Consider the following 144,179-nt stretch of genomic DNA (forward strand, 5'->3'; position numbering starts at 1 on the left):
CTGCCCGTTCCTCGGCAAATGCAAATGCAGCTACTGTTGTTACTCTGGCTGCACTGTTTGACGTGACTGTAAATTACCCGTAGTTGGCTAGCTAGCAAGCAAGATAAGGATAACAACGTTGCCAGCCTTTATGCCAATGTAACATTTAGAATGAACTACTGGGTCCATCCATAGATACAGAACAAAAAGACTGAATGACTGTGTCCTGTATCTAGCAACAAACTGATAGAACGAACGGCCAACAGGCTTGGGTAGCAACCCTAGATTTGTGTCGGGACTTCGTCTCGGGCCTAACACCCGTGCCAATGTATTCTTCAAACACAGGCTTCTCGGGCATTTTCACTTAATTGTGTTGACAGCTGGGCTGAACGAATGCCTGGTTTTCAACTCACAGTCGTTGATATCGTTTCCACGGTAACATGCCTTTACATGACGTGACAAAACTTTGAGTTGCAAGCTACTTTGGTAGCAAGGTGTTTTAGAACTAGTGTCTCATGAAACACATTCCAGACACTGATACATCTTGCTAAATTGGCATAACTGTGATTTGACAGAGAAATATCAGCTAGCTAGATAGTTACATCTGGCTAGCCTATCAAATCAAATCCAATCAAATTGTATTTGTCACATGCGCCCGAATACAATCTTACCGTGAATTGCTTACTTACAAGCCCTTAACTCTATTTCTTGAACTGCATTGTTGGTTAAGACAATTGTAAAAAAGAAAAATCTAATATAAGTAACAAAATAAAATAACAATATAATTCTGTTGTTTTTCTTTTAAAAAAGTGTCTGACTTTGAGAACAAAACAGGAAAGAATTTAAACCTGTGAATATTGGGCTCAGTTTACAGACAAATGTATCTGTTTCAATAGTAGGCCTAATATTAGCCTACTTGCACAGTACATCTTGGGTTGGCCTGAATGTGAAAGACCAATATAGGATTGATATAACTTTTCACACAAGGGCGCCTTTCCTTTACCGGGTGGCCTATTTGGAAACGTTTTGGCAAAATTAGTGTGTACCAACTTCGCTAAGCTATGCCGACGACGCTTAGCTGTATGTCTCCACAAACACTGACACTGCCAATGCTACTGCACTCCTGGTCAGCTGCCTGCAGGTCATCAAAGTGTGGATGCAGTTGAGTTTCCTGCAGTTAAACAGCAAAGACAGAGGTCGTCCTGATTGTCAGTCGCACCATCACAACTAAATCAACAGCTACAGCCTCAATATGGGTGGTGTCAAGGTCCTCCCCTGAGGTTCGCAAGCAGGGTGTGATAGCTCTCGTTTGTGGCCCACGTCAAGAGTGTGACCAATGTCACATTTTTCCATCTACGGAACATTCCCAGGTTACGGCCTATGCCATCACAACTGCAGCTGAGCGACTCAATCACGCCTTTATTTCATTCCGTCTGGACTATTGTAACACCCTTCATGGTGGCGCATCTGCCAAGTGGCTAAACAGGCTACAATATGTCCAGAACTCTGTTGCATGTGACCTCAAGCACACGTCCACCACGAGCACATCACTCCAGTGCTGTTCAACCTCTGCTGGCTCCCCATATGCTCACTCATCAACTACAAAAGTCTGGTTCACACCTACCAAGCTATCCACAACTCTGGACCCAAGTACCTGTCTGACCTCCTTCTACCCTCCTGCCCAGCACGGCACCCTTCGCCCCTCTAGGTCTGTCTCCCTACAGCAGCCCCGCAGCAGGCTAAAAACTATGGGTGACCGAGCTTTCAGTTGCACGTCTCCGCGGCTGTCGAACGCACTTCCAGATACTATTAGGGCTGCAGAGTCTATGTTCTCCTTTAAGGCATACCTCAACACCGTGCTGTTCAGAAAAGCTTTCAATGACCTCTGCTAATTCTGTTCTCTAGTCCACCGAATCTGACGATGCCTGTATATAACTTTGTTTGTTGTCTGTGTTCTTGATTGTTTTAATTATTATTCATTATTATTATTATTCAAAAAATATATATAATTTGAGTGCCTTGGGTGTGATGAAAGTGCTTTTAAAATTAATGGAATTATTATTGCCAACTGTTGTGATTAGCCATAAAGATTATTGAAGATGATCCTGCAGCCTCGGATCAAGGTCATTCCACAAGGGTGAATGGGCTTCAGTGGGCCTTGGGGGCCTATTGACCTACTCATAAATACTACTGTACCCTGACATCATGACAAGGAGAGAAAAGACATTACAAGGAGAGACATTACACAACAACACCAAGTAAGCAGAGATGGGTTAGGGCTTATATTCGTATTGCATTTAGACCAAAGACCCAAATCCAGGAAATGTACAGAAATCTATCTCCAAGTGAATGTTTATTTGGCATCATGCAACCAGTGTAATAAAAAATAGTGTAATTGCAAAAATCACATTGTTTTTTGTGAGAGCACCTTTGTTGAAGCATAACTAAGACACATTATCAAACATACTTGATGAAATGGCAAAAGACCTGAAAAACATATACATTTTCAATTTAAACTAACCAAACACAAAGTATGCTATATACACAATACAGTTTCATAACACTCGGGGCTTGGTCCTGAATACCAAGGGCTGAGGGGTTTGCGGGTCCAAGAAGGCCTTTTCTAAAAGAATTTCCTGCAATTCAATGTCATTTTACATGACTAGAAACAATCATCTTTTTTATACCACACAAATGACAAGCCACTCTGACATTGACATACTGAGATCAGTAAAACAAATGGCCCGTGTCTTCAACGCAACCAATATCATACACCAATGAAAATCCTTTTAGATGAAAACACTTTGTTTAGAATATCTATGTCACGCCCTGACCTTAGAGATCCTTTCATTTCTCTATTTGGTTAGGTCAGGGTGTGATTAGGTTGGGCATTCTAGTTTTTCGTTTCTATGTTGGCCAGGTACAGTTCCCAATCAGAGGCAGCTGTCTATCGTTGTCTCTGATTGGGGATCATATTTGATCATATTTGATTGGGGATCATATCTAACCTCCAAACGAGCTTCAATGCCATACAACTCTCTTTCCGTGGCCTCCAACTGTTCTTAAACGCTAGTAAAACCAAATGCATGCTTTTCAACCGATCGCTGCCTGCACCCGCATGCCCGACTAGCATCACCACCCTGGATGGTTCCGACCTAGAATATGTGGACATCTATAAGTACCTAGGTGTCTGGCTAGACTGTAAACTCTCCTTCCAGACTCATATCAAACATCTCCAATCTAAAATCAAATCTAGAGTTGGCTTTCTATTCCGCAACAAAGCCTCCTTCACTCACGCCGCCAAACTTACCCTAGTAAAACTGGCTATCCTACCGATCCTCTACTTCGGCGATGTCATCTACAAAATAGCTTCCAATACTCTACTCAGCAAACTGGATGCAGTTTATCACAGTGCTATCCGTTTTGTTACTGAAGCACCTTATACCACCCACCACTGCGACCTGTATGCTCTAGTCGGCTGGCCCTCGCTACATATTCGTCGCCAGACCCACTGGATACAGTTCATCTACAAGTACATGCTAGGTAAAGCACCGCCTTATCTCAGTTCACTGGTCACGATTGCAACACCCACCCATAGCACGGGCTCCAGCAGGTGTATCTCACTGATCATCCCTAAAGCCAACACCTCATTTGGCCGCCTTTCCTTCCAGTTCTCTGCTGCCTGTGACTGGAACGAATTGCAAAAATCGCTGAAGTTGGAGACTTTTATCTCCCTCACCAACTTAAAACATCTGCTATCTGAACAGCTAACCGATCGCTGCAGCTGTACATAGTCCATGGGTAAATAGCCCACCCAATTTACCTACCTCATCCCCATACTGTTTTTATTTATTTACTTTTCTGCTCTTTTGCACACCAGTATCTCTACCTGCACATGACCATCTGATCATTTATCACTCCAGTGTTAATCTGCAAAATTGTAATTATTTGCCTACCTCCTCATGCCTTTTGCATACAATGTATATAGACTATTTTTTTTCTTTTTTTTCTACTGTGTTATTGACTTGTTTATTGTTTACTCCATGTGTAACCTGTGTTGTTGTCTGTTCACACTGCTATGCTTTATCTTGGCCAGGTCGCAGTTGTAAATTAGAACTGGTTCTCAACTAGCCTACCTGGTTAAATAAAGGTGAAATAAAAAATAAATATTTAGGCAGCCTTTTCCCACCTGTTGTTTGTGGGATCTTGATTTTGTATCGTTGCTTTTTAGCCCTACAAAGCTGTACGTTTCGTTTGTTACTCTTTCTTGTTTTGTGCCGGTTATCATAAATAAAAATGATTAACCTACCCCACGCTGCATCTTGGTCCGACCATCCTTCCAACAACGATCGTTACAATCTACTTCAGTGCAATTGCTGAACTTATTTAGATATCCTAAACAAAGTGTTTTGTTAACTTTCAAGCGTAACAGTTCCGTGTACAATAAACCATCCTTTATATTTAGGTAGAGTACAAGGAGGAGCAGAGTACCGTAGCTCAGCACAACCTCGAGTGTACAATTGCTTTTCTACAAGAGGTTACCAATGAAATAAAATACGTTATTTCGATGTATTCATAGGCTACTCATTTCGTCCCTCTATGAAAATATAGGCCTAGTCCAGACATCTATAGTTGCAAAACAATTGTGGGAATTCACAGGGAAGGTAAATGGGATTGAAGGGGCACCGACAGCAGTTCAAGGTCTGGTCCCTGATAAGTAAACAGACACCACCACCGTGATGTTTCCAACTAGTAGCAGTGTCTGATCATAGTGAAACCAGCTGGCTCCACTTCGCCGTTATTCACCCGATCATACAGCCAGCTCTTAGTGATTACCAGGATGTAGGTGTCCCGGTAGTCATGCAGGTAGCGCAGGTTAGCCGTCAGCTCGTCCACTTTCCCCTTCAAGGATTGGGCATTGATTGGCAGAGTAGTCGGCAAGGGAAGTTTATTCCTCATTGCTTTCAATCACCACTGCATCCCACCGCATTTCCCTTGTGTGCATTGTCAAAGCTGAGTCTATATGTGCTTGCAAATATACTTAACATTTCCACAACTGAATTGCTATGATTAAACACTGACGATCGAGTGCAGTTGATAAAACATCACATGAAAACAATAAAAAGACGCCAAACCCCAACACAAGCTGCGGGTTAGTTACCACTTTATTACTATACCAAATAAGCAATGCTATTATTATTAGAATATGTAATATGCATAAATATTCAAGGACTTTTTTGTTGCAGTGTACAAACTTAACATGAACAGGAATTACATTTACTCTAACCGGTGGTCCGAAAGAACTACCTGAAAGCCACACTTCAAATAAGCCACGGCTTCAATGTTCTGATGGGCTACCACCTCTACAGTACGTTATTAAAAAGGGGAAAAATGGAACCCCTCCACCACAAAAAGGTTCCGGTTTGAAAAGGTACACGGGGGTTCCTTAAGGAACCTTTTTGAACTGGAAAGGTTCCAACAGTGTGGAAATGTGTATAGCGTCAAAATATGGCTAAAAGTAGAATTTTGATATCAATGATGCTCTGTCTATTAATTTGAGAGTGGTTACATTTATCCAGGCCCATCCCTCAGCTTTTTGCCAAAACAGAACTGGGGTGACTGCTTTGTTATGGTTTCAATTAAGGATTCTAGCTTTAACGACATACTGTAACTATGTCAGTCTGAATTACATATTTTATGTCAGTCTGAATGACAGTGTTATGAAGGCAAGTATATTTCCTGTGTCATTAACCACACCAACCAAGCTACTGTCTGAATACCCCCGTATGGAGGTCATGAGTAGTCTCTCTGGTCAGCCATGTATGTTGGACTTGGTACCAGACATGGGTTAAAATAGTATTAGACAGTTTCAAAACACTCAATTGAGCTTGGTAAAATCCAACTAATGGAATAGTCCCAAAAGTGCAATCCCTGCCACCTGGCAGTCCAGGCAGGCTCTACCACTGTCAGTTAAAGTATTTTCAAACAAAACCAATGCCATTTGAACCAAAGTTTGTTGGACACCTTGTGGTGACCTGTGGTGGTAGTGTATTACCCTGCATACAGCCTCAGTCAGTGTAAAATGAACTGTTACTTTGATGGGACTTTAACAATGATGGGATAATAATCATATTGCAACGTCTTTATAATGGGGTGTTCTTTCAGACATACTCTAACCACACAGTTCCTTAGAAACATGGCTGATGGCTGAGGACAAGGTGATCACGCACAAAAACGATTAAAACCGTTCCACATCCGTACCCTTCAAGACCCGGAGTGAGGGTAGCACTTTATTTTACAGTACAGAAAAGAACAAGGTATTGTTATGGTGATTTCACATTAATAACATATGCATGGCTGTCACGCCCTGACCATAGAGAGCCCTTGTTTCTCTATGGTGTAGTAGGTCAGGGCGTGACTAGGGGCTATTCTAGTTTAATATTTCTATGTTGTGTTATAGTTACTTTTTTCTATGTTGGTGTCTTGTATGATTTCCAGTTAGAGGCAGCTGGTAATCGTTGTCTCTAATTGGGGATCATATTTAAGTAGCTATTTTTCCCACCTGTGTTTGTGGGATATTGTTTTGTGTTTGTGCATGTGCACCACGTAGTCACATTTCGTTGTTCGTTTATTGATTAAAAAAATATAATCCCCCCATTAAAACAAGCACTACTAAGCACCATTCAATACCAGGTAGTTACAAAGTGTGGTGAATTCTTGAAGAATATACCATTCTTGAATTCTTGAAGCAAATAAACCTCTATTAAATAATAGTGGAAACAGTACCATAAAATAAAGTGCTACTGACCACTGATCTACACTGCCTGTCAGTCAATCTCCTTAGCCCCTTCTCCCGATGGTAATTTACCCAACTCTTGTTCCGGCCCCTGGCAATGTTCAATAGGGTTTCCTGCAGACGCGGCAGCGACTGATGACATTCTCTAGAAGACGTCCCTTCACAGTCTGGGGCACAGGCTTACTGCAGGGGAGGAGATCAAAGAAGAGGAGTTTAGTGTGGTGTATAGGTAAGGCCAGACAGAATCTGTAGAAGCAGAATTACCTAAACTACCCTAAAAGTATTAGAATGATACTAAACACTGTCACAAAACATAAATAACTAGTTGATAAAAAGACAATGCTGTACAGGCATTGAAAAGAAAACATCCCTGTATGTGGCCATAAATATTGATAATTCAAATCAAGCTTTATTTATACAGCAACACAATCTGCTTCCTGCTTCACAGGAAAACAATGAAAATAAAAACAGAAATATTTACTACACAACAAACATAAGAGGATAAAAAACAAAAGAATAACAATAAAAACTGAACGACTAAAAAGCACTCTACTGAAAAGCATAGCTAAAAAATAATTGGTGGCTAAACGCTAATCACCGTTCGCGGTGAATAAAGTAACGCTCGCTACATCTCCTATGCATTTTTTTTTACTACACCGCTGATCGTATTGTATAGACACTGAATCGATCTCTGAGGTGATGATTCTAACCTGAACATGCGATTCGGGTCGATCGAGGCCAGCCAGTAGCTGTAGGAATCTGGGAAGTAGTTGCAGGTTCCCCGGCCATGGCACTCGATGAAGGGGACCTGGCGGAAGTGTTCCAGGCACGAGCCTGGGGACACTAGCGGCTGCCCCGACCCCTCAGCACCCGCACCCGTTTGCTGGGAGGAAGAGAGATGAGGAGCAATGGGGTATGGAAAGGAGGAGAGGAGTATAGAAAACAAGCAGAGATGAGGAGAAAGGGACAGAGGAAAGAGATGACACGGTGAAGGGCAGGATGGGGCAGAAGAAGTGAGGAGGAGAGAAGTATAGAGAAGGTAGAGTGAGCTACATTGAGTTTTGAATTGTCACAATGGAGTGCGCAACATTATGCTCCTACAATGATGTTTAATTTGCAGCATTATCATTCGTATCATTATCATTCAACCACAAATCCAGATGTGCAAAGCTGATACCCAAATCAACTCAAAGCTGTAATCGCCTTCAAAGGTGCTTCTACAAAGTATTGACTCAGGGGTGTGAATATTTCTGCGAATGTATATTGATGTATTTCATTTTCAATAAATGTGCAAACATTTCTAAAAAATATGATTTCCCTTTATCATTATGGGTGAGTGTTATGGGTGAGTGTGTAGATGGGTGAGAGAAAAATAATGATTGAATCTGTTTTGAATTCAGGCTGTAGCACAACAAAAATGTTGAACACGTCAAGTGGTGTGGAGACTTTCTGAAGGCACTGCAGGTACAGATATTAAACAGTATATCGATATAATATACGGAGCAGGTCGTTACCATGACAAAGGAGTATCCAGGCCAGAGGGATTCCCAGTCACGAGGACAGTCTGGGGTCTGGGTGGTCTGGCTGTGGATGGCGATGGCATTGGAGCTGCCCTCACACACTGAACACCTAAATCACACACCACCAACAAGTGTAGCGTAGTGTCACTTCTGTGCAACACGTTAAAATGTGTTCCAAAATAAAGAGTACAAACTGTAGAGACCCTGTATTTTATTAGCCTGCAAGTATGTATGTGTGTGTGTGTGTGTGTGTAAGCGGGCATGTGTGACTGCGCACGTGTGACTGCTTGCGTGCGTGCATGTGTGTGTGTGTCTATCCCTCCTCCCAGGGCTGTGTACCTGCTGATGTAGCTCCCTATCTCATCTCCTCTGATTAGGTCCATGCTGCGCGGCATGGGCTTCTCCGTCGACAGCCAATAGGAGTAGTCGTTGCGGGCGGCGTAGCGACAGGTGTTGTCCGTGTCACAGAACAAGAAGGGCATGGTGGAGAAACGTGGTAGGCAGCTGCCCATGGAGCCTGGAGGGGGGCAGTGATGAGGTCATCAAAGAGAGACAATGTCAAATTAACAGGAAAAGTAAGAGTGCCGAGATAACAATTTTAGAAACTAATTTGCTCAATCCCAAATCGAACTGTACCCTCTAGATCTGAGATGATTGGATGCGTTAAGTATGAACCAATATGGTATTAACCCCACACTGCCTTTTAATATGCTTTGTAAGAATTTCACCATATTGCTAACTTACATCTATTCATGGGTTGCATGTTTCATCACAATATTGTTTTGAACTTTCACTTTGGACTGATGCCCGACTGAGCATTCTACTGAATGCATCGTCTATGAGTGCTAATGAAGATCTCATCAAAATCTTTGCTTGGAAATACAATGACATTCAAAAGGAGGCAAAAAAAATTAGTAGGAAAACCTTTTGTCATCCCTAGCAACGCTAGCTTTTTTTTTTACAAACTTTGCTAGCTAATGACAACATTGTCATCCGTCTAAATTAAATTTAATAACATGATAATGCTGCTTCCTACTAAATATTTGACTACTTTAGCAATGCCATTGTATTTACAGGCACTTTAGTGTAATTTAGACACTCCGCCCAGAATGACTGGGCTTATCATGACTTTAGAGCACCACTGTCGTGCCGCTGGTAGAGGCCAGCTTGAGAACTTTCAGACCAATGGCATGAGTGACGAGTGACGGAGGTGCAACCTATGAATACAACCGCTCTGCGTTTGGTGAGTTTTTTGTTGTTGTGTTGAGCAGTGTGTGTGTGTGTGTGTGTGTGTGTGTGTGTGTGTGTGTGTGTGTGTGTGTGTGTGTGTGTGTGTGTGTGTGTGTGTGTGTGTGTGTGTGTGTGTGTGTGTGTGTGTGTGTGTGTGTGTGTGTGTGTGTGTGCCTCATTAGTATTAATGTCTGTCTCCATGCTGTTTACCTAGGTCTTGTCCGTGGGCTCTCTCATTGCCATTGATGAAGAGCAGAGAGTATCCAGAGTAGATGAGGGTGGTACCTCTGGGGCAGTCAGGCACTCTGATCGTCTGGCTGTGTCGAGCAAGCAGGAAACTGTCAGCCAGGCCTGCCGTGCTGGAGCCCCACGGGCCACGAGAACCCTTCTGTCCTGGAGACCCCTGGTAGCCCACCGGCCCTGCCAGAGCAAAAACACTTAGATAAATACATGTTTTCCAACTGTTCGCCTCATGTTCAACAGGATCACTGCCACACACATTTATATAAATACCTGTCCGTCCCGGTGATCCCTTGTCCCCCTTGCGTCCAGGGAACCCAGGCAGGCCTGGAGGGCTGTGTCCATGCTGACCCTTCGGGCCCGTGGGGCCTGGCAGTGAGAGGGAAAACTTGACTTTGGCAAGCAACTTAGTTAGCCAAAGCTAAAGTAGGAGCTATTGTGCTAATGTTAGCATGCCGGTCACCACAGGCTAAGACATGGCATAGGTTGAATTCACTCCTTCCCCATAGACTATTTCATTAGTAAGAAAGAATATGGCATTTGGTTGAAGTGAACCACGGTTGGGCTGACCATGTGGCTTGTAGTTGCAGATGATAAAGGGATAGTGAACCTGAAAATCCTGGCCGTCCTGGCAGCCCACTTGGACCTGGAAGTCCTTGTTTCCCGGGGTGACCAAGTGGGCCTGGATCCCCTTGATAGAATCTCACTTGTCCAGACACGTCAAGCCCTGGACGACCTGTAAATGTGCATGAAAAAAAAACAACCTTCGATTTGTTTTGACTAACCACTTGAGAATAAATTCTGCTCAAGATTCCGCTTAGAGTTAGGATGCATTGACGAATTGAATATTGACCCAATGGTTTTCAGTGTTAAATGTACAGATTTCAGTGTTAAATCTTGAGCTGTTAGTGTTTAATGTTGAGTGTTAAATATTGACCTGGTGGTCCTGGCCGGCCTTTGGCCCCGTTTGGTCCTTTCGTGCCGGGGTTATAACCATTATCACCAGTCTCACCTAAAACAACACAGTTCATCAAGATACACTGAATCCACAACTGCACCACACACACAGTTGGGTAAGGTTACTTTCGAAATGTAATACTTTACAGTTACAAGCACATGTCCAAAACTGTAATCAGTAACTTAACATTTGGATTACCCAAACACAGTAACTTAATCAAATTCTTTTTTGGATTACTTTCCCCTTAAGAGGAATTAGAAGAAGGCCAAAATGATCCATCAAACACATTTGGTGTCATCATAGTGGTATCAGACTTGTGGTCAAAATATCTCAATTGAAACAAACCAAACACATTTCCTACACACACATAACACACTATCTAGCATGTCATAACTAAAAAACCTAGGGATGACATTTTGATGGCTACAACACATGTCACATTAACAGGAGGCACAGGAGTTTTTCCAGAGCATGTGACCTTACTAGGGAAAACTCTTTGCCCTAGAACTAGAACCCAGAGTTCTTCATGGTCAGGATAAACTCCTGGCCACACCCAATTCTATGGTGTAATGACAGATTTGTTTTTTTTGTAAATAAAAATTACAATGGAGAGGATTGTTGTCGATGTAATAAGATTACCGGGGAATCCTGGGGGTCCAGGGTGACCTGGGTCACCTATTGGTCCTGGAGGTCCAGGGATGGCTCTTGGTCCCTAGGGCGTAGAAAGCAATTCAAGCAATAATTCAATGCTTCAAATTATACATATAATTACTTATAACACCTATATTTTCCAGCGTTCAAGGGATATCCCAAAACGTAAACAACATTTAGTTGGTCTTGTACTCTTCAATGGAGTGACTCACCCATGGCCCTGGAAGCCCTGGGTCCCCTCTGGGCCCGTCGAAGCCTCGGCCCCCTGGAGAGCCCGTGTCTCCTCTGTCCCCTTTATATCCATAACCTCCAGACCCTGGCTGTCCCCGTGGACCCCGTCGCCCTGCAGACAGAAAGACCCTAAATGTGTCAGAATTTCAGTCAGAGGCATGTTTTGGTAGAGCAGCATTCAGGGCCGGTGGGAATAAGGGAGAGGTTGAGTTAGAGTTTGACTTACCAAGCCATAACTATTTTGTTTTGGTTAGTCAGGAGGAATAAGAGTTTGAAGAGGTTGAATGAGTGAGTTAAAACTAACCAATGGTGTTAGTGAATCAGGGACAGTTGTTCATAATGAGTTTGAACCTAGTAATTGACTAAGAAGCACTTCATTCTCTGTACTGGCCTACAGAGTCAAGGATAGAGATGGAATTTGATTCAAGGGTAGAGTTTGTGTCAGCACAACTGACACAGTTTCAATTAGATTCAGGTATAGAGCTAATCGGTGACAGAGTTGGTGTTCAAAGCCACAAAGAACAGTGCGTCCTCACCAGGGCTTCCAGGTCTGCCATGAGGACCAGTGTCTCCTTTCATCCCTTTGAGACAAACGGCTCGGTGCCCTGGCTCACCACGAGGACCTTGGGGTCCTTCAATGCCTTGGTCTCCAGTAAACCCTGGGGGCCCCAAAACAGTGGGCCCAGGAAAACCCACATCTCCCTTTGGACCTATAGGGAAACAAAAAACAAACCATTTTAGCCAATTGCATCAATTTTAGCCATGAACGGAGCCGATAATAACTTAAATCAAGTTTATTACAGAACCAATTCTAATTAATAACACCAATAACAAATCCAATGTTGAGCCAGTGGTACATGTCTGAAGGTATAGGAATGATGTCATCAGTCTGAGACTCACCTGGCTGTCCATTCTCTCCACGTAGGCCAGGAGTCGACCCCACAATCACTAGAGAGAGCACAGAAGATATATTATATCCACAAAATGTCAAATTATTACATGTGCATGGGGCAAGAAGTGTAGATATAAACACAACGCAAGTAGAAGTCAAGGAGTCTGTCTTACATGTCTCTCCCTTCTGACCAGCAGGTCCAGGAATGCCATCGCGACCCTGGTTACCTTTAGGACCACAGAGACCAGGAGGGCCAGGTAACCCTGGTTGTCCTATGAAAGAGGATATGGTCAGACACCTCAAAAACATATACACACAAGTCATAGAGACATAAAAACATACACATACTGTATTTTCATTGATATACAGTATTTCCTGAATAAACCTCAGTGATGTTCTGACCTGGAGCTCCATATGACGGAGTGGGTCCTGGGGGGCCTGGAGGGCCATCGATACCTGGTGGCCCTGCAGGACCTAGGGGTCCTGGATCACAGAAAGAAAGATGGAAAGAAAGAAAACAATATCCTCATAATCATCTATCATAAATATCATTACTAGTATTTCAGTGGTAGTAACCATGATGTCCATGATGTCCTGGGTCTCCTTTAGCTCCAGTGGGCCCTTGGGAGCCTGGACGACCTGCGAAACCAGGAGAGCCTCTCTCTCCCTTGGAACCATGGCTGTTACACAAGCCTGGCTCGCCCTAAAGAGAAGGCGGAGGGAAGGGAGAGAGAAAGAGAAAGAGAAAAAGAGACAGAGAGAGAAGGATGTTATTAGAGCCAGGTAACAGTCACCTTGGTGTTTAAATGGTATCTGTAGTTTTACAGTGTTGTGTTGCACAGTGGCAGTGATTTAAATAGCTGGTAATAGACTGTGGTTCTGTTTGTTGAACACACCTTTTGTCCAGGTGGTCCTATGCTGCCTGGTTGAGCATAACTGGGCTCTCCTTTAGTTCCTTTAGGCCCGTATGGACCGGGTCTACCGTCTTGTCCCAGGCCTCCATGGTAACCCAGAACTCCCTTTATTCCATGGGGACCTAAGAGATTACATCAACACAACTCAATAAGAACAGTAAGAACATAATCAATTGGCTTTTAATTCATTTGAACCATTTTCAGTATGATATCATAAGCTGGTATGCGATGCAGTATGCCAAGCATACAAGAATACTTTTTGTTGTGATTGTGTGTGTGAGGGAGTGTTTGTGTGCGTGCACATCTGTGAGTGTGTGTGTCACTGTGTGCCTGTGTGTTAGTTACCCGGTAAACCCATGCTCCCAATATCTCCCCTGGGTCCAGATTGGCCTGGTCCTCCTACTGAATATAGGTCATCGGCTCCACGATCACCTGGGGGACCTAACATGCACACGTCATTAGTGTCCTTGTTATAAATTTTAAAATGTAACTCTAGAAATCTGACATACTCTTGCTATAAAGAATACTAAAACAGTTACTGCTATTACTACTCCTGCTGAAGTCACTACCAATTGAATGACTACTGCAGTCATTACCACTTCCACTTCCACATGTTGTTTAACCCCACTGACATTTAATTCACAAGTAAAAAAATATTCCAAGACAAGCAAGCACACACATTTTATTTAGAGAATGTCCTTTTCTATTTTTTTGGGGGGGAGAGAAAGGTAAATAACGAGTTAAGTGCACATTGCACAGTCATCCTTCTATTTGTTTTGCATGTCCATGATTCTTAGGATGAGCTGCATTTGGTTACAATGACGACACAGGTGTGTGGTGTCCCTGGGTTTGTTCAGCCCATCCTCCACCTCCACAGGGTTGGAAAGCTGCGCTGTATCAGTGGTTCCTAATAGCCCATGTGTGGTAGGGCTTCTGCAGGGCATTGAGGAATGCTTTGCTAGAAAGCATAAAAAGTGCACCATCTGCATAATCGCCTTATTATGAATTTGCTATCATCATTATGTTTTACCACTGGTATCGGCAGTGTGATTTATTTGTCTTAAGTCATTCTTAAGATTATTAAGCTAATTTTAAATTATTATAAAAATAAATAAAAAATGTAACCCTGAAATGTATCCGGTTAAACTCGGTTCATGTACTTTAGGGTTCCGGTGTGTTCATTAGCATTAGTTCAGCTATTATAGTATAGCTGAACTCTGTGTGAACTCTTTTGTTGATGGTTCTGTCTTCTGAAAATCAGGTTCCGGACAATTACCACTCCCACTTTATCCTTGATCGATAGTGACTACCTTGATTGATAGCGTGCCGCTTCTTGTGCTGAGTCTACATACAGGAGGTTGAGTGTGTGTCTGTAAACGCTGAACTTTGCTTTACCTCTGGGCACCGCTGTACTATTGATTATGTTATAAATATTTTTAATTTTGTGCTTTTTTTATTACATTGTGTGAACAGCGTGTGCAATGTCAATCTTGCCCACCTGCCATCTTGTTTGCCAAAGAGGATCACAATGGAAGTAAGCCTTCAGACTTTTTTTAGCTAACATTGTGCTAACATTGTGTTAGCTAATCCAAGTTTATCATTTTAAAAGGCTAATTGGTCATTAGAAAAACCTTTGCAATTATGTTAGCACAGCTGAAAACTGTTGTCTGATTAAAGAAGCAATACAACTGGCCTTCTTTAGACTAGTTGAGTATCTGGAGCATCAGCATTTGTGGGTTCGATTACAGGCTCAAAATGTCTAGAAATAAATCACTTCTGAAACTCGTCAGTCTATTCTTGTTCTGAGAAATGAAGACTATTCCATGTGAGAAATTGCTAAGAAACTGAAGATCTCGTACAATACAGTGTACTACTCTCTTCAAAGAACAGCACAAACGGGCTCTAAACAGAATAAAAAGACTTCTTCCTCAACTGGCAGCTTCATTAAATAGCACCTGTAAAACACCAGTCTCAATGTCAACAGTGAAAAGGCAACTCTGGGATGCTGGCCTTCTAGGCAGAGTTGCAAAGAAAACCCAATTCTCAGAATGAAAAGAAAATATAAAGAAGGGCAAAATAACACAGACACTGAACAGAGGAACTCTGCCTAGAAGGCCAGCATCCCGGAGTTGCCTCTTCACCGTTGACATTGAGACTGATGTTTTGCAGGTACTATTTAATGAAGCTGCCAGTTGAGGACTTGCGAGGCGTCTGTTTCTCAAACTAGACACACTAATGTACTTATATTATTGCACAGATGTGCACCGGGGCCTCCCTCTCCTCTTTCTATTCTGGTTAGGGCCAGTTTGTGCTGTTCTGTGAAGGGAGTAGTACACAGTGTTGCACGAGATCCTCAGTTTCTTGGCAATTTCTCGCATGGAATAGCCTTCATTTCACAGAACAAGAATAGACTAACAAGTTTTTTAAATTTTACCTTTATTTAACTAGGCAAATCTGTTGAGAACAAATTCTTATTTTCAATGACGGCCTAGGAACAGTGGGTTAACTGCCTTGTTCAGGGGCAGAACGACAGATTATTACCTTGTCAGCTCGGGGATTCGATCTTGCAACCTTTCTGTTACTAGTCCAACGCTCTCACCACTAGGCTACCTGCCAAAAACTTTGAGAAGGAAGTTTTTTGTTTCTGGCCATTTGGAGCCTGTAATCGAACCCACAAATGCTGATGCTCCAGATACTCAACTAGTCTAAAGTAGGCCAGTTGTATTGCTTCTTTAAATCAGCACAACAGTTTTCAGCTGTGATAACATGATTGCAAATGGGTTTTCTAATGATCAATTATTCTTTTAAAATTATAAACTTGGATTAGCTAACACAACGTGCCATTGGAACACAGGAGTGATGGTTGCTGATAATGGGTCTCTGTACGCCTATGTAGATATTCCATATTAACAATGTCTACACTGTATTTCTGATCAATTTGATGTTATTTAATGGACAAAAAATATTGTTTTTCTTTCAAAAACAAGGACATTTCTAAGTGACCCCAAACTTTTGAATGGTAGTGTATATATAGGTATGGTTTTTAGGCAAAATAACCAAACCAAAACAGCCACAAAGCAGGAAATGTCCTTTTCGCACGTGCGCGCACACACACACACACACACACACACACACACACACACACACACACACACACACACACACACACACACACACACACACACACACACACACACACACACACACACACACACACACACACACACACACACACACACACCTATAGGCCCATGTTTTCCTGGGTCACCATCCCTCCCATCAATGCCTTTTGGTCCAGGATATCCAGGGTCTCCTCTTGCACCAGGAAAACCAAGCAGACCTATTGTACAACAGATAATCCACATTAAATGACCATATTACTCACAATATTTGATTACATTGTTTGGTCCGTGATTCAAATGGAACCTGTCATAGTATTTTTTTGCACAGTGTCCTTGTGTATTTGCACTCTGACAACTGGAAACATCTGCCCACTGTACCGGTGAGCTGAATATACCTCATAGTAGTAGTAGTAGTAGCTTTTTACACAAACTGCGTAAATACTGAATTGTGGGTTTGATTGAATTCATCGCATAGTCTCTATGGTGCTCACCAAGCTTTCCAGGGTCCCCTGGGAGCCCATATAAGTCTGTGATAGGTGCTGGTCCAGAAGGACCTGTGGTTCCTTTGTCCCCCACAGGGCCTGGTACACCTCTATGGCCTTTATCCCCATCACGGCCATCCGACCCTGCCCAAAAACACACAGCATAATAATCCTTATTTATACTGTATATCAGTATCGTCATCATCACCATCATCATCATTGTGTTTTACAGTATATATGGTACTTGTGAGTGTGTGTGTCTGTGTGAGCGCATGCCCATGTGTGTAAGGCTTGTTTGTACATATGTGTCACCTCTGGGGCCGGGTTGTCCTCCAGATCCAGGGAATCCATCAGGGCCCGATCCAGATCTTCCATCCAGTCCAGGATCACCTCGAGGACCTGTAGTAGGTAACATACACTGCATCAGCTACTTTAGTAGTAAAAAAATCAATTACCTAGGTCCCTGTGAGGCATTAGACTAACTGAATGTAATGACACTGGAACACTCAATGTCTTTGCAGATGACATTTAATCAAAACATTTGTGTGACTGGTAACAGAATTCTATGCGTTTGACACTAGATAATACTTCACAGGAGGGCTGTTTGATTATTAAAAAAAAAATGCTTTTTGGGGATTGATATTTATGCCTCTAACTTTGTCCCTCATCATTATTCACAATTAATTAATGATTATCCTTAATCATGGTGGCAACCATATTAATGTAGCAGCACTCAGAAACATACTCTATTCTTATTTACAATAAAAGTGATATACAATAAATGATTTACCATTCATTTCTATTCGCCAACACAACATAATCTGAAACAACCAAAACAAACTACAAATGAATCCAACAAGAGTCACAAGCTTGATGTCATCATTGCGTGCTAGGAATACCGGACCAAATACTAAACTTTTGACTGCTCTAATACACTATAAGTGAATTTCACACCTGCAAATAGGGGTACTAGATACATAAAATGCTTTCATTTCTAAAAGGTAAAACAGATATATATGAAAATACCCTTAAATGAAAAGGTGACATTCTGTACTGTCGCCTCGTACACAGAGCAAAAATCTAAATGCAATACTGTTGGTCCCATGTTTCATGAGCCGAAATAAAAGATCCCAGAAATGTTCCATATGCACAAAAATATTATTTCTCCAATTTTGTTTACATCCCTGTTAGTAGCCACTTCTCCTTTGCCAAGATAATCCACCTGAAAGGTGTGGATTTTTTCTAAATTGAACCTTTAACTAGGCAAGAACAAATACTTATTTACAATGACGGCCAACACCAGCCAACCCAGACGACGCTGGGCCAATTGTGCGCCGCCCTATGGGACTCCCAATCACGGCCGGATGTGATACAGCCTGAATTCAAACCAGGGTGTCTGTAGTTACACCTCTAGCACTGAGATGCAGTGCCTTAGACCACTAAACCACTCAGGAGCCCTTGTGCTGGGGACAGTAAAGGGCCACTCTAAAACTAGCAGTTTTGCCACACAACACAATGCCACAGATGTCTCAAGTTTTGAGGGAGCACGCAATTGGCATGCTGACTGCAGGAATGTCCGCCAGAGCTGTTACCAGAAAATGCCATGTTCATTTCACTGCCATAAACCGCTTCCAGTGTAGTTTTAAAGAATTTGGCCGTACGTCAAACCGGCCTCACATCCGCAGAACACGTGTAACCACGCTAGCTCAGGACCACCTCAGGACTTTCAGTGGGCAAATGCTCACCTTCGACGGCCGCTGGCACACTGGAGAAGTGTGCTCTTCACGGATGAATCCCGGTTTCAACTGTACCGGCCAGATGGCAGACAGCGTGTATGGCATCGTGTGGGCGAGCGGTTGGCTAATGCCAACCTTGTGAACAGATTGCCCCATGGTGGTGGGGTTATGCATGGGCAGGCATAAGCTACGGACAATGAACACAATTGCATTTTATTGATGTCAATTAGAATGCACAGAGATAACGTGATGAGACCCTGAGGCCCATTGTCGTGCCGTTCATCTGCCGCCATCACCTCGTGTTTCAGTATGATAATGCACAGCCCCATTTCGCGAGGATCTGTACACATTTCTTGGAAGCTGAACATTTCCCAGTTCTTCCCTGGCCTGCAGCCTCAACAGACATGTCACCCATTGATCATGTTTAGGATGCTGTACGACAGCGTGTTCCAGTTCCCACCAACATCCAGCAATTTTACACAGCCATTGAAGAGGATTGGGACAACATTCCACAGGCCACAAATAAGCAGCCTGATAAACCCGATGCAAAGGAGATATGCCGAGTTGTGTGAGGCAAATGGTGATCACACCAGATACTGACTGGTTTTCTGATCGACGCCCCTACCTTTGTGAGCCAACAGATGCATATCTGTCCCAGTCATGTGAAATCCATAGACCAGGGCCTAAGGAATTTATTTCAATTGACTGATTTCCATATATGAACTGTAAGTCAGTAAAAATCTTTGAAATTATTGCATGTTGCGTTTATATTTTTGTTCAGTTTATAAAACATTTAATTCAAAAGTTGGTAAACCAGTTTTTACATTTTCAAAGCAGCATTACTTTCCCATTACTTTCTCAAATTGCAGTGTATGATATACCATTTTGAAGCTCCAACTGTACTTTTATAAAATGTAAAGAACAGTTTTTGTCAAAAAATTACAACAAGCCTAGGATCCTGTAACCAGACACATTTGTCCCCTAGGTGCATTTCCTATTAGGCCTATGGGGATGCATCAGACACATACAACAAACAGGGACAGACAATACATAGACAAGAACATTCTTTCATTTGAGACCACTGTAACTCTGCTCATCCATATAATAAGACAGTATAATATAAACGCTCATACATGCTTATAACACATCTTAGCACATTATATCTGTTAGCTTTGAAGTGTTATCAATGTGTTGAATGTGTCCGTTCTGTTAATGTACCTGGTGTGCCTGTTAACCCATCTCTCCCTCTGCCTCCCTTCTGTCCATCTAGTCCCTGCACTCCGGGTCCGGAGACCCCAGGGGGCCCAGGGTCACCAGCCGGGCCTGAACGTCCAAAACCTGGAGCGCCAGTGGCCCCAAGCGCACCCGTCTGTCCATTTAAACCTGGGTGAGGGGAGGGACAGTGGTCGATTAGTGGATGAGAGCCAAACAATGTAATTTGACAACGTATTTATTGTGACGTGGAATCTACATGGAATAGACAGTGGATTTTAAAAAGTAATCAACATAAACTGCTGTTTTGAGGGTGAAATTTCAACCACAGGATTGTCATTATGCTAACCAAATTTAAGCATAGAAAAACCATGAATAAAAAATGTTGAATTTGTACTTTTAAAACAATGTCAGATCTTCAACGTTATATCCACTATCAAAAAAACAAACAAAAAACTATAGTCTGTGGACCCTTTGGTCTCATATCCAGGTTTTTAATCCAGTCTAGCCCTGCTAAATGATGATATTTGTCAATGACTATTACCAACGTTCTATTGTGAGAATGATTGTTGCGAGATCGCTACTTAAAAACTAAACAGATTTACTGTTGCTATTGAAGTCATTGGTCCTTCTGTAGCTCAGTTGGTAGAGCATGGCGCTTGTAACGCCAGGGTAGTGGGTTCGATCCCCGGGACCACCCATACGTAGAATGTATGCACACATGACTGTAAGTCGCTTTGGATAAAAGCGTCTGCTAAATGGAATATATTATTATTATTATTATTATTATATTATTATTATTATATTATTCCAAAGGGTAGCTTTAACAGAGCAAATTAAATGTAACCATACTTGATCACCCTTTTCATCAATGATGCTATTTAGCTATATAGCATTTGATGCTATATAGCATTTGCAGTCACCAACAGCTATTGTTTCAATTCAACTACAAATAGACAATACAATAGGACCTAGGATATCAAGCTCTGGTTGATTTTAAATGTAGTGATGTTGAATTTGTCACGCCCTGATCTGTTTCACCCGTCTCGTTATTGTCTCCACCCCCTCCTGGTGTCGGTTGTTTTCCCCAGTGTATTCATCCCTGTGTTTCCTGTCTTTCTGTGCCAGTTCATCTGGCCTGTTTTCAAGTCTACCAGCGTTTTTCCCTTGCTCCTGCTTTCTATTTCTCTTTGCTAGTCCTCCTGGTTTTGACCCTTGCATGTTTTCTGGTCTCTGTGCCCACCTGCCTGACCACTCTGCCTGCCCCCGACCCTGAACCTGACCGCCGACCTGTACCTCTGCCTTCCTCTGGATTACCGACCTCTGCCTGCCTTGACCTGTCTTCTGCTTGTCCCTATTGTAACATTAAATATTGTTACTTCGACAGTCTGCATCTGGGTCTTACTTTGATTCCTGATAGAATTACGTTTGGTTGTAAATACAACCAGATATCAACATTTGAAGGAGATGTTTCTTCTGCTTGGATAGTTTCATCTGTGCCACTGATTTAGTCTGGCTTTAATTCCATTTTGTCTACAATGAATAAATGATGTTGGATACATGTCTCCCTCTCAACCAAAAATCTAAGTTAAAGTATAGGACTAAATACAATGAACCTTTTTAAAGTGCATTTAAAATTTGATTTGATCCTATTTTTTTAACAGAGTTTTGGTTGAGATGGAAACCTGTATCCAACATATCAATTATTAATTTGTAGAGACACTGGAATTAATTAGTCAGTGGCACAGGTGGAACTATCCAAGCAGTAGATAAATCTCCGTTAAATAATTATATTTCGTTGCGTTTGTCAACCAAACACAATTCAATATTACTTTTATAGTATAGTGACCAGCCTAAAGTTAAGGCTATCTTACAAACACACTAATGTAACATTAAACCTTAAAATGTGACCATGGATGTGTTACTCATTCAGCAGCCTTGCTATTTAGTGTTCACTAGCTATACATTTCTTCTGATGTAATCATATAAAGCGTGAATGTTCAAAATAGCATGCATAGGTCATCGCAGGTCTGTGGAGATCGTTTTGGAAATTCAACACCATGTCGTGGAAATTACCACCAGGGACACTCAAAGTCAATCTTAAATGAATCATCCTTTATTATCAGTGCGCTGGAGAGGTTCCAACCAACTCAATGCACCATAGTACACGTCAATCAGGAGCTCTGCTGGGGCAGTCCCAGCAGTTCTCTTATATACAGCTATACACAGACAAGTTATATTTACATGATTTAGCATAATTAATTCATCATTACTATTTTGTTTCATAACATGTGACAGACCAATACCTCCCGAGTCTTCTTCTCTCTAAGCTGAGACCTTGACACTGAGATATTTTTTGTTCTTAAAACAAAGGTCTGGGCGTACTGCCAGCTACTGATAGTGAGGATTTGTACAGTCAGTCACTTGCATGATCACAAAAAAACGGTTCATAGAAAAGCACATGCATAGGACACAGAAATGAGTTATTAGAAAAGCACAGACATAAAAAATTCCAGCACAAGATCTTCACACTTGCTGTAATAATCTGATCACTTCCACCATGTACTTTTAATGTAATCTCAACTGTAATCGAAGTCATTTGGTTCTACTATTAGATTAAGCACAGCGACAACACAATCTGTGATATAAATAATGAAAGTATCTGACAATGTATTCCCATTTGAACTTTGCTGGGCTTTTAAAATGGTTGAAATCGCAGTGATAGACATTTGGGTAACAATTTTACCAAAAATCTGACATTGTTTCCCCATTGGGAATTTGGTGGTGCTTTTAGATGTTTGAAAGCATAGTGATAACACAGTGGAAATTCAACTATCTTGTGGCTGTCTTTTTGAATGGGTGAATATAGATTGTAATCTGATTGATCAATGTCTCAACCAAATATTACCCAATTATCCATGTTGAAATCACATGGTGCATGTGAAAGAGAAGGAAGAGAGAAGACAACCTTGAAGAAGCCACATAAGAAAAATCAAGAATCAAAGAAACTGAGTGAAATGCCTTGAAGAAAGATGTACTTTCTGACATGGTGTGAGGACATTAGCAGGCTCCATGGGCTCACCTGGAGGTCCGGGTCTGCCTGCTGGTCCTGGCGGACCAGGTGGTCCGGTTGTGGCTCCTGTACAGTCAGTATGTGCGTAACCAGGTGGTCCTTGGGAACCTACCCCACCTTTACTTCCTACAAACAGACAAGGCCATAACTGCTTTGGGAGTATATGCACCAGTATGTAAATGCATCTGTGTGTATGCTGTTGAGTGTGGATGAATTCGTTCAGAGAGCTTAAGTGAAGTGTGTGATAGAAATGGGGTTAGCAAAATGTGGGTGTGTCCCACGTCTGTATCTGTGTGTGTGTGTCCCATGACAATCCCGTGTCTGAGTCTTGTCTGCCCTGTCCTATCTCTGTGTCCATCTGTGTGTACAGTAAGTACCTTTGGGGCCTGGCGACCCATTGAGGCCTATTGGTCCTGGATTCCCTGGTCGTCCCAGTAGCCCTGGGTCTCCTGGAGGTCCCCGGGCCCCAACACCACCTTGGAGACCGTGAGGGCCGACTGGAGCTGGGGCCCCAAACCCAACATCACCCTGAAAGTAGATGCATAATGGTTAGCGGGATGGATGGAACAACTGAGGGAATTTTGAAGGCTAGATGGTTGAAAGGATGGGATGGTGGGTGGATGGATGGATGGGAAATGACAGACATAGATTGACAGACAAACATGGCAGGTTTGGTGTTCAGTACTGACCTTTGACCCTGGAACTCCAGGGATTCCCAGTGTGCCGGGTCGTCCAGGGTTGCCGCTTCCAGAGGTACCTGGGGGTCCCGGGTGCCCTTTGTCACCTAGGAGACAGACAGCAACACAAGTCCTACTAACAAATGCACACACACATACATCCACAAGTAACTGGATGTAACATTTTGGAAAAATGAAGATGAAAATGACAGATGTAGGCATGACTCACCTTTCGTGCCAGTGGGTCCTCGTCCTCCCAGGGTGGAGAATCCACCACTGTCTCCTTTCTCCCCCTGGTAACCATGTAGTCCATGTAAACCAACACTACCACGAGGACCTGTGTGGACAAACTCAACTCAATGATTATTTCCTATCATGTTTTGACCATAACGGTCTTTGTCAGGTGCTAATGGCAGTAAAGCTACTAAAAGCAAAACTTCAATTTGGGTCGGAGTGGCTCCACACAACATGGAATTTGGTGACATTTCAGTTCTAGCCTGGAACCAAAGCTGATTTGCTCCGTTTAACTGTTGTAACAAAGCATATCGGTTTGGAAATGCCACCAAGCTCAGCGTAGTATAGACCTCCAGCCACCCCTCTCATGCTGTGGTTAGGGCCCCATTTTGGTTGCTCACCTGGGGGGCCCTGTAACCCAGGCAGACCCATCTGTCCTGGTGGGCCTGGGACTCCCTGGTAAGCCACTCTTTTGCTGGGCTCACCTTTCCGACCTGGTGAGGATAGAGGGGGGGGGGGGGATTGGGTCAGACCATCAGCATAAATAGGGGCAATTATCAGGAAGACAGTCATCATAGACACATACACAATTAAAGAGTATAATGTATGCAAAGGAGGCTCAAATATGGTACAAGTGTATGTGTGAGCCATGGACTGTATATGAATGGTCAAAACCATAGATCACGTGACACCATTCATTCCTATACAAAGACTCAATAGCGCATTTGAAGCCAAGTAAGTCGATTTTAGTGACTAAGATGGCGTCTCATGGGGGAGATTTTCAAGACATAACATGCGTTTGAGCTACTCCAGGAAGCGACGTTGCAGGCTAGCACTATGTTGCCCCCTCATTGAATATCTCAAGTTGGTCGACCTAGGTACTGCAAGCTGCTGCTATTAGCCACTAAATTATCCTGCAATAATTTTTTTTAAGGACATACAGTTGAAATTAGAAGTTTACATACATCTTAGCCAAATATATTTAAACTCAGTTTTTCCACAATTTCTGACATTTAATCTTTGTAAAAGTCTTAGGCCTGTTAGGATCTCCACTTTATTTTTATGAATGTGAAATGTCAGAATAATAGTAGAGAGAATTATTTATTTCAGCTTGTATTTCTTTCATCACATTCCCAGTAAATCAGACATTTACATACACTCAATTAGTATATGGTAGCATTGCCTTTAAATTATTCATTTCGGGTAGACTTCCACAAGCTTCCCACAATAAATTGAGTGAATTTTGGCCCATTCCTACTGACAGATCTGGTGTAACTGAGTCAGGTTTGTAGGCCTCCTAGCTCGCACATGCTTTTTCAGTTCTTCCCACAGATTTTCTATGGGATTGAGGTCAGGGCTTTGTGATGGCCACTCCAATACCTTGACTTTGTTGTCCTTAACTTCTTTGAGACTGGGGGCAGTATTGGGTAGCTTGGATAAAAAGGTGCCCAGAGTAAACTGCCTGCTACTCAGCCATAAAAGCTAGAATATGCATATAATTAGTACATTTGGATAGAAAACACTCTGAAGTCTCTAAAACTGTTTGAATGATGTCTGTGAGTACAACATAACTCCTTTGACAGGCAAAAACCTGAGATAAAAATCCAACCAGGAAGTGGGAAATCTGAGGTTTGTAGTTTTTCAAGTCATTGCCTATCGAATATACAGTGTCTATGGCGTCATATTGCACTTCCTATGGCTTCCACTAGATGTCAAAAGTCATTAGAACCTTGTTTGAGGCTTCTACTGTGAAGGAGGGGGGAATGGGAGCTGAATGAGTCAGAGGTCTGGCAGAGTGCCATGAGCTGACCACGCGCGTTCACCTGAGAGTTAGCTTGCGTTCCATTGCAGTTCTACAGACAAAGGAATTCTCCGGTTGGAACATTATTGAATATTTATAATAAAAACATCCTTAAGATTGATTCTATACTTCGTTTGACATGTTTCTACGAACTGTAATATAACTTTTAGTCTGAACTTTCGCTTGGATTTGCCTGCGGGTCGTGAGTTTGGATTGTGTACTAAACGCGCAAACAAAAAGGAGATATTTTGACATAAATGATGGACTTTATCGAACAAATCAAACATTTATCGTGGAACTGGGATTCCTGTGAGTGCATTCTGATGAAGATCATCAAAGGTAATTGAATATTTATAATGCTATTTCTGACTTCTGTTGACTGCACAACATGGCGGATTTCTGTTTGGCTGTTTTGTTGTCTGAGCACTGTACTCAGATTATTTCATGGTGTGCTTTTTCGGTAAAGCTTTTTTGAAATCTGACACAGCAGTTGCATTAAGGAGAAGTTTATCTAAAGTTCCATGTATAACAATTGTATTTACATCAGCAATTAGATTGAGTATTTCTGTAAATTGATGTGGCTCTCAAAATCACCAGATGTTTTGGAAATACAGAACATAAGATGCCGATATAAACTCAGATTTTTGGATATAAATATGAACTTTATCGAACAAAACATACATGTATTGTTTAACATGAAGTCCTATGAGTGTCACCTGATGAAGACCATCAAATCATTCGCCGTAAAGCCTTTTTGAAATCAGACACTGTGGCTGGATTAACGAGAAGTTTATCTTTAAAATAGTGTAAAATAGTTGTATGCTTGAGGAATTTTAATTATGAGATTTCTGTTGTTTTGAATTTGGTGCCCTTCACTTTCACTTGCTGTTGTTGAGGTGGGACGCTACCACGTCCCGAATATCTCAGAGGTTAAGACATTTTGCCACGACTTTGAAAGTATGCTTGGGGTCATTGTCCATTTGGAAGACCCATTTGCGACCAACCTTTATTAAAGCTTTAACTTCCTGACTGATGTCTTGAGATGTTGCTTCAATATATATACATAATTTTCCCGCCTCATGATGCCATCTATTTAGTGTTCACCAGTCCCGCCTCATGATGCCATCTATTTAGTGTTCACCAGTCCTCCTGCAGCAAAGCACCCCCACAACATGATGCTGCCACCCCGTGCTTCAAGGTTGGGATGGTGTTTTTCGGCTTGCAAGGCTCCCTCTTTTTCCTCCAAACATAACGCTTGTCATGATGGCCAAACAGTTCTATTTTTTTTTCATCAGACTAGAGGACATTTCTCCAAAAGTATGATCTTTGTCCCCATGTGCAGTTGCAAATCGTAATTTGGATTCTTTTATGGCGGGTTTGGAGCAGTGGCTTCTTCCTTGCTGAGCGGCCTTTCAGGTTATGTCGATATAGGACTTGTTTTACTGTGGATATAGACACTTTTGTACCGGTTTCCTCCAGCATCTTCACAAGGTCCTTTGCTATTGATTTGGGATTGATTTGCACTATTTGCCCCAAAGTATGTTCATCTTTAGAAGACAGAACGCGTCGCTTTCCTGAGCGGTATGACGGCTGCGTGGTCCCATGGTGTTTATACTTGCGTACTATTGTTTGTTATTGATGAACGTGGTACCAACAGGCGTTTGGAAATTGCTCCCAAGGATGAACCAGACTTGTGGTCTTGGCTGATTTCTTTTGATTTTCCCATGATGAGTTTGAAGCTAGGCCTTGAAATACATCCACAGGTAAACCTCCAATTGACTCAAATGATGTCAATTAGAAGCTTCTAAAGCCTTGATAGAATTTTCTGGAATTTTCCAATCTGTTTAAAGGCAGTTAACTTAGTGTATGTAAATTTCTGACCAACTGGAATAGTGATACAGTGAATTATAAGTTTAATAATCTGTCTGTAAACAATTATTGGAAAAATTACCTGTGGCATGCACAAAGTAGATGTCCTAACTGACTTGCCAAAACTATAGTTTGTTCATTAACAAGAAATTTGTGGAGTGGTTGAAAAACGAGTTTTAATGACTCCACCCTAAGTGTATGTAAACTTCTGACTGTTCTGGTGTAATATAAGTAATTATTGTTTCCATGATTGTCTTCACATTTGTTGTTTATTTACACAAATATTGCCCAAGAAGATTGCAATTTTCACATTGACTATAGGGGAGGATTCTGCTTTCGAAAAAACAACAGCTTGTCTGCCGGGGTACTTCATGGCTTCAATGAGAGGTGGTGTGTGCATGCAAGTATGTGTTTTGCTTTACCTGGGTAGCCAGCTATGCCAGGTAGACCTGGTACCCCACTATTGCCTTTGGATCCTGGGTGGCCAAGAGGTCCTATGCCTACTGGACCTGGCAACCCATCTGGTCCTTGGTTTCCCTGTGGTCCGGGAGGGCCTGGGACACCAACATCTCCCTTCAGACCCGGTGGCCCATAGTACTGGCAGAGGGGACAGACTATAACCTCAGTCCATCATCAAACATCAGTTCTTCACAAAACATTAGTTGGCATAACATTACTGCTTCACAGTAACAAATGTTGAACATTCATAAAGTGTCATTTCCATGTAAAAGGACCCATTAGCACCAAAATGTAAAGTTAATTGGAAAATGTCAAATTGGGCTTCAAATGAAAGCTAAAGACTATATTTTGGGGACATTAAGGCATAGATACATTTTTCAACCATTTTCCCATGAAAAACAATTGGGCATTAGCAAAGGCTTTGATTTCAAGTCAAACAGATGGAAAAGGGTGGCAGTTTCATAGTAACGGTGTCACTGGCCTGAATCTATTCTCTTTATAAAGCATATATAATTACACACACACTTATATAATAATCTAGGCACCGAAGAGCCCAGATCTTAATCCCATTGAGCACGTCTGGGACCTGTTGGATAGGAGGGTGAGGACTAGGGCCATTCCCCCCCAGAAATGTCCGGGAACTTGCAGGTGACTTGGTGGAAGGGTGTGGTAACATCTCACAGCAAATCTGATGCAGTCCACACTGTTACTTTTGACCCCCCTTCGTTCAGGGACACATTATTCAATTCATGTTAGCCTCATGTCTGTGGAATTTGTTCAGCTTATGTCTCAGTTGTTGAATCTTGCTAGGTTCATAAAAATATTCACACATGTTAAGTTTGCTGAAAATGAACACAGTTGATAGTGAGAGGATGCTGAGTTTATATACAGTTATACAGTTATTATATTATATTATTATATACAGTTATACAGTTATTATATTATATTATTACAGTGCCTTGCGAAAGTATTCAGCCCCCTTGAACTTTGCGACCTTTTGCCACATTTCAGGCTTCAAACATAAAGATATAAAACTGTATTTTTTTGTAAAGAATCAACAACAAGTGGGACACAATCATGAAGTGGAACAACATTTATTGGATATTTCATACTTTTTAACAAATCAAAAACTTAAAAATTGGCAGTGCAAAATTATTCAGCCCCTTTAAGTTAATACTTTGTAGCACCACCTTTTGCTGTGATTACAGCTGTAAGTCGCATGGGGTATGTCTCTATCAGTTTTGCACATCGAGAGACTGAATTTTTTTCCCATTCCTCCTTGCAAAACAGCTCGAGCTCAGTGAGGTTGGATGGAGAGCATTTGTGAACAGCAGTTTTCTGTTCTTTCCACAGATTCTCGATTGGATTCAGGTCTGGACTTTGACTTGGCCATTCTAACACCTGGATATGTTTATTTTTGATCCATTCCATTGTAGATTTTGCTTTATGTTTTGGATCATTGTCTTGTTGGAAGACAAATCTCCGTCCCAGTCTCAGGTCTTTTGCAGACTCCATCAGGTTTTCTTCCAGAATGGTCCTGTATTTGGCTCCATCCATCTCCCCATCAATTTTAACCATCTTCCCTGTCCCTGCTGAAGAACAGCAGGCCCAAACCATGATGCTGCCACCACCATGTTTGACAGTGGGGATGGTGTGTTCAGGGTGATGAGCTGTGTTGCTTTTACGCCAAACATAACGTTTTGCATTGTTGCCAAAAAGTTCCATTTTAGTTTCATCTGACCAGAGCACCTTCTTTCACATGTTTGGTGTGTCTCCCAGGTGGCTTGTGGCAAACTTTAAACAACACTTTTTTTATTTATGGATATCTTTAAGAAATGGCTTTCTTCTTGCCACTCTTCCGTAAAGGCCAGATTTGTGCAATATACCACTGATTGTTGTCCTATGGACAGAGTCTCCCACCTCAGCTGTAGATCTCTGCAGTACATACAGAGTGATCATGGGCCTCTTGGCTGCATCTCTGATCAGTCTTCTCCTTGTATGAGCTGAAAGTTTAGAGGGACGGCCAGGTCTTGGTAGATTTACAGTGGTCTGATACTCCTTCCATTTCAACATTATCGCTTGCACAGTGCTCCTTGGGATGTTTAAGCTTGGGAGATCTTTTTGTATCCAAATCCGGCTTTAAACTTCGAATACTTTCGCAAGGAAAGGAACTGTAAGAACCAGGATTGTCGGTGAGGTTAAACTCTCTGCAACACACTTAAGAGTGTGCGGTCGACCAGCTTCATCGTTACAATAATGAATCAATATTAAATAAAGATGATTGTTTGAAGAAATGAGAAAGTCTCTCTCACTTGATTAGAATATTCCACGACAGGAGAAGTCTTCAACTTCAAAACTTTTCTCCATAGCAGAGCTAGCTTCGCTTTCCTCTCCTTTAGCCTTTTTTCCCACATGAAACCACACCCCCAAACCACACTCCCAAGATAATTTACGTTTGGCTTCAGTCATGTCCGCTAGCATTTCTTAATGAGCATGCTAAACATCAAGACCAAATCAGTAAGCTCAGCCCCCCTTTAAAGGGACAGTACACTCAAATTACAAATTTACTTAAGTTTAAAGAACCTAAAAATGCTTTCAAATCATTTGCATTTCAGAAAAAAAAGTAGCTATTGAAAATCCTCACCGGATCACCCTTGGGGCCTCGTTGGCCCTTGCGTCCAGGTAAGCCATTGTTCCCGTGATTTCCATCCTTCCCCGATCTGCCAGCTAGACCTGGGGATCCTTTCTCTCCCTTTATCCCGCGGTGGTTGTGGGAACCTGGATTTCCCTTCATCCCCGGGGGCCCTGGAACACCTGAGGGGCCGTGGGGACCCTGTAAGACAGACAGGAGTTGTCATGGTTACGGTAACCCAGAAGCCTTCAATAAATTATTGCAGCAATACCATAGAGACAGTATCCTAGCAACACCATGGATACTGTATACCAGCAGCACCATGGATACAGTACCCAAGCAACACCAATGATATGGTATCCTACCAACAACATGGATACAAGGTCTGAACCAGTGGTTTTCAACCGGTGTGCTGTGTGCTGTGGCACACTGGTGTGCCTTGAGGAGCTCAGGTGTGCTGCAAAACATTTCCTAATCTTGATCATTTTTTTTAACACAGAAAAGGGACCTGTGGAATGGACATGACATTTTGAATTGGGAGCACCAGTGCCGCTCAGACAATAAATTGAATGGCACATGGTTACACCTGTATCGTTGTTTCAAGTCCAATACGCTCAGGCTGTTACATTTGTATCATTTGAGGTGCGCGCATCACGAGAAAAGTCATTTGTATAATTTTTTGCTTGTGAGAATCATTACCACAGGCAAGTCTAATTAGGCTTAGTTGTACCACAGACAGATTTGCTATAGAAAAAAACTGAGTATTTGGCTTTGAGCCCATGGTTGCACCTTTACAACGCATAAGACCACTGGTCTCTAGCTCAAAACCTTTCAAAACTAAAGACCTATTTTACTGGAGCTTCTTTCTTTCTGGCGAGAATTGCGGGATGCTCTTATAAGGGGTACACAAAAAATGAATAATCTTAAGTAAGGAACTATGCAAACTATATTTCAAAGAAACCATATTTCATCTATTAAAAATGTTTGTCACAGAAAATAGATGATTTGCAGTACAGATCCGATGAGATGGCGGGCAATACATACATTTATGGGGAAGTGTAACAGTTCAAAAAAGTTTGGGAACCACAAAGGAAGAGGTGTCACTATGGAAATAATATAACTGCAAAAACCCCAGGCAGTGTCACAGTGACATTGCAAGGTAAAATATAATAGCATTCAGTATCTGTATAGTGGAGTAATTATGTAGGTAGTCTTACCGGTTGACCAGGTGGTCCTGATGGGCCTTTGAATCCTGGCTCTCCTTTGGGCCCTGGTCCTGCATTAAAGCCTGTGAGACGAGGGTGTATTCAAATGGACTCTGATTGTTACAGGTAGACATATAATGAAGAGCTGACACTATCCCCTGTTCTATGTGACAGACAATCAGTTTTGTTCTACACAATAAAAATGTTTTGTGTATGTATTTTACCCCCTTTTTCTCCTCAATTTCAATCTTGTCTCATCGCTGCAACTCCCCAACGGGCTCGGAGGGGGCATGGGTTGAGTCATGCATCCTGCGAAACATGACCCGCCAAACCGCGCTTCTTTACACCCGCCTGCTTAACCAGGAAGCCAACCGCACCAATGTGTTGGAGGAAAGACGTTCGACTGACGCCCGAGGTCAGCCTGCATGCGCCCGGCCTGCCACAAGGGGTCACTAGAGCGCGATGAGCCAAGTAAAGTACCCCCGGTTAAACCCTCCCCCAACTCAGACGACGCTGGGCCAATTGTGCGCCGCCCTATGGGACTCCCGATCACAGCCGGTTGTGGTACAGCCCGTGATCCAAGCCGGATATGTAGTGTCGCCTCTAGCACTGCGATGCAGTGCCTTAGACCGCTGCGCCACTCGGGACGCCCTTACACAATACATTTCTATGTGAACAATTTTTTTTATGCTGCAGGTGTTGTTACCTGGGAATCCAGGCTGACCGGAAGGTCCTGGGGGTCCCGGCTCTCCAGACCCTTTTCCTGTACACAACCTACAGACCTCTCCTTTCTGACCTGTAGTGGAGAAAGAGTGACACAATGACACAAAGTGACACAAACACTTGATACCAAGTGACACACCACAATGCCAATGTCGGTGGAATTCCACCAATGAGACAGAAGGGTTTGTGGACAGCCCCATCAACAAGCAGTGATGACCCAGAATGTCCATCCAATCAGAAACCATGAAGAATCAGAGGGAGCTCACCTTTTAAACCATATTGGCCACTGTACCCTTGTTCGCCTGTCAAGCCCTTGGCTCCCTTTTCCCCTGGAGGTCCTATAAAGCCCTTAAGATTTCCTACAACAAGAAAAAAACAAGTACCTTATTTTTAATCAACTTTTTTTTTTAATTAGAAAGTTCTCAATAACTGACTGTGGGAGTAATTTATGGATTTGTTTCATTTCTCATGTGAAAAGTAAATGTGAGCTCGTGAGATCAGGTTGATTTAACAAGGCTAGAATATCAGAGCTGTGAACATTACATTATTTCTGGAGAGTAAGTCTACCTGAGTCTCCAGATGGTCCTGGGGGTCCAGGGTCTCCACTTTCCCCAGTTGTTCCTGGAAAGCCCTCTCTGCCTGGCTCGCCGGCGATGATGGGTCCTTGGTCTCCTTTATCTCCTTTCGGTCCACTGCGGCCCTTCGCTCCGCGATTGTAGGGATCATCTCCATAGTTAGGAGCTGTGAATGAGAAGATAGAGCCCGTGTACACACTTGATTGTGATGATGGAGAATGAGTGAGGGAGTGAATGAATGAGTGAGGATCAGCACTTACCAGGAGATCCAGGAGGCCCCTGGAAACCGGTGCTACCTGGAAAACAGGTTGATATGTTTAGCTATACAGACACACTTATTGGTCAAGTTAGTGAATGAGGCGGGATTATACAGTGCTACTCAACGTCCGATTGGATAGAAGGGTGAATATCAATGAGGTTGTGTATGCTAGATATGCGTAGAGTACCTGGGGGACCAGTAACTCCAGTGGGACCTGGAGGGCCAGCCAACCCTTGTTGTCCTTTGGCACCCCCGGAGCCAAACACGGCCTCGCCAATCATGGTCACCTAAGGGGAGGCCAGAGAGACCAGGGCATGTGTTCATAAAGCGTCTCAGAGTAGGAGTTCATGTAATCTTAGTCATTCTAATCCTATCACTATGATCTAAAACGCTAAACTGATCCTAGATCAGCACTCTCTGAGATACTTCTCTACCTATATTGATACTGACATTATCAGGCAAAATCTCAGGCACATTGACTCACCTCCCCGGGATCACCATCTTGACCCTGACCACCTTTCTGTCCCTGTAGACACGTAAAAAAATGAATCTATCATTGCCAGACACGCACGCACACGTACAATGCAGTCGGAAAGTATTCAGACCACTTCCCTTTTTCCACATTTTGTTACGTTACAGCCTTATTCTGATTAAATAAATATTTTCCTCATCAATCTAAATGCAATACCCCACAATGATGAAGCGAAAACAGTTTTTTTTAGAAATGTAGGCACATTTAAAAAACAGAATTACCTTATTTACATAAGTATTGAGACCATTTGCTATGTGACTCGAAATTGAGCTCAGGTGCATCCTGTTTCCATTGATCATCCTTGAGATGTTTTCACAACTTGATTTGATTCCACCTGTGGTAAATTCAATTGATTGGACATGATTTGGAAAGGCACACAGCTGTTTATATAAGGTCCGTGTCACACCCTGACCATAGTTTGCTTTGTATGTTTCTATGTTTTTTTTGGTCAGGGTGTGATCTGAGTGGGCATTCTATGTTGTGTGTCTAGTTTGTCTGTTTTGTGTTTGGCCTGATATGGTTCTCAATAAGAGGCGGGTGTTAGTCATTGTCTCTGATTGGGAACCATATTTAGGTAGCCTGTTTGGTGTTGGGTTTTGTGGGTGATTGTCTCCTGCGTTAGTGTTTGTACCACACGGGACTGGTTTCGGTTTTCACATTTATTGTTTTGTAGTTTGTTCATGTATAGTTTTTCTTATTAAAAAAACCATGAACTTCAACCACGCTGCGTATTGGTCCGCCTCTCCTTCGACAGAAGAACCCCGTTACAGTCCGACAATTGACAGTGCATGTCAGATAAAAAACCAAGGCATTCGGTTTAAGGAATTGTCTGTAGAGCGCAGAGACAGGATTGTGTCGAGGCACAGATCTGGGGAAGGGTACAAAACATTTCTAAAGCATTGAAGGTCCCCAAGAACATAGTGGTCTCCATCATTCTTCAATGGAAGAAGTTTTGAACCACCAATACTCTTCCTAGAGCTGGCCGCCCGGCCAAACTGAGCAATCGGGGGAGAAGGGCCTTGGTCAGGGATGTGATCAGGAACGCGGTGGTCACTCTGACAGAGCTCCAGTGTTCCTCTGTGGAGATGGGAGAATCTTCCAGAAGGACGACCATCTCTGCAGCACTCCACCAAACGGGCCTTTATGGTAGAGTGGCAAGACGGTAAAAGGCACATGACAGCCCGCTTGGAGTTTTCCAAAAGGCACCTAAAGGACACTGACCATGGGAAACAAGATTCTCTGGTCTGATGAAACCAAGATTGAACTCTTTGGCCTGAATGCCAAGCGTCTGGAGGAAACCTGGCACCATCCCTATGGTGAAGCATGGTGGTGGCAGCATCATGCTGTGGGGATGCTTTTCAGCAGCAGGGACTGGGAGACTAGCCAGAATCGAGGGAAAGATAAATGGAGCAAAGTACAGAGAGATCCTTGATGAAAACTTGCTTCAGAGACTCAGGACCTCAGACTGGGGCAAAGATTCACCTTCCAACAGGACAACGATAGATTAATGAGGGGATTTTAAAGAAATATCTACTTTAGAATAGGGCTGTAAAGTAACAAAATGTGGAATACTTTTTGAATGCACTGTACACACACACACACACACACACACACACACACACACACACACACACACACACACACACACACACACACACACACACACACACACACACACACACACACACACACACACACACACACACACAAACACACACACACATTAAACATGAAAATAATTGCGGTAATGACTGACCCATGGTCCAGGGATTCCATCAGGACCTGCTGAACCGTGATTCCCATTTCTCCCCTGAAGGGCAAGACTGTATAATTATTCTAACCTTACAAATAGCACTGTTGTGAGATGTGGAAAGCCATAGTCAATCAATCAACAGTATAGTCATTACTAAAAATATGAATCTTTAACCATCTGTAGATACTACGTGATTAGAAAGGTTCCGAATTTATTTAACACAGTTGAAAAATAAATGGCACATGGAAATCATAAGAGGGAGGCTTATGGAGATAGGTGGGATGGGCTGAGAGGTGAAATGAAAAGCTCATTATCTATAATATATTTATAAATAAATAAATGTATACCGGATATGTTTAAATACCATCTATCCAGATGTAATGTATGTCAAATAACTGATGGGTTCAATGCAGAAGACACATTTTGTTTGAATGCATTCAGTTGTGCAACTGACCAGGTATCCCCCTTAAGTCTTTACTTTTCCTTTTTACTGTGTAAAAAAAGTGCCATGTATGTAAAATGTGTGTAGAATGTACATGTAACAGCAAAACGTGTAAGTTATCTCTGTCCTCTGAAGAGGATGGGCCAATAAATAAAACAAATCATACATGAAAACAATGAAATAGTGTATAATCAACATAGTTATATGTACAGTCACACAACACACACACACACACACACACACACACACACACACACACACACACACACACACACACACACACACACACACACACACACACACACACACACACACACACACACACACACACACACACACACACACACACACACACACACACACACACACACTATGTTTTATTATCCTTGTAGGGACTTAAAATTGATTTCCATTCAAAATCCTAACCTAAACCTTAACCCCTAACGCTAAAGCTTATCTCCTAATTCTAATCCTAACTCTAAACCCAACCCCTAAACTTAAAATAGCCTTTGTCCTCATGGGGACCTGGGAAATGTCGCCACAAGATAAGTATTCCCTGTTTTACGTGTGGGGACGTCCGGTATCCACGAGGACATTACTACAACCCCTGGGTTTCCTTGTCAGTTGATGAGACAGCTACCTTATATCCAGCGGGTCCTCGATCCCCATCCTTCCCTGGCCTTCCCTAAAAGGGAATTCATGACAGTCAGTCCTCCAAAAGGAGAAGGCACATCTCTCAGTCCTCTTATCACTTAGTACTGTTTCACAGCTAATCATCGAAAACCAACACCACATTATTACATTGCATCACATGTTCATTCTATCACACTGCTCAGAGGCATGAAATCCTCCCACCACTCTCATCATCATAACCACATCAGTCATAACATCTTGTATCACGTGTCATTCCTTAAGTCAGTCACCTATACAGTGTAATGGCATAATGCTCATATTACATTTATACCCTATGTGGAGTCAGTGTTATACCTCAGTACCAACGTCCCCTTGGTCCCCTTTTGCTCCTTTAAAATGGATGTGGCCAGCATAACCCTGAGGGCAGACAGAGAGGTTGGTTGAACAAACAAACAGACAAGTCAAGACAGGACAGTTCATCTAATTGACTGTTAAACTTCTGAATCTAAAGCTAGGATTCCAGGAGACACTACATGATAGCACCGCTATGACATGAACATGATGGCGTTGTAACATGTCCATTTACGACCGCTCATGTCAGATGACCATTGTCACGACAGAGGTAGCGGTTTGCATTACAACTCTAGTGACATAGCACCCATGGACAGAAACTTCCCTATGTCAGGGGAGTCATATGGTAGACTAAAATGTCGTAGAGAAACGACACTGTCACACACACACACACACACACACACACACACACACACACACACACACACACACACACACACACACACACACACACACACACACACACACACACACACACACACACACACACACACACACACACACACACACACACACACACACACACACGACCCTGTCAAATAAAATGTAACTGGATGATTCTGCCCAGAAAACATACTATGGATGATTAAAAGCTAGATAGATATGCATGAGGAGTGAGAAACAAGGAGATGACTTACAAGTGAACCCTTACAGCCCTTCTCACCCAGTTCACCCATCTCTCCCTGCAGAGAGAAAAGACGAGGGTCAGCTGACCTCCATCACACCAATCAGTGAGGTTTTCTGATTTGTCATACAGATTTCTTAAAGGGTAGATATTACTCCACACACATCACAGTATTTATTGATTAATCACAGTAATGATCATCTTAATCACTAAAAAGATTATTATCAGGTCACAATTGCGGGCACTAAAAGGTCATGTTGTGGTATTGGCAATCTCTCGTGGACAGACTACGTAAACATAAATGGTACTGTAGATCTGTCCGGTGGTTGGACAAATCACGATTTTGCAGGAGTTAGCATCTTTTGAAATTCTGAAGGGGAGGGGACATAGATTTGCCCGTAACTTGCAAAGAGAGAGGGTGGAGCGCTTCGTTCCAGCTCTGATCCTCGTTTTTATCTCTTCTCTTAACACGTATGGACCCAGAATTTAATGGAGCATCTGACCAATTTACGCAACACTTTAGATCTGGGTTAACCGAAATTACAGTAAAACATCAGCTGTGCTCTATTGAACTTGCCTGTTGCAATGAAACCAATAGAAAATACTTTTAAAAACACCCACTTCGCACTCCAGGCAGGCTAAAGCAAATGATCAAAGTAGTTTAAAGATTTCAAATAGTGTTTGAACCCAGGTCTGACATGGCTTGACTATACCTTCATATCGAAGGGAGCGTGGGCGTATAGCTTGATCCCTTTCGGTCCGGGGACTCCAGGGGGCCCTTGGAGTCCCTAGAAGAGAAATGGAACCAGTCACACATATATCCTGTACATTGAATGGAATTCATATTTCATCCACCTGTATGTGTAAAGTACATCACACTGCTTGCTTAGCAAGTACCACCTCCTTCCGATTCGGCCCATACCTGGCGCCTCACAAACACACGTGACCGTGCTCCCTAAAGCATCTTAGCTGATCGCGCCACCTCAAAAGCTAGCTAGTGAGGCGAAGCAAGCTTGACACTTAAGGCTGAGGGGTAGTTTCACACATCCCCATGTGCTACATATACATGCAAATTATGATGTTAGGATGTTAGGATGAGCTAGTCATTGAGAGGAACCTGGTCCAAGAGGACAGCAGGGTTAGTATAACAGATACCTGTAATCACAAGCATTAACACACATTTACATTATGGTATACATGTAACACAAACAAGGAAACACAGAGTTCTCGCCTTCATATTTCAAGTGCAGCTCCGCAGACTGGCCACACGGTGGCAGTGCAAAGAAGGCCATGTCTTAATAACTACAAAACACAGCCTACTCTAAAAGGCATTCAATGCCACCATTTATAAAGTACTGACGTAATTGGATTCTGTATAGGTACACATTATATATATGGTTATGAGTTTTAGCATAAGAGAAACAAAGGTGAGATATAATCAAGAATTAAACGTATGCATGATTTCAAGTATTCCATTTGAGAGATTCAGAGATCTGAGGACTAGGAGATTTAGGCGAGTTATACATGAACAAAGCAAAAATAATGAGTTACAATGTCTTTACCTTTAGACCACGAGGGCCAGGGATACTAGAGCTGCGTCCCTCTTGACCCTACAGAAAAGGTCAACAGTTACAGCACAACTGAGCCACCTTCCATTGACCTCAAATATTCCAATGTCCTACTCTCTTTTTCACACACACACACACACACACACACACACACACACACACACACACACACACACACACACACACACACACACACACACACACACACACACACACACACACACACACACACACACACACACACACACACACACACACACACACACCTGTTACCTTTAATCCTGGTGCTCCATGTAGGCCTATCAATCCCTTGATAGAGAGAGTAACAATAATGCACAATAAGACATAATTATACACAGTATGTTACAACCCTTACATAAGTATTATCTATTGCGCCTCAATATTATACAGACCAATGGCATATCTGTGAAAAACCTAATAAAGAAGTATTTTGCTACATTTACATAGCATAGCCAAGCTCAGTCCAGGCAAAATAATTAACTTACCTCAACCCCACGAAGTCCAGCTTCCCCTGGTGGTCCCGTCGGTCCTGGTGACCCAGAGACACCCTGTAAGACACCACAGAGAGTTGGGTTCATGTCTATCTCTGATAAACAGAAGAGAGACCTGCCCAGTCCCAAATGCCACAAGCCCATAACCCATATGCACTAGTGGATGACAGAGGATTTGATTAGTGTAAGCATGGCAAACATAGCCTATCAGTAGGCAAGGGGATCCATATTGCTAATTGAAAGGACGACACACTGCTTGCTTGGCGAATACCACTTCTCACTTGATCCGGCTCAAGCGCATAATTAGGGGTCCATTTCGGACGAAGGAAAAGGATGAATAGATACTGAAGAAGAAGAAGACATATAGAGGATATAGAGAGGAGATGGAGGGTGAAAGAGAAGTAGGGTACGGAACTGGAGTTTGAGGAGGGACAGAGAGAAGGGAGAACAACGAGAGTGATGTTACATTATGGGATGCTGCTGGTTACCTGGTCACCGTCTCTTCCTCTAGGTCCAGGTGGCCCACTTCCAATTGTTTGAGGTTCACCCTGCACATGCGCACACACACACACAACATTTTGAATTCTGCTGATTATTAGAAGGATGGTGATGATGAAGGTATGAGCAGGAGGAGGAGGAAGAGGGATTACCTTTGGTCCAGGTGCTCCAGGTGAACCCTGTCAAATAAAAGACAACTGTCAACATTACGGTAAAAGCATATTTTGACAGACAGTAGTGAAACACACAAGATGTGCATGTATCCATCTTACTCTTAATCCATCACTGCTGTGGAGACCAGGTGGACCAGTTGAACCCCTCTTCCCCTGCAAAGACATTGTTGGCACCCGTTAGAAGGACTGTCAGCCTGACGACTCACACAAGTTGTTTGTGGTGACGAGGGGCAGGAGACGCATTGTTCAAAACAAAGTTATCAGCGATTGGATGGTATCTAACCAATTACAGTATCAAAGCTAATGACACATTGTCAAACCGCAGCCGTTTGACTGCATCAGGGAGCCTGGGTAGCCATGCAAAATGACTGTGGCACTGCATCCAAAATGGCACACTATTCCCTATTTATTGGAAACCCAAGGCTCTGGTTAAACTTAGTGAATAGGGTGCCGTTTGAAACACATTTTGGATGTCTCATTATAGGTCATGATTGTGCTACTATATGATGATAAACAGTAGTGATACACACTACTAATACTGCTGTCTACAGTAGTTAAAGTGTGTGACTATAATTGTGAATCTGTCCACATCTGCATTGAAAGAGAGCATTCATATCTAGCTTGGTGTGCTACCTTTTGTCAGAGAGGTTCACATAGAGAGAATATGGCGACAATAGCCACTGTTACTGCACCTCTGTTCCATTGCATCCAGAGGCACCTGGTTGGCCCATTGGTCCTTGAAGGCCTGGGATGCCCTAGAGTAACAATTTGGCAAATATTACACTGGATGAAGACACACACACACACACACACACACACACACACACACACACACACACACACACACACACACACACACACACACACACACACACACACACACACACACACACACACACACACACACACACACACACACACACACTTACCGGTAGACCTGGTGTCCCAGAAAATCCTTCTTTACCCTCAGGTCCCTGAAGAAATAGAAACGATTGTAGTCTTAGGAACTGCAGGATTATATAAAATATATAGCATCAAAAAAAATTCTGACATTTATTGTGGAAAGTTACCCGATTGCCATATTGTCCTGGAGGTCCATGAGGGCCCACGTCCCCCTGGGAAAGACAATCAAGACATGATTCAGGTATGCTTCTTTTCGCAGGTATGAAAACGTACAACCTTAGGTTCTCAAGGCTAGTACACTGCTAACTGTACCAAAACCTTGGACAATGCAGTCATGTGTTAACTTAAGAGTTTAAATGGCTAACTGTGCTAATCTGAGATCAGGTTCCCTCTGTCCATATATTAGTTTATAAAAGGCCAAACTAATCCTAGATCAGCACTCATTTTAGACGCTTTATGAATACGGGCCATGTATAATATTTCCATTTAATGGCAATTTTTATGTGGAGCATACTATAGTGCAGGTAAGGAAAGTACCTTTGGTCCCAATGATCCAGGGTGACCCTCTGAGCCCGGATAGCCAACCGACCCAGGTAGACCAGTCTCTCCTGAGTAACCCTTTTCTCCCTGTGTGTGTGTGTGTGTGTGTGTGTGTGTGTGTGTGTGTGTGTGTGTGTGTGTGTGTGTGTGTGTGTGTGTGTGTGTGTGTGTGTGTGTGTGTGTGTGTGTGTGTGTGTGTGTGTGTGTGTGTGTGTGTGTGTGTGTGTGTGTGTGAAAGAGAGCGAGAGAGATGGAGAGAAAAACAGAAACAGAGAATATTGAATAGTGTGATGAGAACAAAAAGATTGCAACAGTTACTCCCAAGAGTGCTTGCCTTGGCTGGGGGTCTGCTTACCTTATTGCCTTTGACTCCTTCACAGTGACACCTCGACTTCCCAGTACACGCACACTAGAACAAAAACAGCACACACTCATTATAGCTGGCTTTTTAATTTGTTGCCCAGCACAGAGACACTGTACTCAATTTATTGTATATGTAATACGTTTCTGTAACCTACAATGTCAAGTTAAGATTCGGTTGGTATGTTTTTTTCTCAAGTTTTGATGTAAAATAGCCTAGGGGCCTTGCAGAGGTCATAGAGGCTGGAAATCAGCAGAAATGAAGTAGGTCGAAGTGCTCAATGTGTATATTTACAGTTCTTGGGGATCCAACGGTGAGACATAATATAACTACAAATATCAAATAAGTGTAGTACACTAGCAATACACTGGCAACCGCTAAAAGAAAAGCTTCTGATTCAGGAATTGTCCATATATACTAAACAAAAATATATAAGCAACATGTAAAGCGTCAGGTCCCATGTTTCATGAGCTGAAATAAAAGATCCCAGAAATGTTTCACATGCACAAAAAGCTTATTTCTCTCAAATTGTGCACAAATTTGTTTACATCCCTGTTAGTTCGCATGTTTTCCTATACCAAGATAATCCATCAAACTGACAGGTGTTTGCTGATTAAACAGCATGATCATTACACATGTGCACCTTTGCTTGGGGACAGTAAAAGCTCTAAAACGTGCAGTTTTGTCACACAACACAATGCCACAGATTTCTCAAGTTTTGAGGGAGTGTGCAATAGGCAATTGACTACAGGAATGTCCACCGAGTGGTTGCCAGAGAACTGAATGTTAATTTCACTACCATAAGCCGCCTTTTAGAGAATTTGGCACTACGTCCAACCGGCCTCCCAATCGCAGACCACGTGTAACCACGCCAGCCCAGGACCTCCACGTCCGGCTTCTTCACCTTCTGAGACCAGCCACCCGGACAGCTGATGAAACTGTGGGTTTGTACAACCGAATAACTTCTGCACAAACTGTCAGAAACCATCTCAGGGAAGCTCATTTGCAAGCTCGTCGTCCTCACCAGGGTCTTGACCTGACTGCAGTTTGGCGTCGTAACCGACTTCAGTGAGTAAATGCTCACCTTCGATGGCCAATTGCATGCTGGAGAAGTGTGCTCTTCACGGATGAGTCCCGGTTTCAACTGTACCGGTTAGTATGACGTCGTGTGGGTGAGCGAATTGCTGATGTTAACGTTGTCAACAGAGTGCCCTATGGTGGTGGTGGAGTTATGTATGGGCAGGCAATAAGCTACGGACAACGAACACAATAGCATTTTAATCGATGGCAATTTGAATGTATAGAGATACCACCGCAATCATCTTATGTTTCAGCATGATAATGCATGGCCCCATATGGCAAGGATTTGTGCACAATTCCTGGAAGCTGAAAATGTCCCAGTTCTTCCATGGCCTGAATACTCACCAGACATGTCACCCATTGAGCATGTTTGGGATGCTCTGGATCGATGTTTACGACAGGGTTTCCAGTTCCCACCAATATACAGAATCTTCACACAGCCATTGAAAAGGAGTGGGACAACATTCCACAGGCCACGATACTGACTGGTTTTCTGAATCACGCCACTACTTTTGTTTTAAGGTATCTGTGACCAACAGATGCATTTCGGTATTCTTAGTCATGTCAAATCCATAGATTAGGGCCTAATTCATTTGTTTAAATTGACTGATTTCCTTATATGAACTGTAACTCAGTAAAATCTTAGAAATTGATGCATGTTGCGTTCATATTTTTGTTCACTGTGCATTTCTACATTGGTAGCCTACATTAATCTAAAGCAGACCTAATCACAATATTTATTCACAGTTCTTAAATTGAACACTTTACAAAATGTTCTTCCAACTCATAGAAGCTTACTGACACCCAATCGTGGCACACGCCTGCCACGTATTTCTATTCGCGCTGAGGCAACAGAACAGAGAAACCAGACGCATGAACACATGGAGTGCTCATTTAAAATAGCAGAAAACTTTTACTCATCAATGTAGTTGTTTGTTAGCTCTTCAAATTATCTCTGTGAATGAAAACAGTCAATTAATGTGATAATATGTATTCTCAGTGAATTTGGTGATGTTTCCATCCCATCTTACATCCTGATATTATCAGGTTCTTACTTGCTATTAAGTTGTAGTTATTTTTAAGTGAGAGTCCAGCCCAACTTGTGGACTGAGAGTTTTTTTTAAAAGTGGACTGAGAGTCCAGCCCAACTTGAGTCAATTTACAGTGGCGTCCATAATTCAAACCTTCAGAAATGAGAACAGGTATGCAACTATCTAATGACTATTTTAGCATTACAGTAATGTACCGTAAAATATGTATGACTGCATAGTATTGCATAAACATTTGTAACTCTAAACCATCCATTTACTGCACTGCATTGAATGAATGAGGTTGGTTATCATGCTGTACTACCTTTTTTGTACATTGTTTACAGTTCCTATGCCAAACACATACTGTGTTTGTATTCTGTACAGAGTGGAAAGGCAAAGACATCATGGAGGACAAGGAGGCTTGTTTACAGATGTACAAGAGACTGCAATTATAAATATGGTTTTGGCCAACAATGCAATTAGGATTCGAGAGATAAGAGAGCATATCTTAAATAATGACACCATATTTAACAACATCAATGCTGTAAGCCTGTCGACCATAGAACGCATCCTCCAACAGCACCGAGTGACGATGAAACAACTTTACAAGGTGCCATTTGAGAGAAACTCTGACAGAGTCAAGAATATGCGACATGACTTTGTAGAGGTATGTATGCAACACTACTTCTAGTACTTTAGACATACCATATTTACTCATCTGTATATCCTTTTGTCAGTTACAGAGAGTATTGGAGCCGGATGCCCATGAAATTCGCCATTAATTTATTTATGTGGATGAGGTTGGCTTCAACCTCACCAAAACCAGGCGCCGCGGAAGAAATGTAATAGGACAGAGGGCAATTACCAATGTCCCTGGACAGCGTGGGGTTAATATAACTATGTGTGCTGCCATCACTCAAAACGGGGTCCTCCATCACAATGCCACACTGGGCCCGTACAACACCGGCCATATGCTCACTTTTCTGGATGCAATTTACACAATGCTTGTCCCTGATCCAGATCAGGAGCCTGCTAGATTTGTGGTTTTATGGGACAATGTTAGTTTTCACCAGGCTGTTCTGGTCCAAAACTGGTTTGCCACCCATCCACAATTTGTAGTTTTGTACCTTCCCCCATATTCACCTTTTCTAAATCCCATAGAGGAATTCTTCTCAGCCTGGAGCTGGAAAGTGTATGATCGCCAACCCTTTGCCCGCATGCCGCTTCTCCAGGCAATGGAGGACGCATGTGGGGACATAAAGGGTTAGCTCTGTCAAAGGTTGGATACGCCATGCTAGGAGATACCTCCCTCGACGTTTGGCAAGAGAAAACGTATCTTGTGATGTGGACGAAGTATTGTGGCCAGGCCCAGGCTGGATGAAGCGTAGCTTAGCACTGGTGACTGTACCATTTCCTTTACTGCCCCCCCCCCCCGGGACCCCCCACACACACAATTGTGTTCTTTACTGTGTTCTAAAGAATATACTTTTGGTTTACATATGTTTATGGTTTTGTTGTATGCTACTGTATACAACAGTAATGTTTGGCCTAATAAATATTTTCTGTTTCTACCTTGCATTGGTGCTTACAGTGTATTTGTTACCCCTCTCAGCAGATTACTATCACTGTAGAACATAGTATTGAAATGTAGTTATAAGCCTGCGAAAGAGCTTTAGATTTAGAATAGTGTTTACATGGTATATCCAAAAATTTACTTTATGAAAGCAGTGTTTGCCATTTGATGCAAATGCTTCATTCTGACATGTGTTTATGGCATTTTGAATGCAGTGTTACATTTTGAAGGAGATGTGAGGCATTTTGCAGTTTGTGTGTGCAGTTTTGGGAATTCTGTGTAGAGTTTTGAAAAAAGGAGACAGTTTTAAAAACGTGTGTAAGCAGTTGAAAAAACTGTAAACCAATGTAATCATTTCACAGAACTTATTTTGGATCAATGGTTGCGTGGTGGAAGAGGTCTACAAACAAAATGAATGTACAATGAAAGGTTTTGAATGTAAGACCGGCTGCGTTACCAGCTTGGAGTTTTATATTAAAAGTTTTGAAAATTCACGACATACACTTGTGAAAAAAGTACCAAAGTGAGAAAAATAAATCAATAAAGTTACAATTTACCAATTTAGGTGTAGTCAATTAGCTTATTTCTCAGATCACATTATATTTAAACAAAATAATGTTGATGGAATGCTAATCTTATCCATTTCTAACATAAATCATTTCAGAACCATATGAGATGGAGGGTCTCAAAATCCCCTTGTTTGTATTATTTTTTAGGTGGAATGGCCCAGCTGCTAAACAGCAACAATTGTGCTTAATTTGTGAGGCCATGGTTGTGTGTAACCAAACCACAACACTAAAACAAATCCTCTTGTTTTTACTGTAAAAAAGGAACAGTATGTTACCATTCCATATTTTAAGTTATCCAATACTGTTGCTACTGAAATTGATTTACAGTGTCAATAATTATACTGTACACATTTTACAGCAACATACAGTGCCAATGCAAAAGTATTCATCCCCCTTGGCATTTTTCCTATTTTGTTGTATTACAACCTGTAATTTCAATGTATTTTGATTTTGATTTCATGTAATGGACATACACAAAATAGTCCAAATTGGTGATGTGAAATACACAAAATAACTTTAAAAATAAATAAAATACAAATAAAAAAACAAAAGTGGTACGCACATATGTATTCACCCCCTTTGCTATGAAGCCCCTAAATAAGATCTGGTGCAACCAATTACCTACAGAAGTCACATAATTAGTTAAATAAAGTCCACCTGTGTGGAATCTGAAATTTCAGTACCACCACCAAGCAAGTGGCACCAACAAGCAAGTGGCACCATGAAGACCAAGGAGCTCTACAAACAGTTCAGGGACAAAGTTGTGAAGAAATACAGATCAGGGTTGGGTTATAAAATAAGATCAGAAACTTTGAACATCCCAAGGAGCGCCATTAAATCCATTATTAGAAAATGGAAAGAATATGGTACCACAACAAACCTGCCAAGAGAGGGCCGCCCACCAAAACTCACAGACCAGACAAGGAGGGAATTAATCAGAAAGGCAACAAAGAGACCAAAGATAACCCTGAAGGAGCTGCAAAGCTCCACAGCGGAAAATGGAGTATCTGTTCATAGGACCACTTTAAGCCGTACACTCCCAGAGCTGGGCTTTATGGAAGAGTGTCCAGAAAAAGCCATTGCTCAAAGAAAAAAATGATCCAAAAGACGTGGTACTCTGGTAAGATGACTAAAATTGAGCATTTGGGCCATCAAGGAAAATGCTGTGTCTTGCTCATAACATGCCCACAATGTTTTTCATTGGCAGGGACTGGGAAACGGGTCAGTATTGAGGGGGGGGGGGGTTGAATAGTTTTGCACGCTCAAGTTCTGTTTTTTTAGTAATTTGTTTCTCAATAAAAATAATGTGCATCTTCAAAGTGGTAGGCATGTTGTGTAAATCAAATGATACAACCCCCCAGAAAATATATTTTAATTCCAGGTTGTAAGGCAACAAAATAGGAAATGTCAAAGGGGTGAATACTTTCTCAAGCCACTGTACTCTTACTGTAAAGCTTTATTTGCATATTTCCCAGAGTGCCTTTCCGTTCGAATGAATAGTAGTACCACCCATGACTGTATTTGTTAGTGAAAGAAAGATGTTGAATTCATCCATGTTCTGTCCAGTAGCCTTCAACAAGTGAGATCCTAAGCAAATATGTTATCATAAAATGTTTAATTTATAACACAATATGTATTCAAAAGGCCTTATTTTGAGGGCCTAGTTTTACTCTTACACAGTGGCCTAAAAATCATTATTTAAAGGCCACATCTGGCCTGCAAGTAGGATTGCAAAATTATGGTAACTTTCTCAAAAATCCTGGAGGAACCTTCCAACTGGAATTTCTGGAAAACATGGGGATTTTGGGAAAGGTACCACAATTTTGCAACCCTACCTGTAAGTCACATTATGCTGGCTTGCAAAGTGATGTGTAATTCCTATTGGAAACCAGTCAGAGTTGGAATGTATTCACCTGTAACGTGCAGTCAGAATGACTGCCAGGGTCAGGCACTTTGTGAGGTGACTCCCTAAGCCATTTAAACTGGAACAACAATTTCAGTGTCGGGTGAAATAAAAAGCATAATCTAACTGATTGGATTAGTTTAGAAACATGTTATTTATCTTTGTGTAGCATAATATTAATCAATCAATCATTTTGAATATTTACAAATACAATAAGTTAACTGCTACTGTGTTTTACATAGCTTTTAATGTCTAAAATACATCTAATATTTCCCGACTGTTCAAATTTTTTTTCGCACAATGCAATGTCATTTATGGTAATCAACTGTATTAGGTTTACACAGTATGTGACTTGATTATACAGTAATTTTGCGAGACAATTACAGGATTATTATATATTTTTTTGCAGTGTGGTAGTGACACAGCATTGTGCATCAACTAAGCTTATACTTGCTGTCCTCACTCATTTCCTCTCCTATTTTCCTGTCCTGAGTTTCCCTGATCCCTTCAAATTGACAACCCAAGTGTCCCTATACTCAGACCAAACACACACGCACACATACCATCCTCCATCGCCAAAATGCACTCGTCGACCTCCTCAAACTTGTCCTAATGCACTTGTGGCACCACAAACAAACACATTGGGACTCGCACACGTCTGTTTACTGACCCATCCACATGATTGATGCTGTTTGCAAATCAATGCAAACACTGAACCGCCGGTGTATCAACCCCCCCCCCCCAAGTAGGCCAGATTAAGACAAGTACAGTGTGTTCATCTTTAATAGCTTTATAGAGTAGCTTGCATGTTTGTGAGACAGACTTACTTCACATGAAAGGACATTTACTGAGTAAAGCAAAGTCAATTACATCAGACATCCAGTCCAAACATTGCCAGCCTCTATACTGTAAATGTTTTTCTAGAGCTATGGTAAAATGTATATTTCAAATCTATCACTAAATCATTAGACTTTGTTGGAAGGCGTTGTACTATCCACAAATAAAAATGACAGCAATTGATTGACAAACACCTGAATACTTTCCTGCCAGTTCTGGACACCATTTATCAGATTTCAGCAGCCACTACTCTTAAGCTTGTGGATATGGAACACCATTTGTTTGTCAAATAACCCTATTTGACGGATCAAATAAGCTTTTCATTTGCCACGTCAAATAACACAATTCCATTACAGAATGTTGAGTGTGCTGAGTTTGCACTCGCCAAGCGCCACCATTACGATCACTGTCAACGCTGCATAGCACTGCGATGGTAATAAGACATTATTTGTTCGAGCAAATGGGAAAACGTCTATGTGAGCACTTGAAATTAGATCTGGATCAAGCGAGCAGGATCAAACATGTTTGCAAATATATTTGATACAGATGTTATCAGCAACTTCTGGGGGTAACTAGCTAGCTTTAGATTGGTACAGTGGCTTGCAAAAGTATTCACCCCCCTTGACATTTTTCCTATTTTATTTCCTTACAACCTGTAATGAAAATAGATTTTTGGGGGGGAGTTTGTATCATTTGATTTACACAACATGCCTACCACTCTGAAGATGAAATAAGATGAAAACCAGGTGTGTATGGAACAAGACAAAACAAATGGACATATGAGAAATGGAGCGGTGATGGCTAGAAAGCCGGTGACGTCGATCGCCGCCCGAACAAGGAGAGGAGCCAACTTCGGCGGAAGTCGTGACACATTGGTCTGGTAGACAAACGTTCAGTGTGTACAGAATAGAAATAAAAGTTATGGTGCTGTAGTCAGCCCATGGTTCAGCTGTTGAAACTGTCTTGTGGCTTGGCGGTAAAGGCTGGCTTTGAGACAGGTGGTCCGAGACTTAAATTCCAATAACCCATTAGCCCTCCCCCTAAAGTTTACCAAACTTTTGTGATGTTTTTTTTCTCTTTGTTTTGGTGTTCGACAGGTATTTTTGTAGGTGTTTGAGTACACAAAACATTTTCTTGAGGCAAGTCGAAGTTTGGTAGCCGAAGTCTAAGCACCTTTGTCTGTGATTGGTCAACATTAGGGATTTTTCAATGAAGGGTGTGTTGTCATTCAAAGACAGACTAGTTTTCATGCACATTTTTTCACTTGAGAAATAGTGTACCAAACATCATAGTTAGATGTACAATTGAGCGACTAAGACCTCCTTGGCAAAAACGTAAAAATGAATGACCAGATTTCATGAATTATCTTAGATTGATTCTGACTATTTTGAGGAAGTGTTACTGTATGTTGTTGCGTACGGCATCTCAATACGGACCAATAGCTTTTTTCATGTTTTTCAAGTAAAGTTATTTTAATGGAGTATGTGGGCACAGACGCTCACGTCACCTAGCCGAGTTCTGCTGGGAGGAAACCAAACATATGTATACGGACGCCTTTGGCCCTCTCCCTCTGTTTTTGACAATGGTTGTTAGTACACACCGGTAGAGTATCCTTCGCCCCTGCCTGTCAACCACTGTTTTCCCGCAGTTCTGTTAACAACGGCAAGGGGAGATGTTCAGGAGGCACTGTGTGCTAGCTTAGCAAGCTAGTCCTTCTCATATGGTAATTACAGTGCCTTGCGAAAGTATTCGGCCCCCTTGAACTTTGCGACCTTTTGCCACATTTCAGGCTTCAAACATAAAGATATAAAACTGTATTTTGTTTGTGAAGAATCAACAACAAGTGGGACACAATCATGAAGTGGAACAACATTTATTGGATATTTCAAACTTTTTTAACAAATCAAAAACGGAAAAATTGGGCGTGCAAAATTATTCAGCCCCTTTACTTTCAGTGCAGCACACTCTCTTCAGAAGTTCAGTGAGGATCTCTGAATGATCCAATGTTGACCTAAATGACTAATGATGATAAATACAATCCACCTGTGCGTAATCAAGTCTCCTGCACTGTGATAGTCTCAGAGGTCCGTTAAAAGCGCAGAGAGCATCATAAAGAACAAGGAACACACCAGGCAGGTCCGAGATACTGTTGTGAAGAAGTTTAAAGCCAGATTTGGATATAAAAGATTTCCCAAGCTTTAAACATCCCAAGGAGCACTGTGCAAGCGATAATATTGAAATGGAAGGAGTATCAGACCACTGCAAATCTACCAAGACCTGGACATCCCTCTAAACTTTCAGCTCATACAAGGAGAAGACTGATCAGAGATGCAGCCAAGAGGCCCATGATCACTCTGGATGAACTGCAGAGATCTACAGCTGAGGTGGGAGACTCTGTCCATAGGACAACAATCAGTCGTATATTGCACAAATCTGGCCTTTATAGAAGAGTGGCAAGAAGAAAGCCATTTCTTAAAGATATCCATAAAAAGTGTCGTTTAACGTTTGCCACAAGCCACCTGGGAGACACACCAAACATGTGGAAGAAGGTGCTCTGGTCAGATGAAACCAAAATTGAACTTTTTGGCAACAATGCAAAACGTTATGTTTGGCGTAAAAGCAACACAGCTCATCACCCTGAACACACCATCCCCACTGTCAAACATGGTGGTGGCAGCATCATGGTTTGGGCCTGATTTTCTTCAGCAGGGACTGGGAAGATGGTTAAAATTGATGCGAAGATGGATGGAGCCAAATACAGGACCATTCTGGAAGAAAACCTGATGGAGTCTGCAAAAGACCTGAGACTGGGACGGAGATTTGTCTTCCAACAAGACAATGATCCAAAACATAAAGCAACATCTACAATGGAATGGTTAAAAAATAAACATATCCAGGTGTTAGAATGGCCAAGTCAAAGTCCAGACCTGAATCCAATCGAGAATCTGTGGAAAGAACAGAAAACTGCTGTTCACAAATGCTCTCCATCCAACCTCACTGAGCTCGAGCTGTTTTGCAAGGAGGAATGTGATAAAATTTCAGTCTCTCGATGTGCAAAACTGATAGAGACATACCCCAAGCGACTTACAGCTGTAATAGCAGCAAAAGGTGTCGCTACAGAGTATTAACTTAAGGGGGCTGAATAATTTTGACATTTATTGCTGGAAAGGAACCATTTGTATCGCCTCGAAAATATAGTATATTAAATTAATGGCAAAAATGTAGGCTATTTTTGGGCATAATCAATATACTGTACGTGACCGACCGACTTGATCTTATGTAGCAAAATTTGAAATGGTATTTTTTACATTGGATAAAAGTAGAGACTCAGAGCTAGAAAATGATCATACACTACAGTTAAGGAACAATGGGAAAGTAATTCTGCTTTGAAAATTGATAACCTTGTAACCAAATTTTTGGGAAAATGGCCCTTCTTTGTCTACACCCATTCAGCATTGTTCACACCCTCTTAAGCTTTAGACCACACCCATCTCTGAGGATTCACGTGAGACTATGTACTAAACAACCAAAGATTTCAAGACTAAAGGCTGGTTTATAATACAGGTGTGTTTGTAATTTAATCTGGAGTGCTAGAGTGTGCGATGGGCGTTCATACACTGAGATTTAGAGCGATTTCGTCTCAGAGCGTTCAGACCGCACACTGAACGCTCTGGCCGAGGAGTACGGTTGATCCGAGCGTTCTGCCTAACAGCAGTCAAGCACCCAAGCTAACTGGCTAACGATGGCTAGCTTACTAGCTACTTCCAGACACAAATGAGAGAACTGCTCACTCTGACCATTTTAGCCGCCCTAGCAGAGCTGGTTAGGCTGTTTTCTGTTATTTAGAGCGTTGGTGACTAACTGTGCTGCTGGCAAACAATTTAATTACACTTCTGCCAACGTTTACTGACACCGGCCATATTCAACAGGTGTTCAGCAGTCGTAAATTCGGCAGTTATTCTGCGTGAATTTACCAGCTACGTCTATCGACAGTTGTCGCAGTGACAAGCATTTTATTGAAATAGTTACTTGCATAGTGGAGTCTTTTATTTTGACATGTAGCTAGCTAGCTAAACAATGAACCACAATCCCAAATCATAATGTTACTAACCAAGCAGATTCAATGTCAGCTAGCTAACATTAGGTTATAACTAGCAATGCAAATGCAAATGTATCAATGCAAATGATACAAATAATATTTCAAACAGCCATCCAGCTAACAATACACTGATTTTTTGACTAAATTAAAAACGTGTAATATCTGAAAATGTAGCTAGCTAGACTCTTATACATGGATGGATGCTTCTTCCTCTGTCACAGATGCCATGGTTGACCTTAGTTTGAAGATATATAAAACACCTGTCTCCGGATTACAACAGCCTTCCGTTTGTCCTTTTTTTGACTCAGTCTGCATATTTGCAATCAAACACCAGAATATTCTCCATCTCCTTAGCTATCATACTCTAATTTCACCGATTTCAAAACTTGATCCTCCAGAGAGTGTAGAGCAACACTTATGCAGTTCTACTATGTGACATCTTTCAAAAAAAGCAGCATTACCTACACATACTGACCATCTCATGTTACAGACAGAAGCGTACTACATGGCAGATCAATCTGAACTCATCTCTCAGCATGTCCAGACCACTCATTATCTCAGCCAATCATGGCTAGCGGGTAGGTTGCTGACGTTTTCTGTAGCTAAACCAACTGGGCTCGTAATTTTAAAAATGTATTCGTATTTACAGATTGCATACAAGTTTGTTATTAAGGCACATGAAAGTTCACATGTTCCAGAAGGCATTTCTGCCAAAAAAAATGTGTGGTTGTATTTTAAAATGGGCAAATAAGTCTAATCAAATTAAAATCACAACAAATGTATGGTATTTATAGAAACAACAAAAAAGCTTGCAGCCTCTGGCTGCCTGTGGTTAGCTGGAAGGTGGCAGGCTGAATTTGAGATGAGATAAATTCCTTGCTATTGTCTTTCAAATTAACTCATGGCTAGATGGCTTGCTTAGGGTTTATCGCAGTCCTCTGAGTGGAGGCTAAATTCCAGAGATCCAAAAGCGGACTGCCAAGGGCTTATAGCGGTCCTATTTGTGGGGGCTACAAATAGCCCTTACACAGCCTGGAGGTGTGTTTTGGGTCATGGTCCTGTTGAAAACCAAATGATAGTCCCACTAAGCGCAAACCAGGTGGGATGGTGTATTGCTGCAGAATGCTGTGGTAGCCATGCTGGTTAAGTGTGCATTGAATTGTAAATAAATCATTGACAGTGTCACCAGCAAAGCACCCCCACACCACCTCCTCCATGCTTTACGGTGGGAACCACACATGCGGGGATCATCCGTTCGCCAAGATACTAAGACGTTTGAACAAGTTGTTGTTCGAACAACTGAATTGTTCTTTTGTATAATTAGTCCTAATTTGTTATGCAGCTTGTCAGACCTGTAATGGTTGCTGGCTTTTTGCAGCCATTCAATAACTGATTCCATCCATTGATATGATTATTCATTGGCAGTCCTTCGATCACCTAAAGCAGGGCTGCTTTTGAATGCCAGAGCATGTAAATGTAAGTTTGGAGCCAGGAGCAAGCAGAGCATAATTCAAGCATATTTAACAAATGACCTCAGCCTTCTCTCCCACTCCAATTTTGTTCTGGTACTGTTCAGCCACAAGCTCTGGGCATGCTCTGCCTAGCATTTTTCATTCATTTCATTCATCACTTAGCCTACCCCACCACTTAGCCTACCTTAGCCTACCCCACCCACAGTAGCCTATATCTAGTTTATATTCTACTTTCTAACATTAGTATAGTAGTTTCTATTTTGATGGACTTAAAATGTAAACATTTGATTTGGAATACAATTACCATAATATAAATACATTTAATTAAGCTAAAATATAAACATTTCCTAATGTTAGAAAGTAGAATATAAACTTGATATAGGCTACTGTGAGTGGGGTAGGCTAAATTATTATAACCAAATAGGCCTAATTAAAATAATAGTGGTAAAGGAACCATGTGGCTAAGCAGTACCAGAGCGAAAAGACAATGCAGACACCATTTTTGTTTATCTGCTCAACTACGCTCTACTCCTCGCTCTACTCCACACTCGCCCACTAACATGCTCAAAAGCAGCCCTGCTTTAAGCTATCAAAGAACTGTCAATGAATAACCATGTCAATACATGGAATCAGTGAATGAATGGCTGCAGCAAGCCAGCACTACAGGTCTGACAAGCTCCATAACAAATTAGGCCTAATAAGACAAAATAACATTTAAGTTGTTCAAACAAGATAACTGGTTCAAACAACTAAGTATCTGTCACGCCCTGATCTGTTTCACCTGTCCTTTGATTGTCTCCACCCCCTCCAGGCGTCGCTTACTTTCCCCAGTGTATTTATCTCTGTGTTTCCTGTCTCTCTGTGCCAGTTAGTCTTGTATGTTTCCAATTCAGCCAGCGGTTTTCCCGTTCTCCTGCTTTTTGCTTTCTCCTTTTTCTAGTCCTCCCGGTTTTGACCATTTCCTGTGTCTGGACTTTGTACCCGCCTGCCTGACCATTCTGCCTGCCTTGACCACGAGCCTGTTGGCCACTCTGTACCTTGTGGACTCTGATCTGGTTTTGACCTTTTTGCCCGTCTACGACCATTCTCTTGCCTATCCCTTTGGATTAATAAACATTGAAAGACTCCAACCATCTGACTCTTGTGTCTGCATTTGGGTCTCGCCTCTTGTGCATATATTGTATCTTGCTTGAACAACTTAGAAAAAAGCTGTTCAAACTAGATAATTGCAAGAGTGTATGTCTTTGGCTTCAGGGCTTCCATATAATATAATAATAATAATAATAATATATGCCATTTAGCAGACGCTTTTATCCAAAGCGACTTACAGTCATGTGTGCATACATTCTACGTATGGGTGGTCCCGGGGATCGAACCCACTACCCTGGCGTTACAAGCGCCATGCTCTACCAACTGAGGTACAGAAGGACCCATATCTGCTGAGTATTAAAAAAAACACTTATAGATACCCCAAAATAGTTTGAATAGTCTTGTCATTCACACGGTACTGATTTAAAAATCAAGTGCATTTGATCTAAATATGGGTATACGAGGATATCTAGTGGTCACTGGGTTTTTCATCCTCAGTCACAAGCAATCATTAATGTGTATCCCCTTCAAAAGATTTGTTGGGTTTTCCTATGCAAAAAAAATAACTAGAGATTGTATGCACGCCCAATTTTTCTGTTTTTGATTTGTTAAAAAAGTTTGAAATATCCAATAAATGTCGTTCCACTTCATGATTGTGTCCCACTTGTTGTTGATTCTTCACAAAAAAATACAGTTTTATATCTTTATGTTTGAAGCCTGAAATGTGGCAAAAGGTCGCAAAGTTCAAGGGGGCCGAATACTTTCGCAAGGCACTGCATTTCTGCACAATGGCACTTATTAAAGCCTTGAATGTCAGAGACCTCACTGTCACTACTGGTCATCTAGGTAGCCGTTAGCCAGCAGGGTTGCATCTGTTTCGCTTAGACTAGAGCTTGCTAGGCTGGCTAGCTAACGCAAGCTGATTAGCATGTAGCAACCTATGCTGACTAGCGTCACTAGCATGCTAATGTTGGCTAACTAACGTTGATACACCATAGTCATGGGTCCGCAAAATCAAGAAATTGGTATTGAATTAATTACAAATCATGTTTTGACATTGTAGTGGCTATTGATATGTTGGTTGTTTGCTTACCAGGGATGTCGTTAGACCTAGCCCCCCTAAAATATTCATTAGCCCCCCTGGATAAATCCATATATCAGTCAATATATTTTCTCTGTGATTTTTTTTCTTCCGGCAACCGTTCCATCGCATTTTAAACTTCTTACCAGGTGGGCACTAGGACCTGGGGGAGGCTGCTGCACGCACTAGTGACTTAGGCCTACTTGTAGCTAACCTTTTGGTTAACGGTAGTTACTTCTGTGGCTTGAGACTGCTAGCTAACAGTAAACGGTCAGGAAAAGGCTCTGACAGGACGGATTCATGCAGATAGCCTACGATGTGAATTTGTTGTAAGTTAGAACAGAGAGAGAGAGTGTAGTCTTTGGTCATAATCAAAGCTTTGTTAAGCAATACATTTTATATGAGACTGCCTGTAGGCTACAGTGTAACAGACGTTGCGAGCTAGCAAACGGTAACAGTGTCTTTTAAATTCGGTAACATAAGTTATGTGGCGATGATATCTAATTAACGTTGTATTTAATGTAGTTTTGCCATCTGTGCCGGGTTATAAATGAGACAGATGACGTAACATCATGCACATATATTTTCATACTCAATTGCTTTAATTCAGTAGGTCTTTGTTCAATCCAAGATGGCGTAGCAGTCGGACGTCTTGTCGTGTCATGTCCCTTGTAGTGTCGTGTCCCTTGTATATATCGTTTTTCTATCTTATATCTATTTTTCTTCGCATATCTTTTAAAACATTTTGCTAAACCTCAACTTCTAAATACTCTCCTGCAACCCGCCTCACCCAAAGTAGCTATTTTTTTCTAAAGTATTTATATCTACTTTGGATCCGGAACTCCTCAACTGAAGCGAGCCAGCTAGATACCAACTATCAGTCAGCAAACCATTGCTAGCGGTCTTCAGCTAACCAGTCATCAGCTAACCTTTAGCTCGGAAAGCTCTCGCCAGTTCGAACAACGCGACTCTAACCAGAGCATAACGGACCTATTATTTTAATCCCCGGATTCCCACCGGATTCCCAACGCAAACGGAACATTTTCAGCTGGATTCTTCACAACTAGCTATCGAGCTAACCGCAACCCCGGATGATTACTCCTGGCTAGCGTTTCCACCCACTTAGCTTGAAGCTAGCCCGGCCAGAGCTCCTGTGCTACCACCGAAGCATACTCCTGGGCTACAATATCCGGACCCACGACCGGTCTATCGATGTCACCGCATGAAGAGGAATAAACAGACTCGCCCCATCGCGACGTCCCCCAAAGGCTAACTTTCTAGCCCTTGCAATCTCCTTGATTGCTAATTCGGCCTGCTAACTGCTAGCTTGTTTAGCCCTGGTCCGCTAACTGCTACCTTTTCGATTTTTAATTTGTTTATACCTTCCGGTAACCTGCCTCACCCAATGTGATACGGAATTGCTATTATTTTTAATTTTTAGAACACACTCAAGAACCTCCAGAAGCTAACCAGCTAACTAGCTACAAGCTATTTAGTCATTGTAAGCCACTGCTAGCGGCTTTTACCTTTTGCACAGCCAGACAGTTCTTTTTAACTTGGATAACACTCGCCAGTCCAGCTTCCCTGCCCCATCCACCGCTGCCCCCCTGGACACTGATCACTTGGCTACATAGCTGATGCATGCTGGACTGTCCATTTAATCACGGTACTCCATTCTGCTTGTTTACGTGTTATCTGTCGGCCCCAGCCGCACTCAGGCTCTGTGTGTAGTTAATCCGACCCTCCCTGCCTAGTCAACGCCATTTACCTGCTGTTGTTGTGCTAGCTGATTAGCGGTTGTTGTCTCACCTACTGTTTTAGCTACTGTTTTAGCTAGCTCTCCCAATTCAACACCTGTGATTACTGTATGCCTCGCTGTATGTCTCTCTCAAATGTCAATATGCCTTGTATACTGTTGTTCAGGTTAGTTATCATTGTTTTAGTTTACAATGGAGCCCCTAGTTCCACTCGTCATACCCCTGATACCTCCTTTGTCACACCTCCCACACATGCGGTGACCTCACCCATTACAACCAGCATGTCCAGAGATACAACCTCTCTCATCATCACCCAGTGCCTGGGCTTACCTCCGCTGTACCCGCACCCCATCATACCCCTGTCTGCACATTATGCCCTGAATATATTCTACCATGCCCAGAAATCTGCTCCTTTTATTCTCTGTCCCCAACGCTCTAGGCGACCAGTTTTGATAGCCTTTAGCCGCACCCTCATACTACTCCTCCTCTGTTCCGCGGGTGATGTGGAGGTAAACCCAGGCCCTGCATGTCCCCAGGCACCCTCATTTGTTGACTTCTGTGATCGAAAAAGCCTTGGTTTCATGCATGTCAACATCAGAAGCCTCCTCCCTAAGTTTGTTTTACTCACTGCTTTAGCACACTCTGCTAACCCTGATGTCATTGCCGTGTCTGAATCCTGGCTCAGGAAGTCCACCAAAAATTCTGAGATATCCATACCCAACTATAACATCTTCCGTCAAGATAGAACTGCCAAAGGGGGAGGAGTTGCAGTCTACTGCAGAGATAGCCTGCAAAGTAATGTCATACTTTCCAGGTCCATACCCAAACAGTTCGAACTACTAATTTTGAAAATTACTCTCTCCAGAAATAAGTCTCTCACTGTTGCCGCCTGCTACCGACCCCCCTCAGCACCCAGCTGTGCCCTGGACGTGCTTCTACACCTGCATTGCTTGCTGTTTGGGGTTTTAGGCTGGGTTTCTGTACAGCACTTTAGGATATCAGCTGATGTACGAAGGGATATATAAATAAATTTGATTTGATTTGGACACCATTTCTGAATTAATCGCCCCCCATCTAGCTTCAGAGTTTGTTCTGTTAGGTGACCTAAACTGGGATATGCTTAACACCCCGGCAGTCCTACAATCTAAGCTAGATGCCCTCAATCTCACACAAATCATCAAGGAACCCACCAGGTACAGCCCTAAATCTGTAAACAAGGGCGCCTTCCGCCTGGCTACTCCAACCTCAGCCAACAGCTCCGCCCCCCCCGCAGCTACTCGCCCAAGCCTCTCCGGGTTCTCCTTTACCCAAACCAGATAGCAGATGTTCTGAAAGTGCTGCAAAACCTGGACCCGTACAAATCAGCTGGGCTTGACAATCTGGACCCTCTATTTCTGAAACTATCTGCCGCCATTTTCGCAACCCCTATTACCAGCCTGTTCAACCTCTCTTTCATATCGTCTGAGATCCCCAAGGATTGGAAAGCTGCCGCAGTCATCCCCCTCTTCAAAGGGGGAGACACCCTGGACCCAAACTGTTACAGACCTATATCCATCCTGCCCTGCCTATCTAAGGTCTTCAAAAGCCAAGTCAACAAACAGGTCACTGACCATCTCGAATCCCACCGTACCTTCTTCGCTGTGCAATCTGGTTTCCGAGCCGGTCATGGGTGCACCTCAGCCACGCTCAAGGTACTAAACGATATCATAACCGCCATCGATAAAAGACAGTACTGTGCAGCCGTCTTCATCGACCTTGCCAAGGCTTTCGACTCGGTCAATCACCATATTCTTATCGGCAGACTCAGTAGCATCCGTTTTTCGGATGACTGCCTTGCCTGGTTCACCAATTACTTTGCAGACAGAGTTCAGTGTGACAAATTGGAGGGCATGCTGTCCGGTCCTCTGGCAGTCTCTATGGGGGTGCCACAGGGTTAAATTCTCGGGCCGACTCTTTTTTCTGTATGTATCAATGATGTTGCTCTTGCTGCGGGCGATTCCCTGATCCACCTCTACGCAGACGACACCATTCTATATACTTCCGGCCCGTCCTTGGACACTGTGCTATCTAACCTACAAACGAGCTTCAATGCCATACAACACTCCTTCCGTGGCCTCCAACTGCTCTTAAACGCTAGTAAAACCAAATGCATGCTTTTCAACCGTTCGCTGCCTGCACCCGCACGCCTGACCAGCATCACCACCCTGGATGGTTCCAACCTTGAATATGTGGACATCTATAAGTACCTAGGTGTCTGGCTAGACTGTAAACTCTCTTTCCAGACTCATATCAAATATCTCCAATCGAAAATCAAATCAAGAGTCGGCTTTCTATTCCGCAACAAAGCCTCCTTCACTCACGCCGCCAAACTTACCCTAGTAAAACTGACTATCCTACCGATCCTCGACTTCGACGATGTCATCTACAAAATTGCTTCCAACACTCTACTCAGCAAACTGGATGCAGTTTATCACAGTGCCATCCGTTTTGTCACTAAAGCACCTTATACTACCCACCACTGCGACCTGTATGCTCTAGTCGGCTGGCCCTCGCTACATATTCGTCGCCAGACCCACTGGCTCCAGGTCATCTACAAGTCCATGCTAGGTAAAGCTCCGCCTTATCTCAGTTTACTGGTCACGATGGCAACACCCATCCGTAGCAAGCTCTCCAGCAGGTGTATCTCACTGATCATCCCTAAAGCCAACACCTCATTTGGCCGCCTTTCGTTCCAGTTCTCTGCTGCCTGTGACTGGAACGAATTGCAAAAATCGCTTAAGTTGGAGACTTTTATCTCCCTCACCAACTTCAAACATCTGCTATCTGAGCAGTTAACCGATCGCTGCAGCTGTACATAGTCTATCGGTAAATAGCCCACCCATTTTTACCTACCTCATCCCTATACTGTTTTTATTTATTTACTTTTCTGCTATTTTGCACACCAATATCTCTACCTGTACATGACCATCTGATCATTTATCACTCCAGTGTTAATCTGCAAAATTGTAATTATTCGCCTACCTCATGCCTTTTGCACACAATGTATATAGACTTTTTTTCTTGTTTCTTTTTTCCTACTGTGTTATTGACTTGTTAATTGTTTACTCCATGTGTAACTCTGTGTTGTCTGTTCACACTGCTATGCTTTATCTTGGCCAGGTCGCAGTTGCAAATGAGAACTTGTTCTCAACTAGCCTACCTGGTTAAATAAAGGTGAAATAAATAAAAAAAATAAAAAATTGCAAAACAATTATCAGTCAGTCATGTGTAGAAAAGGTGACAGTGTTGAACACAATGTCATTGTCTTATCCTCAATTTCTCAACTGTAGGCTAGCTAACGACTAAATTTAGATGGGCATATGGAAATTATTCAAGAGAGGCAGCGCAAGCAGCTCTGCCAAAGGCCAATTCGTTGAGAAATTAAGATTTTACCAGTTCAAAGAAACAAATTCAAACCTAAACTGATTAATCACCTATTAAGCCTTGAGTTATTGTAAATATGAGTTTAATAACAATTCATGTCAAAACACAGCAGACAAGAATGAGGGAAAGAAGCTGGAGGCTGACAGGGCTGTAGGAGCATGTCTGACAAAGGTTAGTGATTAAAAAAAGTGAGTAGATGTTTAAAATTTCAAACTTTCAGTTAAATGTGTACAGCATACGTCTTACTTTTGTTAGGCATAAATAAATGATGTTCATGATATCTTAAAGGGTCATGCAGAAAGAGAGGCTTCTGTGCAAGGCAGAGATCAATATGCGAGCTGTGAGAGAGAGCAAAGATGCCCAGAGAAAGAGGGACTAGAAACAGATCCAGAGAGAGTGGGACAGAGAACAGATCCAGAGAGAGAAGGACAACAAACAGATTCAGAGAAAGAAAGTAATCAAGCCGCTGCAGCAACTCTTTCCAGAAAGGAGAGCAGTTTAGATGACAAAGACACTGGGCCCAGACAAGTGAAGCTGAAAAGTTTACCAAAACCTTCGTATGGGTCACAGAAAAGGGCATTTTAACATGGCTGGTTTGAGAAATACAATTGGGTAGAGTACTCTGTCCACAAAAACACAGCTTTTTGCTTTCCATGTAGAATTTTTGGCAAAAACATTACATTTGATTATTTTGTCAGTAGTGGCTGCAAAAATGTGAAAAAAAGCTTTGTTTATCTTCAGTAAACATGAGATGGCACAAACACACAGAGACAGTGTTGTGGCATGGCAAAGCTACCAGACAACTAGCAATCATGGGAACAGTGCTCAGATTGTAACATCTGCCCATGCTAGTGATATTGCAGAGAGAAGGGAGTATGAGGAGAATTGTTGGGTCACCTCAGTGTTAGGAAGACAGGGACTCTCTTTCCGTGCCAATGATCAATATAGTGAAAGCACAAATAAAGGGAACTTTTTTGAATGTATGGAGCTTTTGAAGTTTGACCCTTTTTTGCAAAGGTACAGTACTCCATCAAATACGACGGATCTCTCTCCAGAATGTCAGAATGACATGATCGAATGCTGTGCTCAAGAGATTACGGACACAATAGTCTCTGAGATGTCAAAGCCTGGAATGTATGCCATTATGGAGCATGAGGCGAGGGATGGGTAGTCTGAACAGTTGGCTCTGCGTGTTAGGTATGTGACAGAGGGGACAGTTAAGGAGCGTTTACTAGCACTAACAGAAATCAAGTCATTGGATGCCCAATCAATAGCAAATGAGTTGCAACAGCAGCTCCAAATGAGGAGTAGCAGGCCTAAAGTGTGTTGCACAGACCAATGATGGTGCAGCTGTCATCGGTGGGTCCAAAGGAGGTGTGCAAGCACATTTTAGAGTGCTGCATCCGGGGACAATTTATGTACATTGCTATGCTCATGAGCTTAATTTGGTGTTGTGTCAAACTTGCAGGGCTAGTCTGGAGGCTGCTGAGTTTTTCAGTTTCTTGGAGAACGTCTATTTATTTTTCACTACATCCCTAGTTAACCACTACAAGTTCAAAAAACATCAGTCTAAACTTGGAATAGCATCATCTGAACTTGTACAGCTCTCAAACACTCGCTGGGCATGCCAGCTGCGGTCCATAAATGCAGTCATGGACACTTTAACAGCTATTTTTGATTGTCTATCTGCCATTGGATCCCCAGTGGCTGTTGGTCTGAGAACAAAGCTTCATCAGTTCTCCACCGTGTATTTGCTACTGATGTAGCAGTCCCTTCTTTCTATAACTGAGGGACTACACAAGTTCCTCCAGAAAGAGACTACAGACCTGGTAGAAGATTGTTTCAGCAAACAATGTCACGGATCCGTCCAGAACTTTCATTACGCACACCTGTCCCCTATTTCCACTGATTAGTACTTGTATAAGTGTGCCCTTTGGTTTCCATTGGGCTTTCCGTTATTGTTCCCATGTCCTTTGGTGCATGTGAGTACCTGTGCTGTGTGTTTTGGCTTTCGTGCCATTGTGGATTGCGCAGTTGATTACGGGTCTCATCCTGTGTGCGTGTGGTATTTGACGTACTCCTTGCTTTTTTGTTTGGGTTTCAACCCTTTGTTTTATGTACGTGTTTGTTTGGTCTTCGTCCCCGTGCTTTTACATGGCATACTGTAATTTGGGTCAATAAAAACCCCTGCTGCGCATTCCTGCGCCTGTCTCCCGATCCCTTTATACCAACGTGAAAAACAAGCTGTATGTGACACACTGATAAGCTAACGCACAGATGCATTTGCCACAAAACTTTATGACGGAACCAAAGTACTCTGTGAAATTCACAATATTCCAGAGGCAGATGCAGCAAGAAAGCGCAAACATAGGAAAACGGGAGATATTGTGGTGGAGACCTCCTTGGGTTTAGGCACAGAATTGTCATGTTCTCAAACAATGAAAATAGAGTTGTTGCTCCCCTGCTTGGACGGGATGGTTTGTGAGGTTTACCAGCGATCCTCGACTGTAGATGCAGGTCTGCTCAAAGGCATACAGGCATGCAGCCCAAACTCCAAAAACTGCCTAGATGCATCATGCCAAGAACATCATGCCAAGGACTGAGTTTGCCAAGCACCACGGTATTGATGTTAAAACAGAAGAGATATTGGTGGCCAGAAACGTTCTTGCCCGGAGAGGCTGGATGTCCTCCCAAAGATATGCTTGCTGTGCATAACCTCCTGGATGATATGTTTCCTTTCCTTCTGAACAGCACAGCGCCGGCTGCATTCCTGGTTGCGTAAGACAATGGGTCAGAGAAGGCTTGAAAGTCTTGCAGCCATGTCCATTGAGTGTGAAGTGCTTGGGCCATTAAGCCATAGTGTCATTGACTGCTTTGCCAACTTGAAAAATAGGAGGTACACTTTAATGCATCCACCCCAAAAATAAGCTTCAAAAGAGAGAAGCAGGAGCAGTTCTGTGATATAGGTTGTAATATTTGTTTGGGATCTTACTTGATCAGATTTTATTTTTCAGTTGTTTTAGTAAGATGGCGAGAAGAAGGCAGAGGTTTTAAGTGCCCCCAGCAGATTGTGTATTTGGTGTTAAATGTTAAATGTGCTACCAGAGGAAAAATAACTCTGGACCACCTATTCTCCACACACAGAGATGCATACAAAGCTCTCCCTCGCCCTCCATTTGGCAAATCTGACCATAATGCTATCCTCCTGATTCCTACTTACAAGCAAAAATTAAAGAGGGAAGCACCAGTGACTAGATCAATAAAAAGTGGTCGGAGGAAGCAGATGCTAAGCTACAGGACTGTTTTGCTTGCACAGACTGGAATATGTTCCGGGATTCCTCCAATGGCATTGAGGAGTACACATCTGTCATTGGCTCCATCAATAAGTGCATTGATGACGTTGTCACCACAGTGACCGTACGTACATACCCCTACCAGAAGCCATGGATTACTGGCAGCATCCACACTGAGCTAAATGCTAGAGCTGCTGCTTTCACGGAGCGGGACTCTAAAACGGAAGCTTATAAGAAATCACGCTATGCCCTCCGAAGAACCATAAAACAGGAAAAACATCAATACAGGACAAATATTGAGTCGTACTACACCAACTCTGACGCTCTGCGGATATAGCAGGGTTTGCAAACCATTACAGACTACAAAGGGAAGCAAAGCCGAGAGCTGCCCAGTGACACAAGCCTACCAGATGAGCTAAACTACTTTGATGCTCACTTTGAGGCAAATAACACTGAAACATGCATGAGAGCACCAGCTGTTCCGGGAAGACTGTGATTACGCTCTCCGCAGCCGATTGGAGTAAGCCCTTTAAACAGGTCAACATTCACAAGGCCGCAGGGCCAGATGGATTACCACGGCGTGTACCGGGACATGTACTGAAATACCAACATGTTTTAAGCAGACCACCATAGTCCCTGTGCCAAGAACACTAAGGTAACCTGCCTAAATGACTACCGACGCTCAGCACTCAAGTCTGTAGCCATGAAGTGCTTTGAACGGCTGGTCATGGCTCACATCAACATCATCATCCCAGAAACCCTAGACCCACTCCAATTTGCATACCGTCACAACAGATCCACAGATTATACAACCTCTGTTGCACTCCACACTGCCCTTTCCCACCTGGACAAAAGGAACACCTATGTGAGAATGCTTTTCATTGACCACATTGACCTCAGCATTCAACACCATAGTGCCCTCAAAGCTCATCAATAAGCTAAAGACCCTGGGACTAAACACCTCCCTTTGCAACTGGATCCTGGACTTCCTGACAGGCCACCCCCACATGGTAAGGGTAGGTAACAACACATCCGCCTCGCTGATCCTCAACACAGGGGCCCCTCAGGGCTAAGTCCCCTCCTGTACTCCCTGTTCACTCATGACTGCACGGCCAGGTACAACTCCAACACCATCATTAAATTTGCCGATGACACAACAGTGGTAGGCCTGATCACCGACAACGACGAGACAGCCTGTATGGAAGAGGCCAGAGACCATGGCCATGTGGTGCCAGGACAACAACCTCTCTCTCTAACCGTGATCAAGACAAAGGACATGATTGTGGACTACAGGAAAAAGAGGACCGATCACGCCCCATTCTCGTCGACGGGGCTGCAGTGGAGCAGGTTGAGAGCTTAAAGTTCCTTGGTGTCCACAACACCAACAAACTAACATTGTCCAAGCACACCAAGACAGTCATGAAGAGGGCACGACAAAATCTATTCACCCTCAGGAGATTGAAAAGATTTGGCATGGGTCCTCAGACCCTCAAAAGATTCTACAGTGATGCAACCAGAGCATCCTGACTGGTTGCATCACTGCCTGGTATGACAACTGCTCGGCCTTTGACCCCAAGGCACTACAGAGGGTAGTGCAAATGGCCCTGTACATCATTGGCGCCAAGCTTCCTGCCAACCAGGACCTCTACCAGGCAGTGTCGGAGGATGGCCCTAAAAATTGTCAAAGACTCCAGTCACCCTAGTCATAGACTGTTCTCTCTGCTACCTCACGGCAAGCGGTACCGGAGTGCCAAGTCTAGGTCCAAGAGGCTTCTAAACTGCTTCAACCCCCAAGCCATAAGACTCCTGAACATCTAGTCAAATGGCTACCCAGACTATTTGCAGTGTCCCACACCGCCTCTTTATGCCACTGCTACTCTCGGTTGTCATCTACGCATAGTCACTTTAATAACTCTACCTACATGTACATACTACCTTAACTAACCAGTGCCCTCGCACATTGACTCTGTATCGGTACCCACCTGTGTATAGTCTTGCTATTGTTATTTTACTGCTGCTCTTTAATTACTTGTTACTTTTTTCACTTATTCTTATCCATATTTTTTGGAATCTGCATTGTTGGTTAGGGGCTCGTAAGTAAGCATTTCACTTATTGTATTCGGCGCATGTGACTAATAACATTTTATTCGATTTTTATTTCTTTATTTAGCTCATTAGTTGAATTTAGTTTTTCCCCATTGTGGATGATACTGGTTCTAATGTTCCATTGTCTGAATTGTTGGGTAAATTTTGAGCAACAGTTAACAAAAGGGTGAAACCTAATCTCTCTCTCTAAAAATACATGATGAATATACGTTTTGGGACCCTCTGCACACATAGATAACTGACACCCACGAAGCATCTTTACCCATCACTCCACAAAAGCCGCAGTCCTTGCAAAGCAAGGGGAACAACTACTTCAGGTGGCGCGCATTACTGTATTTCCAAATTCATGTGAGATACAAGCGATTAACCAACAATGCAGTTTTATGAAAAATAAGTGTTAAGTAAAAAAATAGTGCAGTAAAAAATAAACAATTATTAAAGAGCAGGAGTAAAATAACAGTAGAGAGGCTATATACAGGGGGTACCGGTACAGAGTCAATGTGTGGGGGCACTGGCCGATTTTTTTCTTGAGCAGAGGGTCAGGGAGCCAGAACATAATTGCAAATAGTCTAAATTTGTATACTACAAATTGACAGCAAGAAGCCCAAGCATATAATATTTGACTAAAACAATCACTTCAAAATGTTGCTGACATGTGTATATAATCACATATGTACATTATGAGTGGGAATACTTTGGAACATATTTCAAATTAAAAATCACTTGGAGCTGATTTGCTGATGTTTTTAGTCTTATGTCCAACCAATATTTGGGTGGACCAAATAAAATCACCTGCTTTCTTTTTCAATAATATTCAGTGAAAAAGCATGTCATGAACATGGTATGATGCTTACATCCTTCGCCTCAATTCCCAGCAACATCATCCCCAGGAACACGAAACAAAGCAATGCTGTCCTCATCTTCCCGTTGCCCTCGGATTTACCAACTCCGCACGCTCCTCTACCTCGTGCCACACACAATAAGCCAGGGCCGACACCCACGGTATGTGGGCAGCAAGCAACGGGTACGTCGGTGCCGCTGGTCACCTGCGGTGTCAGATGATCTATTGTCCTCTGCAAAGGCGTCAAACGACCCTCGAACTCACCCTCACCGTGATTCGACGCCTATAGCGTCTCAAACGTGCGACAAAAGTTTGAAAAGGTTCATCAACTATGTCGAAGCTTCGCGGTAGTTAGTTATGTGAGTCTGCAGTCGGATTTAGAATTTGTGGAAGAGCCCAGGTTGTGAAGAGGGGCGCGCCTATCCTAGATGGTATCGTGTTACCCAAGCCTCTCCCCAGGACCCCGCAGAAGTTACACATTTTAGTTTTAACCCTCAACTGGCACATCTGATTAAATTAGTCAAAGGCTTGATGAATAGTTTATTAATTGTATCAGGTGTGCCAGTTTGAGGATAGGGTTGGGAAAACATGATATGAACCATATTTTTGCGCTTGCTTCGGCAGCAGGTGTTGTCATTAATTAATTAATTTTATTTGACCTATATTTAACAAGTCAGTTAAGTTAAATCTTCAGCAGTTGTAGGAAAGATTCATAATTTTAACACTAGTAGCCCTAAACCTAAATTCAATGCTATCGAGAAACCGGGCCCAGAACTGTAAGATGAGCTATTATTTTTTTGCCACGCGCGCAGCCCAAATTGCGGGTCTCACAACTAAGCTTACACGCTTGTGATTTGAAACAATCCACAGCGTTAAAAAAAAACTCAATGATTTTCTTTCTTTCTTTATAGACAGGACTAATTAGACCTATATAGTTTGGCAAATGTATTTCAATTCAGTACATCACTGCTGCATTGTCCTACGATGACCACATAGTAGCCTGTAGCCTACAATGTCATTTTGGAGGCAGAATGCAGACAGCATCATATCACTAGAACCAACTAACTGAAGCAGAATATTTAAAAACAATTATAAAAAGGCTTATATGTTTACGTTGTCAAATGTCAAACTTCTCAAAATTTCACTTTCTGGCAATAGGCATAGCTGATTATTGAGATGCAGCTGTCCGTGAAAAGCAACGCATCTAAAATATATGTGACGATAATTTGAAATGTTGAGAGAAGAGGGGGAGGGGTGTGTGGTGACGATATTGGTGTGTTTCCCGCCAAATCTTGCACATTAATTGCTTGAAATTGTTTGCCCTTTGATTGTTTGTATCAATTCCCTATTCATATGTAACCAGTAGTACATTTACCGTTAATCCTTGTCATTTGTTTGCGTTAATGCATGGATTCATTAGGCCAATAGTCATTCATTAACGTTCCCATTCTCGACGTGGAAACGTTGTTTGCAGAGTTCACAATCTGCTATACTTGTGAGAAACAAGTTATGCTTGATTTCGTACCGTTATTTACAAGTTGTCAATTTCTTCATTGTGTTTTATTTAGAGCGCTCCATGTGAGCAATGCGCATGTGGCTGGTTTCTCTGTCTTAATGTTGATTTGATTTGATTTGCGCTTGCGCGCCTGAGCACTCATATAAGTACTTGGCCTGCTGCCTTCAAATCTAGGAAAGTGCCCATTAGAGGATGTCTGATTGTCTTAATTATCTCACCACCAAATAACCTGTATTTATCCGGATATTTTGTGAATTTATTTGTACTCATTTTTGACTTAGTTGACTTAGTAGACCTACTGCTACATTGGCCTAGGCTATATCTTAGTTCCATGCGCTCATTTCTTTAGCCTCCAATGGATCACGGTCCAATCAGTGTGCATATAGCAAAACCTGGTGCTCTCGCATAAGTGGCATTTTAACTTTGAGATTTTTTATCATTTGTATTAACCACGTGACAATTATTTTGAGACGGTATTATTGAAATGCGCATATGAAAATCATAACTGGCACACAGATCGGTAGAAACGTTAGGATAAATTGTAAGCTTCCTCAAACCTTAAACTCACAAATTGAAACTAGCGCCACCTAGGAATAGGCCGATGTGAACAGAGCGCACTTTTCTTTGTAGGTCTACTGCATAATTACAACGTGTGTGAGAGCGAGCGATAACGAGAAGGGTGTTGTAACTTAGATGGTTCCTATGCGATCCATCGCGGAGAAAAGCGCTCACCTCTATCCAGCACGAGCGGGCGGTAGCACCACTTGTTGTGGCGCGCCCAGCGCTGTGTTGGGTGTGTTGTTATGTGTCAATAACATTTAGACTACGTTACCCAGCAGGATATGCGGGATGGTTGAAGAATGCCTTGCATGGCAAAACATGGAGTTTTCTTGCTGAAGTATCTGTTCATTAAAAGTAGTTAAACCCACGCCCCAGTTTGTCATTATATAAGGAAAAAAACATAACAGTGGGCTGGCTAATACACCTAAGTGTTCGACAAGGGCAGGACAGGCCTGCGAGCCAAGGGCGAGAGAATGCCATGTTCCTTATTTGATATTGTTCCCATTCCCCTTTCTCCAGGTTTAGAATTGTAAATAAAACAAAAGAGTGTAAAATGATTGCGAGAGACGCTCCAGAGCACTTGATATCAGGGGGAATATTTTTATTGACTTTTCTAAATGCAAGTTTTTTTAGTAGTTTGATTGTAGAAACACGTTTTTTTTATGGAACAAATACATTTGGAGACGGATTTCATCACATCCCACAAGGGGAGAGAGAGAGACGTGACTTAACTCAAACTACTTAACTCAGAGTGTGTGTCCAACTCCAAACACCCCACAACTGATAGATAGGAGCATATCATGACCACACCAGTTATAAAACAAGGCTGAGAGCTCTCCATGCAAAATGAGGCCCATATACATTTCTCTCTCCCCTACCAATCCCATTTTCATATCAATAATGCAACATAAAAATAGTTGAGAAGTTTTCTTTTTATAGTCCAACAGCACAAATTCTTTCAGTTTTACCATCACCACCAGGGGGTGCTGCAGCACCCCCAGCACCTGTACTTCCCGCATCATATAGTCGGGCAGTCGCGGATGGGTTATTACTATCAGCATTTGTGAGCGGATGCTGGTGAACAAACAGCTGATCCATGCACCACTACAATGCAGATTTGCATCATAGATCAAGGGACCAGGGTTCCGACAGGCGGTACATTAGTTTAATTGATGCCGAGCCCAGAAAAAGTCCTAAAGAGACACTTATCAACTTTGTGCCAAATATATCCATTTTAATTTGACATAAATTGTCTTTCAAAGTAAAAAAAAAAACACATCTTTTTTTTTTTTTTTTTCTCCATCACTCGACCGAAATTATTAACATTTTAAATTCATGTTGTTACATGGACAAGTGTGTCACATGCTCACACAGAAGGAAAAACTATGGAAATCGCTCACACTCTCGTCTGGGATCTGCTCGTTCTTATTATAGCACAGTGATCTCATCTCACCCAGTGAGTGTAATTTGTGTTCATGGCCAAATGATCACAACTGTTTGTGGCTAGACAAACTAGCTAGTTGAGTGGCTTGATAATGGTAGCTAGCGTTACCCTAGCGGCTGGGCACACAAGTCAACAAAATACTCTAGCTAGCATTTGAAGCTAGCTAGCTAATGTAATGTTACTGTACCAGTAGGTTTGCTACTTGCTATCTAGCTAATGTTAGTAAGGGGAAAAGATCTGTGTCTGTGGAAAAGATAGTTAACTTATCCTATTGACTAGCTAGCTAACACTACTGTACTGTTACTGTACCAGTGGGCTTGCTACTTGCTATTGTGTGTCACTGTGAAAAAGATGGCTAGCTAATCATATATACACAGCCTATTTACTTGGCTACTAGCTGATGTGTTTGTTTGATAGCAACTTGAATTGAGTGTTTGTGTGTGTGCTCTGTGTAGGGACCGCGGTGGTGTAGCACTGTAGTGTGTTTGAAGACTTTCTGTGTCTGAGGGGAGTGGAGAGCTGAGAGAGTTCAAGGTGACTGTGGAGATTAGAGGGCCAGTCGCAGGGAGCATACTGCTGCAATCACACAGCCTTGGACCTATCACAACACTCCATGTGGTACAGGGAGCCATCACTGGTCACACAGAGGGGATGAGATAGGGGAAGGGAGGCGAGAGGCGCAGGTGGAGGAGGACGTTTGAGATGGGGGAGAGTCTGACAGTTGGATGTTCTAAGTCTGTGTACTGTTTCAGTTTTCAAACAGCCTACCTGTCTATGAATCTGGAGGTGTTTGGGATGGAGAGGACAGTGGACTCAGTGGAGGACATCCCAGCCACCTGGCAGTTTTGTCACTGCTATTTCCTACCGACGGGTAACAGGACAACACTTTTAATTATACAATTCACTCGATTCATTGATTATATTTACAAACAGGTCACCACTGCTCCAGCCATCTCCTTCTCCCTTTGTGATGTCATATCCCTTTCCTGTTTAGGCACCTGGCCAGCTGAGTGCAGGTGGGCTCTCCTTCAACATAAGGCTCTTGATGTTCTCACCCCAAATACACACAGGTGCACACATACACAGGTAAACACACTATTAGGAGTGTTCACCTATTTCCATGTTTAGAATTATGTGTGTCAGAGGTGAGGGATTATAAACAAGTATTTGAGTTGAGGCATCTGGTGTTGAAGGAGGACATGCAGATGCACTCCAATTTCCTGGACAGAAAGTTGACATTGTTTTTCCCTACACCCTTTCCTTTAACCCCTACTCTCACCCTGGCCTAGCCCCTAACTTTCAAACCCCTAACCCCCAAGATTCTGACCTGACCCCCAAGATTCTGACCTGACGTGTGTGTTACAGGAGGAGTTGAATGCAGAGCACCCGGATCTCTGCACCATGATGGCTGACATCTTGCAGTTCCTGTTACTACGAAAACCGTGCGATGTCATTATGTACGCCCACGGACAGTGGTGTAAAATACTTAAGTAAAAATCCTTGAAAGTACTACTTAAGTAGTTTTGGGGGGTATCTGTACTTTACTTTATTATTTATAATTTTTGACAACTTTTACTTCACTACTTTCCTAAAGAAAATAATGTACTTTTTACTTAGGAGGCATAATCTCAGGCTTTGAAATGACAGAGGAGCATGCTTCAGTGCAGTCAATGAAGAGCACAACCACAGGGAAATATTTATTGGAGGAGGTTAACAGTGTGGCAATGCTGGGACTGTGTTCTGAAAAGTTATCCAGTTTGACCACTGATGGGTGCCCAAACATGAAATAAAAACACGTTGGCTTTTTGAGAAGGATACAAGCTCAAGTAGCTGGGCTCAACCCAGATCAAAACAATATTTTTCTGCATGGCATTATTCATCAGGAGATGCTCTGTAAATGTGTTCTGAAAATGAACCATGTTGTGGATACAGTCACTAAAGTGGTAAACTTCATAAGAGCAAAATCTTTAAACCACAGGCTATTTGTCTCACTTTTGGAAGAGAGAGTCAGTCGGGTCATGCAGATCTCCCCTACCACACAAACGTAAGATGGATGAGTTTAGGGAAGGTGCTTCAAAGGGTGTGGGACCTGAAGTCAGATATTGATGAGTTATTGCAAATGAAAGGAAAACATGTGGTTTCCCTCAAATGCAAGATAAGGAATGGTTGGCGGATTTTTCCTTCACCGTGGACATCATGGCCTTACTGAATGAACTGAATTCCAAACTACATGGGAAGGGCCTGTTTGCACAACAAATGTACAGCCTTGTCAAAGCCTTCAAGGGAAAATTACTCCTCCTGAACCACCAAGTAGAAGCCAACAATCTCACCCAACTTCCGACACTACTAGTCTGTTCCCTTTTAGATGATCAGAGGGAGAAGTATAAATCGCTTCTGCATGCTTTGAATGGTGAGTTTTCTCATCGTTTTGAGGATTTCAAAGTGTTGGGAAATGATATGCTGTTGCTTTCTTCTCATTTCACCTTCAATGTGGATAACGCTCCCACTAACCTGCAACTTGAGCTTATCGATCTTCAGTCTGATGGATGCAGTGATTCAGTCTGATGCAGTGATTGGAGAACTATTCAAAACGATGTCACTGACGAGGTTCTTATGCATCTCTCAATAAACAAAACTTTCCAAAGATTAGGAGTCATGCTCAGAAGATGTTTGTACTGTTTGGGTCAACCTATGTGTGTGAACAGACATTTTCAGTGATGAAATATAACAAGTCAAGGCACAGATCATCTCTTACTGACTCTCACCTCTCAGCAATCCTTCGCATAGCGACGTCAGAAACTATACCCGACTTCACTGCTCTAGTCAATGCCCATCAGAGGCTTCACTCCTCATGCTGATTGAGTAGTTTAAATGTAATTTCTCTCTCTCTCTCTCTCTCTCTCTCTCTCTCTCTCTCTCTCTCTCTCTCTCTCTCTCTCTCTCTCTCTCTCTCTCTCTCTCTCTCTCTCTCTCTCTCTCTCTCTCTCTCTCTCGTGTTTTTGTGCATACTCGTTAACAAGAATTCTGTCCGGGGTGCTGAATGCACAGTGTACTTTTTCCCCCGTGTAGTTCATTGCATGTTTAATAATGAGAATACATACCAAAAGGAGAACATGGATGTGGTTTATTTCTATGCACGTTAAAATAAAAAGTTACAATTAGTAGCATATTTGGACGTGATTTACAGTAAATGTATCTGTTAACACAGTCATACACATGATGTATAATCCTGTAATATGATTCTGGCCCGTGATGGCAAAAAATATATTCTAATGTGGCCCTCCATAGAAAATAATTGCCCAGGTCTGTTCTAGTAGCTTCCACACAGGTGCTTTAATGAGGACAATACTCTTCTGGTTAGCAGTTGACGCTAGTATGTAAAGTGTACCTCGATCTAGAGTATGGATCAAATATGATTGCGTTTATGGATGTTTTTTATTTTGTGAAACTGTTTATACAATGTCTACTGTTTTTGTTTGCATGAGCTGTATTGAAACAAAGTCCAATCAACTCTGTTGTAATAGCAATCGCAAGAGTTACACTAATGTCAGTTGGTGTGAATGAAAGAAAATGTATTCTTTAATGTATTGTATGTTTCCCATGGTTAATACTGTATCTGTTAATTTTATTTTATTTTATTTCACCTTTATTTAACCAGGTAGGCAAGTTGAGAACAAGTTCTCATTTACAATTGCGACTTGGCCAAGATAAAGCAAAGCAATTTGACACACAACAACACAGAGTTACACATGGAGTAAAACAAACATACAGTCAACAATACAGCAGAAAAATACATATATATACAACGTGAGGAAATGAGGTGAGATAAGGGAGGTGAAGGCAAAAAAAAGGCCATGGTGGCGAAGTAAATACAATATTGCAAGTAAAACACTGGAATGGTAGATTTGCAGTGGAAGAATGTGCAAAGTAGAGATAGAAATAATGGGGTGCAAAGGGGCAAAATAAATAAATACAGTAGAGGAAGAGGTAGTTGTTTGGGCTAAATTATAGATGTGCTACAGGTGCAGTAATCTGTGAGCTGCTCTAACAGCTAGTGCTTAAAGCTAGTGAGGGAGATAAGTGTTACCAGTTTCAGAGGTTTTTATAGTTCGTTCCAGTCATTGATAGCAGAGAACTGGAAGGAGAGGCGGCCAAAGGAGGAATTGGCTTTGGGGGTGACCAGAGAGATATACCTGCTGGCGCGCATCACTATCTTCTAGTGAAAATTCACAGAACTGCTACTTTGCATTGGCTCCGACGCGATCAATCCATACATTGTAAGAATAAAGTTATAAATGATATTATGCTCATGCTCGTCTGACTTAACAAGTAATGCTATTGTTTGTATAACCATTTTGAGTGCAAATTAAAAGCAACATTTCATCTGTATACGTGTATATACTGATGCACTGGCACTTTTTAAAGCACTTAAGAGGCAGGGTCAACTCAGTGGGGACAGGTCAGGATGGTGAGCACAAACAAGGGGAGAAATAGGGACTCTAATCAGGGGAAAAGATAGGGAACAGGTGTGGGAAGACTAAATGATTGATTAGGGGAATAGGAACAGCTGGGAGCAGGAACGGAACGATAGAGAGAAGAGAGAGAGGAAGGGAGAGAGAAAAAGGGGAACGAACCTAAAAAGACCAGCAGGGGGAAAACGAACAGAAGGAAAAGCAAAATGACAAGACAATATAAGACAAAACATGACAGTACCCCCCCACTCACCGAGCGCCTCCTGGCGCACTCGAGGAGGAATCCTGGCGGCAACGGAGGAAATCATCAATAAGTGAACGGTCCAGCACGTCCCGAGACGGAACCCAACTCCTCTCCTCAGGACCGTAACCCTCCCAATCCACTAAGTATTGGTGACCCCGTCCCGAGAACGCATGTCCATGATCCTACGTACCTTGTAAATAGGTGCGCTCTCGACAAGTGACCAAGAACCCCATGGTCACTCTGAAGTCCAAGATTGAACTTGACGGGAGGGGGGAGGGAAGACGAACGGGGGTGCGAAGAAAGGGCTTGACACAGGAGACATGGAAGACAGGATGGACGCGACGAAGATGTCGCGGAAGAAGCAAAATGACAAGACAATCGCACAGCGACAGGATTGACGACCTGGGAGACACGGAACGGACCAATGAACGCATGCGGAGTCAACTTACGAGAAGCTGTCGTAAGAGGAAGGTTGCGAGTGGAAAGCCACACTCTCTGGCCGCAACAATACCTTGGACTCTTAATCCTACGTTTATTGGCGGCTCTCACAGTCTGTGCCCTGTAACGGCAAAGTGCAGACCTCACCCTCCTCCAGGTGCGCTCACAACGTTGGACAAACGCTTGAGCGGAGGGAACGCTGGACTCGGCAAGCTGGGATGAGAACAGAGGAGGCTGGTAACCCAGACTACTCTGAAACGGAGATAACCCGGTAGCAGACGAAGGAAGCGAGTTGTGAGCGTATTCTGCCCAGGGGAGCTGTTCTGCCCAAGACGCAGGGTTTCTGAAAGAAAGGCTGCGTAGTATGCGACCAATCGTCTGATTGGCCCTCTCTGCTTGACCGTTAGACTGGGGATGAAACCCGGAAGAGAGACTGACGGACGCACCAATCAAACGACAGAACTCCCTCCAAAACTGTGACGTGAATTGCGGGCCTCTGTCTGAAACGGCGTCTAATGGGAGGCCATGAATTCTGAACACATTCTCGATGATGATTTGTGCCGTCTCCTTAGCGGAAGGAAGTTTAGCGAGGGGAATGAAATGTGCCGCCTTAGAGAACCTATCGACAACCGTAAGAATCACAGTCTTCCCCGCAGACAAAGGCAGACCGGTAATGAAGTCTAGGGCGATGTGAGACCATGGTCGAGAAGGAATGGGGAGCGGTCTGAGACGACCGGCAGGAGGAGAGTTACCTGACTTAGTCTGCGCGCAGTCCGAACAAGCAGCCACGAAACGGCGCGTGTCACGCTCCTGAGTCGGCCACCAAAAGCGCTGGCGAATAGACGCAAGAGTGCCTCGAACACCGGGATGACCAGCTAACTTGGCAGAGTGAGCCCACTGAAGAACAGCCAGACGAGTGGAAACAGGAACGAAAAGAAGGTTACTAGGACAAGCGCGCGGCGACGCAGTGTGCGTGAGTGCTTGCTTAACCTGTCTTTCAATTCCCCAGACTGTCAACCCGACAACACGCCCATAAGGAAGAATCCCCTCGGGATCAGTAGAAGCCACAGAAGAACTAAAAAGACGGGATAAGGCATCAGGCTTGGTGTTCTTGCTACCCGGACGGTAAGAAATCACAAACTCGAAACGAGCGAAAAACAACGCCCAACGAGCTTGACGAGCATTAAGTCGTTTGGCAGAACGGATGTACTCAAGGTTCTTATGGTCTGTCCAAACAACAAAAGGAACGGTCGCCCCCTCCAACCACTGTCGCCATTCGCCTAGGGCTAAGCGGATGGCGAGCAGTTCATGGTTACCCACATCATAGTTGCGTTCAGATGGCGACAGGCGATGAGAAAAATAAGCGCAAGGATGAACCTTATCGTCAGACTGGAAGCGCTGGGATAGAATGGCTCCCACGCCTACCTCTGAAGCGTCAACCTCGACAATGAATTGTCTAGTGACGTCAGGAGTAACGAGGATAGGAGCGGACGTAAAACGTTCTTTTAGAAGATCAAAAGCTCCCTGGGCGGAACCGGACCACTTAAAACACGTCTTGACAGAAGTAAGAGCTGTGAGAGGGGCAGCAACTTGACCGAAATTACGAATGAAACGCCGATAGAAATTAGCGAAACCTAGAAAGCGCTGCAACTCGACACGTGACCTTGGAACGGGCCAATCACTGACAGCTTGGACCTTAGCGGAATCCATCTGAATGCCTTCAGCGGAAATAACGGAACCGAGAAAAGTAACGGAGGAGACATGAAAAGAGCACTTCTCAGCCTTCACGTAGAGACAATTCTCTAAAAGGCGCTGTAGAACACGTCGAACGTGCTGAACATGAATCTCGAGTGACGGTGAAAAAATCAGGATATCGTCAAGATCGACAAAAACAAAGATGTTCAGCATGTCTCTCAGAACATCATTAACTAATGCCTGAAAAACAGCTGGCGCATTGGCGAGACCAAACGGCAGGACCCGGTACTCAAAATGCCCTAACGGAGTGTTAAACGCCGTTTTCCACTCGTCCCCCTCTCTGATGCGCACGAGATGGTAAGCGTTACGAAGGTCCAACTTAGTAAAGCACCTGGCTCCCTGCAGAATCTCGAAGGCTGATGACATAAGGGGAAGCGGATAACGATTCTTAACCGTTATGTCATTCAGCCCTCGATAATCCACGCAGGGGCGCAGAGTACCGTCCTTTTTCTTAACAAAAAAACCCCCCGCCCCGGCCGGAGAGGAAGAAGGCACTATGGTACCGGCGTCAAGAGACACAGACAAATAATCCTCGAGAGCCTTACGTTCGGGAGCCGACAGAGAGTATAGTCTACCCCGAGGAGGAGTGGTCCCCGGAAGGAGATCAATACTACAATCATACGACCGGTGAGGAGGAAGGGAGTTGGCTCAGGACCGACTGAAGACCGTGCGCAGATCATGATATTCCTCCGGCACTCCTGTCAAATCGCCAGGTTCCTCCTGAGAAGTGGGGACAGAAGAAACGGGAGGGATGGCAGACATTAAACACTTCACATGACAAGAAACGTTCCAGGATAGGATAGAATTACTAGACCAATTAATAGAAGGATTATGACATACTAGCCAGGGATGACCCAAAACAACAGGTGTAAAAGGTGAACGAAAAATCAAAAAAGAAATAGTCTCACTGTGGTTACCAGATACTGTGAGGGTTAAAGGTAGTGTCTCAAATCTGATACTGGGAAGATGACTACCATCTAAGGCGAACATGGGCGTAGGCTTGTCTAACTCTCTGAAAGGAATGTCATGTTTCCGAGCCCATGCTTCGTCCATGAAACAACCCTCAGCCCCAGAGTCTATCAAGGCACTGCATGTAGCACCCGAACCGGTCCAGCGTAGATGGACCGACAAAGTAGTACAGGATCTAGATGGAGAGACCTGAGTAGTAGCGCTCACCAGTAGCCCTCCGCTTACTGATGAGCTCTGGCTTTTACTGGACATGAATTAACAAAATGTCCAGCAAGTCCGCAATAGAAGCACAGGCGGTTGGTGATCCTCTGTTCCCTCTCCTTAGTCGAGATGCGAATACCTCCCAGCTGCATGGGCTCAGTCTCTGAGCCAGAGGAGGGAGATGGTTGCGATGCGGAGCAGGGAAACACCGTTGACGCGAGCTCTCTTCCACGAGCCTGGTGACGAAGATCTACCCGTCGTTCTATGCGGATGGCGAGAGCAATCAAAGAGTCCACACTTGAAGGAACCTCCCGGGAGAGAATCTCATCTTTAACCACTGCGTGGAGTCCCTCCAGAAAACGAGCGAGCAGCGCCGGCTCGTTCCACTCACTAGAGGCAGCAAGAGTGCGAAACTCAATAGAGTAATCCGTTATGGATCGATCACCTTGGCATAGGGAAGCCAGGGCCCTAGAAGCCTCCCTACCAAAAACTGAACGGTCAAAAACCCGAATCATCTCCTCTTTAAAGTTCTGGTAATTGTTAGAGCAATCAGCCCTTGCCTCCCAGATAGCTGTGCCCCACTCTCGAGCCCGGCCAGTAAGGAGTGAAATGACGTAAGCAACCCGAGCTCTCTCTAGAGTATGTGTTGGGTTGGAGAGAGAACACAATATCACACTGTGTGAGAAAGGAGCGGCACTCCGTGGGCTGCCCGGAGTAGCAAGGTGGGTTATTAACCCTAGGTTCCGGAGGCTCGGCAGGCCAGGAAGTAACAGGTGGCACGAGACGAAGACTCTGGAACTGTCCAGAGAGGTCGGAAACCTGAGCGGCCAGGTTCTCCACGGCATGGCGAGCAGCAGACAATTCCTGCTCGTGTCTGCCGAGCATGGCTCCTTGGATCTCGACGGCAGTGTTACGAGCGTCTGTAGTCGCTGGGTCCATTCTTTGGTCGGATCCTTCTGTTATGCAGGTGAATGAGGACCCAAAAGCGACTTGGCGAAAACAGAGTCTTTAATCCAGTAAAGTAAATATTCAATCATAAAGCACAATTCCACTCGTAATGACGAGAACAGACTGGAGACTCGATCATGAACTGCAGGTTGCCTCGGGAAGGCACTTGACCGTAGCAGACTCAGACACCTGCTCACCACGCAGCATCTGAGGGAAACACGACACGACAGGGCGATACAAAGACACAGCACGGTGAACAATATACAAGGATCCGACAGGGCAGAAACGGAAAACAAGGGGAGAAATAGGGACTCTAATCAGGGGAAAAGATAGGGAACAGGTGTGGGAAGACTAAATGATTGATTAGGGGAATAGGAACAGCTGGGAGCAGGAACGGAACGATAGAGAGAAGAGAGAGAGGAAGGGAGAGAGAAAAAGGGGGACGAACCTAAAAAGACCAGCAGGGGGAAAACAAACAGAAGGAAAAGCAAAATGACAAGACAATATAAGACAAAACATGACAAACAGAGCCAAGTACGGAGAGATCCTTGATAAAAACCTGCTCCAGAGAGCTCAAGACCTCAGACTGGGGCGAAGATTCACCTTCCAACAAGATAACAACCCTAAGCACACAGCCAAGACTGTAACGGTTGTCGTCTTTCTCTTCTGAGGAGGAGTAGGATATATCGGACCACTCGGCCAAACTGGGAGCGCGGTATATAACATACTATAGAATTTAACAGGTGAACAGACAGGTGATTTTTGCATTGAAGTGTGTTGTCTACCACTGTAAGTATGTAGACCTACTGTAGTTTTCATAATTGTCCCTCAAATCAAATTTTATTTGTCACATACACATGGTTAGCAGATGTTAATGCGAGTGTAGAGAAATGCTTGTGCTTCTAGTTCCGACAATGCAGTAATAACCAACGAGTAATCTAACCTAACAATTCTACAACTACTACCTTATACACACAAGTGTAAAGGGGATAAAGAATATGTACATAAAGATATATGAATGAGTGATGGTACAGAACGGCATAGGCAAGATGCAGTAGATGGTATCGAGTACAGTATATACATATAAGATGAGTAATGTAGGGTATGTAAACAAAGTGGCATAGTTTAAAGTGGCTAGTGATACAAGTATTACATAAAGATGCAGTAGATGATACAGAGTACAGTATATACATATACATATGTGATGAGTAATGTAGGGTATTGAAACATTATATTATATTAAGTGGCATTGTTTAAAGTGGCTAGTGATACTTTTTTACATCAATTTCCATCCATTTCCATTATCAAAGTGGCTGGAGTTGACTCAGTATGTTGGCAGCAGCCACTCAATGTTAGTGGTGGCAGGTAGTTTGCCCCCGGTGATGCGTTGTGCAGACCTCACTACCCTCTGGAGAGCCTTACAGTTGTGGGCGGAGCAGTTGCCGTACCAGGGGGTGAATCAGCCCGATAGGATGCTCTCGATTGTGCATCTGTAGAAGTTTGTGAGTACTTATGGTGACAAGCCAAATTTCTTCAGCCTCCTGTGGTTGAAGAGGCGCTGCTGCGCCTTCTTCACAACGCTGTCTGTGTGGGTGGACACCACACTCCGAGGGCCCTCACCTCCTCCCTGTAGGCCGTCTCGTCGTCGTTGGTGATCAAGCCTGCCACTGTAGTGTCGTCCTGCAAACTTGATGATTGAGTTGGAGGCGTGCATGGCCACGCAGTCGTGGGTGAACAGGTTTTACAGGAGAGGGCTCAGAACACACCCTTGTGGGGCCCCAGTGTTGAGGATCAGTGGGGTGGAGATGTTGTTACCTAAACTCACCACCTGGGGGCGGCCCGTCAGGAAGTCCAGTACTCAGTTGCACAGGGCGGGATCGAGACCCAGGGTCTCCTCTTGTCCAGATGGGTTAGGGCAGTGTGTGATTGCGTTGTCTGTGGACCTATTGGGGCGGTAAGCAAATTGGAGTGGGTCTAGGGTGTCAGGAAGGATGGAGGTGATATGGTCCTTGACTAGTCTCTCAAAGCACTTCATGATGACGGAAGTGAGTGCTACGGGGTAGTCGTGTCGCTCAATCGATATGCTGATAGAATTTAGGGAGTCTTGTTTTCAAATTAGCCTTGTTAAAATCCCCAGCTACAATGAATGCAGCCTCAGGATATGTGTTTTCCAGTTTACATAGAGTCAAAGTTAGTTCAGGGCCATCGATATGCCTGCTTGGGGGGGAATATATACGGCTGTGATTATAATCGAAGAGAATTACCTTGGTAGATAATGCGGTCGACATTTGATTGTGAGGAAGGTGAACAGAAGATCTTGAGTTGCTGTATGTTGTTATGTTGTTATGATCACCAAGAGACTGAATGCATCTCAACAGTGAAAGCATCCAAGCGAGTGAAACAGTGCCCCTCTGTCTCTGTATGTGTAGGGCATCTATCTGATGCTGTCTGGTCAAAAGGTGTATGACATTGTTGCCGCCTGTAGCATTGAATGCAAAGGAAGCCAGCGAGCACTTGGCCTAATTTGATAAAAAATAATAAAGTGCAAATTTGATATAAAAGAATAGCCAATCAGTGTTGAGCTAAACTGAGTGAGCTCATCTGTGAATGGTCCTGGTGCACACACAAAAAAGTATCAAGGGAAGCCAGTTTGGATTTGACTTCACTCCTATCACATCATTGACAGGAATACATCATTGACAGAAACAACTTGAATTGTTGCATCTTGTTGTGTTGTTGTCCTCCGGTGGCTAGCTAACTAGCTAAAATTGTCCCTTTCCTAAATTAGCCATTGATGGAGATAGGGATTTGGACAAGTGGTTTCACTTAATTCTCCTTACTGACCAATGATTATAATAGAGATTCTGATCCAACCATGAACTCATACATTGTGCCTGTGGACTGAGAGGATGGAAGTTCACTATGTAGTTAGATGTAGAAGGCTAATGTTAACTAGCTAATGTTGCCCATGAAAGGAAGTTAGGCTAGCGAGCAAGCATTTTAGCCAGGTAGCCTAGGACAACAAAAAAATAAAAGCATGTACTGTATCACAGAGTCATAAACCGTTTCATCAACATGAAAGAGAGGAGGATGTCTAAAGTTTCTCTACAAGCAGGGTGAGCTTTTTCTACGAACGCACACACTCACACAAAAATCAGAACCAAAGACAGACACATCATATTTAGCTGACGAGGATTGAACTATATTGTTTTTATTTTATTTTATTTTTCACTGTATTAGACTAAGCAGGTCTAATACAGGTGATATGATGATGTTATAGGTGATTTGATGATGTTGAAATGGTGCTTGAGTAGTGGAGGCAGCTCCTGTTTTCTTTGTGACTTGTGGTAACTCTCTGTGGATCTCAATCAATAGTTGTTTAGTAGTCCGAAAATCTCGAAATCTCGAAAACATTAACTTGCTTGACCATGCTGTATGTCATGTAACTGTTTGTTACATGCAAAATGCTTTGTCGACTTCACCGGTCAGCGATTGCGCTCCGGTTTTGTGATGAAACAAAGGTGTGGTTGAATTTATTCTGCAACTGTCTTTTTATTGTCTTGGCCTTAGGTCTATATATCACGGTTGCAAGGCAATGAACTAACACTTTTTAATCATTGCATGTATCATTTAATTTACCTTTTTTAAATTGCATTTATCAGTTTGCCATTCTAATTTAGGATAAACATTGCATTTATAATTCTAGCATTGAAGCATTGCATTTTGGAATTGGCCTTTAACCCTCCATAATTCTGTGCCATGATCCACACACGCCAAAAGATTGCATCTGCACGTACAGAGACAGATCTAGTGTCAGCTTAACCTCGCTAAACTAACCTGACCTTATTGGTTGAACATGCATCTCTCTCCTTCATACCTTCGCTTGTAAACACTGGCAGGAGCCTCTTTCTGGCAAGGAATAGTATTCCGGGAATTATTGCTGTATTTACCGGTAATGTGTTTTGGCTTCACTGGTGAAATGTGGGTTGTTTAGAGCTAGGATAAACTTAAATCCATCACCTGGGGAATTTCTGTGTTGACCTTAACTCCACCTGTTTCATTAAGAGTTGATAATGCAGTGTCATTAGGTTTGTCTGTCTGTGTCCATGTTCAGTGTTACACATTGTGAAACCCCATGGTACTGTCCAAGGTTTGTAGTGATCTAGAGCAATAGGATCCCAATGGAATTGCCCTACGCCCTCAGCACTTGCATTAATGCTTACATTATGTTAACAGCTACACATCTATGATAAAATCATTAAGGCATTAAGAAACTGTTAAATGCAAGTCTGGTTTAAGAGTTCACACAAGGATTGGAATCTCAAATCATTTGGAAAGTGAAAATAGGCCAGTTTTATTGCCAGATGTGTAGTGGGAGTTATCCTGTCTTACAAAATAAATCCCCCAAATATCCAAATATTTAGGAAACATAAGTAAATGTTGCTCCATGTTTGTGAAACTAACTTTCAACACAAGATACGGAGAGGAGACAGATAGCTATAGCTGATTTAAAAAAGCACAAGCTGTGAAATACATTTGTCACACACAAACACACATACACTTTCATGGGGGTCTATGATGGACGGCCTAGTGTAATGACCACGACTGTGTGGGACCCGTACAACATGAACTCTATGGTTGACACTACGGCTGAAAATATTAAAAGGAATCAAAGAAATTCTGCATCATCTTTAGAATCTTCTGTCATAAAACATGCATGCAAAGTTTCACAGTTCACCCTCGTGATGGGCACCGATTTTGTTGAATCTTTCCACTTGATATCGATATCATAATGGAATACTGTATATCAGAAACACTTTTTACTTCCGTTGCAATGTTTGATAACAACAATATTGAAACTGTGCCAATGTTCAATTTCTCTCTACAGTCCAGACAACTGGTTGCCCATTAGGTCAGGTGTGAATGTTCTGGGGGCCTTAAACTTACCCAACCAGTTTAAATTACTGCACGGCCAGGCACGACTCCAACACCATCATTAAGTTTGCTAATGACACAACAGTGGTAGGTAGGCCTGATCACCGACAATGATGAGACAGCCTACAGGGAGGAGGTCAGAGACCTGACCGTGTGGTGCAAGGACAACAACCTCTCCCTCAATATGATCAAGACAAAGGAGATGATTGTTCCTTGGTGTTCACATCACCAACGAACTAGCATGGTCCAAGCTCACCAAGACAGTCATGAAGAGGGCACAACAATACCTATTCCCCCTCAGGAGACTTAAAATATTTGGCAAGGGTCCTCATATCCTCAAAAGGTTTTACAGCTGCACCATCGAGAGCATCCTGATGGGTTGCATCACTGCACATGGCAACTGCTCGGCCTCTGACCTCAAGGCACTACAGAGGGTACATCACGGGGTCCAAGCTTCCTGCCATCCAGGACATCTATACCTGGTGGTGTCAGAGGAAGGCCCTAAAAATCATCAAAGACTCATCAGCCACCCTAGTCATAGACTGTTCTCTCTGCTACCGCACGGCATGCACTACCGGAGCGCCAAGTCTTGGTTCAAGAAGCTCCTGAACAGCTTCTACCCCCAAGCCATAAGACTCCTGAACAGCTAATGAAATGGCTACCCAGACTATTTGTATTGCCCCCCCCCTTCTACGCTGCTGCTAGTCTCTGTTATTATCTATGCATAGTCACTTTAATAGCTCTACCTACATGTACATATTGCCTCAATTACCTCGACACTGCTGCCCCCGCACATTGACTCTATTTATTTTTTGTGTGAATTTTTTTTTAGGTATTTTATTACAACTATATTGTTGGTTAAGGGTTTGTAAGTAAGCATTTCACTGTAAGGTGACACCATGGGGCGGCAGGGTTCCCTAGCGGTTAGAGCGTTTGACTCGTAACCGGAAGGTTGTAAGTTCAAATCCCCGAGCTGACAAGGTACAAATCTGGCGTTCTGCCCCTGAACAGGCAGTTAACCCACTGTTCCTAGGCCGTCATTGAAAATAAGAATTTGTTCTTAACTGACTTACAATTTGATTTGATTTGAAATCCCATCTTCCCAATCAGTAGGCTGGGTTGAGAGCCAATGAGAAGGGCTGTGAGAGGGTTTTATGCACGCAGGAATAGTCATGTATGCTTTTTTATCGATATCTTATTGATATTGATGCCCACCACTAGTTCACACAGTACAGTTTCTCCGACTAACTAATCTGTTCAGTGCATCAGTGGTCAATTTTCATGTCTGTCAGCATCTCATTGGTCTGTGTGTGTGATACAGTGTGTGTTTTTTTTTTCACTAGCTCCACCATGAGCTAGTGCTCAAACATAAACAGTATCCTACACTCTTAGTAAAAAAGGTTCCAAAAGGGTGCTTTTGGCTGTCCCAATAGGATAACCCTGTTTGGTTCAAGGTAGAACCATTTTTGGTTCCATGTAGAACCCTTTCTACAGAGGGTTCTACATGGAACACAAAAAGGTTCTAACTGGAACCAAAAAGGGTTATCTTATTGGGACAGCCAAAACACCCTTTAAGGTTCTTGATATAGCTTATTTAAAAAACTTTTTTTTAAAGATTGTGTTATCTATCATGTATTGAGTATATACGTTTGATAAGAAACTTATCACACACAAGAAAGTGATGTCTGCACAACATTTGGAAAAAAAGACTGAGTCGAAGTTGCAGACTTAATGATAGATGTACATGGTGGAATGACAAAAGGGTTAATATTGTGCTCCATGCAGTAGCAGCGATTCATCACATGCTTTCAGCTCATACATATCCATGTTTTCCAGACCTGAATACTCATGCTAGCTCCCATAACTCATGCCTAGGCTTTAGCTTAATAGGCTAATATGTTCTCGAGGACCACTACACCTATATCAGACACATTTGATGTGTAAATCATTGCTACTACTTTAGCTGTCATTTCCTCTCCAGGGGGCACCAGGGAGGCTGAAGCAGGTCACAGGGGCCTTGCAGGGCCTCACGGAGAGAAGGGAAGGAGGGGTGACGAGGGACAACCTGGGCTGGAGGGGCATGAAGGGGATAGGGTGTGTGTGTGTGTGTGTGTGTGTGTGTGTGTGTGTGTGTGTGTGTGTGTGTGTGTGTGTGTGTGTGTGTGTGTGTGTGTGTGTGTGTGTGTGTGTGTGTGTGTGTGTGTGTGTGTGTGTGTGTGTGTGTGTGTGTGTGTGTGTGTGTGTGCTCGTTTGTATGTCTTGGCCAAACCACCATAGCTTTAGTCCTACATGGTGCAATATTACTTTTACCCCCAATATGATCAGAAATTGTGCTATTTGTGATGGAAACTGTGAACACTTTATCAAACAGCCAACTGTTATAATGCTTAATTACTTGTTATAACTGTTTATGAGCTCGTATAATATCATATTATATGGCTTGTAACATATAACATATCAGAATCAATTGATTATAAGGATCAACAAATAGTTTGGAGAGGGAGAGACTCATTTTAGAGTTCACAGAATTATGGCCAATACTGGAATATTAGGCCATCTAGTGGTTATGCGCATGAAGTACATTAAGTTAGAACCAAAAGGTTATCTCTGAAGCCAGCGAAAAGAGATAAAGAACTACACAACAATTCCACATTTGTCTTTTTTATAAATTGAAACATACTTGTACAAAAATGGACTTGTTCCTCTTTAAAAAACTGCCATTGTCTGTCTTTTCCTACATGCAAAGACTTCGCTAATAACTTCTATATTGAGGAAATAAACCCTCTGTCTATAAAGTGTTCATGAAATGCTTGCTCGCACGCATATTACCATGGCTCGTAGATACAGGCATTTTCTCTCCCAAACATGATAAAAGGAAAACTTAAAATATTACTTTCAAATATTATGAATGAAGAGATCATAATGATTCCTTCTAAATGTTATCTTAAAAAACTCAAAAAGGATGAAAATAACAAAAGGCAAACAAACGAATCACACTTCTATTGTTAAATAAATATAATATAGTAGATATACACCGAGTATACCAAACATTAGGAACAACTTCCTAATATTGAGTTGCCCTCCTCCCCTTTTGCCCTCAGAACAGCCTCAATTTGTCGGGGCATGGACTCTACAAGGTGTCAAAAGCGTTCCATAGGGATGCTGGCCGATGTTGACTAAAATGTTTCCCACAGTTGTGTCAAGTTGGTGGTGGATCATTCTTGATACACACGGGAAACTGTTGAGCGTGAAAAACCCAGGAGCATTGCAGTTCTTGACATACTCAAACCGCTGTGCCTGGCACCTACTACCATACCCCATTCAAAGGCACTTAAATCTTTTGTCTTTCCCATTCACCCTCTGAATGGCACAGACAGACAATCCATGTCTCAATCTCCTCCCCTTCGTCTACACTGATTGAATTGGATTTAAACTAAATGTGCACATGCACTCTGATCTGAATGGATCTGAAAAGCGCCTTCACTCTGGGTGATTGAACGACCCCATTGCTGGTGGGCTATCCCACCAATAGAATTCTACTCAGTCAACAAAATCACAGACTTGCAAAGTTTGATTTGTTTTGGTTTGTTGCATTGAAAATAGGCTGATGTTGATGTTGATTCGATCACAAACCTTGATATTTTTTGTGTAAATTAATGAGGCGAACTCAGTGAAGTTCAATCTCTTGGGTCTCTGCATGGCATTTCTTCTGAGTGGAAGTCCTGAAGGAGGTGCACGACTTAGAGGGAGCATTGGTCTGGTCTGAATGTTGTGCTGACAATGTCCTAGGGATTGATGAGGCGCCTTCCTAGGTCAGTTCCCAGTCCGTTACCAGTCAGCTGTGGTTCTCAGTCTCAGTCTGCTGCTGTTTCCAGATCAGTTCCAGTCCGCTACTGTTTCCAGCTTCACTCTTAACTCCCAGTCCGCTGCTGTTTCCAGCTTCACTCTTAACTCCCAGTCCGCTGCTGTTTCCAGCTTCACTCTTAACTCCCAGTCCGCTGCTGTTTCCAGCTTCACTCTTAACTCCCAGTCCGCTGCTGTTTCCAGCTTCACTCTTAACTCCCAGTCCGCTGCTGTTTCCAGCTTCACTCTTAACTCCCAGTCCGCTGCTGTTTCCAGCTTCACTCTTAACTCCCAGTCCGCTGCTGTTTCCAGCTTCACTCTTAACTCCCAGTCCGCTGCTGTTTCCAGCTTCACTCTTAACTCCCAGTCCGCTGCTGTTTCCAGCTTCACTCTTAACTCCCAGTCCGCTGCTGTTTCCAGCTTCACTCTTAACTCCCAGTCCGCTGCTGTTTCCAGCTTCACTCTTAACTCCCAGTCCGCTGCTGTTTCCAGCTTCACTCTTAACTCCCAGTCCGCTGCTGTTTCCAGCTTCACTCTTAACTCCCAGTCCGCTGCTGTTTCCAGCTTCACTCTTAACTCCCAGTCCGCTGCTGTTTCCAGCTTCACTCTTAACTCCCAGTCCGCTGCTGTTTCCAGCTTCACTCTTAACTCCCAGTCCGCTGCTGTTTCCAGCTTCACTCTTAACTCCCAGTCCGCTGCTGTTTCCAGCTTCACTCTTAACTCCCAGTCCGCTGCTGTTTCCAGCTTCACTCTTAACTCCCAGTCCGCTGCTGTTTCCAGCTTCACTCTTAACTCCCAGTCCGCTGCTGTTTCCAGCTTCACTCTTAACTCCCAGTCCGCTGCTGTTTCCAGCTTCACTCTTAACTCCCAGTCCGCTGCTGTTTCCAGCTTCACTCTTAACTCCCAGTCCGCTGCTGTTTCCAGCTTCACTCTTAACTCCCAGTCCGCTGCTGTTTCCAGCTTCACTCTTAACTCCCAGTCCGCTGCTGTTTCCAGCTTCACTCTTAACTCCCAGTCCGCTGCTGTTTCCAGCTTCACTCTTAACTCCCAGTCCGCTGCTGTTTCCAGCTTCACTCTTAACTCCCAGTCCGCTGCTGTTTCCAGCTTCACTCTTAACTCCCAGTCCGCTGCTGTTTCCAGCTTCACTCTTAACTCCCAGTCCGCTGCTGTTTCCAGCTTCACTCTTAACTCCCAGTCCGCTACTGTTTCCAGCTTCACTCTTAACTCCCAGTCCGCTACTGTTTCCAGTCCGCTGCTGTTTCCAGATCAGTTCCAGTCTGCTACCGTTCTCAGTCCGCTGCTGTTTCCAGTAAGCCACTCCTGACAAAGTGGGTGAAAACAAGTCCTCTCTGTTTTGGCCTGGTCTTTCTGGCTGCCGCCTCCAGCTGGGCTATTATTGCTGTATAGTATCTAGATCCAAAATATATGTGTTCACTCCAAAATGTAAAATTTGTGTTGAGGGAGTGAGTCACACTTCTAGATGGTGTGAGCAGGTGCGATTGGTCCTAGGGTTGTACAATTCTGGCAACTTTCCCAAAATTCCCAGTGGTCCTGGTTCAGGATTCGTATTTCCTTCTAATTTCCTCCTGATTCTTCAAACCTTCCAACTTTGAAATTCTGGAAAACCTGGGAATTTGGGGAAAGTTCATAGAAATGTGCAACTTTAATTGGTCCTCTTCTCTCTATAGCCTCACTAGGGGACCAAGGAGATCCAGGTGACCCAGGACCCAAAGACCACCAGGAACACTTGGACACCCTGGCGTCTACGGAGCTCCAGGCGCACTGTAATGGACCCCTACAGTCCCCGTACTGTATGTCTTCTTAAGGCATCTAGATGTAGTTTCAAAGAATCACTGGAGAAGTCCGAAGGCCTCTCCTTCTATTAAATGACGTTGCCACTTTGTGTGTGTGCCTGAAACCGGATAGGCATGTTTTAAAATTATTTTAAAGATTTTATTGAATCTTTTATAAACAATGCAAAACATACACATACAAACAACAACAACATCATACAGCCCCTGGCATGGTTTTGATGTACATAGGATTGACTTGACTACGAATTTCTCCACAGGGCCCTCGGGACCCCCAGGTGTGCATGGTCTGGATGGGCTAAGAGGTCAGAATGGAGAGAAGGGAGCAAGAGGTGAAGGGACATACAATTGTCAATGAATAACAGTCTCTGAATAAAAATACTGTGGCTACACATACTGTATGTATCAGTACACATGCACAGTAACAATTTATTTTAAATAAATTGTCATTGCATGATTGATATGCCATACCCTATGTAAGAGGTTGGAATGTATTAAAATAGATTTGTGTGTGATTTTCTTTAACTTTATACAGTAGATATATAAAACGGCTCTGTGTAGTTCCCTGGTGCGGTGGTGTACAAATGAGTATTGCGTGTGTAACCTGTGTGAAATGGCTAGCTAGTTAGCAGGGTGCACACCAATAGCGTTTCAGTCGGTGGCGTCACTCGCTCTGACACCTTGAAGTAGTTTTTTCCCCTTGCTCTGCAAGAGCCGCGGCTTTTGTGGAGTGATAAGTAATGTTGCTTCGAGGGTGTCAGTTGTTGATGTGTGCAGAGTGTCCCTGGTTCGAGGCGAGGAGAAGGACGGGAGCAATACTGTTGCACATGGAATTGCTTTTTAAATTGGTTGGGTTGTTTTTTATTTTTTTATTTTAGAATTCAACCTTTATTTAACTTGGTAAGTCAGTTAAGAACAAATTCTTATTTACAATGACGGCCTACCAAAAGGCAAAATACCTCCTGCGGGGACGGGGGCTGGGATTTAAAAAATGATAATAAATAAATTAAAAATCAAATAAAACTATGAAAAAATGTATAGCATATAAATATAGGACAGAACACACATCACGACAAGAGAGACACTACATAAAGAGACTTAAGACAACAACATAGCAAGGCAACAACACATGACAACATAGCATGGTAGCAACACAACATGACAACAACATGGTAGCAACACAACATGGTAGCAGCACAAAACATGGTACAAAAATTATTGGGCACAGACTGCACAAAGGGCAAGAAGGTAGAGATGACAATACATCACGATGTTAGCTACTATATAACTCCTGTATGGTTGATTAAATGTGTGATGTCACTCAGGACCCCCAGAAAAGTCACCTGATTCCAATCAACTAGTCTTTAATCAAGACTATACTTAGAAGACCAACATAGGCTCAGGATACGAAGGCATTCATGGACCTCCAGGTGCGTATGTGTGCGTCTGTCTCTGTCTGTTTGTAAGAGAAAGAGTGCACAGCAGAATATGTGATCGGAGTTTATTGGTCAGAAATCCCGCTCATGGCTCATGGAGCATGGCACTCCACATCCTTTCCAACAGCTCTGCTAAAAACTGCTCAGCGCTCACAGGGAGAAAAAGAACTGTCACTCCGAATTCGCTCTATTCATTAAAATCACAATTTCAATCAACACCCATGTGTTTTTGTGACGACCTGGACCCATAATTTGATTTTGAAGTATTGAAACCAAACCATATGATTTGAATGAAAAAGTATTTTAATAAACATGAAAAGGTGAATGTAGGAAGCGCTTATCATTTCAAATACATGTCGTATTAAACAGCATATAAACACTCTAAAAAGATTAGGAGCCAGACAGGGAGCCTAAGAAGGGGAAAATAATAATTATTTAGGCTATATTATTTCAATTATTTCAAGGCTATAGCCTACAAAGAAAAACTTTGTGAAGCATTTGCGAGTGCGACACTAGGTTGGTAGGGACATAAAGTTCTCAGCATTTAAACAACATTTCATTGTATTAAATCACTATAGTTTAAAGTCTGTGACTTACTTATTAGGCTCAGTCTACAGTGCCTTTGAATTCATTTTTAGAAAGTCGAGTTTGGCAAGAGTCGGTGGCTTCAGTCTCACGCGATGGTGCCTGGAGAGCAGGCCAGCAGTGGAGAATATCCTCTCCTCGCTTGCAGAGCCACTGGGGATGCTAAAACACCCTTCGGGCCACTCTTGCCAGACTGGGCAGAGATGCAACATTTAAAACAATATATATATACACACTGTCGAAGTCGGAAGTTTTCATACACCTTTGCCAAATACATTTAAACTCAGTTTTTCCACAATTCCTGACATTTAATCTGAGTAAAAATTCCCTGTCTTAGGTCAGTTAGGATCACCACTTTATTTTAAGAATGTGAAATAACAGAATAATAGTAGAGAGAATCATTTCTTTCAGCTTTTATTTCTTTCATCACATTCCCAGTGGGTCAGAAAATGACATACACTCAATTAGTATTTGGTAGCAGTGGCTTTAAATGGTTTATCTTGGGTCAAACGTTTCAGGTAGCCTTCCACAAGCTTCCCACAATAAGTTGGGTGAATTTTGGCCCATTCCTCCTGACAGAGCTGGTTTAACTGAGTCAGGTTTGCAGGCCTCCTTTCTCCCACATGCTTTTTCAGTTCTGCCCACAAATTTTCTATGGGATTGAGGTCAGGGCTTTGTGATGGCCACTTTGTTGTCCTTTAGCCATTTTGCTACAACTTTGGAAGTATGCTTGGGGTCATTGTCCATTTGGAAGACCCATTTGTGACCAAGCTTTAACTTCTTGACTGATGTCTTGAGATGTTGCTTCAATATATCCACATAATTTCCCTGCCTCATGATGCCATCTATTTTGTGAAGTGCACAAGCCCCTCCTGCAGCAAAGCACCCCCACAACATGATGCTGCCACCCCCGTGCTTCACGGTTGGGATGGTGTACTTCAGCTTGCAAGCATCCCCCTTTTTTCCTCCAAACATAACGATGGTCATTATGGCCAAACTTCTATTTTTGTTTCATCAGACCAGACCAGAGGACATTTCTCCAACAAGTACGATCTTCGTCCCCATATGCAGTTGCAAACCGTAGTCTGGCTTTTTAATGGAGTTTTTGGAGCAGTGGCTTCTTCCTCGCTGAGCGGCCTTTCAGGTTATGTCGATATAGGACTTGTTTAACTGTGGATATAGATACTTTTGTACCTGTTTCGACAAGCTTCTTCACAAGGTCCTTTGCTGTTGTTCTGGGATTGATTTGCACTTTTTGCACCAATGTACGTTCATCTCTAGGAGACAGAATGCATCTCCTTCCTGAGCGGTATGACGGCTGCGTGGTCCCATGGTGTTTATATTTGCATACTATTGTTTGTACAGATGAACGTGGTACATTCAGGTGTTTGCAATTTGCTCCCAAGGATGAACCAGACATGTGGAGGTCTACAACAAAAGCAATGAGACACGGAGTTTGAAGGTAGGCCTTGAAATACATCGACAGGTACGAATTGTGAGAGTAATGTGTAAACGTTATATTGATTACTTTATTTTGTGGTGCCTAAAAGTGTTAATCTGTGATCTACGAAATGCTCTTAATCTATGAGCCGGAGATCGATTGCTCTGGTCACCATCATGCTTTCGGGATTTGTGTCTTTTCAGATTCCACAATGATTCTTTAGATGTGGACACTACATCACCACACTCCCTCTCTTGCTCTTGATCCTCATCTTTGTAAGTCACCTTGATTTTGCACCTGTGTGTTCTATCAATTTAGCAAACTCCATGACAGTAGCTAAAGCAAGGGGCTATAGCAGCACACAAGTAGACTACAAATGCATGCTGGGGTCAATTGAGCTCTACTGGAGGCTACTGGAATGAAATTGGAGCGGGCTAGAAGGCCAACGCTCCAGACTTTATGAATCTCCCTCTGGCTTCAGTCAAATTGGGCATGCTCTGCTCCTTGCTCTGCTCCAGCTCTGCTCCCACTCTCTGGTGCATAGGAGGGGTTTACCATGTGTTTTTATTGTCTCCGTATTCAAGTGCTCTGTTTTCAGGACCACCCAGTGAAACGGGTTGAACTGGTACTGCAGTGCCTTCCCCAGGAGACGCAGGCCCCCCCGGGCCACCAGACTACTCAGGACCACAAAGGCCGTAGGTAACCACACAACACACAACTCCGAAACAAACGTTTAAAAACTTTTTGCAGCAAAAACGAAAAGAACACTTTTTTATTTGACAAGTCAAGGTAGTTCCTCCCTGATGCATTCTGTTTTCTTCTGTTTGGTGCCTAATGTTATTTTCTGAAAGGTGCCAGAGGCCCAGCGGGGCACAAGGTGCCCCAATGGACCAAGAGGTCGTCTAGGTGCCTATGGCCTCCTGGGGCCCAAAGGTGACAAAGGCAGACGCAGGTGACCACTGAGATCAGCAGAGCTAACTGAGACAATTCTAGCTGTTTTAGCCTGTCCCTCTGATAACACGGTTCCTCTGCATCACCTGCAGGTCCCAAAGGCCATCCTGGTCAGTACCATTGAGGAACCCTACATTGTCTCCCTGGCCCCTCAGGATCATTAAGTCTACCTGAACCCCAACCCCAGGAGATGCAGGTAGCCTAGTATTTGGGCCAGTAAACAAAATGTTGCTGGATCGAATCCCTTAGCTGATAAGGTAAAAATCTGTCCCTGTCATTCTGCCCCTGAACAAGAAAGTTAACCTACTGTTCCCTGGTAGGCCGTCATTGTAAATAAGAATTTGTTCTTAACTGACTTGCCTTGTTAAATAAAGCGCACATTTTAATGCTGGGCCCTGTGGAAACTCTGGGCCTCATGGTAGCTGACCAACAGAAACAGGAGAGTTGTGTGTATGAGTGCGTGCCCCCTTACCCTCACACTGACTGATCGTGGTGTTTGTGTTCTCTCCTGGGTCCTAAGGGTCCTGCTGGGTTGCAAGGGCCCCCCAGGGAGAAACAGACTTGGAGACACGAGCCAGGCAGGCTCATGTCTGCAAGTCTTCAGCACCATGCCCTTCTGCTACTGCAACACCTGTGACTACGCCAGACACAACGGTAAGTCCTACTGGCTCTCCACCTCTGCGGCCGTGCCCATAATGCTCATGTCGGGCTGCGAAATCCTCGGCCACATCAGCAGCTGTGCCGTGTGTGAGAGACGCCCTCACAGCCAAGATCACAACGCCCCCAGCTGTCCCCTCGGATGGAGGAGTTTGTGGGCCAGCTACTCCTTCCTTATGGTGAGTGTGTTGGGGGGGTGGGGGATCTCTGTATGTGTGTATGACTTTATTGTCTGCAAAGTTGTTTGTGTGTGTGTGTGTGTGTGTGTGTGTGTGTGTGTGTGTGTGTGTGTGTGTGTGTGTGTGTGTGTGTGTGTGTGTGTGTGTGTGTGTGTGTGTGTGTGTGTGTGTGTGTGTGTGTGTGTGTGTTTGTACTATCCTCTCCTCTCTCCAGCACTCCGGAGCAGGTGGCGAGGGTCAGTCTCTGACCTCGTCGAGCAGCTGCCGGCGTGGAGTGGCACGTGCCAATACTTTGCCAATGTCTACAGCTTCTGGCTGACCCTTGTTACCCGAGCCGAGCAGTTTGGCACCACCCCCGTCCCTGGCGTGTTCCTCCAATCAACAGCGCCAGCAGGTCAGCCGATGCCACGTGTGTACCAAGGGCTGATGCACACACTGTATATATTCACACACCTTATGTCACCTATTTATTTTCTTTATTCTTTATTGTATTTTTATTGGATTGAGAGAGTTGGAGGTGAAAGATAGGAGAGAGAGAGTGCTGAAAGAGCAGTGGGCCGGATTTGAACCCAAGCTGTAAAAACACTCCAGGCCACGTCACCTCCTATTTCATCCATAAGTCAAGTTACCTCATACTATGATTACCGAACTTCCCTGACCCCTCTAAATCACTGCTATTTTGTTTTTTCCCAATTCTGTGCTAGCCCTGTCGGTTTTACACTGTATAGCCTTATACATTTGTCAACTCTTCGGGGCTACCACCATCATCAGGGATATTTCTTAGGAACCTGTTTTCATTTCCTACCTCTTCCACTGGATGTCTCCAGTCTTTGGAATTTGGTTGAGGTTATTCCTTTGTGCAATGAAGAAATAGGCCAACTAGGAACTGGGTCCACTTTTGTGAGTTGCGCAAGATGTGAAAAGTGGCGCTGGTTTGTTGTCTTCCTGTATTGAACACAGATTGCCCTGTCTACAATTTGATAGATTATTAACGTTTAAAAATACCTAAAGTTGTATTACAAAAGTAGTTTGAAATATTTTGGCAAAGTTTATAGGCAACTTTTGAAATATTTTGTAGTGACGTTGCGTTTTTTGTAAGCTGTTGTTTTCTGGATCAAACACGCTTTATAAATGGACATTTTGGATATATATGGACGGAATTAATCAAATGTGATGTTTATGGGACATATTGGAGTGCCAACAAAAGAAGCTTGTCAAAGGTAATGCATGTTTTATATTTTATTTCAGCGTTTTGTGTAGCGCCTGCAGGGTTGAAATATGCTAACTCCTTTGTTTACTGCTAGTGCAGATGGTGCAGGCTATCAGATAATAGCTTCTTATGCTTTCGCCGAAAAACATTTTTAAAATCTGACATGTTGGCTTGTCATGTTTTGTCTTATATTGTCTTGTCATTTTGCTTTTCCTTCTGTTCGTTTTCCCCCTGCTGGTCTTTTTAGGTTCGTTCCCCTTTTTCTCTCTCCCTCTCTCTCTCTCTCTCTTCTCTCTATCGTTCCGTTCCTGCTCCCAGCTGTTCCTATTCCCCTAATCTATCATTTAGTCTTCCCACACCTGTTCCCTATCTTTTCCCCTGATTAGAGTCCCTATTTCTCCCCTTGTTTTCCGTTTCTGTCCTGTCGGATCCTTGTATATTGTTCACCGTGCTGTGTCTTTGTATCGCCCTGTCGTGTCGTGTTTCCCTCAGATGCTGCGTGGTGAGCAGGTGTCTGAGTCTGCTACGGTCAAGTGCCTTCCCGAGGCAACCTGCAGTTTATGATCGAGTCTCCAGTCTGTTCTCGTCATTACGAGTGGAATTGTTCTTTATGCTTTATTTACCGCTCCGATTTGTCTAGGAGTATTGAAGATTTACTTTACTGGATTAAAGACTCTGTTTTCGCCAAGTCGCTTTTGGGTCCTCATTCACCTGCATAACAGGCTGGATTCACAACGAGTGTAGCTTTAATTGAGTATCTTACATGTGTGATTTAATGAAAGTTTGAATTATATAGCATTTTATTTGAATCTGGCGCTCTGCATTTTCCCTGGCAATTGGCCAGTCGAGACATTTGCGTCCCGCCTATCCCTAACTAGTTTTAACAAAACCATATTGTGGATTGCTGTCTATCCCTGTCGATGGACTGCTTTCAATGTAAGGAAACAAATATATAAAGTGTGGAAGATGTAATTTCGCTGAATAATCCTTTCAACTAACTTCTTGATGGTGGGCATTGGCCAGGCAATAGGCACACAATGGTTATGCACTGATCAACCTGCATTGAGCACCTCCCAGACCAGGAAGTGAAAGCTAAAAGACACAGCATGCCTTAATCAGAACTCATCTTAACACGTGTAGTTGAAGTAAACAATAATATTATGTTCTTATATCAATACCCATGTCATAATGTTGTAATGTATATCATTTACACTACTGCTATTACAGCTTCAAATGCACTGGTCCCATGTATTCGTACATCATACAGTATCTGTGTTATATTCCTGTTTGTAGTTGTGCAAAATGAAATGACAACATTAAATAGTTTCCTTCCGTTGCCCGTGTCGGTGTAAATATTCATTTTGTTGGTGCTGTTAACAGTGGTGCTCTTATAGTTTTGAATTTGCTATCAAATTGTGCTATGCCATGTTTGTATTACAGATAAGTAAACGTTTGTATTCTTTGAAAGTTTCATCCACAAGAACAAAAATCCCTTTAAATCATGTTGTGATTTACAGGGACCTTTTCCATTAACTTTACCAAGTGCCCTTTGAGTACTACAATGTGGGTTACTATTGAAAAAACATACAGTGCCTTGCGAAAGTATTCAGCCCCCTTGAACTTTGTGACCTTTTGCCACATTTCAGGCTTCAAACATAAAGATATAACACTGTATTGTTTTGTGAAGAATCAACAACAAGTGGGACACAATCATGAAGTGGAATGACATTTATTGGATATTTCAAACTTTTTTTTAAAATCAAAAACTGAAAAATTGGGCGTGCAAAATTATTCAGCCCCTTTACTTTCAGTGCAGCAAACTCTCTCCAGAAGTTCAGTGAGGATCTCTGAATGATCCAATGTTGACCTAAATGACTAATGATGATAAATACAATCCACCTGTGTGTAATCAAGTCTCCGTATAAATGCACCTGCACTGTGATAGTCTCAGAGGTCCGTTAAAAGCGCAGAGAGCATCATGAAGAACAAGGAACACACCAGGCAGGTCCGAGATACTGTTGTGAAGAAGTTTAAAGCCGGATTTGGATACAAAAAGATTTCCCAAGCTTTAAACATCCCAAGGAGCACTGTGCAAGTGATAATATTGAAATGGAAGGAGTATCAGACCACTGCAAATCTACCAAGACCTGGCCGTCCCTCTAAACTTTCAGCTCATATAAGGAGAAGAGTGATCAGAGATGCAGCCAAGAGGCCCATGATCACTCTGGATGAACTGCAGAGATCTGCAGCTGAGGTGGGAGACTCTGTCCATAGGACAACAATCAGTCGTATATTGCACAAATCTGGCCTTTATGGAAGAGTGGCAAGAAGAAAGCCATTTCTTAAAGATATCCATAAAAAGTGTCGTTTAAAGTTTGTCACAAGCCACCTGGGAGACACACCAAACATGTGGAAGAAGGTGCTCTGGTCAGATGAAACCAAAATTGAACTTTTTGGCAACAATACAAAACGTTATGTTTGGCGTAAAAGCAACACAGCTCATCAACCTGAACACTGTCAAACATGGTGGTGGCAGCATCATGGTTTGGGCCTGCTTTTCTTCAGCAGGGACAGGGAAGATGGTTAAAATTGATGGGAAGATGGATGGAGCCAAATACAGGACCATTCTGGAAGAAAACCTGATGGAGTCTGCAAAAGACCTGAGACTGGGACGGAGATTTGTCTTCCAACAAGACAATGATCCAAAACATAAAGCAACATCTACAATGGAATGGTTAAAAAATAAACATATCCAGGTGTTAGAATGGCCAAGTCAAAGTCCAGACCTGAATCAAATCGAGAATCTGTGGAAAGAACTGAAAGCTGCTGTTCACAAATGCTCTCCATCCAACCTCACTGAGCTCGAGCTGTTTTGCAAGGAGGAATGGGAAAAAATTTCGGTCTCTCGATGTGCAAAACTGATAGAGACATACCCCAAGCGACTTACAGCTGTAATCGCAGCAAAAGGTGGCGCTACAAAGTATTAACTTAAGGGGGCTGAATAATTTTGCACGCCCAATTTTTCCGTTTTTGATTTGTTACATTTTTTTGAAATATCCAATAAATGTCGTTCCACTTCATGATTGTGTCCCACTTGTTGTTGATTCTTCACAAAAAAATACAGTTTTATATCTTTATGTTTGAAGCCTGAAATGTGGCAAAAGGTCGCAAAGTTCAAGGGGGCCGAATACTTTCGCAAGGCACTGTATGTATCAGAGTAAACTGTAAATACCAAAAGCACAATCACATAATACACCAGGAGTCCGAGCTCTTCCACAGCGGGTTGAAGTTCATATTTATTTCTATCGACAACAGAACCCATGTGACAATCAGCATACAGTACTTCATTTTCGCAAACATTTTTTTTCTTCTTTTCCTTTTTAGAAATAAGACAGATGACTCTGACAGTGCTGTGCTCTCTCTACCTTTCACAGTGCTGTGCTCTCTCTACCTTTCACAGTGCTGTGCTCTCTCTACCTTTCACAGTGCACATATTCTATACAGACACAAAAGAGATTGTACATCGTTATACATTTCAGACCTGCGCCGACCAACCGTGTGGGGCAGAAAAGTTCATGTTTACAACAATCATTTCAGAGTTGACCTGCATACAGTGTAGCTTGGCACACACTAACACACACTAACACACACTCACACACACATACAGGTATAAAGGACTCGGTGGGACCTCCGTGTTGATTTCTCAATGGAAGGGGTACTGCACTGGCTTAACCAGTTAGGTTGTTCATGCTACTCCTAGGTTTCCGTTCCACAATTCCTGTAGGACTGCTGCTCATGTCTGCCAATGAATGGACAGATTTGGGGATCGAGCCGTTTATTGGTCTCTCACCCATGTTATTCCCCAACAGCACTACAGTACACTGCACCTTAAACAACCTCAAAGGGATTCATTGCTTGATGTAGGACCATCCCCCAACACAGATCTATAGTTAGATTACCCAAATCCTAACCTTAACCTAGGAGATCATTAAGAAATCTGGCCCTGGAGCAACTGTTAGAGGCAACTCCTGAGTCACCCATGACTTCAGTCACACCCCTATTGCCCATGCAGGTGCATGCTGGTCTATGGAGGACAGGAATAGGAGGGGGGGGTACATCTAAAACAGTTTGGCAATGTAGACATTGCATTTCTTACGTGCAAAAGATAACCTCTTTAGATGATGTAGAAGGTAGAGAGGGAGTGGAGGGGTAGCTGGACATGGATCCAGCCTAATTCAGTGTGATGGAGGATGATGGGTAGTGCAGTTTTTCATTATTAATCTTTACTTTACAAAGCCTTGATCTGTAGGCCCTTGTGTAACCCATGTCCTTATACTTGGGCAGAGCTGTGGCCACCCTACAGGTCCTTATCATCTGATCCCTAAAATGGATGCTGCCAAGCAGCCAATCACAGGGGACAATGCGTCACAGACAGCCAGTCACGGATGATGGCATGTCACAGACAGCCAATCATCTGTGATCATACCACCCAGCCAACCAGTGACAACGTATTACATGGCACGGCTCTACTACTCTACATTTTACCCAAAAATATATAAGCACATTTTTCCAAAGTTATTTCTCAAGCAAGTGCATAATATACACATATTCTCATATTCTGCCGTAAGTTTAAGTTTTTGTCTAAAAGTTCAGGCGTGGATTCAGGCGTGGATTGTTCCGGCTGGTTGTTAGTGTGGATTGAGTTCCGAATCTACTCTGTGGGAAGATGCCCTCAATGTGCCTGGCAGAGTAGGAGAGCTGACCTGTGCCAGCTATTGCCACCAACCCATATTAGATAACCAACCCTTGCAAAGTGCAACCTCACCAACAATTTACCTCAGCAGGCTGGTTTGGGATAATAGGTTTGTCCTTAGGTTTATCTCCCTGACCCACCCTTGTTTCTATCTTAGTGTTGTGTACTATGTACATGCTAGCCAACCCATAAATCCTTGTCAAAGGCTCTGACTGACTACACAGCTTGTAAACTTTTACAAACTGAAGCACAAGATTCCTGACCTGTTCTAGGACTAAGTATTGTACATACTAGAACACATTGGCCCAAGGGCTAATGGCAACCAGAGCCATGTATTTAGATCGAAATATATGGCTCTGATAGTCAGAATGTCCTCCATTCAAAAGAATGCTTTGAGTACTGGAAATTCATTGAGCATTTGGCATAAATAATTATCCGTGATAGATTACGCTTTAAAATGTAAAATACCAAAACGAAAACATAAAAGAAACATTGGATTGCTCTACATCTACATAGTTTTTGCTGCTTTATCCCTTTTTGTTTAGAAAATATTTATTCGTACTAAGTATTTTACATGGAGTCACTTGAAATAGAAAAATATCAAATATCACCAGTGATGATGAGAGAACATTACAACCTGAACAAGCGGAAATATTGCTATGGTAACCACCATTGTCCTTTGACATCAGCGATCCCCTCCCTGCTCTTATTGGCTGCCCCTGACCCCCGTGATGCGGAGTAGGCCAATCAGTAGGCACAAAGTCTAGATGGGGATTGGGCGTGGGGCCAAGTGGGTTATAGTTAATCATTGGTTATAGTCAGATGGCTGTGTCCCAGAACACAGTGGTCTGAGTGGGGTACGGGGGCGGCTGGATCTTTTTGGCCCCGTTGTTCTTCTGCTTGCACAGGTTCCTGTCTGGGTGGTTTCTGTCTGGGGGCCGCTGCCTGGAGCGGATCTCCATGCATAGGGTGCGCTTCCTCTCGATCTGCTCCAGCATGGTGCTGTCCCCACACATCCACGGCATCTGGGGTACCTAAAGAAAAGTGGAGAAGAGCAGTAGGCAACCAGGGAACGTAAATCAAGCACTTCCTAAGAATGATAGAAAACAAGATAGATATTGATCCAGGTCTGCAGTAGGGGCCAATCTGTTTTATTAGTAGTATTTTTTTAAACCTTTTTTAACCAGGTAAGTCAGTTGAGAACAAGTTATAATTTACAACTGCGACCTGGCAAAGCAGTGTGACACAAACAACCACACAGAGTTACACATGGAATAAACAAACAGTCAATAACACAATAGAACAGCCTATATACAGTGTGTGCAAATGAAGTAAGATTAGGGAGCTAAGGCAATAAAAAGGCCGGCCATAGTGGTGAAATAATTACAATTTAGCAATTAAACACAGGAGTGACAGATGTGCAGAAGATGAATGTGCAAGTCGAGATATTATATATGGGGATGAGGTAGTTGGGGGGGAGGGGCTATTTACAGATGACCTATGTATAGGTGCAATGACCTGTAAGCTGCTCTGATAGCTGATGGTTAAAGTTAGTGAGGGAAATATGAGTCTCCAGCTTCAGTGATTTTTGTAATTTGTTCCAGTCATTGGCAGCAGAGAACTGGAAGGAAAGGCGGCCAAAGGGGGAATTGGCTTTGGAGGTGACCAGTGAAATATACCTGCTGGAGCGTGTGCTACAGGTGGGTGCTGCTAAGGTGACCAGTGAGCTGAGATAAGGTGGGGCTTATAGATGACCTGGAGCCAGTGGGTTTGGCAACGAATTTGAAGCGAGGGCCAGCCAACGAGAGCATACAGGTTGCAGTGGTGGGTAGTATATGGGGCTTTGGTGACGAAACGGATGGCACTGTGATAGACTGTATCCAATTTGCTGAGTAGAGTGTTGAAGGCTATTTTGTAAATGACATCGCCGAAGTCAAGGATCAGTAGGACAGTCAGTTTTATGGGGGTATGTTTGGCAGCATGAGAGAAGGATGCTTTGTTGCGAAATAGGAAGCCGATGCTGGATTTAATTTTGGATTGGAGATGCTTAATATGAATCTGGAAGGGGAGTTTACAGTCTAACCAGACACCTAGGTATTTGTAGTTGTCCACATACTCTAAGTCAGTGCCGTCCAGAGTAGTGATACTAGGCGGGTGGGCAGTTGCGGGCAGCGATCGGTTGAAAGCATGCATTTAGTTTTATTTGCATTTAAGAGCAGTTGGAGGCCACGGAAGGAGAGTTGTATGGCATTGAAGATCGTCTGGAGGTTAATACAAAGAATGGCCAAAAGAAGGGCCAGAAGTATACAGAATGGTGTCGTCTAGGTAGAGGTGGATCAGAGAATCACCAGCTTCAAAAGCAACATCATTGATGTATACAGAGAGAATTGAACCCTGTGGTGTTCATAGAGACTGCCAGAGGTCCGGACAACAGGCCCTCCGATTTGATACACTGAACTCTGTCTGAGAAGTAGTTGGTGAAACGGGCGAGGCAGTCATTTGAGAAACCAAGGCTGTTGAGTCTACCAATAAGAATGCGGTGATTGACAGAGTCGAAAGCATTGGCCAGGTCGATGAATACGGCTGCACATTATTGTCTTTTTTCGATGGCGATTATGATATTGTTTAGGACCTTGAGCATAGCTGAGGTGCACCCATGACCAGCTCAGAAACCAGATTGCATAGCGGAGAAGGTATGGTGGGATTCGAAATGGATGGTGATCTGTTTGTTAACTTGACTTTCGAAGACCTTAGAAAGGTAGGATAGATATAGGTCTGTAGCAGTTTGGGTCTAGAGTGTCTCCCCATTTGAAGAGAAGGATGACTTCGGCAGCTTTGGGGATCTCAGAAGATACGAAAAAGAGGTTGAACAGGCTAGTAATAGGGGTTGCAACAATTTCGGCGGATAATTTTAGAAAGAGAGGGTCCAGATTGTCTAGCCCGGCTGATTTGTAGGGGTCCATATTTTGCAGCTCTTTCAGAACGTCAGCTATCTGGATTTGGGTGAAGGAGAAATGGGGGAGGCTTGGGCAAGTTGCTGCGGGGGGTGCAGAGCTGTTGACCGGTGTAGGGGTAGCCAGGTGGAAAGCAAGGCCAGCCGTAGAATAATTTTTATTGAAATTCTCGATAATTGTAGATTTATTGGCAGCATATGTCTTCGAATTACCTGTGCCTCTGGTGCTTGCCTCTGTGGGGTCCCCAAGGGAGAGGGTGTAACTGGGGCAGAGAAGGAGCGGCCATACTTCGGAAGTGCTGGTTTCAGTTCTATAAAGAGGGACAATGTATTTAAATTAATACATTTAGCTCACTCTTTCAATAGTTTATATGCAACAAAACTAAAAGTTATGGTGAAGCAATACACAGTTATAAGCCTAATCACAATCGCAAACCCTTACTAATCATCTCTCAGCATGTTTTATGTCTTGTCTATAAGATAACACTTGGAATCACATTTCATTTTATGTTGTGCAGCCTAGGCTTCTAGCTATTTAGACTACAGTGTGTTTCAAAGGGCACCTGCACCTGGTCTCAGTATTCCCGCCAAACCAGAGGAAATCACCTTTCTTGAGTTTGAAACTGCACCGTGATGAGAACAGTTGGCCAAGGTAAGTTTCTTATTTCGTGTGAAATGTTTCGTGAAAATTCGTGAAAATTGTGTTTGTTCTTTTAATTTTCAAACTTTACTGATTTAGTATGAAATATCCTTATAATTAATTAAAATGTTCTTCAAATGACAATAAAGGTGACGGACAATATGCTAACTAAATTAGCCTAGCAAGCTAGCTAACAAGCACACTCAAAATATGTTTTATTGTCACACACACCGGATAGGTGCAGTGAAATGTGTTGTTTTACAGCATGTGTCAAACTCATTCCACAGAGGGCCGAGTCACCCGAGTGCCTGCGGGTTTTTACTCCATCCTTGTACTTGATTGAAGAACTACCTTTGTTTTATGTACATTTTAGTTACCCATGTAACCCAGTCAGAGAATGTTCAAATTGTTTGATTATGGATATGCTACTTGCATGTTATTGCAATCAACAGTATAGCATCTCTAAACTTTGCAGATTATTGTGCTTGATGAGGACATGTTTAGTGCATGTCAATCATTTACCACAGTCACTTCCTGGTGTCTGGTTGTGTTGAGCTGCATGTGCATTTTAAAATATGCTATCCTCACCTGTATTGCCAGTTCCCAACATCATTGGCGGACTGCCAGCAGGTCTTCCATGCCGAGTTGGTGTGGCCGTCGATGATTGTTGCCCTGATACACCGTTCTTCTCTTGTGCTTTTGATTGCTCAAAGTTGTAGTTCCCCCTATCTCTGCTATCACGCCTGGGCAAGACATCTGAGCTGTAACCCACCCGGTCTTTGTCACGCCTAGGATCTACGCCATTGGCACTCTTGCCATAGCTATCGCGCCGGGGGGGCAGTTCTGAGCCATTGCAGCTTCTGTCCTTGCTGTCACGCCTGGCTTCAAGGCCATGTCTGGCGGACTCTTTGATGTCCTGTCGGGGTAAGAGCTCCATTCCATTGTAACTTCGTTCTTTGCCCTCTTGTCTAGACTCCAGGCCGTAGCTCGCCCTGTCTCGGTCTTTGCTATTACGTCTGCACTCAAGGCCATTTCTGGGTGAATCTTTGCAATTTTGTCTGGGTAGGAGCTCTGGTGGCTGATCAATTCGTTCTTTGCTGTCATGTCTCGAATCCATTTCGTTCCTGGTTCGGTCTTTGCTATCTTGCCTGGGTAGAAGTTCCGGTGGGTTCTGGTGGCTGAGCCTTTCTTTGCTGTCTGGTCTGGACTCCACACCATTCCTGGGAGAGTCTTTACTGTCCTGCCTTAGTAAAGGCTCCATGCAGTGGACACTTCTGTCTTTGCTATTGCGTCTAGGCATCAATTCTATGTTATTGCAGCCCCTGTCCTTGCTGTCCCGTCTGACAGGCGGGGGCTCAATATTTGTGCAACCCCGATCTTTACTGTCTCTTGTCATAGGCAAGGGCTCCACACTATTACAACCCCGGTCTCTGCTGTCCCGTTTCATAGGCAGGGGTTCAGCACTGCTACAGCCCCTGTCCTTGGTGTCGCGTCTGTGAGAAGACGACTCTTTGCTACGTTCCTTACTCTCCCGTTTGGACTCCTTGCTCTCCCGTTTGGACTCCTTGCTGTGACTGTGCCGCTCCTTGCCGTCACGTTTGGACTCGCTGTTAGGCTTACACTTGGACTCGGCTATAACAGAGGAGAAACACAGTCAGACACCAGAAAATACCAAGTTTCTTTAAGTCCCTAGTTATTAGTTGGGCCTAGTGGTATCTACTGTTATTTCCTAGGAGAAACACAGACAAAAACCTTAAAAAGCCAAGTTCCTGCATGTCCTTACCAATTAGTTAGTAGTTGTGGCGCAATGCCATATTCTGTTACTTCAACACAACATAACTAGTAAACATAACCTATATAAAAATGAACAATTGTATTAAAGCACTGCACTAACGCTATACGGCCACTTGGTTTCACCCATGCGCTGTGGGTACTATGAACCACTGGGATGAGACAAGGTCCTTTTGCCTGAATTACTGGGAAATGCTGTTGTTTCATTTGACAGATGTCATGGAGACATCCATGATGTGAATTGCATAGATGCTATTACCAATGGGTAGGTTAAAGGCTCAGTAACCACTTTCAATGCATTCTTGTTTAACACATTTATTTGCTGTTTTAATCGGTCATATTTGGTGAAATATTTATAAAACAATGCAGTTGGTATACATGGCAATTGTAATGTTCTATCTCTTTCTGCTTGTCTCTCTCTATTAGGCTAAAAGACAACACAAAACTGTGCATCAATAAGACATTACTGCATATGCATGAAGAGGACAGAGCCAACAAATGATCCCACAAGCCAATTAAAGCTAAGAAATTCACAGAATTTGCATAAAAGGCCAGATGAAAACATTTGCCAGAACCACCAGCGTATATTTCCTACATTCTGAGAAGATTGTGGTGTTACAATTCCGGGAAGACAGCATCTGTCATAGATTGGGGCTTCTTTCTCTCTCCTGATTGGTGACTGTGAAGCGGTTTCCCTGATTGGTTCAATCTTTACTAGCTGATTGGGCCAAGATAGGAATAGAACTCTCTAATCAGGTGTAAATGTCTTGGTTGTCTCTTAGGAAGCCTACTGCTGCTGCACATGATCAGTTGGAAGCTGGAGTGACCTGCGCTGCGATTGGCCCACTTCCCCACAGGGAGGGATGCTGCAAATAAGAGAGGCTCCTTCTTCTGTTGCTATGACTGGGTTGGAGTTGGTGGTTGCTATGAAGCTCTCGGAGTTAAGAACAGATTGACACGTGCCCAGTCATTTTTTATGTATAGCCCGAGATGGGTTCAAATGCACTCAACCAGTGGGAATTCCCCCATGGAGTTAGTTGCTATGTTAGATCTCTCTCCAAATCATCAGCCAATCTGATAAAAACCCAATAACACACTTCACTGCTCTTGTGACCATAATTAAGTCCTGGATACCTACACACAATTTACTCTTTTACAATTTGTAATACAGTATTGTGTGCATATGCAATGAATAGCCTATGTGGTTTCAAACACAAATTCATATTTTATTTCTTTGCATTAGGCCCATTCAAATTTCAGGCCATGTGTCAACAGGGGTCATTAATTAGGAGAAAATCAATGGCTGAATTATGCATACACATTAAATAAATAAATCCACGATTGAATATAAAGATTACAGGATGGTTGACAAAGCATGAATATGGAAAACCAGTTCTGAAGTTTTATAAATAAATATTAACCTCCGGAGTTGGGTAACTATCTGGATTCACCATTTGTGCAATTTTGGAAAAGTACTGGACGCATTGGCCTCCTGTGTTTAAACATGTTTACATATTTAAGAGTAATGCTGTGCGGTGGCTTAATGCCAGTGCGTGGTTTGAGAGGCATGCCGACCGCTTTACTCCCTAATCCGGGCCAGATTAAATCATATGATCTGTATCAATCTATGTTTGGTGGGCATAGATTAAACGGGCTCACGGAGGAAATGCTTGCAAAGAGCCACAAACACCCACCGCAAACATCAGCAGGAGCATCTCCTAATTTAGTGGGATTGGAAGTTGTTTAACCAGATGAAAAGGGGTTTATATTAACGCGACACTGATGAGAAAACGAATAAATCATTTCGCAAAAAATTGAGCCATTGCTGTAGTTTGTGCATCAATGTGTCAACAAACGTGTCAATGTTACACTGTGGGTTTATGGCATGGCAGTCAGTTTGGATCAGACTGGATAGTGGATACCTGTGGAGGAACTCTTTTTTTTGTACTCTACCTCTATGTTCATATTGACTGATTCTGTAACTAGATTGACAAATGGATGATGCGATGCGTTGATTGACTGATTGATTGGCTGACTGAATGATTGACACTCACTCTCCCCGGGCTCCTTCGACTTCCTTCCGCTGGTGTTCTTCTTCATCATGTTCCTACCGGCGGTGAATAGGTTGGTCAGCTCGTCCAGGGGGCTGGTCGGTGTGCGCGAGCGCCCCGTCGACACGTTCTGCATTGACCCATGCAGCCTGCCCCCAGCAACGCAGTCCTGGGGTGGCGAGCCCTTTCCGTGGGGAGTGGCAGAGGCACTGCGCGGCAGCCCACCTGGAAAGGGAATGGGGGCGTCGAAGGGTGGCGCGCGCATCAGGCTGAGGGGAGTTAGGCAGCGGCCCATGCTGACGGGCGAGGGGCAAGCTGAGTGGCTGCGCTGATAGCCGTGGGTCGAGGAGGCCGAGGACTTGTAGAGGGTGCATGGCAGGGGCGGGGCCGAAGAGCGACCCGACACGGTCAAGGTGGGCGTGGCGGTCAGCTCCCGGCGTAGGTGCGCCAAGGGGGGCTCGGAAGAGGAGGTGGGTGACTTGCTGTAGGCACCGGGGTTGTCCATCATGGGCAGTTTGGTCAGTGCATCCAGAGGGGTGAGCGGGGACTCGTCTGAGTTTGGCGAGCACTGGGCTGGTGAAGGGGGGAACACCAGGAGAGGCGGCCGGTGGGTTAGCAGGTTGGGGAAGGGCGCGGGAATGTCACAGAGGGGGATGTTGCGCGGAGTGGAGCAGCGGCTGAGGGGCTCTGGGTCCAGTGGTGCCGGGGTGGGGCAGGCGGAGCGGCACCCCGGGGGGTCCCAGCGGTAGTCCATGTCATCCAGGAGGGGGTACTTCATCTCCTCATACACCGACTCGTCCGGCTCCTCGTCCTCACTCCTGGGCGCCTCTGTTTGCCCCCCGCCCCCAACACTGGCGCCCATCTCGATGTAGACGGGCTCATCCGAGTCGGAGTGGTGGCTGGGGCTCTCGTCGCTCGGCGGCGAGGGGTTGTGCTCGCGCTCCGCAGAGGGGGAGTGACCCTTGCAGCCTCCGTGCTTCCTGATGTAGGACTCATCGAAGGAGGTGCTCAGCTGGGTGTTGGGATTCCTCCTGGGTTTGGGGGGAGGGACCCTCTTGCAGTCTTCGCCGCAGCCTTGTGGCGCTGAAGGAGCAGAAAAACAAAACGTGTTAGCCATATCATAGTAAACCTTCCCTGTATTATTACGTTTTACATGTCTTTTTTTTTAGGTCAGATATACGGCAATGTAGTAGTTAAGTGTATCTGAGTCAAACTGTGTGGGTTTTTTCAGGTTGGTATGACGTAGCGTTGCAGTGAATCCATTTGGGTCTTGTATATCACAGCCATATAGAGACAGGTGTTCCTTTAGGCTTTAGGCTAGATGTTCTGGTTACAGTATATTGTAGTGCAGAGAGAGAGAGAGTGTATTTCTAGGTCAAATAGTGTAGTGTATAAGTGTGTCCCTTTTTCCCGTTGGTCAGATGTAAGTGGAAGATAAAAGCTGGAACATGTCTCCTTCAAACTGCAGATTTTACACCTTTAATAATTCAGACGCCAGATGGTCCAGGCGCACGCTCCTCTCTATGACTCACCACCGCCATCACGACACACACACACACACACACACACACCCACACACCATTCATCCCTTTGAAATCTTTCATGTACAGTACATCCATAACCTCAACCCAACCTCAACATATTCACATTCATCGTCTCTGAACTTAAATCTCTCCCTACTACACACACAGGAAAGGGCAAAAATGTTGTTTTCCTCCAACAAGTGCACATAAAAACACAGGTTGCACAAACACAGGTTGTAAATTCAACAGGGCTTTATATTCCGGCACCATTTTCTCAACCAGATGATAATAGCATTATATATATATATATATATATTTTTTTTTTGTCAGTTGAACAACTGAATGCATTCAACTGAAATGTCTCTTCCGCACTTAATAATAATAATAATAATATATGCCATTTAGCAGACGCTTTTATCCAAAGCGACTTACAGTCATGTGTGCATACATTCTACGTATGGGTGGTCCCGGGGGATCGAACCCACTACCCTGGCGTTACAAGCGCCATGCTCTACCAACTGAGCTACAGAAGGACCACTTCACCCAACCTCTCATTTGAGCACAGTCAGCTGTGGTTCAGTGCGTGCGTGTGTGTGCGTGTGTTTTTCAATTGCTGATGTGGCTATGTGTCAGTGTAATTTGTGTCTCCGCACTCGGATGTGTGTCCTGTTATTACTATCATTATGCTAACTGGGTTGCATGGTGGATCTTGAGATCTGTTTCACGCACAGATGATGAGTTCATCCTCCCCCGCCTCCCTTCCCCCGCTCTCTCGCCCCCTCCCCCGTAGCGGATGTGTTTACCCACACCCCCTCTCCTCCTAGGGGAAAAGGAATCTAGGTCAATCGCTCCTCCTGAATGAATTCTGCTTCCGACTGGCCCCTCCCCCCTGCTCGGCGCAGAGCCTGCTCCAGCTCACGCAACAACCCTTCTTTCTGTGATGGACACCCCCACACTCCGACGGCGATTGGCCGGGACGCCTTAGAGCTCAACCGTTGCCACAGCTTCATTGGCCCTCGCTGCCTGCCGCTGTTCTGATTGGCCGGGCTACGGGGGGGTCTTGTTTCTGTGGGATGGTTGCCGTGGTGCAGAGGAAGATCTGTGCACACACAGTGATCCCCTTCAATCTGAGACAGCCAGGGCAACTCCCTAACCAACCATCATATCGGCACACACGTCAAACTGCAACGCAGTCGAACGCGGCCGTATATTCACCTTTAAGTCTCTCACAGCCCTTTAAGACTAGAATACTTTAATAGCCTGTTAATTTCTTCACTTGTTGTTTCCTTGCTTAGCAGGTGTTCTTTGTTTCTGTCCAACAAACAAAAAAATGTTTTCATGCCATTTGATATAGGTCTACAGCTGAACAGTGATTGAATTTATGGCTCTTATGCTCTATTGGTTCACATCCCAGTATCCACAAGGCCACACTACTGATTTTATCTATGATTAGCGATGGTTGAATGTCGATCCAGTCAAATATAGCTTGTCTCTGCTTACATTTTCTAGTACAGTAACCATCTTTTTCCCAATGTGTCCCGCTTCCGTCGATCGTTTCATTAATCTGCTTTCCTCTGAGATCTGCTGTTATTATTAAATTCAGGGGAATTGCCGATTGCATGCAACAACGACTTACAGTGACCTCTGACACTTTTTCCTCACAACAGACGCAGAGCGGATCACTTTTGTCTACCTGGTGAGGATTCATGCTAGAGCCGATCCCAAAGTGGATAAAGGCTAAACGAGTCACACCAGGACACCAAATTCAGATCTCTCCGGATGTGACCCATTCTCGGAGCACATTCTTGTGCAAAATGTAAACTGGATCTTTGTGGGCTTTAAGGAGGAAAACGGATGAGCAGACACTGTAAAACACAGATACTGTAGGTTGCACATGCTGTGTGGAGGCATTTTCCAAGCGGTTAGCTTTCGACAGCTCATCAAAAAGGAGACCGGTCACTTTGCACGCACCCTTCCAACCTCCTCAAGCCTGAATGAGTTACTAGAGTCAGGTTGTGTTGCTGTGAAATCCACAGGAGGTCGGTGGCACCTTAATTGGGGAGAGAGTGCTCGTCTTAGTTGCTGGAGCGGAATAGGTTGAACTGTATCAAATACATCAAACACACGGTTTCCGTTTCGGACATTATTACGAGTAGTTCACCCCTCAGCAGCCTCCTGTGGTGAAATCTCAAGCGGGGGGAATCGAACACTGCAACATGTCCGTGTGGGGAGGAAAAAAGTATGATGAAAATAAAGTCTGTACGCACATCCGCCATCCAATAATAGTGGAAAAAAACTGGCCGACTGGGCCTACATAAACACCATTCATGACCGTCAGGAGCAGTGAGATTGAATGACCAAGCAGAGCCTCACTCACCAGAAGCCAATGTTCATCCGCATTGCTACACTCAACCTCATGTACACTCACTGCACTCTGGCTTGTAAGGGCTCATTCAGTCCCACTGCAGTGGATGGCCATTTGTTTACGGAGTGTGGGCCAAATTGTGTTGTTGTTATGTAAAGTCAGACAGGAATGCTGTACAGCGCTGTCACACATAAACCACTCAGTGCATATTGTAGTGTAGTGTTGCTCAGAGTGTTTCTCAGGTCTTGTGTGTTTGTGTAGTTGTGCGTCGGGTAGTATTTTTTCATAGTTGTGTACTAAGCCCATGTTGCCTTAGCTACGTTGGATTACAGGCTATAGCTAGCTACTTTGCTTAGCTAGCCGTGCCATTCCATACTTACCATCACAACTGTCCGGATTGGCCCTGCAGCCCCTACAGACCAAGGTGGGGCTGTGGTCCACTGTCTCAGAGGAAATGCTCAACTTGGTAGCCGGGTCCCTCCTGGGTTTAGGTGGGGGCTGCTTGCGGGACGTGGGGCTGCCCACTTCCTCCTCCCCACCGCCATTACTGCCCCCACCCACCGAGTGTAGGGACTGGGAGCGCACAGCGAAGCCCGGCCCGCAAGCAAGATAGGGGGGCACGGGCATGCGCTCCGGGGGGGGTGGCATTGTCATGGAGCCCATGCGCAGGAGCTTCCCCTCAGTCACCACCTCTTCGCCCGTCCTGAGAGAGAGAGAGAGAGAGAGAGAGAGAGAGAGAGAGAGAGAGAGAGAGAGAGAGAGAGAGAGAGAGAGAGAGAGAGAGAGAGAGAGAGAGAGAGAGATGTTTATGTTATGATACATAACGACTGGTCTGGAATCTGATAGTATAGGTGCTCGTGTCATAACGCACGACGGTACATAGAACTATCTTTGCATTCGACATAGAAACAATTTATTATGGATGGAAAACCAAGCAAATGTAACCACACTGAACACTATAGAGATGAAATGTATTGCTTTCAAATCCAAAATGATTGATCCAGAAATAAACAATAAACAATAAATCGATCAATCTTTCATTCAAACCGTTGTTGTAAGTTACTGTGACAAAGATGAATCTATAAAGATAATTAGTCAACTTAAAACATCACCGATACATCAGTCCTTCCCTCACCTCTGGAAGTCTGCCCTTTCACAAGAACTTCAACCAAAAATAGCACACAGAGGTCTACTTCGATGTTTGTTTGTGCACGTGGGTGTGTTTCCGCTTGCCCTACTCTCTTTATGAGTGCTCAAATGATGCAAGCGTCAACAATGAGAGCCACATTAGTGCCACTCAGCCGAGAGAATCTCTCTGTGGGTAGCCATTGATTTGTGTTTAACCCTGGGCATGGTTAGCTCAGCGCTCCCAGCCGCAGAGACACAATGACACGATGGAAGTCTCCCCACTCCGGCCACCATCGATCCCTCTTTAAAAACCCGGATGATTAGCCTGAATGGAGTGGTTCATGTGGCAGAATGGGGCTTTAACAGTCACAGGACTGTAGAGTTGATTTCTGACTCTCTTACTGCCAGATGGTGGTGACTTTAGCTTCATTTCAAGTACTATTTTTATTTATTTAGAAGGTCACCAGCAAACAGAATATATCACGGCGAAAGTTTAAATAAAGTTTGGAGATGATGAGGCGGACAAAAATAGGAAGTAGTCTAGTTGGGCGACTGAATCAAAAAAAAATTTGTCTTAGTTTTTATAGCCCTATATCATCAGATATAGTCAGATACGAAATTGAGTTGATTGTGGTTCAGTATACGGTCAACACCTTGAATACATTTTTGAAAAATCAGAGTAAATACCTGTAAGTCAAATTGAAAAATGACAAAAGCAAATAGCCTAACAATTATTCTGTCTCCAACCACAAACCTACAGAACTTTTTGCACATGCACACACCCACTCACACAGTGCCCATTCAAACTACTGTGCATCATCTGCTGTGTTGAATGTGTACTTCCTCCCTACTTATGCATCTTTCTCTGTTGGTGCTCAACTACAACTCAAACTCCTCATTGCACTTGATACAGAGTTTTCACAATGTCAGTGGATGAGAGTTGAACCACATGTAATTCATCCCTGATGGAGACAGTACTCCAGTTGCAGAGTGCCTCTTTGAAAAGGTTAGAAAATTGGAATGACCAAATTGTTTTGGAAAATATAGAATGAATGTTCCATCAAGACCAGTTGGACAGAAACAGTGATGTTCACATATTAGTATTCTAAACCGTTTTTGTCCAGTTACTGTCATTGAGGGGAATCAATCATCTGCACTGAATCAGTTAAAGGAAAACCAACCTAAAACCTTTTGTGTTTTTGGTATCTTTTGGTGGTTTAGCCCACATTGTGGAAATTAAGTCCAAGAGTTTATCCATACATTAAGTCAATGCGTCAGTCAAAATACTAAGTTGGAAGATTATTGTGACATTAGGTGGCATTGTGTGCGTACAAATGCTTGAATACATGCATGGGCGGGGGTGGGTGGATGTGGTCCTTGAATACATGCATGGGTTCGGGGGAATGTATGGTGGATGTTTGGCATATTAGTTTATTAGATGTGTTTGTGTGACTTTGCTGACTCCCACTGACTCCAAGCCAGCTGCTGAGCAGCAGGAGCTTGCAGGGTTGGGTTCATTGGTTAGGGGCTTAACTTTGCCTAGCAACAGGGTACCCACGGAAACCAGACACAAAGCCTGCTGCTGTCCAGCTCCGCACAACAAACGAACAGATGAAAGACTACAACTCCCAAGTCCTAAACCTCGATCTGTAGTTATTAAAAGGAAAAATCCACTCAAAACTATTAATTCCTAAAATTCACAGTGTTAAATAACACTAATATGTGAGATTATTTTTTTTGTGAACAAATGTTTCATTTTATTGTTATACTAAGATTGTATGCAACATCTGAAAATCGTTGTGGAAAACTGTTGCAGATCAAGTCGACTACAACACACGCAATGCTCTCTCAATGGGCTGGCTGACTAGCAAGCTAGGTAGCTAGCTAGCAAATGTAGCTACACACAATACTACCAAAGCCAATATCAGCATGTGAAGTAGCTAGTTAGCTGTAAAATCGCCTAAACAAACGGCACTATAAATGTAGGAGTCTACAATCTCACCATGTTCAATCTACAGATCAGTGTGCCCCGCAGTCTGATATTTGCAACGGCCTTGCAATGGCACCAAGCAATGCACCCTGGACTGAAGAGGCAGACAACTAGGAGACATGTGGAGGACCCACTGTTAAATGACACATTTCTCGAGGTAGGAATATTGTAGAAATATTCTAAATGGCTCCCGCGTTATGACATCAGCCAGTATTGAAATCTGACATGCATGACAGACGTTCTTGCAATCAGTCTAGTGAGAGCAGCTTTATCGCAATGCTGTGTCATTGCGAATTTCTGCATGCTTGAACGGCAATAGCTCAGATACACATGAAGACATGAAATGACCCAAGGAATCGATAGAACATCGCTCAGAGATGTAGCATTCAAAATGGGTGACTCTTTCCTTGAACCTGTAGACCTCCCTTGTGGACGGCAATATGACACCTACCCTCCTCCAGTTACCAAACCTATCACACACCACCTGAGGGTTCCAGGATCTCAGGTTATGAATCACTACAGTGGACCGTGCCAGTCATGCACATGATGGAGGTAGCATTGAGCTGGCATTTTCAAGACCATGGAGGGAAAAATCACACAGCTCTCAGTGTGTATTCGTGGTCATGCCTTGTGCCCAGAGGAGCTTGGCACCAGCTGATGTTATGTAGCCTAGAAGACAGTGCCTGTTTCAAACACTCTCTTTGGTACTTTCCTATTCTTTTTTCAACCATGAACACACTAATCATGGTATCTGAATGGCAGGAGTTATTATTCTCCCTATGTACACTGTTAAAAATAAAGGTTCAAGTTGAAACCAAATAAGGTTCTTCAGGGCGATGCCATTAGGCAGGGCTGCCCAACCCTCTTCCTGGAGATCTACTGTCCTGTAGGCTTTCAGTCCAACCCTAATTTATCATATCTGATTCAGCTAGTTAAGGTCTTGTTGAGCAGCTAATAAGTACAATCAGGTGTGTTAATTTAGGGTTGGACTGAAAACCAACAGGAAGGTAGATCTCCAGGAAGGGTTGTGCAGCCCTACCATAAGGAAACCATTTTAGGCTCTCTGAAGAACCTTAATGGTTCTTTGAAGAACCACACACACTTAACACCCTATTGTTGAGAAAAATCTGCATATTTCTCAGGGTGCCTTTCAAGTACATTTTTGAGTTACCAGTACCACCAATAACTGTGTTTGCTACAGAGGCTTGGTTGTTGCATTCATACATTTTCAGTCCTGTGGCCTTCACCATGCGAAATCCTAAGTGAATGTGTTATCATTAAACATTTATTTTTTAACACAGCATAATTCATAAGGCTTATTTTGAAACCCTAGTTTTACCCTAATACAGTAGCCTGAAACTCGTGGTTTACAGGCCACATCAGGCCTGAACGGCACATTATGCCATCTTGCAAAGTGATGTGTAAATCCTATTGGAATCCAGGAAGCGGGGATAGCCAGCATTTGCTTTCAGAATGACTGCCAGTGTTATGAAGACTAAGATATGAGATGATATAAAGTGGAACAATAATTTCAGTAATGGGTGCAATAGCCTCAGTCCATAGTAACAGATTGAATTAGTTTACAAAAATGTATGTTATTTATATTTGAGTAGAATATGATTAATTAATCAATTGTGTACATGCAAAAACATAGATATTGAAACAAACAATTCTTAAAATCCACCTGCAGTAGAGCATGCTGGGAAATATGATAACGATGGGCATGGTTTTGGTTCAACTTTGGTTATTGTCACCAACACTGGGGTTATTTTACACCACTGAGTGTTAATTTAACTCCTGAATCAACACAAAAAGTGTTACACAGAAAAATCAACAGCAGTTAATAACTCTTTGGGCTGGGATTCCGCTAACGGGATCGATATGACGACAGCCAGTGAAAGTGCAGGGCGCCAAATTCAAAACAACAGAAATCCCATAATTAAAATTCCTCAAACATACAAGTATTTTATACCATTTTAAAGATACACTTCTTGTTAATCGCACCACAGTGTCCAATTTCAAAAAAGGCTTTAAAGCGAAAGCTAACCAAACGATTATGTTAGGTCAGAGCCAAGTCACAGAAAAACACAGCCATTTTTCCAGCCAAAGAGAGGAGTCACAAAAAGTAGAAATACAGATAAATGAATCACTAACCTTTGATGATCTTCATCAGATGACACTAATAGGACTTCATGTTACACAATACATGTATGTTTTGTTCGATAGAGTTCATATTTAGTTCAGTTTACATTGGCGCATTACGTTCAGTAGTTCCAAAACATCCGGTGATTTTGCAGAGAGCCACATCAATTTACAGAAATACTCATAATAAACATTGATTAAAGATACACCTATTATGCACATAATTATAGATACACTTCTCCTTAATGCAACTGCTGTGTCAGATTTTTTAAAAACTTTACGGAAAAAGCACATCATGCTATAATTTGTGTACGGCGCTCAGAGACCAAAACAACCCAAACAGATATCCACCATGTTGTGTAGTCAACAGAAGTCAGAAATAGCATTATAAATATTAACTTACCTTTGATGATCTTCATCAGAATGCACTCCCAGAAATCCCAGTTCCACAATAAATGTTTGTTTTGATCGATAAAGTCCATCATTTATGTCCAAATACCTCCTTTTGTTTGCGCATTTAGTTCACAAATTCAAACTCACTAGGATCACTTGGAGCAGACGAAAAATCAAAAAGTTCCATTACAGTTCGTAGAAACATGTCAAACGATGTTTTGAATCAATCTTTAGGATGTTTTTAACATAAATCCTCAATAATGTTCCAACCGGAGAATTCCTTTGCAATGCGATGGAACAGAGCTAACTCTCACGTGAATGCGCGTCACCAGCTTATGGCTCTCTGGCAGACCTCTGACTCATTCCCCTCTCATTTGCCCCCATTTCATAGTGAAGCACCAAACAAGATTCTAAAGACTGTTGACATCTAGCAGAAGCCTTAGGAAGTGCAATTTGACCCCATAGACACTGTGTATTCGATAGGCCAAGAGTTGAAAAACTACAAACCTCAGATTTCCCACTTCCTGGTTGGATTTTTTCTCAGGTTTTTGCCTGCCATATGAGTTCTGTTATACTCACAGACATCAATCAAACAGTTTTAGAAACGTCAGAGTGTTTTCTATCCAAATGTTTGGATAGTTTACTCTGGGCACCTTTTTCATACAAGCTACTCAATACTGCCTCCAGCCCAAAGAAGTTAACACTGGCCAATTGTCTGTATGCCATGAAAGGGACACATCTGCAGGCTTCCATATATTTCAAAACCTTTAAGACTTCCCGAAGAACTGTAGATGTCCCATCAAGAAACCTCCACTTAACTCAAAGGTTCTTTATCGGCTAAGAGTTCCCCAAGGAACCATACCAGCTGAGGAAGAACCCTTTAAGAATCTTCATCGTTTTCAGTGTTGTAAATCAAGTGACGAGTTGTAGCTTTTGCTTTGAACTCATAAACGCTGCAGAAATTATCAGCTAATGTTATAACATTATTGTTATTTCATAATCATTTGTTATTTCCCTAGAATTGGAAAAACTTTATCCATGCAATGTGGAAATATGGCTTCACTATAACATGGTGGTACTTAATTCATATACTCTGCAGAAATGACAATAATGATGTAATCATAATCAGACGTAATAATAATTAAGCTCTGCTCGCTCACACATAGGCGTCTGCAGGAAAGCACCCATGAACATTAACACATACAGAACTGTGTATGTACCAGGTGTGTAACTGCTGGAGTGTATGTGTGTGTTATTTATAGGATCTTTGCCCAGTGATTGGCTGGAACTTAGACCACAGGTGCACAAGGAACAGTTGGATGAAGGGTTGTCGTCGGGCAGTTCTGGCTCTGTGTCAGTAGGCTACTTGAGTCTATGTGACATTGAATGCACAATAAGACACCAAAAAAGAACAGAACTAAGTTTGTGTGTGTGTGTGTGTGTGTGTGTGTGTGTGTGTGTGTGTGTGTGTGTGTGTGTGTGTGTGTGTGTGTGTGTGTGTGTGTGTGTGTGTGTGTGTGTGTGTGTGTGTGTGTGTGTGTGTGTGTGTGTGTGTGTGTGTGTGTGTGTGTGTTTGTGTGTGACAATACACACGGAGTGTTATGGACAGACGTTTCACTTACAATTAATCTCACACATAAACCCAATTATTTTGTTTGTTGGTGACATATTGCACATTCCAAGTCACATAGAGACACAAGTAGACACAGAACCAGAACTGCCCGACAACAACCCTGTGCGTGTATATCCCTGTGTGTGTGTGAATAACTACTCCTTCAGATACAATGGAAACACAAGTGGGATGGCACTGTAGGCAGGAAGACCCTCCTCACTCAAACCAACTTGGTGCTCTGATTGGCCTGCGGCTGTTCCAGCTGTCACCAGGCAGAACACATCTCCTGCTAGTGAGCTCTCCACACTTAATCTCTTTCTAACAGGTTTCTTTTCTCTCCCCCTCCCTCTCGCTCTCTCCCGTTCTCTCCCATTCTCTCTCTCCCATTTTCTCTCGTATATCTCTCTTTCTCCCCCTCTCTATCTCTCTTTATTTTTGCTTCTCTCTCTCCCTCCATCAGTTACTGTAAAAATGGGTCGTCTCATTGACCTACTTATAGGCCTCGTCCAAAATCCAGCTATTTTTTTTATACTCTTCCTCTAGCTACTGTGTATTAATATTTTACATTGACAACAGCTGAGAAACGAATAGAGAGATATCAGGACACTAGATAGCACTTTCCTCAAGGCAGCACCTCCCTTGGAATGGGTACAAAATTAGGATGACATCAGACTCGCTGTCGGTGTGCTAGGTAACTTTTGCTGCAATGTGATCATTAAGTGAAAAGTAATATGAGTTTCTTGTGCTCTCCACAGAACGTTTCGTCATACGACTGGAGGACCTGGGACTTTGTGCTTTAAAACATGCACTATATTGGTTTCTCAAACAGAACTTGCTCATAAACGCTACTCATGTAAACGGTGCTGTGCATAGTGCAGTGCAGTGCACATTGCAAGTGCAGAGAACATATACAGTTAATGAATGGAAAATAATATTACGAGTCAACTGTAGTTGATTTACTATCAGAAGAAGACACTAAATGGCCAAAGCTGCACATACACTGCACATACCTGACACTCTCCACAACATTTGCAGAGCTTAACAGGTGAAAGCAATCAATGCCGTACAAGGCTTAAAGAGTGATGACTGTTCAGGTTTGGAACACATTCCCTAGACCTAGAAAATGTCGCAAACACTTGTAGAATAAGAATCTGTCGAGGAACTCTGCTACCACTGTTAACATGTAGCATTGGAAAGCAACACACAACCAGACGCCTCTCTATCCATCTGCTGTCATGTCTTTTATGGGCGAACCACACACTTGCCTCCACAGCGCCTACTTGTTCACACACAACCAAAGCACGCCGGCTCCACGTGCTGCCCATGTCGTGCAGCCACTTCCTATTCGCTCAGCTTTCGGATGCCACGTGGTGCCGCTACATAGCCCCAAGTATGGACAACCAGTCTCCTCTGCCTCACTTTCACCTGGACAGAGGATGAAAGAGGACGCAAACATTTGCAAGACACTACTGACTATTCCAATGCAAATTCCAATGCTTTGTAGGAGTGTTTGTAACCACTGTATCAGAGGACTGAAATTACAAACTCTCAGTTAGTAAATAATATTATGTACATTATATATGACTGGTTTTGAGTTTTGGCCCAATCTTCCATCATTAGCCAGCTAACAAATATAGCCTAGAGTTCTGTTGATTAAAAACAACCTTAAACCAATCACACACTTAGTGCATTTATGTCCAATAGTGAACGTGGGCTCATCCATCAATTTTATGATCACAATCTCCCTAAATCTAGCCTGGTCCCAGATCTGTTTGTGCTCCTATGGTTGTTGGCATCTGTTTCTGCCGTCTTGCCAAGTGCTATTGTCGTTACCATGCCAAACAATGACCATAAGGGTTGGCTGTACGGCACAAACAGATCTGAGACCAGGCTACCTTAAAACTACTCTCCATCAAGTGGAGCAGGCAGGGACGACCTCCAGCCAAGGACAAGTCCCAAATAAGTCAGTAAATGATAAATTAACTCTACTCCGTAGAGAGGACCGCACCGACCCACTGGCACCCCAAAGTATAGCAATATGCCATGGCTTAAGGGACACACACACACACGCACACACTGTGAGCTCTTAACAGAAGGGACTGAGGACATGTTACACACCCAAGACACACACGCGCACACACACGCACACACACACGCACACACGCACGCCCATGCACACCCACTCAAGAACCACAAACAGTACACACATCCTTTCCTCTCTGTTGTGTATGGAAACTCAACAGTTTGACCAACGCAGTAAAAGCCTTTGCTCCAAATCAGAATAGCACACCATAACGCCGGGCGGAACACTCGAGAACTTTTAAAATCCTAACATCGCTGAGCCTCTCACATTAAACAACCGTCTTTCCTGTTGTGTTTGTGCACTGCCGACGTAGCGGTGTGCACCGTGCACACTAAACGATGTGGCGCAGACGTGGGTCACACACGATAAGGTTCTTCCCTTTGTGGTGAGGATTCTCGATACCACGCTGTCTCGTTAAAACAAGGACGTGATTAGATAGCTAGAACGAGCCATAGCTCAAAGCAGCCTCAGAAACGTCAGACATTCACGCGTGTGATACAGAGTTGAAATATCTAGCCAATACATTTTGAATTTAATAACATTGTGTGTCAGAGTCATTTCCCCTGCTCCAGTGTACACATTCTGGGTGATGCGATGCAACGTCATCATCTCACTGGCTACTGCAGATCACAGTTCTCAAATCTTGCTGTTGCATGTCTCACACTACAAGAGCATTGCAGATTTTGTGCCGATAAACTCAAACACGTTTCCAAATATTGGGACGTCTGAGACTGCTCAAAGATGGGTCAAAGCCCTCAGATTGTGTCTCTGACTCATTCACATTAAACGAGTGTCGGTGGCAGCCGCGCGCCCCAAGTAGTCAACGACATGGGGATTTTGTCTCCGATCTCAAAAACTTCGGGGCAGAAATCACATAGTGTACACTCAGCTTAAGGAAATGGAAAACCGAAGGCCCCCTTGAAAGATTGGACAAGGTGCCCTAAGGGCTCGTTTGGGCCAGATTCATTGTCTTGGAGGCTGTAAATGTAATTGTAAGAGGTCCGTGGCATCGGCAGCACAGTGCAACTTAAGCCTGCGACTTTACAAGCATATCATGTAGAAGTGAATCTATATATAACTGTATAAGCATGCGGTGTGTGTGTGTGTGTGTCTTCAGGTGTATTATAAGATGCATGACTGTCGTTGATGCTTTGTTACATTTAACGTTAAGTCCTCACACTAGTATGGTGTGGCATCTCACGTCTATAGACAAGCATGACGTGACTGTATATTTGTATCATTTCTCAAAGGTCTGCGGCCCAGGTTTTGGAAGGAGTGTCCTGTAGGTGTACGAACACATTTTTAAGTCTCCTACCTCTTTATGGCTTCTTCCTGTTTTCTCTTCTTGTCGTTCTTCTCCTGTAGGTAAATCCTGTTCCTCTCATTCCTGGCGTGATCCAGGTTCTGAGAGACCAGCCCGCTGTAGGCTCTTAGTCCGCTATCTTCAACATACTGGAGAAATCTCAGAGTTTCTTCCTCTTTGGAGCTCATCATTCTTCACAAGCGATCCGGCAGCCTTCTTCGAGAGGAACACAGAGTAGTGTTAATGACAAATATGGTATAGTGGGCTCAGTGATGTTTACGGTGGCTGGTGGCTGTGTATGGGTGGGGTTTTTTTTGCTTATAAATGGGTTGTTAGTATTAGTGGTAACAGTTGCGTCATGGCTGCGACCACAAGTTTCATCATTATCCCCCCTGGAGCATGGGAAACGTATAGTACAAACACACAACTCTGAAGGGGCCCCACTGTCTAGTCGCCCTGATAAATGGCTTCAATGGATCAAGAACTTACGGATGAAAGAAGGAAAACAAATGACACACAACCGAATGACAGTAGCCTTAGGCTTAGGATGAAGCAACATACAGTACTGAGAAGTCCTTCAACGTCACGTACTACGCATACGGAATATCAGGCATTATGCTACCGATTGCACTCATGTGCATTCCTGTGATTTGTGCTGGATTTACACGTAGAACTGCTGTGGTTCCTGATCAAATAATCTGGCTTGTGCTTTTGCCTGCAAGATTATTCTTTATAAGATTCCTCCACAAACACAGTTGTGCGTCACAGGCGAGCTGCGTGAAGGAGGATGCTCCATTGGGGGAAAAAGAGCCTCTTCCCTGACGGCTGCTCGACTGTCAACCCCTTTGCTTTCGCTCATATGACAGGAATGGACGGTGAAAACAGCACTGTTTACAGCCACATCCAAACGCACCATTGAGCATCTGACGATGAGGTGTGCGAATTCAGTGAGCACGTAGATGCAGAGTGCACACTGTGCATAGATGCTGTTTGAGAGGGAATGTGTGTGTACCGGTATGTGTGTGCGTGCAACAGCACAATGCGTCCTGCAGGAGTCTGTAGCAGAAGAGAAGAGAACACACACTTTTATGTAGGTCAATGTTTTCAGATAAGCCTAAGAGACTCGTGCTGTTTACGTGTGAGCGGCACTGAGTGGACTGTGTGTGGAGTGGGGGGAGGGGACCTGGGGGACAGTGTGTGTGTGTGTGTGTGTGTGTGTGTGTGTGTGTGTGTGTGTGTGTGTGTGTGTGTGTGTGTGTGTGTGTGTGTGTGTGTGTGTGTGTGTGTGTGTGTGTGTGTGTGTGTGTGTGTGTGTGTGTGTGTGCGTGCGTGCGTGTGTGTGTGTGTGCGTGTATGAGCACATATGCGTGTGTGTGTGTGTGTGTGTGTGTGTGTGTGTGTGTGTGTGTGTGTGTGTGTGTGTGTGTGTGTGTGTGTGTGTGTGTGTGTGTGTGTGTGTGTGTGTGTGTGTGTGTGTGTGTGTGTGTGTGTGTGTGTGTCTGTCTATGTGTGTGTGTGAATGTGTGTGTGTGTGTGTGTGTGTGTGTGTGTGTGTGTGTGTGTGTGTGTGTGTGTGTGTGTGTGTGTGTGTGTGTGTGTGTGTGTGTGTGTGTGTGTGTGTGTGTGTGTGTGTGTGTGTGTGTGTGTGTGTGTGTGTGTGTGTGCGCGAGTGTGCGTGTGTGTGTGAGTCAGAGAGTTTGGAGAGCAGCCAAATGGATGGCATGGCTAACTTAGAAAGACCAGATAATTGTCTGGCACACTACACACTATACCTCTACTGTCTGTCTGTTCTGTCTGTCCATGAATAACCTCGACGTTGGGGTTAGTGAGTTTAACTGCACGTGGGGCAGTCTGTTCCGGTTTGCTCCAGAGACCACTCATTTTTAAAAGGGCCCAGTTTTGAATCAGGGTCACAGAGAGACGAGAGACAGACCTAATTTACAGAACTGTGTTTTAGCTTGTGGCTGGAGCGCTACAGTTAATGCTGCAGAATTGCATCTCATAGTTGAAGTTTATCATTGATGCACAGGCACAGGGCACTTTTGCATCTTTTTCTGAGTGCCGGCCCTCTACGCTGCATCTAGTGGTTGAATTTTGGTCCATGGACCATAGTTTCAAAGCGCAGTGGTTTCATGAAGCTGCTGAGTGGTGAAGCACTTTTGAAGCCCACCGTGGAATCTCAGTGTTGAAGTGATGAGTGGACATGTTAAGTGGATGTGTTCAGTGCAGAGGTAAAATTCTGTCAGTGACGGGGGGGGGGGCAACGCAGGATTCAAACACTGCTGGAGCTGAATTAAGCCTGCCTCTGTAATCCCTGTAAGCCTGCAGCGCTGTGCAGCGCTGGGATCAGCTTGTTTATCACACTGTTTTTCAGTAAAACCTTGCAGCCCTGTTTCTCCTCCTATGGTCCTGCACAGTTCATCATCTCTTCCCTTCCTTTCACCTCTTTCTTTGATCTTTTCTCTCGTTTAAAATCAGCTATATCTGTTGGAGATGCTCTCTCTCCAGTGCGTGCAATTTGTTACTCAATCTTTTCTCTTAAAATGTTGTTTTGCAGCTCCGAACCTAACCCACATCCTTTCTTTCCCTCACTACGCCTCATGTTTGACTACCCTCTCCATCCAATCCTCTTCTTAGGTGACATTGATTGCAACAGTTGGTCATCCAAGGCAGCCTTTTTCCCCAAACGGGAATGAAAGTGGCGCACTACGTCCGTATCTAGGCAACGGTGGCACTGGGGGTATGGGGATATTCTCGAGTGGTGTCAAAAAAATTGCACAGCTAGGTCAGTGAAAACCATCCCTCATCATACAGAGGATCAGGTAACAAAGGTGAACCCTATGAAATCAATGGCGCTGTTTGCTGACGACACAACAGCGGTAGACCTGATCACCGACAACGATGACAGCCTATAGGGAGGAGGTCAGAGACCTAGCAGTGTGGTGCCAGGACAACAACCTCTCCCTCAATGTAAGCAAGAGTTTCAAGTTCATTGGTGTCCACATCACTGATGAACTATCATGGTCCAAACATACAGAGACAGTCATGAAGAGGGCACGACAATGCCTTTTCCCCCTCAGGAAACTGAAAAGATTTGGCATGGGTCCCCAGATCCTCTAAATATTCTACAGCTGCACCATCGAGAGCATCCTAACCAGTTGCATCAGCGCCTGGTATGGCAACTGCTCGGCATCTCACCGTAAGGCGCTACAGAGAGTAGTGCGTACGGCCCAGTACATCACTGGGGCCAAGCTTCCTGATATCCAGGACCTATATACTAGGTGGTGTCAGAGGAAAGCCCAAAAAATTGTCAAAGACTCCAGTCACCCAAGTCATAGACTGTTCTCTCTGCTTACGCACAGCAAGCGGTACCGGAGCGCCAAGTTAGGACCAAAAGGCTCCTTAACAGCTTCTACCTCCAAGCTATAAGACTGCTGAACATTTAATCAATGGCCACCCAGACTATTTACATTGACCCCCCCCCCCCCCCCCCCTCTTGTTTTTACACTGCTGCTACTTGCTGTTTATTGTCTATTCATAGTCACTTTACTAATTACCTCGACTAACCTGTAAATAGCCTCGTTATAGTTACGTAATTTTCTTGTGTAAATTTGGATTAAATTTTTTACTTTCGTTTATTTAGTTAATATTTCCTTTATTTATATTTTCTATATTGCTGGTTAAAGGCTTGTAACTAAGCACTTCACAGTAAGGTTGTATTCTGTTATATTTGGCACGTGACAAATACAATTTCACTTGATAGGTTAGGAGAAGGGGTGTGTGTGTGTGTGTGTGTGTGTGTGTGTGTGTGTGTGTGTGTGTGTGTGTGTGTGTGTGTGTGTGTGTGTGTGTGTGTGTGTGTGTGTGTGTGTGTGTGTGTGTGTGTGTGTGTGTGTGTGTGTGTGTGTGTGTGTGTTACTTACAGTGGAGCTGTGTCCCTGCTGACTTGAGGGCCAAAGCGGTGTTCTCCAGGTGAGTCCAGTGCGAGCCGCTGAACAACTCGGACAGATCCTGGAGCATCTGTGCAGAATTCCACTTAAATCCACAGGGAAGTCCAGTAGCCATTGTACGCTCCCGACAGTAAGGCTTGCTCAGAGGAGTACTCCAGGGCAGGGGCAGTGCCAGCAAGGCCAGTGGATGCCCAGATCAGTGCTCCCTCCCCTGGGTAGCCGGAGAGACCCGAGACCCAAGTCCCTGTCCAAACGATGCTAGACTCCAACCCAGGGGCCAGCTTCACACTCATCTGCACATGCTACAGAGCACGGAAGGAGGCAGCAGCACTGGACCAGACCCGAACAGCATCACACACACATCCTCACTGACAAGCAAACAGACAGACACAAACAAGCCTCGCACACACTCCTCTTGACTTGCAGCCTGACTTTCTGCAGAATGAATTCACACGCCGGAGTTGACTTGTTCTTCGTGGCTTTTTCTGTCTGATCCGATGAACCCTCGGCTTTCCAGGTGTGTGTGTGTGCCACAGGTGCAGTTCGTGCCCGTATATGAAAAGAAGAGCGGTGTGTGTATGTGTGTGTCAGGGGGTGTTCAGTCGGAGCATCCCTCCACTGCCTCTCTCATCCACACAGAGCTCCTCTCTGCTAGCCTGAGCCACAGCAGATGAGTCCAGGCTTCAGAAGCGTGGATCACAACACAAAGAACACGCCTACTCTACCTTCCTCTCTCTCTCTCGCTCTCTCACTTTCTTTCTCTCGCTCTCTCTCTCTCATGGCCGTACTGCACCTACTGTGTGTCTGAATGTGTTTTTCTCTTTTCAGCACCACGGAGAGCTCTCTAATCAGCTGCCTGGCGTTGTGGGTTGGAGTAGAGGGGGTTGGGGGTGGGAGGGGCATTGGTGCCTCCGCTGCTGCCAGGGTGTGTCCTCTTTAGACACAGCCCCCCCCCCCCCGGCAACCACACTACCGCTCCCTCCCTCTATCCCCCCCTCTCTCTCGTTCAGCTTGTAAACAAGCATGGGATACACACAAAAACACAGCACACAATGAATACACTGACTTACATACACATGTATGCATTCATACATCCATACCAAACAAACCAACGACTCTGTATGCACAAATGGAACAAAAACAACAAATGCACATAGAGAAAATGTCAGAAAGCACCCAAAAAACAAAACCCATCTGCAAAACACAACTTCACCCCCCCCATGAATTAAAACGCACTCTGCACAACCACGCAAAGAGGAAATCTATGTTAAGGCTGCACATCCCTAGCGCAACTCAGACAAATGGACACACAAATGGCACAGTTAGAGTATGAGGTTGTGATCTTGTGTGTTTGTTATGAGATGCTACTGCTGCTAGTGCTGTGTTTACAGTATGACTATCCAGACATTGCTTTCCATAAGGACACAGGGTAGTTGTTTGTGTGATGGGAGCACTCGGGTACAAGACGCGGATGCAGCGGGCTTTTACGGCTGGATTAACACCGTATACACAAAAGGATCAGGGTAGCAGCGATCTGTTGTTTTCATCAACCCTACCCTCCGTTCCCCTCGCCCCCTCCCCTCACTTTCCCCCCTCCCTCCCTCCCCCCTCGGTTCGGTCTCGCACTCGGCTGCAGAAACAAGGAGTCCTGCAGAGGGGAGGCGGGGGACGGGGACTGTGTCAGAGGCGACCACAAATTAGTTTACAGAAACAAATGGGAATTTAGGGTGTATTAACTGCTGTCCCTAATTCAATTGTATTGATTTAGATACAGCAGAGAGCAGAGCAGGTAGGGAGCAGGAGGCTCAGTTTTCCTGCAAAGGTTGGTAAAAATGTACGTATCTCCAAGCAAAGCTTAAACCATGAGGATGTACAACTTCTAGTGGTTGATCAATTGTATTGCAAGCTCATGTTGTTGTTTTGGGGAACTTGGAGGTATTATGGTGGTTGGGAATAATAAGAAAAACATTAAAACGTAGGCCAAATGATTAAACAGATGCATTTGCCATTGGTAATGCTATCGCACAGCAGCATATAGCCTAATAGGCCTCTGTTTGTTTTACTTTTCTTATGTAGGCTTAAATCATAATCATTTTGCAGGACATATTACTGTCCCTACTTTTCTGACATCAAAAGGTCAAACAGGTTGATTCCCGCTGCACAACAAAAAATGAGTCTACCATCTATCCATTGTTCATTCAATAGCCAGGCATGCTTGAAAGTAAATAGAACGTTAGCCTATTTAAACTATTCAACTGTACGTGTAGGTTGCAGTATTGCTGTGCAATAGGAGCGCAACATCATAGTCTATTTCATCTCAGAGCCTATACCAAGGCAGGAGAAAGAAAATCATGTATTGATCAACAAAATACTGAACAATATACACTACAAAGTATGTGGACACCCCATTTAAACGTATTAACCCTCGCAAGGCTGCTGGCACAGATGGCATCCCTAGCTGCGTCCTCAGAGCATGCGCAGACCAGCTGGCTGGTGTGTTTACAGACATATTCAAGATGGTTACCATTGTATTTTGTGTTTTTGGTATATGTTTGGGTAGGCCAGGGTGTGACATGGGTTTATATGTTGTGTTTCGTATTGGGGTTTGTATTAATTGGGATTGTGTATGATTAGGGGTGTGTCTAGTTAGGCTTGGCTGCCTGAGGCGATTCTCAATTGGAGTCAGGTGATTCTCATTGTCTCGGATTGGGAACCGTATTTAGGTAGCCTGAGTTCGCGTTGTATTTTGTGGGTGTTTGTTCCTGTCTCTGTGTTGTAGTCACCAGATAGGCTGTAATTAGTTTCACGTTTCGTTTGTTGTTTTCTTATATCAGTTATTTCATGTACCGTTTTCTTTCATTAAAGTCATGAGTAACCTACACGCTGCATTTCGGTCTGACTCTCTTCTTACAACAGACAAACGTCGTTACAGTTCTTGTACCCAAGAAGGCAAAGATAACTGAACTAAATGACTACCGCCCCGTAGCACTCACTTCTGTCATCATGAAGTGTTTTGAGAGACTAGTGTCGTGTCTTTGGCTATGCCGGATTAAGTGATATGACATGCTATACTATAAAATAATTTCTCCGTAATTAATATCACCTGTTTGAGCTAATCATGTAAATGTAATTAACTAGAGAGTCGGGCACCACGAAAAAATATTTATAGTGCTGATATCTTCCGAATAAACTCTTAAAGACCTAGTAATATTTTACATCAATGGCAGTCAATATCAATCGTCATCTTATTTCAGTCTCATCTGAAAGTTGTAAATTCTTGGTTATCTGCAATACAAAATTGGGTTTAGTTATTTATTTACTGAATACCTAACTAATCACACAGAATTACAGATACACATAATTAAATCATAACTTGATTACAAATTACATCATAAAGGAAAACGTCCCTAGCGGACAGAAAGAGATATGACAGCTTGTCACACAAAATAAAAGGGCTGGGTTTGAGTGAGAGAGCGGGAAGACTGAGTAACAAAGGAAGAAGCTGTGCTATTGTAAATACAGTATGTTATGCATTCTAAATTACCGCCCATTTGGAAAAGGAAAATGCAATAAATATTTACTCTGAGCTGCGCTTCAGTAGGTTGTAGATGGAAGGCCGTGTTGCCCAACCAAGTCCTATGAAGATTGTTGGTAAATTGGATACGTTGTAATAACGTTGGTGTGTGGTAGATGGTATACTCTGTCTGTTCCTTTCTAACCTGCGTTTGCGGCTGCGGTTGCTAACTCAACGGCTAGGAGGTATCACTTCTGTAGTGAATAAGAGTTCAAAGTTCATACCATTCGCAACCAAAGCTCACGCTTATGTTGGCTTCGTTCTGTAGTTATTATCTGAATCATTCTGACATAGGACCGTCGTCCTCAAGGGCTTATATAGGAAGGGAGAGGAGGCTGTGTTTGAAAAGTTTTATAGCCCATGTCCCTTCACAGGGCGGGCCACTGATTGATTGAGCAGCCCTATCTTATGAAAACCCACATCTCCCATATTAAAATCATTTAATATTCAAACATTTAAATTGAACAACAATTCCATGTGAATCCAATAACTCTGAGGTGTAGACTTTCCACTGTGGAGTTTATGTCATCTTATCATTGATGAGAATGTCTCAGATGACAACCGAACTGACATCATATTCATTAAGTACCACCGCATATGTACAATTGTTCGGATTACCAGAACATAGTTCATTTCCCCCCACCTTCTGATGTTCCCAGAATCTCTATGTTATCCAAGGGTTTTGCAAATGTAACCTCAGTAGGGTAGAGAGAGGAAAAAGGGGGGAAGAGGTATTTATGACTGTCATAAACCTCCCCCCCAGGCCAACGTCATGACACTAGTCAAGGATCATATCACCTCCACCTTACCGGCCACCCAAGACCCACTTCAGTTTGCATACCGCCCCAACAGGTCCACAGATGACGCAATCACCATCACACTGCACAATCTCATACCTATGTAAGGAATACCTATGTAAGAATGCTGTTCATCGACTACAGCTCAGTATTTAACACCATAGTACCCTCGACCCCACCCTGTGCAATTAGGTCGTGGACTTTCTGACGGGCCGACCTCCAGGTGGTGAAGGTTGGAAACAACATCTCCACTTCGCTCCTCCAGCCCCCTCCTGTACTCCCTGTTCACCCACTACTGCGTGGCCATGCATGCCTCCAACTCAATCATCAAGTTTGCAGACGACACAACAGTAGTGGGCTTGATCACCAACAACATGACGAAACAGCCTACAGGGAGGAGGTGAGGGCACTCGGAGTGTGGTGTCAGGAAAACAACCTCTCATTCAACAAAACAAAGGAGATGGTTGTGGACTTCAGGAAGCAGCAGAGGGAGCACCCCCCCCCCCCTATCCACATCGAAGGGACTGCAGTGGAGAAGGTGGAATGTTTTAAGTTCCTCGGTGTACACATCTCAGACAAACTGAAATGGTCCACCTTCAAAGAAAGTGTTGTGAAGAAGGCACAACAGCGCCTGAAGAAATTTGGCTTGTCACCCCAAACCCTGACAAACTTTTATCACTGCCTGGTTCGGAAACTGCACTGCCCTCAGCAGCAAGATTCTCCAGAGGGTGGTGCGGTCTGCACAACGCATCACCGGTGGAAAACTACCTACCCTCCTTGACACCTACATCACCCGATGTTACAGGAAGGCCAAAAAGATCATCAAGGACATAAACCACCCGAGCCACTGCCTGTTCACACCGTTACCATCCAGAAGGCGAGGTTAGTACAGGTGCATCAAAGCTGGAACCGAGAGACATTAGACTGCTAAACAGCAATCACTAACTCAGAGAGGCTGCTGCCTACATTGAGTCCCAATCACTGGCCACTTTAATAAATGGATCACTAGTCACTTTGTACATGCCACTCTAAATAATGCAACTTTAATAATGTTTACATATCTTACATTACTCATATCACATGTACATACTGTATCTTATACCATCTATTGCACCTTGCCTACGCCGCTCAGCCATCGCTCATCCATATACTTACATGTACATATTCTCATTCACCCCTTTAGATTTGTGTGTATTAAGTAGTTGTTGGGGAATTGTTAGATTACTTGTTAGATATTACTGCACTGTCAGAACTAAAAGCATAAGCATTTCGCTACACTAGCATTAACATCTGCTAATCATGTGTATGTGACAAATACAATTTGATTTGATTTGGCTATTTCAACCACAGCCGTTGCTGACAATTGTATAAAATCCATGCAATCTCCATAGACAAACATCAGCAGTAGAATGGCCTGAAGACTGAAGAGCTCAGTAACATTCAACGTGGCACCGCGATGAATCACGCTTCAACAACTCATCTGGCAGTCCGACGGACAAATCTGGGTTTGGCGGCTGCCAGGAGAAGACTTGCTGCCCGAATGCATAGTGCAAACTGTAAAGTTTGATGGAGGAGGAATAATTGTCTGGGGCTGTTTTTCATGGTTCGGGCTCGGGCCCTTAGTTTCTGTGAAGGGAAATCGTAACACTACAGCATACAATGACATTCTAGACGATGCTGTGATTCCAACTTTGTGGCAACAGTTTGAGGAAGGCCCTTTCGGTGTGGAAGAACTTGATGGGCCTGCACAAAGCCCTGACCCCATAACCATCAAACACCTTCGGGATGAATTGGAACAACGACTGCGAGCCAGGCCTAATCGACCAACATCAGTGCCCGACCTTAATAATGCTCTTGTGGCTGAATGGAAGCAAGTCCCCGCAGCAATGTTCCAACATCTAGTGGAAAGCTTTCCCAGAAGAGTGGAGGCTGTTATAGCAGCAGTGGGGGACAAACTACATATTAATGCCAATGATTTTGGAATGAGATGTTCAATGAGCAGGGGTCCACATACTTTTGGCCGAGTAGTGTATAATATTGTAAAGAAGTATGGGCTATAGCATTTACTTTCAAATTGTTTGAATAGACAATCAATCTTGCAGAATGCGTAGCCAGTGTTTGGCACTCGCAATAGGTGGCATGCATTTTTTGTTTGAAAAAGTCACTGCAAAAGATGAAAACATTCTACCCACACCGCTATAGAAATGTGATTAAAATTAGAGTTTGCGCTTTCTTTTAGAAACTGGCATGGCCCAGTTCTAACATTTCCAAATCATACAACAAATGAGGACATTTTTGCTACTATAAATGGTGAATGGAGGGCATTTTCCAGGTGGGGTTGTAGCACTCGTTCACATATAGTATGGGGGGGGGTAAAAGAGAACTATTTCCAATGAAGGGTTTTGGTCAATGTAACTGCAACTGAAGTAGGCTATTCTAATTCTGTAGTAACCACTGTCTCAGGAATAGAGGTGGAATAGTTCTCCTTTAAGGATGTGCATGTACTTACTGTACTTACTGTAGTGTAGATTTAAGTGATAGGAGGTAAGCATGCATTATTGATTTGGGTCATTGATTTACAGTAGACCTTATTAGGGCAACTAATCAGGGATTTCCCCATATTGAATTTACTGTACTCTAGTGTTTTTACAGTTCAGCCAAGCACGTAACAACGTAAACAAAATATTGATCTGCTACTGTAATTGGCAAATGATGTGGCTATAGGACAATTGGTCAATCAATCAAAAACAATTAAGAAGGCAAAATCGTTAGGAACAGTCATCAACTTGCATGTACATTTAGCTATTTTCCGTAGCTTCACAATAAAGCTCCACAAACAGTTTCAATAGTGTCTTTGTGTTTAGGAGACCGCAGAATGTCTGTCTCGTATTAAAGTAGGTTGTCTGTCTGGTTTTCACTCCACATATAGGGACTGTTGGATGAGGATGAGGGCAGTGAGACGGTCCTGTTGAAGATGTCAGACTCTCATTAAAGTTTCAGGGCAGCTTACTTCCACCCCTGTAGGCTCCCTTGTAAAGTGAAGCTTCCCACTCTGGCCAGCAGTGCACGGACACCTGGCAGGAACACACACACTGAAGTGAAGCTTCACGCTCTGGCCAGCAACACACAGGCACCAGACATGCCACACACGCATATACCGGAACACACGCACGGCACAAATACAGGAACATGAACACACACAAAACCACATACTGGTAAACATATGCACGCACACAGGCATACACAAAAACACACCCACACTTTTCCATTCATTCACATAGGCACAAAGTTGACCTCATTCTCACACACATGCAGCGCATGCACACACCCATATAGTCAAATCATTACCGTACTGCTAGCATAGGCAGTTCTTGTAAACCATTAGAGCAGGGCAGTCCATTAGGTAGTCAATCTCATCGATACATTAATACAGTTGTAGGCCTACATAGTGTATTTGATGTCTATTTATGCTGTTGCATCACACCCCCCTCAAAAGATATGGTGCATTCCACTGGCTTCTATGACTCTAAAAGGTCCTCAGCATTCATCTTTATGTTACAATACAGCATGTACCATTTACACAACCTTTTAAACAATATGGCAAAATGTATCAGGGATCAAGGTAAGACCCAAGTGCAGACCATGTGAAGTAACAATGTTTATTGTAACAACAGGGGCAGGCAAATGACAGGTCAAGGCAGGCAGAGGTTGGTAATCCAGAGGTGGAGCAAAGGTACCGGACGGCAGGCAGGCTCAGGGTAGTCAGAGGTCAATAATCCAGAGGTGAGACAAAGGTACCGGACGGCAGGCAGGCTCAGGACGGGCAGAGTGGTCTTGCAGGCAGGTACAAGGCCCAGGACTGACAAGGGTCAAAAACCAGGAGGATGAGGAAAAAGCGAGCCAGTGAAAAAGACAGGCGCTGACAGGACGAACACTGGTAAGCTTGACAAACAAGACGAACTAGCAACAGACAAACAGAAAACACAGGTATAAGTACGCAGGGGATAATGGGGAAGATGGGCGACACCTGGAAGGGGGTGGGGTCAAGCACAAAGACAGGTGAAACAGATCAGGGTGTAACAAAAATGTAAATTTCCACTCAAATAGACATGCCTAAAAGTAATACATCTTCATGAGATGGCCATAAACAATAATTAGAAATGTTGCATAGGTCTGAAACTCACCTTTCTGATAAAAATAGATAATATTTGTACACCTCAGCAACTTATGAAAATAAGAAGAAAAAACCATCCTATTCAACAAAAGTAAGGGAATAGGGTTTGAAATGAATTAAATGCTTTCTAAATGTAGTAACAATCAATCAACAAACAATCCCCATTTCATACAACTGATGACATAGTGGTGACCAAAAGAAAGTGGTCGTGATTCAATTCTACTAAGTTATTTAGTATTTTTTCATGTTGAGGGCTGAAAATCCGGCTGAGAATATCACAGCGAGATGAAACTGCAACTGCTGGATTCATTCAAAACCGGTCCAGAACTGCTTAAAATAGGGGACTTAATTAAAGACATGCTTGGGTACTTTGGAGACTAGTAAGTCTTTTTTTTAACCTCCAGCTTTGGGCTGGATTTGTCAATGTGTAGTTCATTCATGCATAATCTGTGATCAGAATTACTGTCTTACCTCAATTAGCCACGAAATCCATAGTCTGAAAGTGACTGTTTTTTGGAAGCTGTGTGGTGCCATTTTCCCAACATTATGAGTTTCAGCCAATAAGCTTCAGCACCTTGCCGTTTGAGTGACAGCTAGCAAACGCACACAGAGCAGAGAGAGAGAGAGCAATGAGGTAGTCTGCACATTTGAGACGTAGAGATATAGAATCTTCATTCGATCACTATTTTGTTGATGATAATTTTCCTGCAAGGCAGTGTTGTATTCAAGGTTTAAAAAGCCTACCAAAGCTTATAATTTCCAATTGATACATTTTATGTTAGGGCAAATCATGTCTGAAATTCTAAAACCCTACAATAAATTGTCATTCATTATAATACACACAATAATTCAATTTTCCTGTTGCTGCAAGATCATTTTTCTGCTGTATCAAACTGGCTCAAATTAAGATCCCACAACTGTAGTATGCAATTTTTGGGGACCACTTTTAGCTCATGGGCGCTACTTTCAAAACTACTGGCAAAAAATATATACAAACGTACCGGAGAATCTCTTTAACGTCTAAGAGCAGTTAGCCCACTCATTTAGAGATCCCTCGGCCCCAGAGATGTCAGGCAGAGACACGAACACAAAGACAACCCCCACTTCTCGTTAGCCAGGATGAAGAGGTGAAAATGGGGGTCTGAGGAGTGTAATCCCTCAAACAGGCGGCTGGGGGCTTGAATCCGGGGGTTTAACCTCCCATAAGTCCTTAAATCCCCAGTTTAGATGTCCAAAACTGATGGGATGAAGCCCCATGCATGGCTGCAGACAGGCTGGACCCACACAGAAGACCCTCCTCATCCCAGAGTGTTCAACGGATGGACACGCCGGAGGGGAACAGTGGTTACGTAGTTGACCAGGAGATACAATGTGGTTACGGAGATAACAACCACGTGTGAGAGGTGCACTGTGGCTGCGGTGTTGACCATTCTGAAATGAACTGTGGTTAGGGTGATGACTGTACAGGTTAACTAGCTATTCATAGACCACAACCTTGTGGTTATCATGCATATTTTTCTCAGTCGTTTTTCAATGTGCTTACGGTGTCATAAAAAGCCCATTAGAAGAAAAATCCTGTTTCTTAAAAAGCAAACACAAAACATTTGTGACCCTATAGGTCCACTAAAATGAAGATTGCTAACTGACTTACCAACAAAGTATTCTGTGTCAGTCAAACTGCAGTTGTTAAGCTTGTGTTCTGGCTTTCTGTCCCCAAAGCTCTCTCTCCATGCCAACCCCTTCATGATGTCATGCCTGTAGCACCTGTAACTGTGACATCCTACTGTAGCCAGCTACAGAGGGAGCAAATAGGAATCCAAGGCAGGCATTGACATCTTTAATAAAGTGCACACCACCTAGTACAGTCACCTCTGTAACCTCAGTGCATTTACACAAATATCCAATGACTCCTATGCTGAAGCATATCCCAGTTCAGGTCACCTAACAGAATAAACTTTGAAGCTAGATGGGGGGCGATCAATTCACAAATGGAGTCCAGGGCACAAGTCAACGTCTTACTTTCAAAGTCTAAGCTAGCGGTCATCATCAGTTATCATCAAGTCGACAATCTACTGGCAAATCCTTTTAAATCCTTGTCATCTGAAGAGAAATAATTAAGAGAAATTATAGATAAAACATATCGGTGTTCATCGGCCATTGTTCATTAAGATTACACAATAATCAGTTGGAAAATGCAAATTCAACAATGAGTCATTTGGAAGGAATCAGTGGCTAACTGCAAGCGTTGCAAAGAAACCCCTACGTTAGCCTGCTATTCAATGGAGTGGCTGTGTTTTTTTCCCCAGAGTTCCCACCATAAATCCAGAGAATGCCAGACTTTGATGATAAAGTTCGATGACAAAATTTCACAAGGTGAGTCCAAAGATGTCTTTTATGCTGCTGCATAAATTATGTAATATGCTGGGAAGAAATGTATAAGAAAGTAATGCAAAGTGTATGTTGTGTAGTAAGCTGTTAGTAGCCCATGTGTATCACCCTAATAATTTGGTCTATTTTCACCAAAGCGGTATTGTAAACACATAACGTTAGTAGTTGTGGTGCTTGGCTTGCAAGTGCAAATTCAGCACACACAACATTCACAACATTCTAATAGAATTGTGTTATTTGACGAGTCAAATTTAAATCTTTTTTTTTAAACGTGTATTTGTTTTTAAACGCAAAGAACCAGAGGCGTTCCCTTTAACGCCCTGACATTAGTATTCTTTGTTTTCTTTATTATTTTGGTTAGGTCAGGGTGTGACATGGGTGATGTATGTGTTTGTACTGTCTAGGGGTTTTGTATGTCTATGGTTGCCTAGATTGATTCTCAATTAGAGGCAGCTGTTTATCGTTGTCTCTGATTGGGAACCATATTTAGGCAGCCATCTTCTTTGGGTATTTCGTGGGTTATTGTCTATGTGTTAGTTGCCTGTGTCAGCACTATATTTAGCTTCACGGTCGTTTTTGTTGTTTTTGTATAGTTTGTTAAGTGTTCTTCGCCTTCATTAAAAACATGTATTCATATCACGCTGCCCCTTGGTCTCCTCCATTCAAGGAAGGTGACACAATCTAATAATTTGGTATACTTTCACCTCTTAATTTCGCCTACTGTTTAACTTGGTGGTGCACAAATAGCCTATAACCTGTTTTAGAAAAATATAATCAGCGAATATTATAAGAGCTTTCATTGTCTGTTTATGTTCCCCATTTATTTATCCTACGGTTCTGACTGGTACAGGGAGTACACTGTAAAAATGGACAATGTTCTGAGTTCTGTCGCCGTACATTTCAAAAGTGCTGAACAAACAGTTATATTGACTCTGTCCGTCGTCGCTTGCTCATTAATGTCTGAATCGAAATTACGGTTTGCTTCTTATCTGCTTGCTGTCCCCTTATGCCATCATTTTTACATCTCAGTTGTCAGTCTTGGAGTTCCCACATATGCTGAGCACTTGTTGGCTGCTTTTCCTTCACTCTGCAGTCCAACTCAACCAAAACCATCTCAATTGGGTTGAGGTTGTGTGATTGTGAAGGCCAGGTCATCTGATGCAGCACTCCATCACTCTCCTTGGTTCAATAGCCCTTACACAGCCTGGAGGTGTGTATTGCTGCAGAATGCTGTGATAACCATGCTGGTTAAGTGTGCCTTGAATTCTAAATCAATCACAGACATTGTCACCAGCAAAGCACCACCACACCATCACACCTCCTCCTCCATGCTTCAGGGTGAGAACCACACATGCAGAGATCATCCGTTCACCTACTCTGTGTCTCACAAAGACATGGCGGATGGAACCAAAAATCTCACATCAGACCAATGGACAGATTTCCACCAGTCTAACGTCCATTGCTTGTGTTCCTTGGCACAAGCAAGTCTCTTCTTATTGGTGTCCTTTAGTAGTAGTTTCTTTTCAGCAATTCAACCACGCAGTCTATTCTGAACAGTTGATGTTGAGATGTGTCTGTTACTTGAACTCTGTGAAGCGTTTATTTGGGCTGAAATCTGAGGTGCAGTTAACTCTAATGAGCTCTAATGAACTTACTTTCCTGTGGTGGTCCTCATGCCAGTTTCATCATAGCGCTTGATGGCTTTGCGACTGCACTTGAAGAAATGTTCAAAGTACTTGAAATTTTCCGTATTGTCTTAAAGTAATGCCAGACTGTCATTTCTCTTTACTTATTTGAGCTGTTTTGCCATAATATGGACTTGGTCTTTTACCAAATAGGGCTGTCTTCTGTAATACCACCACTACATTGTTACAACACAACTGATTGGCTCAAGAAGGAAAGAAATTCCACAAATTAACTTCCAGGTGACTGCCTCATGAAGCTGACTGAGAGAATGCCAAGAGTGTGCAAAGCTGTCATCAAGGCAAAGGGTGGCTACTTGGAAGAATCTCAAAACACTTTGATTTCTACATGATTCCATATGTGTTATTTCATAGTTTTGATGTCTTCACTATTATTCTACAATGTAGAAAATAGTAAAAATGAAAGAAAAACCTTGAATGAGTAGGTGTGTCCAAACCTTTGACTGGTACACACGCACGCACGCGAGCACGCACACACACACACACACACACACACACACACACACACACACACACACACACACACACACACACACACACACACACACACACACACACACACACACACACACACACACACACACACAATACTCAAATGCAGACTGTGTTGAAGTAACAATGTTAATTAGAGCAACAGGGGCAGGAAAACGATAGGTCAAGGCAGGCCCGAGGTCAATAATCCAGAGTAGTGGTCAACGGGACAGGACAGCAGACAGGCTCAGGACAGGCAAGGGTCAAAACCAGGAGGGTGAAAAAAGCAAGACTGCGGAAAGCAGGAGCTGAGACAAACCACTGGTTGACTTGACAAACGAGACGAACTGGCAACAGACAAACAGAGAACACGTGTATAAGTATACAGGAGATAATGGGGAAGATGAGCGACACCTGGACGGGCGTTGAGTGAGACAATCACAAGGATAGGTGAAACAGATCAGGGCGTCTTTCAAAAACGTCTTTCACTCCGTCAGAACAATGTTTGTAAATAATGTAATTGTTACCAAGTACTGTAAAGCCTAAAAAAACTATAATATTAATATCAGAGATGGTCATGGATGGACATTTCTTTAGCCTCATCCCTTAGCTCTTTACCAAAACAGTAGCGAGGGGACCGCTTTGTCATTGTTTGAACTACAGATTGCTCATTTAAATTGCTAATATTTCTAACAGAAAATACAGAAAACAATGAATGAGACTGATATAATGTCTATGTTTTCATTGATTTAAAATGGATGTGACATCCTGCTTATATAACCAGCGTATCCCGTTTGTCCTAAGGGGTAGTTACAACCAAGGTTGGAGACTATTGGTAACACTTGGTGATATAACACTGACGCTCAACATTTTAAGATGACTTCACAGTTGTCACAGAGAGAGAACCCAGCAAACAAGATCATGGATAAAATGCAATCAGCAGTTGCAGCAACTCACTGGAAGCTTTAAAGCAAGTCTTATACATGAATTGTGTTTAATAGAGACAGTTGTGGTTGAACAACGAAGCAGTGTAGCCTGATCCTCGCACATTCAGATGGTTCTTCTTCATTCAGAACAAGTTAATATAAAGAGTTGCCTGTTTATTCACTCTGTTTATTCACTCTGTTTATTCACTCTGTTTATTCACTCTGTTTATTCACTCACGCTTGTGGTGAGTTTATGTTAAATCTGCCTATAAAACCAATACTACATGGGATACTAATTGAATGCCACACAGTGATTCATGTTTATTAAAGACGTAACAATAACGAAGCATGAGGTTTTACAAAGGGAGCTGTGTGCTCTTTCCCCATAGGAGACAGTTTTCCCACAGTTAATATGAGCTGGTTCCCAGTGTTGAACTAGTTGAACCATGAAAAGACAGTCTGGTAATATTATCCCTGAACATGTTGGGTGTGTTTGTTTTCTCACAGATATTCTGATCAAAGGAGTTTGCGAGTGGCGGTGGTGAGACGGCAAGGAGAAAAGAGAAGACGGAAGAGTGGCAAAGGCACAAGTCAATAAGGAGATGAGACGGCGGGTTGAACAAGAGTGCTTGTATAACAGGTGATCAATGAAGGGAGAGAGTGGTAGGAGGATGGAGAAGGAGAGGGGAGAAGCGGTGGTCTGTTGGAGTGGTGAGGAGCATGAAGATCTGCTCCGCAAAGCAAAAAGGGTGGAGGAGGTGGTGGGAAGAGAAAGAAGGACAAATAGAAAGAAATTAAAGATCAAATGAGATTGAGCACAGTGAAGGAAGAGACACCAACTATCCAGGAGGCTATGGAGAGAGAGATTAGTGATTCTATCAATGTGATACAGAAAGAGAACGAGGGGAGGATAGAGGGGGAGAGAAAGATGGAAAGAATGACGGAGGAACAGGAACAGAAAAAGAAAGAACAGCAGAGGAGGAAGCTACAGAGGAGCATAAAAGAGAGTGGGAACTCCACTGGAACAACAGAGGAGAATAGATGGTGAGGCCCAATGGGGAAAGTTGAATAGATTGACAGAGAAACAACAGAATAATAGAGAGACTAAAGTGTGAAAAGCCAGAGAGACAATTGATTGAACTCAGCCTGTAATGACTGACCGAGAGAGCGAGAGGGCGACAGAGACCAGGTAAGGAAGACATTTTTGTTGTGTTGTTTAAAATATATATATTATAAGTAATCGTACAAATGAATTGTATTCCTTTTGATTATTATTTACAAACATAATTTTACTTTCAGTTCGAGGGTGGTTGGATATCAGAGAACAGCTTGAAAAAAAATGAAAAAGCAAAGGAAGT

General features: G+C 43.3%; 2 protein-coding genes and 1 long non-coding RNA gene across 5 annotated transcripts; 1 reads left to right on the forward strand and 2 right to left on the reverse strand.

Moving 5' to 3' along the window:
• Positions 1-5,126: 5,126 nt before the first annotated feature.
• On the reverse strand, positions 5,127-68,918 carry LOC124009526 (collagen alpha-3(IV) chain-like). Its single transcript, XM_046321386.1, has 52 exons — positions 68,529-68,918; positions 42,356-42,409; positions 41,998-42,087; positions 41,628-41,672; positions 41,487-41,531; positions 41,250-41,312; positions 40,657-40,710; positions 40,537-40,563; positions 40,375-40,434; positions 39,881-39,943; positions 39,648-39,683; positions 39,369-39,416; positions 38,520-38,594; positions 37,820-37,864; positions 37,185-37,247; positions 36,838-36,882; positions 35,759-35,812; positions 33,955-33,996; positions 33,658-33,757; positions 33,472-33,507; positions 33,204-33,377; positions 32,903-32,995; positions 32,620-32,709; positions 31,926-31,996; positions 30,721-30,909; positions 28,040-28,214; positions 24,349-24,441; positions 23,943-24,050; positions 23,726-23,820; positions 23,414-23,564; positions 23,046-23,162; positions 19,970-20,134; positions 17,328-17,414; positions 17,025-17,159; positions 16,653-16,751; positions 13,757-13,852; positions 13,394-13,533; positions 13,074-13,200; positions 12,900-12,980; positions 12,671-12,769; positions 12,506-12,553; positions 12,142-12,315; positions 11,587-11,717; positions 11,363-11,435; positions 10,703-10,777; positions 10,376-10,501; positions 10,039-10,134; positions 9,736-9,945; positions 8,635-8,812; positions 8,290-8,404; positions 7,486-7,658; positions 5,127-6,958 (listed from the first exon to the last, which is right to left on the reverse strand). Exons 1-52 carry the CDS (start codon positions 68,592-68,594, stop codon positions 6,877-6,879), a joined length of 4,977 nt encoding a protein of 1,658 aa, XP_046177342.1. The 5' UTR covers positions 68,595-68,918; the 3' UTR covers positions 5,127-6,876.
• Positions 68,919-101,270: 32,352 nt separating this feature from the next.
• LOC124009079 (neuronal tyrosine-phosphorylated phosphoinositide-3-kinase adapter 2-like) lies at positions 101,271-129,601 on the reverse strand. 3 transcript variants are annotated; one of them, XM_046320580.1, is made up of 7 exons: positions 128,762-129,601; positions 124,851-125,051; positions 114,568-114,890; positions 110,303-111,382; positions 107,046-108,089; positions 106,031-106,128; positions 101,271-103,898 (listed from the first exon to the last, which is right to left on the reverse strand). In XM_046320580.1, the coding sequence occupies exons 2-7, from the start codon at positions 125,027-125,029 to the stop codon at positions 103,683-103,685; spliced, it is 2,940 nt and encodes a 979-aa protein (XP_046176536.1). In that variant the 5' UTR covers positions 125,030-125,051; positions 128,762-129,601; the 3' UTR covers positions 101,271-103,682. The 3 variants fall into 3 exon arrangements, with proteins under 3 accessions (XP_046176536.1, XP_046176535.1, XP_046176537.1); XM_046320579.1 differs by having other exon boundaries at positions 124,851-125,054; XM_046320581.1 differs by lacking the exon at positions 124,851-125,051.
• A 14,014-nt stretch (positions 129,602-143,615) lies between these two features.
• LOC124009555 lies at positions 143,616-144,151 on the forward strand. The gene is made up of 2 exons (XR_006834305.1): positions 143,616-144,010; positions 144,121-144,151. It is a non-coding gene; the product is annotated as an uncharacterized LOC124009555 (long non-coding RNA).
• The last annotated feature ends 28 nt before the right edge of the window (positions 144,152-144,179 follow it).

The sequence above is a fragment of the Oncorhynchus gorbuscha genome, linkage group LG22 (assembly GCF_021184085.1).
Source record: "Oncorhynchus gorbuscha isolate QuinsamMale2020 ecotype Even-year linkage group LG22, OgorEven_v1.0, whole genome shotgun sequence".
NCBI classification, from domain to species: domain Eukaryota; kingdom Metazoa; phylum Chordata; class Actinopteri; order Salmoniformes; family Salmonidae; genus Oncorhynchus; species Oncorhynchus gorbuscha.

Excerpts from the sequence above, each read along its gene's own strand:
- LOC124009526 (XM_046321386.1), bottom strand. The coding sequence starts at position 68,594 with ATGAGGACAGCATTGCTTTGTTTCGTGTTCCTGGGGATGATGTTGCTG. Across the intron at positions 40,711-41,249 it reads CTGGATGCAATGGAACAGAG|GGGAAGAGGGGTTCAACTGG; the intron begins GTGCAGTAACAG and ends ATGTCTTTGCAG. Across the intron at positions 7,659-8,289 it reads CTGGATACTCCTTTGTCATG|CAAACGGGTGCGGGTGCTGA; the intron begins GTAACGACCTGC and ends TCTTCCTCCCAG.
- LOC124009079 (XM_046320580.1), bottom strand. The coding sequence starts at position 125,029 with ATGATGAGCTCCAAAGAGGAAGAAACTCTGAGATTTCTCCAGTATGTT. Across the intron at positions 106,129-107,045 it reads GTTGGGAACTGGCAATACAG|AACTGAAACCAGCACTTCCG; the intron begins GTGAGGATAGCA and ends CCCTCTTTATAG. Across the intron at positions 103,899-106,030 it reads GGCAAGCACCAGAGGCACAG|GTACCCCAGATGCCGTGGAT; the intron begins GTAATTCGAAGA and ends ACTTTTCTTTAG.